This window comes from Papilio machaon, chromosome W (genome assembly GCF_912999745.1).
Source record: "Papilio machaon chromosome W, ilPapMach1.1, whole genome shotgun sequence".
In the NCBI taxonomy this organism is placed as follows: Eukaryota; Metazoa; Arthropoda; class Insecta; order Lepidoptera; family Papilionidae; genus Papilio; species Papilio machaon.
Window position 1 is genome coordinate 6,999,197 of NC_060015.1, and position 144,179 is coordinate 7,143,375.

The 144,179-nt window shown below is 36.9% G+C and overlaps 10 protein-coding genes, 2 long non-coding RNA genes and 1 pseudogene across 17 annotated transcripts; 5 read left to right on the forward strand and 8 right to left on the reverse strand.

Annotated features, from left to right (window-relative positions):
• Positions 1-17,208: 17,208 nt before the first annotated feature.
• On the reverse strand, positions 17,209-23,636 carry LOC123723038. The gene is made up of 3 exons (XM_045685578.1): positions 23,326-23,636; positions 17,386-19,343; positions 17,209-17,276 (listed from the first exon to the last, which is right to left on the reverse strand). Exons 1-3 carry the CDS (start codon positions 23,634-23,636, stop codon positions 17,209-17,211), a joined length of 2,337 nt encoding a protein of 778 aa, XP_045541534.1.
• Positions 23,637-28,097: 4,461 nt separating this feature from the next.
• LOC106720495 (glycerate kinase) lies at positions 28,098-29,650 on the forward strand. Its single transcript, XM_014515212.2, has one exon. The coding sequence runs from the start codon at positions 28,205-28,207 to the stop codon at positions 29,648-29,650; it is 1,446 nt and encodes a 481-aa protein (XP_014370698.2). The 5' UTR covers positions 28,098-28,204.
• A 22-nt stretch (positions 29,651-29,672) lies between these two features.
• LOC123723039 lies at positions 29,673-34,566 on the reverse strand (annotated as a pseudogene).
• A 615-nt stretch (positions 34,567-35,181) lies between these two features.
• On the forward strand, positions 35,182-46,028 carry LOC106720473 (DNA replication licensing factor Mcm6). The gene is given in 15 exon segments (XM_045685755.1): positions 35,182-35,330; positions 35,733-36,156; positions 36,658-36,849; positions 37,609-37,781; positions 38,430-38,553; positions 39,803-39,941; positions 40,569-40,726; positions 41,264-41,416; positions 41,954-42,153; positions 42,155-42,221; positions 43,161-43,351; positions 43,609-43,724; positions 44,263-44,379; positions 45,232-45,377; positions 45,909-46,028. Coding segments are annotated over 15 exon segments (2,412 nt in total). The 5' UTR covers positions 35,182-35,238.
• A 1,015-nt stretch (positions 46,029-47,043) lies between these two features.
• On the reverse strand, positions 47,044-54,146 carry LOC123720943 (DNA mismatch repair protein Mlh1-like). Of its 3 annotated transcripts, XM_045685756.1 has the most exons (11): positions 53,938-54,146; positions 53,373-53,436; positions 53,079-53,278; positions 52,445-52,715; positions 52,044-52,200; positions 51,521-51,604; positions 50,852-50,994; positions 49,770-50,326; positions 49,028-49,164; positions 47,977-48,102; positions 47,044-47,360 (listed from the first exon to the last, which is right to left on the reverse strand). In XM_045685756.1, the coding sequence occupies exons 1-11, from the start codon at positions 54,048-54,050 to the stop codon at positions 47,059-47,061; spliced, it is 2,154 nt and encodes a 717-aa protein (XP_045541712.1). In that variant the 5' UTR covers positions 54,051-54,146; the 3' UTR covers positions 47,044-47,058. The 3 variants fall into 3 exon arrangements, with proteins under 3 accessions (XP_045541712.1, XP_045541713.1, XP_045541714.1); XM_045685757.1 differs by lacking the exons at positions 53,373-53,436; positions 53,938-54,146 and having other exon boundaries at positions 53,072-53,272; XM_045685758.1 differs by lacking the exons at positions 53,373-53,436; positions 53,938-54,146 and having other exon boundaries at positions 53,089-53,135.
• Positions 54,147-71,077: 16,931 nt separating this feature from the next.
• LOC106719853 lies at positions 71,078-72,608 on the forward strand. The gene is made up of 4 exons (XM_045685579.1): positions 71,078-71,333; positions 71,439-71,891; positions 72,068-72,218; positions 72,307-72,608. Exons 2-4 carry the CDS (start codon positions 71,646-71,648, stop codon positions 72,606-72,608), a joined length of 699 nt encoding a protein of 232 aa, XP_045541535.1. The 5' UTR covers positions 71,078-71,333; positions 71,439-71,645.
• Positions 72,609-72,834: 226 nt separating this feature from the next.
• On the reverse strand, positions 72,835-73,350 carry LOC123723250. Its single transcript, XR_006756699.1, has 2 exons — positions 73,264-73,350; positions 72,835-73,173 (listed from the first exon to the last, which is right to left on the reverse strand). It is a non-coding gene; the product is annotated as an uncharacterized LOC123723250 (long non-coding RNA).
• A 22,349-nt stretch (positions 73,351-95,699) lies between these two features.
• LOC123723289 lies at positions 95,700-98,304 on the reverse strand. Its single transcript, XM_045685867.1, has 3 exons — positions 98,039-98,304; positions 97,626-97,709; positions 95,700-96,727 (listed from the first exon to the last, which is right to left on the reverse strand). Exons 2-3 carry the CDS (start codon positions 97,700-97,702, stop codon positions 96,295-96,297), a joined length of 510 nt encoding a protein of 169 aa, XP_045541823.1. The 5' UTR covers positions 97,703-97,709; positions 98,039-98,304; the 3' UTR covers positions 95,700-96,294.
• An 8,021-nt stretch (positions 98,305-106,325) lies between these two features.
• LOC123723040 lies at positions 106,326-109,737 on the forward strand. The gene is made up of 5 exons (XM_045685580.1): positions 106,326-106,371; positions 107,721-107,933; positions 109,027-109,086; positions 109,314-109,382; positions 109,730-109,737. The coding sequence occupies exons 1-5, from the start codon at positions 106,326-106,328 to the stop codon at positions 109,735-109,737; spliced, it is 396 nt and encodes a 131-aa protein (XP_045541536.1).
• A 5,114-nt stretch (positions 109,738-114,851) lies between these two features.
• On the forward strand, positions 114,852-116,809 carry LOC123723251 (putative nuclease HARBI1). 4 transcript variants are annotated; one of them, XM_045685826.1, is made up of 6 exons: positions 114,852-115,182; positions 115,264-115,505; positions 115,635-115,819; positions 115,905-116,037; positions 116,110-116,251; positions 116,342-116,809. In XM_045685826.1, exons 2-6 carry the CDS (start codon positions 115,266-115,268, stop codon positions 116,470-116,472), a joined length of 831 nt encoding a protein of 276 aa, XP_045541782.1. In that variant the 5' UTR covers positions 114,852-115,182; positions 115,264-115,265; the 3' UTR covers positions 116,473-116,809. The 4 variants fall into 4 exon arrangements, with proteins under 4 accessions (XP_045541782.1, XP_045541783.1, XP_045541784.1 ...); XM_045685827.1 differs by having other exon boundaries at positions 116,110-116,230; XM_045685828.1 differs by lacking the exon at positions 115,905-116,037 and having other exon boundaries at positions 116,342-116,806.
• Positions 116,802-117,943, reverse strand: LOC123723252. Its single transcript, XR_006756700.1, has 3 exons — positions 117,602-117,943; positions 117,295-117,381; positions 116,802-117,048 (listed from the first exon to the last, which is right to left on the reverse strand). It is a non-coding gene; the product is annotated as an uncharacterized LOC123723252 (long non-coding RNA).
• Positions 117,944-128,936: 10,993 nt separating this feature from the next.
• Positions 128,937-131,922, reverse strand: LOC123723041 (PAN2-PAN3 deadenylation complex catalytic subunit PAN2-like). The gene is made up of 6 exons (XM_045685581.1): positions 131,684-131,922; positions 131,330-131,499; positions 131,007-131,127; positions 130,469-130,668; positions 129,683-129,908; positions 128,937-129,044 (listed from the first exon to the last, which is right to left on the reverse strand). Exons 1-6 carry the CDS (start codon positions 131,696-131,698, stop codon positions 128,937-128,939), a joined length of 840 nt encoding a protein of 279 aa, XP_045541537.1. The 5' UTR covers positions 131,699-131,922.
• Positions 131,923-133,090: 1,168 nt separating this feature from the next.
• LOC123723164 (dynactin subunit 5-like) lies at positions 133,091-134,619 on the reverse strand. Its single transcript, XM_045685725.1, has 4 exons — positions 134,488-134,619; positions 134,226-134,413; positions 133,879-133,990; positions 133,091-133,334 (listed from the first exon to the last, which is right to left on the reverse strand). Exons 1-4 carry the CDS (start codon positions 134,533-134,535, stop codon positions 133,131-133,133), a joined length of 552 nt encoding a protein of 183 aa, XP_045541681.1. The 5' UTR covers positions 134,536-134,619; the 3' UTR covers positions 133,091-133,130.
• Between the last annotated feature and the right edge of the window lie 9,560 nt (positions 134,620-144,179).

The window sequence follows — 144,179 nt, forward strand, 5'->3', positions numbered from 1 at the left end:
GGCGGGCCCCATGCGAGCCTGCACATTAGGTTAGGCTGCGGGCCCCCTTGTGAGCCCGCAGAAAAGAGGGCGCGTCTATTAGATTAATTGGTTATGTAAGTTAGGTTAGGGTGCGGGCCCACTTGTGGGTCCGTACATGAGAGGGCGGCCAACCCGAGCTGAGTAACTGCCCTTTTCAGGGCAGCGAAAGGTGAGGGTGAGCCTTGAGTGTGGAGGGTGGCGCGGCCCACTAGGGTCGCGGCCGTCGGTCGGGACGTGGGAGCACGACCTCGGTAGCACTCTGCTTGCAGAGCTGTTATGCGATGGCGTGTGATCCTGCGTCCCATCGCGTAATCCCGGTGGCCATCACCGGGACCGCGGGCCCCTGTCTTGATCAAGACGGGGGCCAAGAGGTGGGTCTCTATAAACCCTGGCGGCACCAGCGGGGGAGGCGGGGATTCCGAACCTGCATTGCACGGTGTCGTCTTGAGGAGCGCCTAAGGGCGCAGAGAGGGCCCCTCCCGGGGCGGTCAGTGGGGCGTCGCGGTGGCAAGCTCACGCGATCCCGTGGCGCCCCACAGTATGGCCATGAGGGAACAAGGAGGTTTAGTGGGTATGCTCCCATTCGGGGAGAGAATCTCACATAACTCGCGTGTCTTCCCCGAGACACGGAGTATGCATTAAGCATTCCTCCTTGTATAAAAAAAAAATAAAAAAAAAAAAAAGGTTGCGGAGGAGTGCGAAAGCGTGCCCGTAGCCCCGTCACCAATGCGCAGGAGGAACAGAGGTGGTTTAGCGGGTATGCTCCCATTAGGGGAGAGAATCTCGCATAACTCCGTGTCCCCCCCGGGGCACGGCGTATGCATAAAGCATTCCCCTCTTTAAAAAAAAAAAAAAACTATACACACTACCGACACCACAACATAGAAATAAATTAACAAACAAAATAGAAGAAAGAAAATAGCTCTAAATGTAGTAAAGAAAAACAAAGACTCTGATAAAACATGTCGGAGGGTCAACTGTGAAATAATAAAAAAAAAAAAAAAAAAACCTAACCTAACCCAGTGACGCGCCCCCCGCCCTAGCGAGTACACACGAGTAAAGTTGAAAAAAGTTGCTCCGCGCACCGAAAAGTGACAAAAATTCAAAGTTGCGGGAAAAGTTTCGAAAAGTGATAAGTGTCGCATATCAGCGTACGCGGAAAAATGTGGTGCGATTCTAACGGTGTTATTATTATTAATATTAAATGCGAAAATAACGAGTTATAACACAAAACGTCAAAATTTCACTTTCAAAAAATCCCGCTGCAAAAACTAAAGCGACGACCTATAGTTTTTATTATATCAGTGGATAGCCCTCGTCGAGCTCTAGGTCCCTGACCAGGTTTTGGATTTTTCCAGTGAGGAAAAGTGGAAAAATACAAGGAAAAACCAAAACCGCGTGGCCACGAGGTCAGTGATCCCGAGGTGGTGGAAGTGCGTGACATAGCTTATTCGATAGCCTGTGAAAAACTGAATCAGAAGACGTTTTTGTTTTAACTTGGTTAACTTGTCGTCCGTCATAGCGAAAGACGATAAATAGGTAGCGATTAACTATGAAAAATATTATAAAGGGAAACTAAATAAGTAGGTCACTATGACGTAAACTTGACCTACTTTCGTACGAATAATAAATACAGGTGTGCATGCGCAGCGGCGCAGCGGCGCAGCGGCGCAGCGGCGCAGCGAGCCAGACTAATTAGCGGCAGTGATTGGAGTGCGACAAACAATACCCCGTTATTCGGGAGCAATATTTTTTGCTAAATGCAAGCGAAGTTAAACTTTAAGGGCATAGAATATTGTTTATTATTGTATAAGCTTGTAGAAAAGTAAGAAATACGCTGCCAGTAAGACAAAGAATATGCGACAAATGTGTGTACCCACTCAAAAAAAAAAAAACTGTTTTAGGGAATTTAAGATTAAAAGAAAGGAAAAGATAGAAGGAATAATTGGAACGAACTCACGAGTGACCAAACCGTCCACCAGTGAATCCTTGCTGATGCAATCTTCTCCTTTTCTTGACGATGACTCGCAGATTCAGCGGGTCGGTCCGAAGTCCGGCGTTCCGTCGACTACTTTGTTCTCGAGCGCGCGCGGTTGCCGGCGAGGTTTCTTCGGCAGGATGATGATCTTGACGACGATGAAGGCTCCCGAAGATCTTCTATAGCTGAAGACCGCGTTTTGAAGTGCGCAGAGACTCGACGTGAACGTTGCGGAGACCGTTATTTCGATAATTACGAAAATGAAGACGGCGAGAATCCTAAAGGACCAATGTTTGAGGACCTAGGAGAGTGGACTGTATAAAAGCTGGTTACTGCCGTCTTGATAAACGATCGTTCGTAAAGGTCGTCCGTTGCCGGTGGGGTCCAAGATGGCGAGTGTCGTCGGCGTCGACCGCCGTCCGCTCGTACGCGCCGCCGGTCGTGACGTCGGTCGTGACGTCGCAGCACCAGCTTGCCATTTCTCAACAAAAACGATACCAAATTTGTAATTTTTTGGACAAGATTTCACTAAAAATAACTAAGTTAAGATAAATTGTAAAATGTAAACAAAGGTTATAAAGTTAACAAGGACTATTTTAAGGACAATTAAGCAAAAAAGGATACAACAAAAGGTGTCAATCCTATTTATTTTGTGTATAGATTAATTTAGAATAAAAATTTTGGCAAAAACTTTTGAAATAAAAAAGTTTTTTTCGGAATCAAATTACGTAAATCGAAAACAAACACTTGTAAACATTTCCAAAATTTTTTCTAAAAAACGGTAATAGTATGTCGGCGTATCCGCCAAAGTCAAATGACTGGTTGACTTTTTCAGCCAAGCGAAGCGTCACTGTCGATGGTTGTGAGGGCGGCCATTGAACAGTGTTGTTCGAGACGGCGCCCGCGCACCACGCTTGCGACGAATCGCTTAGCATCTAATTAACAATTAAAATCTAGCGCTTAATTAAGTTGGTGTCGCATTGGTTAGACACTACAGTGTTCATTCCACTGTGTATTTTTGGTTACCTAACCCTTATTAAACAACTGCGATTGCAACAAGGACTCGTGATCTGTTCACGCCCACCTGCCGACATACCCGCTTTTATACTCGCACAATATGATTTCTGATGAAGGCCCTCCTGCCCCTTCAAGTATAAATAATACAGTGCTGTATTAGAATTAAGTATTTTGGACCAATAAACTTACATTTTTGAAAAATTTGTAAAAAATTAAAACGCTTTTTAAAAATACTTCTAAAAAATCTAGAACTTTGTAATTTCAATATTATTGTAGAGCTAAAATTATAGTATAAATTTGACACCTAAATTAAATTTTTCGGATTAAAATTCTATTTTTATAACAGTTATAAGAAAATTTATTGTTTTTTGGAATTATTAATTCGGGGGGTTAGTTTGTGTTAGTTTAATAAGTGGAATCGTGATCCTGAGGAAAATCCCTACAAAACGAGCCCAAACTCGACTAATCTTGGACAATAAATAAAGAATCTAGGACGTGAGCGGCCATTTTGGACGCCATATTGGAAATTTTAAAACTTGAATAACTCTGCAATTAGTGGGCCAATTGTAACGGGGTTTTCGATAGGACACTTGGCACGACCTGGGCTAGTGTTTCAACGAGTAAAATTGTACTTGATAAATTGACAAAAATTGTGACGAAAGTTAAAAATTCGAACAGCCCTACTCGAGCCGAGACAGACAAGCCCAAACACGACTATCTTTGGCCACGGGACTCAGGAGATATAGCCGCGGAACTAAAGTCCTCCGCCATCTTGGATTTTAACTAAAAATTTCAAATCCCTGTAGCTCCGGCCACACTTGTTGTAGGATACTCGTGTTTGGTATCGTTGGAAAGGACTTGAGAGCCTTCCATTGCAGGCAATAAAACGACTCTAGATAGAGCCAGACTCTAGTTGAGCAACAAATTTTGTGTTTCTAAATTTAAATAAGAACTCTTGAAAAGAAGTAATTGTAGGAGCCTGGCGCTATCGTCTTATTAGTATATAGAGACGATCTCTACAAATTGTAGAGTCATTGTAAAATAAGTTAACTAAGCTATTTAAGCTTTTATCTGCCTGTAATTGTCGTCTTGCATCTATTGTGCAATACCTAGGTTAATTGAAAAATTTTATTGACGTATAAAAGTTTTTTGACTTTATACATAGATTGTAAGCTTTATAAAAATTTGAGTAGTTGTTAAGTTTTTAAAATATTAGACCGGTCAAAGACCCATTGAAAATATCAATTTATGTTACTGTGCTGTCCGACTGTCCCCCTATTGGGACACTAAGATTATTATTATAAATATTGTATTTAAAGTCTTGTTGACCGTCACCCTTATTGGTGGCGTATAGTTAGGTAGGTTTTTGGGACTGAGAATATTTTCAAAAATTTTATACGATCCCCCGAACAATGTTTGGATTCCGAACACCCGAAAAGAAGACCGGCCAGGTAACTCCACCTGGTATAGAAAGGCCGGGAACATCCAAAATGGTCTGCGTAGAAAAGACAACTTCTCCTCCTCCTCCTGAAAAAACAAAAGGCACCTTAGTTAAAGAGGCACAAAGGAAATTAAACATCAAATTAAATATACATAAAGAGACTTCCGACAGCTCCCCAAAGTATCGGAGTCGAGCTGCGGAAGCCAAGACATGGGTAACGAAAGCTAAAATACAATTGGGTCAATCAAGGAACATCAAAACGGAAATAAAGAATGAAGTTTGTTTAGCCATAGATATTTTATACAAGATAATCAAGGAATTAGAGGGAGAAATACAGGAAAAAGGGGAGAATGAAAAAGGAAAAAAGAGAGAAGAAAAGGAACCAGAAAAAGAAAAAGAGAAGGAAATGGAAAAATTTGGGAAAATCCTAATCCAAAAAATGGAAGAACACGGAACATGGAAAACCACATTAGAGGAGCAAAAAGAATCATATAAACAAAATTATACTTACGCAAATGCTGTTACACAGGAAATAAAAACAACGAAACAACCAACATTACATTCGATAGTCGTAACCGCCAGAAATGAAATAGAAACAGGAGAAGAGGTGTTAAATAGAATTCGAGTAGCAGTAAACGCGAAGGATGGCGGAATATCGGTTGAAAAGATAAGAAAAGCGAAGGATAGAAAGGTAATAGTAGGGTGTAAGACGGAAGAGGAGAGAAAGATATTAAAGGAAAGATTAAAGAAAGCGGAAAAACATTTAAATGTAAAGGACATTCAAAATAAAGACCCGTTAGTAATTTTAAAAGACGTGTTTAACTACAACAGCGACAAAGAGATAATGATTGCTCTGAAAAATCAGAATAAAAATATAATAGACGATATAGACGCAACCAGGTTGGAAATAGTGTACAAAAAGAAGGCAAGAAATCCCCACACTAGACACATAGTGTTGAGGGTACCCCCGCAGGTTTGGAGAAAAATGATAGAGGCAGGAAAGGTACGGGTCGACCTGCAGCGGGTGGTGGTTGAGGATCAATCCCCACTCGTTCAGTGTTCGACCTGTCTGGAATATGGACACCCGAAAAGGCTATGTAGAATTACTAGCGAAACCTGTAGCCACTGCGGGATGCCGGGACACCAAAAGATGAAATGTGACGATTGGCTAGCAGGAGTGGAGCCAGTCTGTATCCACTGTAAGCTAGAAAGGATGGATAAGGTAAATCATAACGTTTTTGATCGAGAGTGCCCGGTGAGGAAGCGATGGGACGCGATCGCGAGATCTGCCATAGCCTATTGCTGAGGTCCTCCCGGGCACTCTTGGAAGTTGGTTTTGGTCTTTAGAAAGCGAAAGAATGGGATATGAGGTTCTGTCCATCGTAAGTGATGGGCAGGTCTCAAAAAATAGAAATAGGGAAGGGGTACTCGTGGGACGCTGCCGATCGGACTACAAACGATCCAAAGACGGCGCGGATATTAGCGTGGCACAGAAAAAGGAAAAAGCGACAAATGTGGGGTGGCATATTACTTCATGCCACCAAACACTTGAGGAGGGCGACCTCGTCTGGTCAGTGTTATCTGCGTGGTCTTTGGTATTAGAAAGACAAACCGGTAATAAAGATCTAGAGGAGTATTTTCGCAGTGTCATCAGGGGACCCATAAATGGAAAAGTATTCATATTAAAAGAGAACGGAAAAGAAATATTAGTAATAGAACTTACCAATTTCACCAAGTGGAGGAGGAAGTTCCTTGCAGCCAATTCGTGGAGTAAAAAAGAACCTGGAAGCACAAAAAATGTCGTATTAGGCCAAAATTTGAATAGAAAAATAAAAATGGTGCAAACATTGTATGTAGTAAAGACTATGTCTGGGTGCGGCTTCCTTGTGTGTATTTTTTAATACACAGAGAGAATGCCGCACCATTATTATAATTAGGTAAATCCAAATTATACGCAAAATTTGTCAAAATTTTTAAAGTAAACATAAAAAATGTAAAATAGATACAAAAATTGTAAATCATCAATTAGTCAAAAGGGAGCAATGTCGCAAAGTCTCCGACCAAAACATGTCGGGGGATCATTGGGAAAAATTCTAAAGAGAGGGAAATTAAAGAGGGGAATGCTTTATGCATACGCCGTGCCCCGGGGGAGACGCGAAGTTATGCGAGATTCTCTCCCCTAATGGGAGCATACCCGCTAAACCACCTCTGTTCCTCCTGCGCATTGGTGACGGGGCTACGGGCACGCTTTCGCACTCCTCCGCGGCCCCATCTGCGCTAGCCGCCGAAGCGGCTCCACCACTGGGGTGGGTAAACCCACCATCCATCCTTTAGGGGAGGCGCGCCGGAACGATACGCGCCATCCTCCTTGCCCTTCGAAGCGGGTGACAGGTCCCCCCGAACCTGCCACCACGGGGCTATGGAAGCCGGAGAGACGAGGTTTTACCCCCGCCTCCCCAGCCACCATCGGCGGGTCCGATGTCGGGCCCCGCCGTTGACCCTACGGGCCGCGGAGGGGCTGGGTATGCCAGTACCCCTCCGCGGCCCCACCACACATCCGGCCACGAGGGCTGCAGGGGGCAGGATAAACCAGTACCCACCCGCACCCCCCGCGGCCCCACCTCCAGGCCTGCTCCGAGGCGGACCCCCAAAGTCCACCTCTGGCAGCCTCCTCCGGGTGGTCGTCGAAGAGGCAGCGTAGGCGGTCCCCGAGGTGCTTTAACGCGATGGGGAGAACCTTCCCCGGGACCCCATCCGGTCCCGGGGCCTTCCGCGGGCCTTGGAGCCGGCGGGCCGCTCCTAGCATTTCCTCCTCTGTTATCAGAGGAGGATTAGGGGCGGCGTCGTCCTCGTCGTTGGCCCTCTGCTGCGTCATGCGCGGTGGCTCAAATGGGGGGCTGTCTGGGAATAGCCCCTCTACCACCGCGCTGAGGACGGCCGGCTCCATGGCCTCCGTGGGGGGCGCCGTTTTGAATTTGGCCCGTACCATCCGGTACGGGCGCCCCCACGGGTCCGCGTCCAGGGCCGCCAAGAACTCCGAGTATGCAGCGTCCTTGGCGGCCCCTATGGCGGCTTGGAGCGCCTTCTTAGCCGAACGCATTTCGGCGTGGAGGCGCTCCAGCTCACCCGGCTCCCGGTGCCGACGTCTTCGCCACCGGGAGAGAGCACGGCGAGCGGCGTTGCTGGTGGCACGCAGGGCCGCGAGGTCCCGCGACCACCAGTACACCCCCTCTCGGGGCGCGAGGCGTCGAGCCCTAGGCATTGCCGCGTCGCAAATAGCCGTCAAGTCCCGACGGAACCTGGCAGCCCTTTCTCCGACCCCCAAGGATTGAGGGGGGTCGGAGGCCCACGCAGAGACGATTGCGGCCTCCTCTGCCAGGTCTCCGTCGAGACGTGACAGTTGCCACCTAGGGAAGACGCCTCTGCCGCCCGCCGTGCGAGTTTGACGCCCAGGGGGCGCTGTGGAGACCCTAAACCTGATGTACAAGTGATCTGACAGGGTCTTCACATCCTCCAGGACGCGCCAACACGAGATGTGCGCGCCGATACTGGGGGTGGCGAACGTCAAGTCAACGACCGAGCCACCCCGCGCGCGCACGCATGTGAAGGCGCTGCCCCGGTTCTCCGGGACCAGGCCGATAGTGAGGGCCCAATCCCGAAGGTGCGCCCCCTTGACGTCGGTGATGGGGGATCCCCAAGCCGCGCACTTAGCATTGAGGTCCCCCATCACGATGACCTGGGCTGGCAATGCTCTCCGCACCACCAGCTCCAGGCCATCCAGGAACCTCTCGAATTGTGAGAGGCTCCTGTTCGGGGAGAAGTAGACTCCGATGAGCACTACTTCTCCCCAGTTTGCCGCCACGTAACCCGCGCCCCTCTCCCTGAGAGAGAGGTGTTGCGGGCCCGTTGGTGGCACCACCATTCCGACCGAGCCCTCCTTGTCCCCGACCCAGTGTGGTTGGGAGGGGATGTGGTAGGGCTCGGCCACGACAGCAACGGCAATTCTCCACTCCGCCAGGGCCTGCATGAGCAGGTCCTGTGCGCGGGCGGAGTGTAGGAACTCTGCATGCAGGTGTCTGGGCATTATGACACCTGCATGCGTTCCTCTTCAGGCTGCGGCTGCAGCCTGGGCGGCGGTTGCGCTTGTGGCGCAGGGGGAGGGCCGATGGTGCGGGCCTTCCCCCTCACAGTGGGGGGGGTGCATTTTGCTCCCCCCATTATATGTGCGTGCGGGCAGCCTGTCCTATTGCACACGGCGCAGTTGACAGGCGCCTCGCACGCAGCCCTCTTATGGCCCTCCTGGCCACATCGGAAGCAGAGGCGACCATCCTCTGCCTCCGATGGGCATAGGGCCCGGGTGTGGCCCAGCTGCATACATTTAAAGCAGCGTAGCGGCCGGGCCCTCACCGCGGTGACGGTGGCCATGCACCATCCAATGGTCACCTTCCCTATCTGTGCGAGGGCTTTCGCCGCCGCTGCCGGACACCGCACCAGAGTGGAACCCCCACCCCAGAAGCTGGGCCTGATTAGGCCCACTTTGACCATATCGGGGTGGCAGCCCCCGATTGACGCCAGTTTGGCTGCCACCTCTTCGCGCGTCGTCGTCTCGTTCAAACCGGAGACCCGAAGGTCTGCAAGTTTGGACGGACGCGCGATGTCCGCCCAGTCGCCGATGACTCTGACCAATTCGGCAGCCAGGCCCCCCTACCTCCATTAGCTTGGAGCCGGTCATGCTAGTTCTGACTTTCACCGTCTCCAAGCCTAGGTCCCTGAGGCAGATCGCTGCCTTGGCCTTGGCCAAGACGTCGACGTATTTGGCCTCAGAGACCTGTCCTGCTTCGTTTGTGATCGTGGCCCCCGGTTTGAGGGTGACGGTTATGGCCGCCGTTTTGGAGGCCACGATCTTTACAGCCTTGGGAGGGGGGGGGCTTTCGAGCTGCCTGCTCTACTCTCCTCTCCCTCTCCCTCTGCCAGTAGTGCTCTCGCCTCCTGCAGGTAGGCGTTGTGCGCCCCTGGTCGTCTGGTACGGCCTCTCGCTGCGGTGGACACTTTTGTGACCGGGCCCGCTGCTTCCACTTCTTTTAAGGCCCTCTTCTTCCCCTTGCTCTGTATCCCAGTTGGGAATTTGAGGGAGATTTTACGGGTCGCGGAACCGCTGTTCTTCTTCCGCGCCGTGCTCGTGCTCGTCTTCCTTCCAGTAGGGAAGCCCTCCAGTGTGCTGTCCGACTCAGAGGATTCCGACATTGAGACTAGCTCCAAGTCGTTCTCCCTGTCATCCCCTACTCTTCCAGTCGACGAATCCATATCATTTGCATCGTTGTCCGTTATTTTCGCCGAGGTCGTTGGTTGGCAGTCTTTGGCCCCCCCAGAATACGAGGGCCGGCCAGAGGTCAGAGTGACCTCTGGGAGGGATTCTCCGCTGGTGTTACCAGCGGTACCCTCCTGGGGTAATGAATTATTGAAGCTTGCCATTTCCATTTTATCCAGTGTTGTCGGACACCGGAAACCGCCTTTTTAATGCAGGGTGAGGTCCCCTAGCCATGAAGCGCGGCCTTGGAGGCCGCCATACACCGACCGAAGTCCACTGCCTTTTAACGTGTTGCCGCACGCCCTCGCCGATGTTCCGCAGGCCTGCCCGGTATGGGTGGCCCTATCCGGTATAGCCCCACGGAACATCCTACTCCTCCTCAGGGTAATTTTTTAGAGAGGTTTTCTTCCTCGCGGCCCCACGCTCAGTGCGCAAGGCCCCCGGTCCGCTCAGTGCGGATTACGGTTTGCTTGGCGTCCACCGATCAAAATGACCAGTGGACGGCCAAGTGTGGTGTTGCCACCGGGTAATTTTTTAGAGAGGTTTTCTTCCTCGCAGCCCCGCGCTCAGTGCGCAGGGCCCCCGGTCCGCTCAGTGCAGATTAGGGGTTATCCGGCAGTGGCCGAAGCCCTCGCCCACCGGTCGAAGACCGGCAGACCCACCATCGGGATAGCGCATCGCTGCGCTCCACCCGTCTGGTGTTTGATTCGCGGGGCCGAAGCCCTACCCCGGCAGAAAGCCGGGGCGTTCCCCTATCCACCACCCGGGGACGCGCCACGTCGGAGTTCACCTCTCCGCCCACTCGGACAACCGAGCAGGTCCGTGGACTCCTCCGCAACCTTTTTTTTTTTTGTACGAGGGGAAATGCAGTTACGCACCCCTGCGCTGGGCCTGTATGAGCGAAGAGGGTCCACGGCTGCGTCCTCCTCCCGCCGACGTTCCGCCGCCTCCTTCAGCGCCATCACCTCTTCGCAGAAGGAGGCGACAGCGTTCCAGGAGCTCTCGCTACCCACCATCGCGTTGACGACAGCGGGCAGCGAGAGGTCCATCCCGATTTCTGCCACGAGTGCGGCGCGCTGGGCCGACCAGTGCACACACGACTCCAGAGTGTGCTGCGCCGAGTCCTCAGCGTGGCCGCACTCATGGCACCTCGCACTGGGCTCTCGCCGCGGAATCCGGCACAGATACGCCCCGAAACAACCATGTCCCGAGAGTACCTGCACCAGACGGAACGAGAGAGCCCCGTGCTTCCGACCCGTCCAGAGCTCGAGGACGGGCCGGATCGCCTCAATGGTGCGTTGGCCGGCGGACGCCGTAAGCAGCCGCTCCCGCCATTCGGTGACGAGCTGCGCCTCCGCCGCCCGCCGCCACGCACTCTCCTGATCCGGGGGAGGGTTCTCCCCCCGGGATCGGGCATCCACTCTCACAATATTTAGAAATTGAATAAATGGCTCATTATTGTAATATAAAAAGACTATAAGAAAAGTGAATAATATTAAAAGTGTAAAAACTTAATAAATAATAATCATTAGGGTTTTTTAAAAAACTGCATTATTGTGGGAAATTCTCAAAATTGGCAATATAATTATTGTAACATAACTCAATAACTCATATCAATTAAACAAGCAAACTAAATTGTCCAAACGTGTTCTTAAAATTATAAAATACTTAAATGAGAAATTTTTTTTGTAAAACTAGTCAAGTCGGAAAAAGTCAGAATTAACATATTGACCCGGGCTTTTCCCGACAATATTAGTTATAAGTTATTATAAGTTGAATGGTCGGCGGAGTTGTTGCCCGCCGCCAATACGATTAAGATAACGGTCCGGGGTCATTGCCCTAGACGTGACGCCGTACTTTGACAAGGTTTATTGACCTTTGTATTAGACGTAATAACTGTTATTATTGGAATTAGACTATTAAGACTAACATAATCAAGTGTCATAAGTAATATTTACATATTTAACAAATATAACGACCATATAACGACAATAATAACTAAATTTAGTAAATATTTTAAACATTTTAAAAAAATGCTGTAAAATTTTGTAAAGACTTTCAAATCTCAAAACTTTAAAATTGTTAATTCAAATAAAATAAGAAATAGTTTGTTTACATTTTAACTTACATTATCATTTGCATACGCCTATTGTGTTCCGAGAGCTCGCTCGCTCGCGGTCATTAGTGGAACAAAGGAGCGCGGCGGCGGCCATTCTGTTATACAATAGGGCGTAATTAGTTGAAAAATAAGGATAAGACCAAAAAATAAGAATTAAGATTTTTATTTCATATTGTAAGGCAAAAGGAAGACAAGATTCAAGAAAGGTAATAAAGTTTATTTAGTAAGAAGAACAAAAATAAACAAAAGGACAGACAGAGACAGACACTCGCGAGGTAACCTACAACGACAATGAACTATGGTCCGAGTCAGCGTCCGATACAGAGCACTGCCCAAGCGCATAGATCACAGTGTGGTAGGAGAGGGGTGCGTCAATTAACGGAGCGTTCGTTCCGATGCGGAAGCGGCCGCTGCGCGCAATCGACTGACTTTCGCGGGCCGCGGCTCCGTATTTATACCCGCGGCGCGCGCGCACTCGGGTGTGTTCGGCGGCTCTCGGATGCCGCGCACACACACACACATATATGCGACGTAATTCGACGTGTTACATCCTCCCCCTCTGGATCCAGCAGACGTCCCGGCGCGGAGACAGCAGAAGTTTAGGTCTTCTTGGGACGCCCACGACCACGGGCAGGTAGGGGCGTAGCGAGTAGTTTTTCCCGCTGACGTCCATAATCTGGTGGCAACTGGCACTGGATGTTCGTCTTCGAGCTCCCCCTGGACTAGAACTGCTCCAATCGCATATCCACCAGCGTCAGTCTTAATAGTATAAGGTTGAGTTGCACCTGCCCGACGAAGGACTGGTGCGGTCCAGGCAGAGGAATATGGCTCAATTATTCCTTCTTCGAGCAGTTTCAAGTTCCTGTTTCAGGATCGCTCGTGAAGGCGGGGAGAGTCTATAGGGTGGCACTGATATCGGGTTATGATCACCAGTATTGATACAGTGCTCGGTCAACGTAGTAGGCTCGTTGTTAGGCTCGAATACACTTACATTATCCTGCAGCATCTTGATGAAACACTCTCTTTGTAGATTATTAAGAACAGGTGTCTGTATGTCACCTATGGCAATGGAGTTGATCTCCACATCATCTTCACTGTTTCCACTGTTGAAAAGTAACTGGGAGTTAGGTGATAAGTGGACTTCTGCAGCGTGAACACTAATCTGGGCATCTCTGTATAGGCGGTCCCAGGCTGGTGAATGTCCGTCAAACAGTGGTTTCGTACGCTTGGTTGGGGACATGAAGTCAATAGGAGTCAGGTGAAACTCTGTACAAGAACTTGCTTCCGGTAAAGTAGGTTCTACTACTTGTGGCATATTAAGCGGCAAACTTTTCAGTGCATCTTCGTCTGATATTAATTCGACAGTCTTGAAAACACCAGCAACGGTAAGGAACTCCTCGACCTTGCCAGAGTCTCTCTCACCTTTATATACTATATTTGAGGACGCAAAGGAACCTCGACGTGATGACATTAAATTCTTCAATTCGTCCAATGTCAGTGAAAAACTGGTTTGCTTAGGTGACTCGTCTTCCGACATGGCTCCTTTATTTCCTTTCCTTGGTCTTAAATTCCTCTTCATCTAATTCCTTCTTCTTGCCTCGACGTTGGGCGCCAATTTGTAAGGCAAGAGGAAGACAAGATTCAAGAAAGGTAATAAAGTTTATTTAGTAAGAAGAACAAAAATAAACAAAAGGACAGACAGAGACAGACACTCGCGAGGTAACCTACAACGACAATGAACTATGGTCCGAGTCAGCGTCCGATACAGAGCACTGCCCAAGCGCATAGATCACAGTGTGGTAGGAGAGGGGTGCGTCAATTAACGGAGCGTTCGTTCCGATGCGGAAGCGGCCGCTGCGCGCAATCGACTGACTTTCGCGGGCCGCGGCTCCGTATTTATACCCGCGGCGCGCGCGCACTCGGGTGTGTTCGGCGGCTCTCGGATGCCGCGCACACACACACACATATATGCGACGTAATTCGACGTGTTACAATATCATTATAAATTTACTTTAATTAAAATTGCATATTTTTTAAATTACTTTTATTATTGTAAATCAAAATTATATTAAAACATCGTGTAATAGTATAGTGGAAAAGACTCAAAAATTTTAAACTTAAATTTGTAAAATAAAATTTTAAATTTAATTTAGATTTAGGTCACATGTCATTCTATTAGTGTTTACTCTATTTAATTAACTTAACTATAATTATAAACACTAAATTATACGAACTAAATTAAAATTAAAATTCTTACGGATAGTCTTATCCACACAAATATAAACGAGCAGTATTGAAAATTTTTAAAACTTTGTATAGATTCTACTTGTGAATAAATACTGGTACTTATAACTTAATACTTATATTTAATACTTAATACTTAACTCAATACTTGAGTCGGAAACAAAGTTTTAAAAATAACTTTTGAATACACGAATTAGGTCGATCCTTATTGTTTAAAATAGACATATTGACTCAGACTCTTGTCGGCAATATTAGTAATAAGTTGCTATTGTTTTCCAACAGGCGCTTTTGCCTAGAATTATAAAAGAAAAATAGTTGTAATTATACTAGTATTTAAGGTAAATTTAGACAGACTAAGACTGTGTCCCCTATTGGGACACTTAGATATAAATTTAATCTTAAGACTGTCCCCCTATTGGGACCATAGAATTAGGCCGTCAGGCCAAACTAAATAATTAAAATTTTAATTCTTTAGCCCCTCCGATAAAGGTTGTACCATTGTCGCTCCACAAATCGTGTACTCTTCCGCGTCTAGAAACAAAACGCTTGTATGCGGCCAAAAAACTTTGAGCCGTCATATCGCTAACCATTTCTAAATGAATGGCTCTAGTAGCCATACATATAAATAGGCATATGTAGCCTTTAATGGCGTGGTAGCCTCGACCTTTATTTGCTCGCAGGTTAATGGGTCCAGCATAGTCTACACCGCTGGACTGGAAAGGTTTTTGAGGCGTCACTCTGGCTTCGGGCAACTGACCCATCATTTGTTGGCTTACTTGTGCCGCGTGACGAACACAAGTAACACATTTTCTCACATAAATTCTAACAATGGGTTTGGCGTTTATGATCCAATACATTGATCGCAAGTAATTCAACATTAATTGCGGCCCGCCGTGTAATGTTCTTTCATGAGCGTCTGCAATCAAAAGGTAAGTGAAGGGTGAGTTATGGGGTATGAGTATTGGATGTTTCATATTCTCACTAATGTACGCCCTCTGTAAGCGTCCACCGACTCTCATAACACCGCAGTCATCAATAAATGGATTCAAAGAGGTAAGTTTACTCCCTTTACTTAATTTTTTCTTCCCTTTCAGTGCTTCAATGTCTTCTTTAAAACGACAGTACTGGCAGATCTTGACACAGGTAAGTAAAGCATCATTTAATTCTGTAGTAGTTAGCCACTTAGGATATTTATTTTCACCATTGCATTGTGAAATACTTCGGTGGCCGAGCAAACGCCAAATGGCAATCTTAAAAATCTATAACGTCCAAAAGGTGTCGCGAATGTACAAAGATTCGAACTATCCTTGTCTAAAGCTATCATGAAAAATGCCTTGCTCGCGTCTAAATGTGAATAAAATTTTGCACCTGTTAAATTCGACGTAATTTCCTCCATTGTTGGTAATTGAAAATGACTACGTTTAATTGCTTTGTTTAAATGTCTAGGATCAATGCATAATCTAATTTTTCCGTCTGGTTTTTCAACTAAAACAATATTCGACACCCAGTCGGTAGGTTCGTCCACCCTTTCGATTATATTTGCAGCTACAAGACGATTCAGTTCCTCCTGCAATTTCGGCCTTAATTTAATTGGAATTTTTCTAGAACAACTGACAACAGGAGGTACTGATTTGTCAACAGTTATTTTATGTAGTCCTGGCAAACGACCTATGCCTTTAAAAACAATTTCATATTTTTTTAGCAATATGTTATAGTTTTTGTGTTCTATCTCATTAACCCTTATAAGTAAATTTAATTCACTACAAACATCACGCGATAACAGATTGTTGCATTTAACATTCAAAACAAAAATTTTTCTACTACATGACTTGTTATTGTGCGATATGTAACCATCAAAACAACCTACCACGGGTAAAACATTTTTACTAACTTCTTTTAATACAACGCCTGTGGGTGTAAAGCAGCCTCAAAAAGTCTCCCTTCTCAGTGGAGTTGGTGGAGTTAGTACTAAATAAAACACTGAGGTATAGTACAGCGAAGACAAATTTAATTAAATAGTGAAGTGAGGTCAATCCACCTCCGCGAATCTTTACACCGCGATCTATAAAAACGATGCACGCCATCTGTCGTTAGACTAACAACTAACATTATATGATAACATTGGACATTCCGCCCACCATGGACATACCATGTCCATCACTTACAATACAAAAATGCAATATAAAAACATATAAAACTTAAACATGTTACAGCAAGAAAAAATAACAAAAACAATTTCACTAAAATACATTTTAACATATACTTATTGTTTCTTAATCAAACCGCCCACCGACTACAAAGGTGGGTTTTAATTTTGTACTTAGGCTATACAAAGTTCGTAAACAAAATAAAATAAAAAATAAACAGTAGAAACTATTCATAAACACAATAAATGTATGGACACAACTAATCCATATTGGTTTACGAGGTAACTGGTAACACAATCAATTTCGACACAGGTCTTTTAATCTCGTTATTTTTATATCTTAATGTTACGACACGTGTAAGATTGTCCAAACCTGGATGTTTATCTACAATAACTCCGAACATCCATCTGCTAGGTGGAAGTCCATCCTCCTTCACCAAAACAACATCTCCAATGTTAGGCTCGGGAGTACAATGAGCCCACTTGTACCTATTTTGCAGCTGACTTAAATATTCTAAAGACCACCTACGCCAAAAATCTTGAAGCATCCGTTGTGTTAGTTGCCATCTTTTAAGACTACTAATATTGGAACCTTCGTAATTAAATTCAGGGACGGTTACAAGCGGTTCACCTACCAGAAAATGACCTGGTGTCAACGGAGCTGCATCTTCTGGGTTATTCGAAATTCTTGAAATAGGTCTCGAGTTAAGACAGCATTCAATCTGACATAGCACAGTTGTCATTTCTTCGAATGTCAAAGTGCTATTGCCTATGACTCGCTTCAAGTGGTGTTTAGTTGATTTTACACCCGCCTCCCACAACCCTCCAAAGTTTGGAGCGTGAGGAGGTATGAAGTGCCAATTGGTGCCATTCGTTACGAGAAAGTTAACTATTTCTGGAGCTACACTCGATTTTTCTGCGTCAAACAGATGTTTTAATTCTTTAGCCCCTCCGATAAAGGTTGTACCATTGTCGCTCCACAAATCGTGTACTCTTCCGCGTCTAGAAACAAAACGCTTGTATGCGGCCAAAAAACTTTGAGCCGTCATATCGCTAACCACTTCTAAATGAATGGCTCTAGTAGCCATACATATAAATAGGCATATGTAGCCTTTAATGGCGTGGTAGCCTCGACCTTTATTTGCTCGCAGGTTAATGGGTCCAGCATAGTCTACACCGCTGGACTGGAAAGGTTTTTGAGGCGTCACTCTGGCTTCGGGCAACTGACCCATCATTTGTTGGCTTACTTGTGCCGCGTGACGAACACAAGTAACACATTTTCTCACATAAATTCTAACAATGGGTTTGGCGTTTATGATCCAATACATTGATCGCAAGTAATTCAACATTAATTGCGGCCCGCCGTGTAATGTTCTTTCATGAGCGTCTGCAATCAAAAGGTAAGTGAAGGGTGAGTTATGGGGTATGAGTATTGGATGTTTCATATTCTCACTAATGTACGCCCTCTGTAAGCGTCCACCGACTCTCAAAACACCGCAGTCATCAATAAATGGATTCAAAGAGGTAAGTTTACTCCCTTTACTTAATTTTTTCTTCCCTTTCAGTGCTTCAATGTCTTCTTTAAAACGACAGTACTGGCAGATCTTGACACAGGTAAGTAAAGCATCATTTAATTCTGTAGTAGTTAGCCACTTAGGATATTTATTTTCACCCTTAATTACATTTATAAATCTTTTACAGTATGCTATTACTCTGATTAATTTATTTAGTTTGGAAATTCTTGACAACAAATCTTCGTCCCTTTCGGTAAGCATAAAGCATTTTAATGTAGTTTTTCTTTCTTCTAATTTAGTGTCTTCTATATTCCTAATTTTATATTCTATGTTTTTATTTTGCAGCCAACTGGGTCCCTTTTTCCAGAGCTGTAATTCTTCACAAACTGATGGTTTAACACCGCGAGACGCGCAATCAGAGGGGTTATCTTTAGATGCTACATATGACCACTGTGCTCCTTCCATTAAGGTAAGTATTTCCGACACTCTATTTGCGATGAACGTCTTCCATCGACTTGGGCGACTCCCCAACCAGGCCAAAACAACGGAAGAATCAGTCCACGCGTGAATATAATGCTTAGGAATCTTCAGAACAGCAGCAACTTCATGAAGAAGCTTCGCACATAACACAGCTCCACACAATTCCAAACGAGGAATAGATAGCGTCTTAATAGGAGCAATTTTTGTTTTAGAAGCTACTAAATTAGTGTGAACATTGCCATCACCATCTACAACTCGTGCATAAACTACAGCGGCGTACGCTAAATTGGATGCATCTGAAAACCCGTGCAATTCCATGATTTGATCTTCGCTACTACTTTCAATCCAACGAGGTATACGAAAATTGGTAAGGTTACAAAGATCTTTTCGATACTCCAACCAGTCTATAAGCAAAGAAGCTGGCAGTTCTTCATCCCATCCAATGCCACATAACCACAACCGCTGTATAAAGATCTTGGCAGTCGTTATGACTGGAGCCAAAAAACCAAGGGGATCAAACAGTCGGGCTATATCCGAGATAACCTTACGTTTTGTTACTGGGGTTTCCAGCGGAGGAAGGTTGACAGTATATTCAAATTCATCAGTTACTTTATTCCATGTTAATCCTAAAATTTTTGCAACTTCATCTAGTTTGATTTCTCTAACATTGTTCACATCTTGACCTTCCTTTATTAAATTCATTAGGCTAGAACTGTTACTTGACCACATCTGAAGTTGGAACCCACCACGCCTTAACATTTCTGTCAATTGTTTGTAGATTTCTAAGCCATCTTCAGTACTTTCACATCCAGACATAAGATCATCCATGTAAAATTCAGACAACACTTTATCCTTTATCAATGGAAAATCTGAACCCTCATCATAAGCTAACTGTTGAAGCGACCGAACGGCTAGGTAGGGAGCGGAAGAAGTACCAAATGTCACTCTCAAATGACGGAGATGCTGAAGTTCAGCATCTGGATTCTCACGCCAGTAAATGCGCTGAAAATCTGCGTCTTCATTGGCCACCTTCACCTGCCTGTACATTTTTATTATGTCAGCAGTTAAACAGATTCTGTAACAACGCCAACGCATTATAATATGACGCAATTCGGGTTGTAAGGATGGTCCTACCATTAGATAATTATTCAAAGAAATACCATTGCTTCCAGCACAAGATGCGTCAAACACAACGCGAACCTTAGTGGTTGTCTTATCATTGCGTACTACTGCATGATGCGGTAAATATACAGCAAAACTATCGTTTTTGCATTCCTCGGGAACCCTTTCCATATGATTTAATTGAAGATATTCGTTTATAACTTCTGAATATTGTGCCTTTAACTCAGGATTTCTCATAAGCCGTTTCTCTAACATGAAAAACCGCTTCAATGCAATATCCCTGGACCCACTATACTTACAACTTGGATTGTCAGATTTAAACGGTAAGCGCACTATATAACGACCTGATTCATCACGCTTAGTTGTAGCTAAAAATAAATCTTCACATTTCTGTTCATCAGGTGTTAACTGTTTTTTATTAAAATTAGTTTGTGGTTCTGATTCTAACTCCCAGAATCTACGAAGAAGTTCATTCTCATTTGAATGGAATGAATGCAAACTAACTATATTGTGACAGTTGTTGAGAGTTTCGCTATGGCTGATTGTTTTAATTTGACCAGATAAGATCCAACCCAGTCTGGTGTTTTGAGCAACTACATGACTGGACGGATCCTTGACTATTCCTTCTAACAAAATCTGGCTATAAACTTCGGCTCCAAGAAGCAGATCTATCTTGTTCGGTACATTGAAAGAAGGATCTGCAAGGGCCATAGACGACATAAAATCAACGGATTGCTCTTTAATTTTTCGTTCGGGTAAGACAGTAGTGAGTTTCTTCATAACAAAAGCTTCCACATTAATTTGGAAGCTGGGGTCTATGCGGGATTGAATTTTAATCATAACCATTGAAGTGCACCTAATAGAGGCACTAGGATCACCGCCTAAACCTGAAATTACTCTCTTACTGGATGTGCGTTTCAAGCCTAACAACTGAACTGTGGACTCCGTCACAAACGAAGCCTGAGATCCCTGGTCTAGCAGGCACCTTAAATCAAAAATAGTCCGTTCCTAGTTCCGTTCCTAGACTGTGCTTTAATTAACGCAGTGGCTAGAAGAACTTGAGCATGACTACTCGAAAAACAACTTACAATATTGGTGGACTCGCTATTGGAAGTAGTTGCTGGTAAATTCTCGACATGATGGGCTGAACTACCTTCCTTATTACCATTGGAGATATTTTTGAGGTGGAGGAGAGTATGGTGTTTTTTACTACAAAAACGACAACGATTTGATTGCCGACATGAATATACGGAGTGATTAGCACCCATACAATTAAAACATAAATTATTTGTTTGGACAAACTTACGACGCGCTTCAATATCTTGACGACCGAACTTCTTACAATTGATTAACCTATGATTTTCTTGACAAAATGAACATGATTGAGTGGTTACATAAGTTGATGCATGATATGACTTAGCTGAATGATTGCGACTTGACATATTTCTTTGAACCTTGTTATCTAGATATTCAAGAGATCTAAAACGGTGCTCAAGGAACTCCTGAAAAGTTTTATATTTAGGCAATTCATCGGGAGACTCACTAATTTTAGTCTCCCATTGTTTACGTGACTCATTATCTAATTTTTGACTCAAAATATAAATAATTAGAATATCCCAGTCATCAACTTTGATTCCTAAATTTTTTAATGCATTCAAACATTCATTAGATGTATCAAGAAGTTCCTTTAGTCCGTTAGACGATTCAACATGTATTAATTTTTGATTCATAAACCTCTTTAAAATACAATTCGCTAAATATTTTTTATTATTATATCTTATTTCTAGTTGTGACCAACAAACAGAATAATTACAACTTGTTATGGGCACATGTTTTAAAAGACTTTCGGCATCACCAGTTAAGTGAGTTTTTAAGTAATGTAACTTCTGTACGTCATCCAAAGAATTGTTATTGTGTATCAAACTAATAAACAAATCGCGAAAACTAATCCAGTCCGCATAATTACCAGAGAAAACCGGTAGTTCTATTTTTGGTAACTTAACAGATGAATGTATATTAATGCTCTTTGATTGAGATGCAGAAGCTTCAATAGAACTAAAATTTGGCTTATCAAGTTTCTTTAACAATTCCTTTAGTTCAGTTTTATAATCGAGATATAATTCTTTGGTTGTTTCGTATAAATTAGTAGTACTATAATCAGACTTATCAAACTCAGTAGATTTAACTGAACTAACTATTTTCACATGATTGTCAGAAAAAGATAACCAATCAGCTTCTAAATTTTCTAACCTCGTTTCAATGTAAGAAATAGTTAGTCTATCCTTTGGTGACTTTTTGAAATTCGCCTTAGCCTTGGCAATAGTAGAATATAAATTACGTTGCAAATTACTAATTGTTTCCATGATAAAAATATTTAAGTTAACATACAAAGTCAATAACACTTAGCAGTTAAATGTTATAAGCGAAATTTTTCTAAGTTAATAAACGAAACCAAAAATTTTACAAGTGTTTGAAACATCAAAACAAAATCGGGCATAGGTTCCCCGTCTCTTCACTTTTTGTAAAATTATTCTAAGTCCATGCACATGCACACATAAATTTAACAAAGTTAACTTCTTATGTAAAATTATTCTAAGTCTAATTGTTGCGTCGTAATTTCACAAGTCTCTTGATCACTTACACAGCTTGACTATGTATCACTTTATTATGAATAATAATTAAATGTACTCACGATCAATGCACATTATTTTGCAATCACTCACGTCACGAAGCAATACGGCTTCACATTAATGGACTCCTGCTCACATTGCTCGCCGAAGTTCCAATCCGCTATTGGCTATTGATCAAGCGGTCTCCAAAACAGCGCCATCTGGTTTTGTCCAAGCCAACATACTCTCCTTGTATGTAATAACTTCAAAGCTGAAAGATAATCTCACGGATGGACCACAGTACACTGGTCCAAAATCGGCTCGCTAAGGACCATGTAAAGCAGCCTCAAAAAGTCTCCCTTCTCAGTGGAGTTGGTGGAGTTAGTACTAAATAAAACACTGAGGTATAGTACAGCGAAGACAAATTTAATTAAATAGTGAAGTGAGGTCAATCCACCTCCGCGAATCTTTACACCGCGATCTATAAAAACGATGCACGCCATCTGTCGTTAGACTAACAACTAACATTATATGATAACTAGTGATGCAACGGAAGTGTCTTACCGGAACCAGAAACGGAAACAGATGTCAAAAATAAATTTTAGCAGAAACGGAAACGGAAACGGATGCGGAAACAGAAGTGTAAATAATAATAAAAAACATATTTACAAAAATATTTTTTTCGGTAAAAACAGTTTGTATTCGTTTTTAATTTATTAAGGCATTGGATATCGGTGTCCATTAGCCTTCAATGTATGTATTTTTACTGCGCTGCAATAAGTTAAAATACGCGTTTTTTTTTAATTTATTTTCAGGAAACAAAATTACACTATTTACAAATTAAAGTTCGCCAAACCACTCGTGTTGACAAACGACAAATATATTTCTAACTATATAATGATGATGATGATACGAGTATATTACATGGTTATCACTTATTCAAAAGTACATTTAATAATAATAACATTTCACTAATGATAACATTGGACAGTGGGCTCTAATAAGCTATGACTAAATCCACAATTGATAAATGACTCGTTTGACATAACACAGGCATCTGCCCCACTATCAAGTTTAAAATTGACAGGATGACCGTTTACATGTACTTCCTGAAACCAACCGCTCGAGTTCGCCACCGAGTTTAATTCAATACTACTTAACAATAGTTCATTATATTCATATTCAGTCGTTCTATCCATATTTTCTTCTACTTCACGTATTTGCCCCGAAACACAACACTTTGCATAATGACCTACTCTGTGACATTGGTAACAAAAAACATGATAAGCAGGGCACTTATTTCTTGGATGTAAACTATCACAATACCTGCACCGAAGCCGCGTGCCGCGGCTGGCCGGGCTGGCGTCGCTCTGAGCGCCGCGCCGCTCGTTAGCGCGCCCCGACGCCGCCGGCGCGGGCGCCCGTTCGCGCGGGCCTCGCCGCCACCCGCCGCTCGCCGCACGAGTACTCACGCGCTCGATGCCCGCTCCCTCGTCGATGCCGGTGTCGGCGCTGCGCGCGCCCGACGGCCCGCCGCCGCCAGATCCGCGCACTTGTCCCGCCTGCTCGCCGGCCACCTCGGCGGCCCGACACCACGCTACCGCTTCATCCAATATTAAATCACGTTTCCTCAGCATGTTTTCGCGAAGATGTTCATTTTTTATGCCACGAATCAATTGTGTTAAAATTAAACTGTCTCTCATTTCTTTGAACTCGCAGGATTTACTTTTAATCTTTAATGCTGCTAGGTAATTGTCAAACTTATCTTCATTCTTGTAGTGTTTGTGTCTATGGAATAGATACAATTCACTGTCTCATGTACCACAATGGAAGGGACAGCTGTCTCTGGGTAGTTGAGTGACGAACGCGGTACGAAGCGGACGTGCGCCTGCGCTCCAGTGTGGTAGTGGTGAGCCAGTGTCTGTCCTTAATCATCTTTAGGGACCCTATGGTCCTACAATTCTGATATGTTTCGAAAAACACATGTCTTTCGAAATTAACGTTTCTTTGCGGATCACATCTATTAACAAATTTCTCACACAACTGCTCATATTTAATATCTTGATTGATATCTAACTCGTTGTACAGCTCGCGGCCAACCTTTCCGATTACGTGCAGGAATAACGCAACTTTTTCTCGGTCGCTCGCCTTATCTCGACCTGAGGCTATTAAATACCAATCGAAAGTATTCTTCCAATCCCGCCAATTATTACACATATTCCCTGTTTCTTGCATTGGTGGTGGTTGTTGTATGGCCGCGAGTGAGGTCACCGACGATGACGCCACATTATCATTCTTTTTTATTCCGTCCGGCATTATTTCTTGTGTATAGTTATGTTTGTTACTAAACTTTCACCTTTATCACTTTAAACATCACAAAACGTAATAAACCACACCTGACACCATGTAGTATTGGGAGACTAGTGAAATAAAACAACATCTTATGAATGCATATTAACGACTGACTTTATTAATCTACCGTCTTTATAACTCTCATTATTTATATGCCACAGAGAGTGCAAACGAGCAGATTGTTGGACGTAGGCGTTGAGGCTGTTGTAGATGACGTCCCAGAATTCGCTCAAGAAGTTGTCATTGCAGATAACATTGAGCAGGTAGCACCGGAGGTGGTCCAGGCTCCTATTCTGGAACCCGCCGATGTCCTGCCCGCGTCTCCCCCCCGCCACGATAATGATCGCGAACCTCAACCCCTTCGTAGCAACATCTGTGCGACTAACCCACTCGAAGTGGTGTTGATCCCATGCGGTCACACGCAATGCCAAACTTGTCTGTCGCTCTGATGTTCAATCTTCGAATCGAATTTTTTTTGTAGTTTTTTATACAATTTTTTGGTCGTCAACCACCGCGTTAATTGACAAGTTTGACTGTAGCTTTTGTGCATGCTGTAGTTTTTTATTTTACTAATAGATATTCTAGTATCTACATTAATTTGATTTTCATTTTCTATTGCAGGTGGCGGTAATGCTAGCGAAGATTTTGCTTTTTCTCACTTTCATAGCCTTGAGGTGGCGGGTATGGGGGGACCCGCCAGCTCCCACTAAGGGCCGGGATGAAGGTGCACTATAGTTCCGATGTGCCTTTCCTAAGGTAGTTGATCCAGCTTCATAGTGGTGATACATCAGGGTATCTCCACTACCATGCGTAGGAGGAACTAGAGGTGGTTTAGTGGGTATGCTTCCCTTCCGGGAGAGACTCCCACATAACTAAGTGTTTCCCCCGGGGCACATAGTATGTTTAAAACATTCCCCTCATAAAAAAATTGGAAAACATGTAATTAGTTTTTGACGTCAAAGTTTAACAACTTTCCCAATAAAAAATATTCAAAAAAAAATAAAATCATATACTAATACATCACATACTGCATATGAATAAACTGTTAATGTAGTAAGGAGATAATTGTTTTCATTATCACTATGTAAATGTTTCTTTGATATAGTTTTTTGTTATCATACATATGTTTTATATATTAACCTTTGATTTGTAAAGTTTTCTCTATTAGGTTGTATTGTATAAATCACAATACTTTATTAAATAATTTAAGATATGTGTTAATTTTTTACTTTGTTTCGCAAGATCTACATATGGAATCCCGTTCTGTAAAATGTTATTTATTGAATAAAGCAATAAAAGATTGAAAATAACCTCTCTTTTTATTACTCATTACGTTCCGGTGCGTTTCTTGGAGATCCCGCAACCTTCTTGTTTTGCACTCGAGTCTGGCCACCGAGGGGGTTTTAGTGGGTCGATCCCCACATGGCCCTGCCTGAGAAAAACCTGCCTTTAGAAAGCTTAGTAACGACAAAATAACTGTTTCACAGAAAGCTGTTACTCTTGGCCATCCTGTTACAAAGTCCTCCCATCATATCATTTTATGCGATGGCCAACTAGAGCCAACCGGTGAATTGATAATGGGTATGGGGGCTTGAAAAAATTTTAGTATCTGAAAACGCATTTCAAATTATTTTTTCCAAAAATTAAGGCAATTATACAATTGAACGTAACGCGTCCCACCACGAATGCTTACGCGTTTACAAATGTTAAAATTAATCCTTACCCATTGTACGAATATAAACTGGTTCATTTTTTTGGAGGCTAAAGTTATTGATGTTACAAAAAGCTTAGCTGAGTAGAGTTAGCCCATTTTAACACCTTTTTATATGACTCGTCTTAATGGGCTCTCATAGGAAGTGTTCATCCAACAAAAATTAGAAATTGAACTGGAATTTGTTGACAGTCAATTTTTGAATTAACTGTAGATGTGTTGAATTATGTTTCTACCAAAATGTCCCCAAGGAAATATAACCCACCCCTCAATATAACCAAGAAATATAGTTATGAAAAACAGGTAAAATTATTCACAATTATGGCGCCAAACGTCAGGAAAATTATTGTAAGCTTGTAACAACAATTGAGCTTACAAATAGCAACTTAAGTTTGTTTATATAAATGATTTTGGTAAATTAACATCGCAAACAAAATAAAAAAATAACTCCTCTTCGGGCCTCTCTCTACTTAAAATTTTGACTGAAACTTTTTACCGTCGGCCGCCTGCAATTTAGGGAAAACGAAATAGATTGTATTGTTTTGATTGTAATTGATCTTCCTGGAGTTGTTATATAAATATACACTCAATAGAAACTAAAATAAATTAATATCATCATCTAAATCTTATCTTGATTTGAATTGCTTTATCAAAACATTTTAATAAGTTGAATGTTATGTAAAATCGCTATATTACAAAATATAGAATAAAATAATGTATTATAAAATTAACTGGTAACCAATATTATAAATAAGAAAAATTTGATTAATTGTTTGGTTGCTTTATAAGGACTACAAAACTACTGGACTAATTTGAAATTTCTCTCATTATTAAAATTCCATATTATCGCTGAATATAAATCAAAAAAATTCGAGCATATCCAAAGTGAGAACTCTACTTCAAGAAACATATTATTTTAGAAACATATTAAAAAGACAAGGGAATACAAAAGACATAATCATATCATCAATTTAGAAAATAGGAAGTACTATGGATGTCATACTGTAAAATTCATTCATTCAAAAATACACCGTTATTGCTGTTAAATTAGTAATACTAAATAAAATAAAATAGTATGCAAATATCATGTGGACATTTATTGTCCAGTAATTTTTAAAACCTATGGATGATGTACTAAATTAATTTAATTTATTTTAAATTTTCACCGTCGAAAAGGGCGCGAGATTTGAAATTTTTCGCAATACAAAAACATCAAATAAACTAGTAAAGTAGTATAAACGAAGCATAATCATAGAGAATTAAACGCTCCTGATTGGCTGGTAGGATTCTGACAGCTGAGTGGCCGCCATGTTGGCTTCCAATTATCAGGCCGTACATTATTGGGCCGTGCATTATCAGTCCGTGCAAGATATTGTACGGCCAAATAATGTACGCCCCGATAATTCGTGTACACCTACTTTCTATGGGACACGAATTATCAGGTCGTACATTATTTGGCTGTACAATATCGGCCCGTGCCGATAATGCTCGCCCCAATAATGTACGACCTGATAATGCACGGCCTGATAATTCATGTACAAACAAACCATTGTTTGTACATGAATTATTGGGCCGTACATTATCAGGTCGTGCATTATCGTGGCTGTACATTATTGCCTCCCTTCGAACAAGTTGATACAAGTCGCTACGTTTCTTTTTAAGTGTCTATTTCATTGAAAGATAAAAAAAAAACAGTTCTTGTAAAATACAAGGTTTTTCAATATTTGTCACAGAATATTATGATAATTAAATAATTAGTTGGAACCATTTTGTAAGCAACAAGATTAAAAGAAACTTAAATTATTACTGGGTAAGCGGGTGATTTTGTCTTATGGCAACATGGATATTTCGATTTAATTGGAAAATTGCGCTTGCACACTTGCGCATAATTCAAAATGTTTTGTTTTCTAAGATATAAACTAAAACATTAAATGTAATTTATTTATGAAATTACATGAAAAATATTAATGCAGGTTATAACTTATTTTTTTTATAATTAACGTTAAGTTACGTAACATTAATGTCAATATAATTTTCATTATCAAATTATCATTATACGCATGTGATAAGCTAAAAGCTAACACGACGGTTCGAAGTTACAAATAGCATACAATCGACAAACTTTTATTGTTCTAAATTATTATGGCAAAGGCAATTGTGAATGATTTGATACAAATTTTTAAAAGCGGTGTAACAGCGGTCTTACCAGAGAATATCGTAAAAAAATGTTTAAATTACAGTCCTATTACACAGAATCTAAAAGTTTGCGAAGAAAATTACGACTTAAAAAACAAGAAAGTCTACGTAATCGGAACTGGAAAAGCTGCTCAAAATATGGCTGTTGAAGTTGAGAAATTATTAGGAAGAAAAATCACGGAAGGAATAATTAGCATACCCAAAGGAAGCTTAAATAAGAATTTAATTAAAACAAATATATCTTATTATGAAGGTGCCAAAGATAATTTACCAGATAAAGAAGCTATGATTACAGCTAAAAAAATTGATCATCTAATAACAAATCTAGGGAAAGATGATTTCCTTTTAATCCTTATATCAGGAGGTGGCTCGGCTTTACTACCTTTACCAGTAGAACCAATAAGCCTTAGTGAAAAAACTACATTGATAAAACAATTAGCACATTCAGGTGCAGATATTAAAGAGTTAAATGCTGTTAGAAAAAGGATATCTGCTCTAAAAGGAGGGCAATTGGCTTTAAAAAGTAAAGCCAACAAAACTATTGCTCTAATACTTTCTGATATAGTTGGTGATCCATTAGACTTGATCGCTAGTGGTCCTACATCAGAGAATACAGATAATCCAGAAGATGCTTTAAATATTATTAAAAAGTACAATTTATATGACAAGCTTTCACAATCTATAATAACAGTGTTAGAAAAGAATTATCAGCAAAAACCCTTTCCAAAAGAAATAGTTACAAACTTTATTATAGGCTCTAATAAACTGAGTACAGAGGCAGCGGCTATTGAAGCTATAGCACTTAATTATTTTCCAATTCAACTATCAAATATTGTAACTGGTAATGTTAAAGAAATTGCATTTGAATATGCAAATTTAATAAAAGCATTTTGTGACTTTTTGAGTAACAAAATCAATGCACCAACATTAAAAGATATCATAGACAACTTGAGTATAACAGGACTGAATTCACATTTTGTAGATTCTCTTGAAAGTATAAAAGAGAAAGATATCTGTTTAATATTAGGTGGAGAAATTACTGTTGAGGTAAAAGGAAACGGATTAGGTGGTAGAAATCACCAATTAGCTTTAGAATTCTCATATTATTTGAATAACATAAAAAATAAACTAAACAATTATGAAATTTACTTTCTAAGTGCAGGAACTGATGGTATTGATGGACCAACTGATGCAGCTGGAGCTATTGGCTATATTAATTTAATATCAGATTGTGAACTTGAACAACTAGATGTTAATTCATACTTGAATAATAATGACTCATATAACTTCTATAAGAAGTTCAAAAATGGATCTCTACATATAAAAACAGGTCATACAAACACTAATGTGATGGATATACATTTAATACTCATTAAAAGACATAATTATTAAAAATATTTTTCTATGAACATGGTTTAAGAAATAAAGAAATGTTACTGGGCTTTTCTTTTTCCACTTTAAATTTAGCAGAAGCCAGCACTGCTTGTTTACATAAGCCGGCAAATTTATCTTTTTTCCTTTTGTTGTTCTTGATAACTTTTGGTTTTTCCTTTATAGTGTTTGTACAATAAAAATGCGAGCTTAAAAATATTAATTATTATTTATTTTAAAATTGAACAAAAAATGACATGCATGTAAATTAAATTTTATTAGGCAAGTGTTGCAATAACAAAAAAGAATAAATAAAAAATATCTTCTAGCCAGGTTGCCATTTCAATATTTAAATGTTTAATATTTATTAAACATAATTGGGCCCGGCAACAAATTAAACAATATAATAAGAGTAAACCCTTTTCTTTAACTTTAGAACTAAACTAAAATTACCTATACATAGGTTTAACTTAACATTGACATACAAAAGAAAAACATATTAGATAAAGTTATGTTAAGTTACGAAATTACATCATCTTTATGAGATTCTGAATTAAATAATTCATACAATTAATAAGAGTGTTACAAGCACCTTTAAAGGTTTTAGCATTGTCACAATAAATGATTGTGGGTAAACCACGCCTAGCTATAAATCTTTTCAGACATGCCAAGAAAGCCTCTGTAGTCAAATTGGTGAATACTTCAGCATGTATAGCCTTTGTCATAAAACACAACAACTATCAACTATCTTGGCATGCCCTAAAGCAATATATTCATCAATGAACCTTTTATATAATTGAAGATACATGGAACACTTTTTAAACCTTTTTTCCAGTGCAAGAAATCTTTGCAAGGCGATTGAGAAAGAATCCCCGAGGTGTAACTGATCTAAACTTGAAACAAGTGGCATATCAACATAGAATTTGTTTTCTTCTAATTTAACAGATGAAAGAAAAATATTTTCTGCTTTTTGTTTTTCTGTGTTTTCAATAAGTGATACCTCTGGCACTTTCTCATTCAACCAAAATTGTTGCATAATGTTTTCAAGTTTTTCAGTATTACAAAAAGCAAAATTTGACACTAAACTTTCATTTTTATTCAATGAGTTACTAGAGACAGTGCCTCCCACAATATATCCAAAGAGTGTATTTTGTAAGATAGGACCATTTTGCAATTTAATATGACCATTCAAAAGAATGTTAAAATATACATCAGCTCCTAAAAGTAATGAAATCTCATCAGGTACATTGAAATTATCATCAGACAAAAATACATTCTTTGGTAATTTGTACTGCTTTATATCAATTTCTTGTTGAGGCAACTGTGTAGTTATAGAATCCACTACATGACATTTAATGTGGAGTTGCACACCTTGCACTGGAGAATAAATATTAAGGTTTACATAATTATTTATGTTGTTACATTTATTACCAATACCAATAATATTGGTGGCTTGATAAAAAGGTTTCAAGGATAACCTTGCCATTAAAGATTTTGTTATAAATGAGGCTTGGCTGCCAGTATCTAATAGAGCCCTCACAAATAGGTAATGTCCCCTAGCATCATAGACTTTAACCTTTACAGTAGGCAGTAAAACTTGATTAGAGGAACTATTTGTGTGAAGAACAACATTTTGTTCTGGATCTCCTTTACTATCATCCTCATGGAGAAGGGTATTGTGGTCTTTTTTACAACTTTTACATTTAAAGTGAAACCTGCAGCGTCCCTTGTGATCGTTGAGACAAGTCGAACACAAATTTCGATCTTGCACAAACTTAAGACGATCACTAGTAGGAGCTAACTTAAAGCGCGGGCATTCAAAAAGTAAGTGACCAACTCCTTCACAAAAATTACAATTTCTTTTAATTGTATTTTTATTATTAGTAACAACATTGCTGACCCTAAAGACTTTTTTGGAGGTGTTTTCATGAGATGCCCTTTCTCCGCTATCCTCTAGAGCAGTAGCACGTTTCTCCAAAAAAGTAATGAACTCAGCAATTGTTGGCAAAGATTCATTATTGCGATCTAATTGAAACGCTCTGTTGGTATATTGATCCAACTTCTTACTCAAAATAGATAAAAGCAACATATGCCATTGATCTACTGGTTGTTTTAAATTTCTAAGAGCATGAAGCTGCTGTTGAACATCAGAAACAAATGTTCTAATTGCAGCCGCAGTACCCCTCTGCATGGTTGGCAATTCTAAGATCACATTAATATGATTTGCAATCAACCTAGCTTTATTATCAAACCTCCTTCTTAATAGCTCCAGAGATTCTTCATAAGACTCATTAATAAGAGGCAAATTAACAATGATTGCCAATGCATCTTCACTGACATATTTTCTCAAGTAAAATAGTTTTTGAACATTGGACAAGGACTTATTCTTATCAATAACTGCAGTAAATAAATCCATAAAAGGAGCATATTTTGTATAATCTTTACCTGAGAAAATTGGAAGTTCAATATTTGGTAATCGGCAATTGGTTACATTTGAGCATCCTGATTTACTAGAATCGGTCAAGGTTTTAAGACTTTCATTTAGTTTAGATAATATAACATAATATTTTTCTTCTACAAGATCTATGTTTTCCTTATCATTTGCATCTAACATCAGGATGTCCAATTGTATTCTTTCGTATTCATGCATAGTAGCGACTAACTTATCTTTACGGGTTTGAAGGATCTCCAGAGAAGAGGTTAAATGTTTTTGATCATTTATAAAAGTTTCAATGCGAGTAATAGTACCTTTAAGCAGTCCACGATGAATTATTAATTTTTTCAAGTCTTCAGCCATGTTTAACGACTGAACCGTACACTTTTAAAGAACTCTTGAAACACTATTTATATTATAACCGCACTTTATTACACTTTTATTCATTAAACAAACTTCCAATTTGAAGAAAATCAAAACCAACGAATTCCCGTTTGTTTACAAAACAATTGTTGACAGCTGACAGATATGTACGTCCGCCAACCTTACGACAGCATTCCGCATCATAGATGTCGACACTCTGAGGTTAACAATCGTGCCAACATTGCGGTAACAACCCACGCCGCGCGCCTTGTTCAAACTGGTTCGAATTGGATATAAAAAGATGGAATTTTATTTGCAGCTAATAGCAATTATTTTCTTCAATATTCACATGGACACTATATTTTTATATGCAATCTTGATGTTCTTCGAGTCCACGAGGCGAGAAATCATAAGTTCCTCGCAATTTTCTATTGCGAACTTGGCGGGCCACAAACGTACCGGAGGCCGGTATATAGTTCACAAGCACCGCAAAAAACAATTTTTTACTAAAACTTTCACTGGTTTAAATCGAAGGACCACTAGCTCGCATGTACAATAAAAATGCGAGCTTAAAAATATTAATTATTATTTATTTTAAAATTGAACAAAAAATGACATGCATGTAAATTAAATTTTATTAGGCAAGTGTTGCAATAACAAAAAAGAATAAATAAAAAATATCTTCTAGCCAGGTTGCCATTTCAATATTTAAATGTTTAATATTTATTAAACAGTGTTAGATAGTGTATTGTTTTTATTACTCAATGAAAACACATCCTTTGATGTGATATATGCATTTAGTATTTGATTTTTATCAGTTGGTTTTTGGTCCTCTTTTTTTTCTATTACATTTTTGGATTTTTTGCTTTTTGTATGTCCTGCTTCCACTTTAATGAGTGCTTTATCTTCCAATTTAGGTTTTAAAACTGTCCTAGTAGTAGTGTGTTTACAAAAGTTACAAGTTTGTTCCTAAAACAAAAATACACAGAGAAAATAGTAATAAAAAATAAGCTATAATAATAATAAAAAAATATGTTTTCTTACTGTACTTACAAGCTTATTGCTGTACAATAAATCTTTTTTTGATTTGTTTCTCTTGATTCTTTTTCTCTGTCTCTTACTTAGTTGTAAAGATTTGACCTGAAAATAAGTTATAATGGTCAAATAATATCAGTACGAATTTCGTATGTTTATGAAATAACAGAAATGTCATACTTTTGTGCCAGTATTTCTTGTCCATTCTAAACAACAATGTGGACAACGATTTTTGATAGAAAATTGTTGCTGTGGTAATCCATAACCCTTTGTTATTTCCATACACCTCATCCTGAAAATATTCGTGTATATTTTGGTGGTTAATATGAAGAAAGAAAAGTAAGAATTAATAAAAAGTAATTTATAGTTAGGATTATTACATGTAATAACTTCTTAGGTGTTGTACAATAAATCTTTTTTTGATTTGTTTCTCTTGATTCTTTTTCTCTGTCTCTTACTTAGTTGTAAAGATTTGACCTGAAAATAAGTTATAATGGTCAAATAATATCAGTACGAATTTCGTATGTTTATGAAATAACAGAAATGTCATACTTTTGTGCCAGTATTTCTTGTCCATTCTAAACAACAATGTGGACAACGATTTTTGATAGAAAATTGTTGCTGTGGTAATCCATAACCCTTTGTTATTTCCATACACCTCATCCTGAAAATATTCGTGTATATTTTGGTGGTTAATATGAAGAAAGAAAAGTAAGAATTAATAAAAAGTAATTTATAGTTAGGATTATTACATGTAATAACTTCTTAGGTGTTGTACTTGTGATTCGTCTTTTGGTACAGTTGCTAATCTAGCAGCTACTTTGTATAAAAATCCTATTTGCTTTTCAGTCATCTTATTTACTACAATAAGTTAAAGATGTGAAGTAAAACAAGGGCCAAAATATTTCGGCAATTTCGATTCAATTACATGGAGAAGGTTATGTTTCAAATAGTAAAAATTTCTCACTAGTCTCCAATCACATTGTACGGAATAACATGAAAGAATACTATATTTCAATACATTAGGACTGCATTAACTTAGGTTTTTATTTATTTGCTAGATTTTTTGTATTGCTTTGCTTTGCTACAACTTGTCACATGTCAACATCTGTCAAATATAATGACCTCATAGAGTACAGTAACTATAGTCTAGTTTACTCTGAGTTTTCTTGAATAAATCTAGTTGTATCAACTTTCGAACTTAATGTTCGTATTTTTATATACTAAAATTGTCATTCGTTTCAAGTTAGACTTTAAATTTCGTTTAGAGGTATATAAGTTGATATGCCAAAATACGAAAAATATGCTAAAATGACTAAAATGTTCACAAATTTAGCTTAAAACATGCTAAATTGCCAAAGTCGTTCTGGAAAATCTTTCTAACAAACATCCATCCATTTAAATCTATCTAAACGTTCGAGTTTTAGTAAGATTAAAAATAACTTTGGCCAAAAACATTGTATCCAACGCCAAAAAATAACGAAGGAACATTATTAAATTCGCGCCAAAATTAATTGAAGCTTGTCAAACTCAATCGGCAACTTTATTGAAAGTTCATTTTTAAAACAAAAAACTAAGTTCCCATTCCAAGAAACCAGACTATTTTTTAATAAATGTGTTTTAACTAAGAATACGAAAAGAAAGTGGTCTCATAATTGATATATCTGAAGACCTCCTCATGTGTAAAATAAAATAAAAAATTGCAACCTAACCTGTCAATTGTTTAGAAGCTTTTATTTGAAAATAATAATAGTAACAGTTTTTAACAATTTTAAAAATGGATGTAGCTGATACTTATTCTACCCAGAAGCAAGTAAAAGATGATGTAGGTGTGCGTTGCCAAAAGTTGTTTCAAGATTTTTTAGAAGAGTAAGTTTTGTTTTTACCGTATTTGTAATACATTTATAATTTATAACATAAACACATGTAAAGAAATATTGTACAATGTAAACGTAAAGAAATAGTGTTTATTACTGATGAATTTTTAAAGAATTTTTCAATTTTTATATAAGGATATAAAAATCTACAATTCCTACCAATTCCTCTGAGTAATGAGGAAGAGAGCTTCGACTATATGTTACATTATGCTTCAATGTTAAATTACTATTTAAACTATTTAATTCTCGGTCCGTTGCTCGTTTGCCCCCTTCTATAAAAAAAAAAAACTTGTTTAAATAATACTGCAAACTATATCAACCTTTGAGTTTCTTCAACAACAGGATATTTGTAAATTTTTATTAAGAAATATAATTTTTATGTTAATAATTTCAGGTTTAAAGAAGACAATGAAATTAAATACGAGAAACCAGCAAAAGAATTAATAAAGCCAGAAGCCAGTACCTTAGAAGTCAGTTTTGATGATGTTGAAAGATACAACCAGAATCTAGCTACAACTATTATTGAAGAATATTATAGAATATATCCATTTCTCAACCAAGCTATATTAAACTATGTGCTAAGTATAACTGACAGTAATGTTAAAAAGGAACTCGTTGGTAAAGAATGCTATGTGTCATTTGTAGATGTGCCTACAAGGCATAAAGTACGAGAATTAACGACAACTAAGATTGGGACGTTGATAAGAATTTCAGGACAAATTGTGAGAACTCACCCTGTACATCCGGAGTTAGTTTTGGGTACATTTGTCTGTTTAGATTGTCAGACTGTTGTAAAAAATGTTGAACAACAATTTAAGGTAAGTTTTTAAATAATCAGGAATATTTAAAAATCTCTTTAATTTATTTTGAAACATTATTAAAACGTCTAGCATCAAGAAAAATACCACAATTCCCTAAGGAATTAGGACAAGAGTCTAAACTCTTGCTTCTCTATGTATGTCTATCATGTGAACATCGTATTAGTTGGAGTTCATCATTTTTATTTAGTTTATAATAAAAAAATCTGTTAAAAAAGGATAAGAACTATAAATAAAATAACTACAGTATTCAACAGTGGTAGATCCTGCAACAACAATATTTGTTGGGTACACTAATGGGCCAGGTCGACCGGTGAAATACCATGACCACACAGAAGACAGGCATTAAGTGGAAGCAATTCTGCATTTTGACTGACAAGTGTGGTGCCACATACCTAATTTTAGTACTCTTTCCCTTCCCGAATCTTAATTTTTCATTTTCCTTTTACTTCTTTTTCTAAATATTTTAATTCACTTTATTTAATCTTTTTTTATTTACAGTACACATTACCAGCAATTTGTCGGAATCCAGTGTGCGCGAATAGAAGACGGTTCATGTTAGATGCTGACAAATCAGTATTTGTTGACTTTCAAAAGATAAGAATACAAGAGACACAAGCGGAGTTACCTCGTGGCTGTATACCACGCTCTCTTGAACTCATACTTAGGGCAGAGGCCGTGGAATCTGTACAGGTATGTATTTTATAAAACCTTGACTTATCAACTTGGTGATTTTTAATTTTATCCTTTACGCTTATTTAATTGTACAGTGCATTGTTTATCTACCATTTTTTTTTTATATTTTTTGAAGTGGAAGTAATTCCGCATTACGTCTGATGAGTGTGGTGCCGGAGGCCTAATTTTAGTCCTCTTTCCCTTCCCACCCTGTTTCTAATAAGGAAAGGATGGGAAGGGAGGTGGATTTGATGGAGGAGGAGGTTAAACAATTCTCTTTTTGTGCGTCTCCTTCGTCGATTGAGGGTAGTCAACGCATCTGCAATTGCGAATGTCTATAGGCAGCGGTCACTTCGCCATTTCGGCGAATTCATGTGGCCACTTGCTCGTTTGCCACCTTGTAATATAAAAAAAATCTACCATTTGACTGAGTTTGGGATAAATAAGTCTGTATTAAATACATTCAGAGCCACTATTCTCTTCACCAATACAAAAAAATAACATAGTGAGTTAATTCTAAAATAAAAATGTATAATTTAGATATACAGTTGCACCTGGAAAGTTAACAACCTCTATAAGCGAGAAAAATATTGTTGCGCCTTAAACTCTCGCTTATCCAGGTTCAACTTTATTACATGATAGAAGTTATATTTTAGGATACATAAACATGCAACTGCTTTAAAATCTAGAATCTCCTTGAATATCGAATACCCTAATTTAATAATTTTAATTTGAAAAATTCTAGAATTTCCCATTAATATTTCTTTAACATTACAGGCAGGTGACAGATACGATTTTACAGGTACACTTATAGTAGTACCAGATGTTGGCTCCCTTTCATTACCTGGAGCCAAAGCGGAACTGACTACAAGGACTAGACAGGGTAATGAAGGTCAAATGGAAGGTATCAAAGGACTGAAAGCATTGGGTGTACGCGAACTGCATTACAAGTAAGTTGTGGAGTCTATTCATACATAGTCAACTAGTGATTGGTAAAGAGCTAGTAATAACTACTCTTAATCTTAACCAATCTAATTAATGTAGTGTGTACTTTTTGAGAATTTTTTTTCTATTAGTGGTAGATCCCGCAACAACAATATTTGTTGGGTGCAGGAATGGGAAAGACCGGTGCAATACCACGACCACACAGAAGACAGGCGTTAAGTGGAAGCAATTTCCTTCCATAAAAAGGCGTAATTTTAGTTATCTTTCCCTTCCCACCCTTTTCTTATTAGGAAAGGATGGGAAGGGGGAGTGGATTTGGTGGAAGAGGGAACGCATAGGAGAGGCAAATGTCATCTTTCTGTGCGTCCCTTTTACGTTAATTAAAGTTAGGCAACGCATCAGCGATTGCGAATGTCTATGGGCAATGGTCGCCTCGCTATTTCGGCGAATTCAGGTGGACATTTGCTCGTTTGTCTTTTTATATAAAAAAAAAAAATTGTAAAAGTAAGTAACCTGGATAAGCTAGAATCCAAGAGACCGTGATATTTTTCTCGCTTATAAACGTATCTCTCTAACTCGAGTTTCTCGCTTATCCAGGTTCGACTGTATTTGTTTAAGTAAGGTAGTTAGTGTGGTAATAAAATGGTTTTCAGAACAGCATTCCTCGCGTGCAGTGTACAGGCAATGTCTCGTCGCTTTGGCACTGCTGAGATAACAGCAGATGATCTAACAACTGATGACATGAGGAAACACATGACTGACAAGGAGTGGAATCAGGTATGTTGATTGAAAACATACCTAAATTTAGTAAAAGTCATACTTATCTCCTTAGCTTTATACCAGTCACATGACTTCGGTGCATTAGGTGTTATAAACTTTAGTCCCAGTGCATTCCTTTGGAGATCCCGGGACTCTTACCATTTGCACATGAAGATGGCCACTGAGGGGGTTTTAGTGAGTTAAGTCTCACATAATCCTGACTTTCCCTCCGAATTTTCCCCCGAAAAAAAAAAAGAAAAGAAAAGGTGAAAAAACTTTAATGTTTTGGCTTAGTTTTTACGGTCGCCTGCTTGTTGCCAAGTCTGCTTGGGAGGGCAATTAAAATTAAATGTTTATCTTTTAAAATAATTACAGAATAAAGATGTAATTATAAACTAAATAACTATAGCTAAATACTTTAAAATACCTTTAAAATAAATGTTAACAATAAACATAATCTATATATCTATCTTTGTATATATAAAAGAAAGTCGTGTTAGTTACACTATTTATAACTCAAGAACGGCTGAATCGATTTGACTGAAAATTGGTGGGCAGGTAGCTTAGAACCAGGAAAAGGACATAGGATAATTTTTACCCCGTTTTCTATTTTTTATTCCACGCGGACGGAGTCGCGGGTAAAAGCTAGTATACTATAATAAGTAGAACAGAACCTTCAATCTCTTGTCGTTTTATAGTGAATATCATACACAATTAATTCAGGAAGTATGTAGCTCTTTATCATCTTTATATTCTTGATAATTACTATGTTATTTTTATTTCTTGATAATACAATAAAAATTACAATATTTTTTTACTCTAAAATGTGTCGGAACGGAGCGATAACGATAATTTTTAGTATTTAAATAGTTAATACTAGCCTTTACCCGCGACTTCGTCCGCGCGGAATAAAAAATAGAAAACGGGGTAAAAATTATCCTATGTCCGTTTCCTGGTTCTAAGCTACCTGTCCACCAATTTTCAGTCAAATCGATTCAACCGTTCTTGAGTTATAAATAGTGTAACTAACACAACTTTCTTTTATATATGTATATATATATATATATAGATGTAATATGATAAGGTATTGTGAGAAAAAAAATTGGTTTCTTGAAACACCTTTTGTTAGTCTAAATTTACTTTACTGTTGAAATCTTTTAATTTTTTTTAATGTGTAAACATAAGTTTCCACTGCAGTCTTACCCGATTGTTTCCACAGTGGAAACTCACAAGTGTTTAATTTTTTTTTATATGTTTTTCTATCTAGGTGTATGAGATGACAAAAGACAGGAATCTGTATAATAATCTAATAACAAGCTTATTTCCAAGCATACACGGGAACAATGAAGTGAAACGAGGAATATTACTTATGTTATTTGGAGGAGTCGCTAAAACTACTATTGAAGGTAGGTCAATATTCAATTTTAAAACTAATTACTTTAACACTATTTAGTTAACTATACAGAATTAAATTTAATTTGGCTGTTTCATTTTTTTGTAATTAATGTTAAAATTGATTAATTTTTATTAATTAATAATTATTTATTTTCCTTTGGATATGTTTATGTAGGGATATGTACATGATTTGATGTAATAAAAAAGATTTCTGATATTAAGAAATGTCTCGACAATGTTTATGATCAATTTACTACTTGACTGCGGTAACTTGAAATGTCCTAAATAGTCCTCTTGTCCTTCCCACCCTTTTCCTATTAGGAAAAAATGGGAAGTGGATTTAGCGGAAGAGAGGACGCATAAGAAGGTGAAATATCCTCTTTCTGTGTGTCCCCTTCTCCGTTGATTAAAGGTAGACAACGCATCTGCATTTGCGGATGTCTATGGACAACGGTCACCTCGCTATTTCGGCGAATTCAGGTGGCCGTTTGCTCGTATGCCATCTTTTGATATAAAAAAAAATTAGAAAAAAACATATTTTATCAATTTTTCGACATTAAGACATTATTTAGACATTACAGAGGTTTTTTTTTATACATATTTCGTCAGTGTAAACATTAACACGTAAATATTATCAGGTACCACACTTCGTGGTGACATCAATGTATGTATAGTGGGAGATCCGAGCACTGCTAAGTCACAGTTATTGAAACAAGTCAGTGAGATGACACCCCGTGCTGTCTATACTAGTGGCAAAGCATCATCTGCAGCCGGTCTCACTGCGGCTGTTGTTAGGGTGAGTTATGTCTTTATATTTGGTTCCAAATAAAAGTCTTAGCGTGGGTTTCTGTGACCAAAATATCCGTTTAAAACATATTTTTGAAAAAACAGAGACTCATGGTAAATATTGTAAACAAAATATAAAACTTATATTGCTTGTTTGTTTGTATTTTCCATTTTTGTGGTTAATATTTCTTAACCCAACCTAAGTGATCTGAATGAATTAAAAATACTCTGCCACAACTCTCTTCATTCTATTAGAAATTGTATCCATTTTTCAAAACAACTAATATCCCTCGTATATTCCTAATACAGTCCAACCTAGATAAGCGAGAAACCTCTATAAGCGAGAGTCATTATCCGGTCCCAGCTGATCTCCATAAGTAAGAATCTTTAGTCAGAGAGAATGAGGATTCTCTCCGATCTCTGATTATAGAGGTATAAGCGATAAAAATATGCCCGTCCTTTGGAATCCCGTTTATGACTGTATTTACCCACTATCATTACCCTTCTGTAAGTCGGGCAAAAATGAACATATAAGTTGGTATTCCAGGACGAGGAGTCATTCGACTTTGTGATAGAAGCGGGCGCACTGATGTTAGCCGATAATGGTGTGTGCTGTATTGATGAGTTTGACAAGATGGACCCCGGAGACCAGGTTGCCATACACGAGGCCATGGAACAGCAGACCATATCCATTGCTAAGGTTAGTCCAAATGTTTGACAAATAAAAAAAAATTGTTTCCTTGGTAATGGTGATATTAGCGGAAGCAGTTGGTGTTAACTTTGAAATTTGTGTGGTCTTTTTGTACCCAAAGTATTACTAGCTTTAGAAAATATTAGTGATACTGTGATATTAATGTTTACTTTACTTAACCTCTTAAAATCTTACTAATAAATGAAAGGTAAAGAATGTGAATGAATTAAAAAAAAATTAGGGTAAATGCGACAATTTTAGGTACCCAAAAAATATAACCTCTAACTCATGTTAATCATTTTATAATATTAGTACCAATATTAACAGTGAATAAAATTGAAGTGTCTGTAATATTGAAAAAAAAAATATTTCGTGTACGGTGATATTTCATTTACCCATAACGAAAAACCAATATTAACAATTTATGTCTGTCTGTCCTTAAACCGTTTTTATTCCGGGTAATCTGAGTAACGTCCGGATTAATTTTGAGCATATTATAGGCTACTTTTAATAATTTCTATTTATAACTAATATTAATTATTTCAGGCAGGAGTAAGAGCAACTTTAAATGCTAGAACTTCAATATTAGCTGCGGCCAATCCTGTAGGTGGTAGATATGACCGTGCGAAGTCTCTGCAGCAAAATGTAGCTCTCAGTGCACCTATCATGTCCCGGTTTGATCTATTCTTTATACTAATAGATGAGAGCAGTGAAATGGTTGATTATGCCATTGCAAGGAAAATAGTCGTACTCTAGAGAAGATCTGTTGAGATATATTGCTTTTGCGAGATCATTCAAGCCGTTTATCACTGAAGTGAGTGTTGTTTTTTTTTAATTTGGCACAGATGTGGAACTTAGGCTACTTACTAAGTTTTTTTAATTCTCCACAGACAATGTGGTTAAAAATAGTTGTGAATTAAATTGTGAAAACATAGTTATCTCAGTTTTTGTTTTATATGTTTTTTGAATTGTGACGGCAGTGAAAATCAACTCTTATGTATATTTTTAGTAAGTAAGTAGTAACTCTTGAGTATATTTATATTCATTATCAGCTCACTATATGTCTCCTCCGAGGGGTTCGGAGCCTACCCTAAGTTAGGGGTGACTAGGACATAGTCAACCACAGCCAAGTGCGGGTTGACTTCACACATATCATTCAATTTTTTCTCAGATATGTGCAGCATCACGATGTTTTCCTTCAACAATCGCAACTCGAAAACCACATGGCAGGGTTCGAACCCAGGACCTGCAGATTGTAAGTCAAGTGCTTAAACCTCTGAGCCACCGACCCTCTAAGTATATTAGTATAAAAAACATACACACATACCCAAGCACAAACATACATATACACAAGTGCACACACATACAAGCATACTTTATAAATAAGTACCTGACTTAGATTAACCTGCAGGAGGCAGAGTCGTAATAAAATTTTGTGGACCAATAATTTTTGATGTGAAACATCTATAGGATCACTTGTAAACCGAATTGTTGGCGTGGCGACGCTTGCCGTGGCGATGGGTCGCCACGCTATATTAAGGTATACATATATATATATATATATATACTATGTGTAGTATAGTGTACGGTGTGGCGACGGGTCGCCACGCTATCTGAGGTATACATTATTGTTATTATCATTATTATTTATTTAATTATAATATTTAATATTTTATGCATATTACTTGTACACACACGATGTTTCACATCTGCCAGGCGTCCCATGATGGCTCACAAGATTTTTTTATTATAGGAAGCAGGGAAGTTACTAGTGGAATACTACACAGTGCTGCGGGGGCGTGACGCGGGCGGGGCGGGGGCGGGGGCGGGGGCGTGGCGTATCACAGTACGTCAGCTGGAGTCACTCGTGAGGCTCTCAGAAGCCGTCGCCAAGTTGCACTGCAGCGGTGCTGTCACTGAACATCATGTACACGAAGCTTACAGGTATAGTCTGTTCTATACATGTTGTGTGAATTAAAAAAAAATCTTTGAAATTTGTAAATTTAAAAATGTCGCTTTAGCTAGTAAATCTCACATAACCCTGCCTTTTCTCCAGAAAGCAGGGTATCTTTTGAAGATTTCCCCCCAGAAAAAAAAAGTTCCAAGACAAGGGTAAAGCGAGCAAGTTTGTTCTTAAATATATCTTTTTATATGTAAAATTATAAATTCTTATGCAAATTAAACGTAAAGAAAACTTACAGGTTACTAAACAAATCTATAATCCGAGTTGAGCAACCTGATATACATTTAGATGAAGATGATCCTCAGTGGGAACCCATGATGGAGGTTGACCAAGACCCATCTACAGCCACCACTGGTGAGTATCCTGTTTTTTTACAGTGGCAAGAGCTGGAACAGATGAAATATAATATTTTTGTTTATTTTATTAATTTTCAACATATTAAATTATTTGTGGCTTAATTTTTATTAGAGGATGTCGGTGGCTCAGGGGTTAAGCACTTGACTTGCAATCTACAGGTCCTGGGTTCTTATCCCGCCATGTACCAATGTGTTTTTCGATTTACATATGTACATTAATCCGACGTTCTTACGTTGAAGGAAAACATCGTGATGCTGCACATATCTGAGACGAAATTCAATGATATGTGTGAAGTCAACCCGCACTTGGCTGTGGTTGACTATGTCCTAGTCACCCCTAACTTAGGGTAGGCTCCGAACCCCTCAGTGGGGATGTATAGTGAGCTGATGATAAATTTCTTATTAGTTATTTTTTAATGCTACAAAATGTTACTGAGAAAATATTATCAAACTCTCATGCTGTCATTATAATCTACTATTATTTTTTCACTGAATGGTACAATAAAATTAGTTTTTTTTTTTAAATTTCTTTCCAGTAAACGGAGACTCATCTGGAAAGAAGAAACTAACTTTATCATTTGAAGAATACAAATCTTTAAGTGTCATGCTTGTTGTGTTTATGAGGAAAGAAGAAAGCGAAGCCGAATCTAGAGGTAAGTTATATTTTTTTAATGCTTTTGCCCACGACTTCGTCCGCACGGAATTAAAAAAATATTAGTAGTAATAAATTTAGCTTGTTACTCAGTGATAATGTAGCTTTCTAATGAAAAAAGTTATTTTTAAATCGGTCCAGTAGTTTTTGAGTTTATTTTTAAAAAATTTTAAATTCCTCTTTCTAATATTCAATCCTTTCCTTATAAGAAAAGGGTGGGAAGGGAACATGGACTAAATTAGGTATCCGGCACCACACTCATCAGACGAAACGCTGAATTACTTCCTCTTCACGTGTGTTCTGTGTGGTCGAAGTATTTCAATTCGGCACTGTTGTCACATTGATGTCATTGAGGTGTCATGTTATAGTACCTTTTTTTTTTTTTTTTTAACGTCAGGAAATGCATTTACGCACCCCTACGCCGGGCTGTGCAATGGCGTAGGGAGTGTGGGACTCGCCGGCCGCAGAAGGCGACCGGAATACCCACTAAAACCTGACTGCCCTCTAACGCATTATGGCGGGCGCCACGGGAACGCTTTAGCTTACTTCCGTGGCCCCGCCTGCGTTATCGCCCTCTCACATGTTTGTGGGGGGAAGGGCGGCGGCGAATTGCCGCCTCCTTCTGCCCACTCTACGGCGTCGGAGCGGGGGCGCCAGAGGGTCGTTCTCGCGCTCCCGCTCCTGTGCCTCCTTCTGCGAAATCACCTCTTCGCAGAAGGAGGCAACGGCGTCCCAGGACCTCTCACTTCCTAACATGGCGCGTATGACGCCAGGGAGTGAGGTCCTCGCCTATTGTCGCCACCAGGGTGCGGCGTTCTATAGTACCCGGGTAGTATACTGATTATTCTTTCAGGTGAGGAGAGCGCAGGTATGCGTAAGAGTGCAGTAGTAAACTGGTATTTAGAGCAACTGGTGACACAAGGACAGATAGAAAATGAAGACGAGTTGGTTGAAAGGAAAGTTCTGGTTGAAAAAGTTATTGAAAGGCTCATGTATCATGTAAGTATAACTATCAGCTCCTGTTTGTTAAGAAAATATACAATTTTTGGAACGAAGTTCCTTATCGCGCGTTGTGAAAGGGGGCTAGACGGAAAAAATTCTTACGAAAAGTTGTCACGACACTTTTTGCTATAGTAACCATGGCAACGACGTGACAATATATAACGAAAATTCATAGAAATAAAATGTACTTCTTGTGAAGACTCAAGTTTTTTATTCATAGAATAAACATTGGTTCCTTCACTAATTAATTGAAAGGAACTTCGTTCCATCCGGGTGTCCCTTGACACATCTCAAGTTTTTTAATTTTAATATCTTACCAGCCATTATGTACATTGAATTCATGTAAATTCCTGTTTATTTCTAATTTTTGAGTAAGGGAAATTTTAAATGTGTTCAAATGTGTTTTTTTTTTTTTTTCAAGAAAACAAAAGAGATTGCCTAAAATGGTGATGAAATGTAGTTTGTGTCTATCACATGTTTTTTTTTTAAATAAGATTTGTATATTATAAGTTTTTCTTTTTATTTCAGGATCAAGTTATTATACCTTTGACAACCACTGGTCTAAAAGCGACTCAAAAATCATCAGAACAAGAGATAGAAGACGATCCATTATTAGTCGTCCACCCAAACTTCGTTGTGGACGTATAATTGATTTTTATTTTTTAATTATTATGCTGGTCTTATTATAATAATGATGATTTTTTTAAAGTTTTGTGTTTTTTTTTGCTGATTAGCAAATCCCTTCCAAAATTTTCAAATCACTGAACTGAGATTTCTGCTACGTTACTCTTCTTGTTGAAGATTAAGACAATGTTAAAAGACAATTAAATACTACAATTTTTATAGTTTATTGTTTACAGTTGAAAGAGAAAATTGCAGAAAAAATTTTTGACTATAATATCAACTTCTAGAATAGAACCTGTGAACAATGATTACCAAAAATGTGTAATCAAATGGTTAGTAGATTCAAGAGTACCACAGAAGAATCCAAAATATTAGGTATCAAGTCTGAGAACACAAATAAGTGTTCATTTAATGTAACCAGGTAATGACAATATACATTTTATATTAGGGCAAAAATACAAATTGTATTTGTAACTAGCTTTTACCCGCGACTCCGTCCGCGCGGAATAAAAAAATAGAAAACGGGATAAAAATGATCCTATGTCCGTTTCCTGGTCCTAAGCTACCTGCCCACCAATTTTCAGTCAATTCGATTCAGCCGTTCTTGAGTTATAAATAGTGTAACTAACATGACTTTCTTTTATATATACAGTCAAAATCTGTTATAACGACATCGAAGGGACTACTCATATTGAGTCGTAAAAACCGATAGTTGTAACAACCGGTGACAGGTATTAATAGGAAAGATATGTAATAACATTCAGCCAGGACCTTTGATTTTGGTCAATTTAACCGGTATGTTGTTCTAAACGATGTCGCCATAAACGGTTTTGACTGTATATAGATATGTAACTTCAAACTTTCGTGTTTTTTTATAAGAGAATGGGGCAAATGAGTGGCGGTAACACCAAGATGATCATCGAAGCCCATGGACATCCACAACACTAGAGGAACTGCAGATGCATTGCCAACCTTTAAGAGACATATATGCTTGCTTCTTGAAGGACCTTAAGTTGTAAAAAAATAAAACACACATTAAAAATATCATTTATACTCAACACCGTTCAAACACTTTATATAAATCGCTTAAGTTTGCTATTTGTAATATCACACCGTTGGTCACAAATCTATTTGGAGGTAGAAAATTTCTTCGTATCGCTGGAAATATAACATGTTCTTGTTTCCATTCTTCTGATTTTTGTGTTTCTTGTATAGAATCAGGGTTCGGTTGAGAATAAAAGATGGCGGTCTGACGACAGAAAGTATCGAAGCATTCCTTCTCTGAATCCCAATTCACTTCGGTAACTAAACGAACTAGATATGTTGGTAAAGCTCCCATGAATGGAGTGTGACCATCTAAAAAATAAAAAAAATAAATAAAACAATCGTCCATTGCTGAATAATATCTCATTTTTAAACCTCCAATATTTTATACAAAAAAAAAATCTTAAAGTTTAGATGAATGGATGTTTGTTTGAAGGTATCTCCGGAACGGTTGAACAGATCATAAAAAATTTGGCACAGACATAGAACATAGTCTGGAAAAACTACTTATTAGTTTTTTTTAATTCGGTAGGAGTCGCAGGGGTCAAAAACTAGTATATATATATACAACTAGCTGTCGCCCGCGACTCCGTCCGCGCTCATTTAATAAGCTTATATGACACGTTCGTAGATTTACCATAGCAGCGCCATCTATTGATTACTTACTCAACCCAGTCGAAAGGTATCGACATCTGTTAGAATCATTTGGAGTTAACAGATAATTGTGACTGTCAAATAATAACAGACAAATAATTAGCAATAAATTAAAATTGCGACTATAATTTGAGATTTAAACTATCCTATCTCTCAAGTTGGATCGAACTGCACATGGTGTGCGAATTTTATTATAATCGGTTAAGTGGTTTAGGAGTCCATTGAGGACAAACATTGTGACACGAGATTTATATATATTAAGATAATAATATACCAAGCAACAAAGGCAACGCCAAAAGTTCACCATCTGCATTCATTTCCAATGTGAAGTATTCAAACAACATTTCCTTCTTACTGAGCAGAAGTAATGTCATTTGCTTTGCCACTTCGCACATTTCACCTGAAAAAAAAAAACTTTATATATATACCACTGAATGAATAGGACATTGTTTGAAAATGACAGGTTTTGCTTCGTTCCGATTTAAACGCGCCTATTGATGTTACGTGACATTTAATTCTATATTATTAATCCACACCACCGCTAAAAAACCGCTGCCATCAGCAATAAAATGGCGAAAATCAAAAAAGCACAAAATACTACGTCTTAAAGCCTATCCATTTATAGATGATATATACCAATAAATTTTAAAAAAATCACAGGTATACTTAGTTTTGATCCTCTCGAGAAGGAAAACGATCTTGACTGTATCTAATTTGCTCCAACATAAAAGATAGGGTAGTTTTTATTGCGACTATATTGATAGAGAACAAATTACTGGATTTATAAACGAATCAAATAGCTGTTATTATTGGCAAAGTAAAAAGTGACAGATAAAAAACAAGAATATGTCACATTTCGTTACATGAAAGAGAAGGAACATAAAGCGTATGCGTACAGAAAGAGACAGATATATAAAACTAGCTTTTACCCGCGACTCCGTTCGCGCGGAATATAAAAAAATGTACACAAGATAAAAAAAGTTCCTATGTCCGTCTCCTAGTCCTAAGCTACCTCCCCATCAATTTTCAGCTAAATCGATTCAGCCGTTCTTGAGTTATAAATGGTGTAACTAACACGACTTTCTTTTATATATATATATAAGATATTCCATTAATAGTTTTTATAGTGATTACTAGCTGTCGCCCGCGACTCCGTCCGCGCGCATTTAAAAAATGGGGGGGGGGTATGAAAAATAGATGTTGTCCGATTCTCAGACCTACTGAATATGTTCACAAAATTTCATGAGAATCGGTCAAGCCGTTTCGGAGGAGTACGGGAACGAACATTGTGACACGAGAATTTTATATATTTAGATTGTTTTTACCATATTGTGAGTTCCATTCTGTTTCCTGCGTCTTTAGACCTAACATCATCAGTTCTTCGAGAGGCAACGGGTTCGACAACTTCATCAAACCCAAGTTTTGAAAGTCGTACAACAACGTTTCATAGAAAAGTTCCTCCCTGCAACATATTTCTAAAGGTCAGTATATACTCTTTCACACCAATTTAATAGATATATGTCTATCTTTTTCGTGTAACGAAATTTGCCTAAACTGATGCATTTTTAAAACACTCCACTTGTATCTAGTTGCTGTCTTACAGCTAGCGTTGCCAGGCGTCCGGATAAAGCCGGACGTAGGTAGGCTTTTGATTGCGTGTCCGGCCAAAATAAATGGTTTTCCGGCTTCTGTTAGGCTTTTTACATTTCCCAAACGAGAGTGTATTTATTAATACTAAGACATAATCCTAAATAATACAGGGTGTCTTTCTACCCAAATGTCCGGTCAAACTGACTGGTCTGTCCGGCTAGTAGGTTTGGCGAACTGGCAACCTTACTTACAGCCGTACTTAGGTAAAAACCCTAAGATTGAACACTAAGAGTAATTACGGTATATTTAATATAAGAATCATGCCTTGCCAAAATGTGGTGGGCAGTAGGGTTCAGTTGCCGCTTGAGTATCGAAAATGTAAAATATAACTATTCAAAAATACTAATATGCTTACAAACCATATAGTTAAGTATAGTTTATTTTTTAAGAATTATAAAAATAATCTATAGTACTCACGTTAATTTCGTCGTATTACATAAATATAATTTAGTAGAATGTTGTATTAAAGATTGATGACAATCAATGCAAGCGATGAATATTAGATTCGCTAATATTTCTCTCAAATTCATATTACAATTATTTTCTACGTCCATACGTAGTTGTTTAACACTTGTCAGTTTCGTTTCTACCCTCTCATATTTAAATATCCTGGTTTTAAAGGATTCCTTTGGATCTATATAAGTTATATTTGCTTGTTCCACTGCGGTATGCAAATTCCACTTTTCTTTGCCTTTTATTTCTTTTGGTTCCTCTATTAGAGAATTTTCTAGAATATCTGAAGCTTCATCATTAATTTGTACGATTGGTTTATCTTTTATTTCTTCAGAAACAATTTTCTCTGTCTCTTTTGCATTATTTGTTTCGTTTTCATTACGTTTGGAAGCGATTTGGAAAAATTTATCAATTTTCTGTGTATCTGAACTGACTCTGACCAAATCTTTGGCGTAAATTTTTGCTCCATCGGTTGTTTTTTTAATAATTTCATCGACCATTGTTGTGCCAGGTAGACGTGCCTGTGTAAAACTGTAATATTATCACTTGCCTACCTATTAGACCCCTTAGACCCTTTTTTCACTAAGCCCTGCCCTGCATCATAGTAATCGCTGTCGCGCCAGTGAAAATGGAACATTAAATGCTCACGGCTTATTCTATTAGTAGAATTAGGGTTTTCTAGAGGTTTGAGACGCAGTCATAAGCCGATTTAGTTAGTTAAATAGGATAACTTCAAAGAATGGGAAAAAAAGCTGAAAGCTTAAATAGTTGGCGCTGGCGTAAAGAGTGGGCTATCATTTTTTATTTTTTAATTATTAATTTTTTGTTATAAAATAATTTTAAATTGTATCGTAAAAAAAACTCGTTGCTATGACTACAATCCACAGAATACTTTGAATGTAAAATAAAATGTTTTTATTTTATATCTGTGATATTACTTTTTCTCAATATTGCCGGCACTGAAATTATTCTATTATACTTAAAATATAGGACTTTGTTTGGTAAAAAAATAATAATTGTAATAAAATAATGAAAAAAATATTTACCTGAGTATACATAACCTTGGATGAATTACAACTGAGCAGTTTTGCTTCAATGCAACATTTAATTTTGTCAATTATCTGCTCTTCATACAAAAATTGAACTTCATGTTTTGTTGGATGTACATTCACATCTACATTTCTTGGATCTAATTTGAGAAAAAACAGTTTTAACTAAGAAAAAAACTAAAAAAACTATTTTTATACCTCTAAGTGAAATAGAGTAAGAATAGTTTAAGGTTTTTTTTTAAGTAGGCCGTTTAGACAAAATCGAACAGAAAAGCAGGGCAGATTTTTTTTTTTTACAAATAAAATTAATCTTTACATGATTCAATTTTACTTTACACGTCTTTTATTAACAAGATCAAGGGTAAAAAAGACATAAAAAGTACAATTAAACCTTGTTTTAATTGTAAAAAGATGAATTTTATTTGTATTAAAAATTTTCTCTACTCTCCGCCCCTGTCTATATAGACAAACTTTGAGAGGAGATATTTTACTCATATTTTTTCTACACTAACTTATCGTTGGTTTCTGAGGTGAAAATCTCGTCATCTCTGACATAATCTTTAACAAAACAGAGTTAAGAATATTTTTAAACGGGTATTTTGGTCTCAGAAACCCACTGTAAGAGATGCAGTTAATCTTATTTTTGTTTATCTATATTAATATTACCTAGTTCAATACTGAGGTAGACATAAGAATGTGCATTCTTCGGCAAATATGTTGAATAAACGGAATCCACCGCTTTTCGTATACCTGAAGAAAAAAAAACTTAAATACAAACATTTATTATTAAAAACATTTAAAATTAAGCAAAAAAAATACTTTTATTTTATTAATGAATTTTTCTATTGTATTTTTTCAGGTAGTCAAAATTTAAAATACAAATAAAAACTAAGAGTGTCGGTGGCTCAGGGGTTAAGTACTTGACTTGCAATTTGCAGGTCCTGGGTTCTTATCCCGTCATGTACAAATGTGTTTTTCGATTTACATATGTACATTAATCCGACATTCTTACGGTGAAGGAAAACATCGTGATGCTGCACATATCTGAGAAGAAATTCAATAATATGTGTTAAGTCAACCCTCACTGGGCTAGTAAGGTTGACTATGACCTAGTCACCCCTAACTTAGGGTAGGCTCCGAGCCCCTCAGTTTGGACGTATAGTGAGCTTATGATGAAATAAAAACTTACTCTGTGAATCCACTAAACGATGATTAATAAACAACAGCATGGTTCCTCTTTTATGCGAGTAATTGACATTAGTAACAAATCCATGCAGCGACATTTTCAATGTTTCATCCTTTAATTCAATTTCTAACAACTCCCTGGCGATATTATTTCCATGAATCTTTAAATATACAATTAAAAAAAAAACTTATATATCTTTATATATAAAAAGAAAGTTGTGTTAGTTACACTATTTATAACTCAAGAACGGCTGAATCGATTTAGCTGAAAATTGGTGGGCAGGTAGCTTAGAACCAGGAAAAGGACATAGGATAATTTTTACCCCGTTTTCTTATTTTCATTCCGCGCGGACGGAGTCGCGGGTAAAAGCTAGTTTTATTTAAAAAAAAAACTATATTACTAACAATCCTAATATTTTCCACCACTGTTGACTTAATAGACGTTTTGATGTCTGTATTCTCTCCGAATTTCTTCAATGTGAAGCCAACATGACTATTATGTATGGCATATCCGCCTACAACCTCCATTATATGTGAATATTCTTCTGTTGCACTTCGGAGAGACTTCTTACGAGCTAATACATTATAGAAGAGGTCTTCGACAGTTATTTGTGTACCGTTGTTACCAGCGCATGCCTTTATTGGACCTTTCAGTTTACCATTTTCATATGAAGCCCTGCAAAAAATTTTATAGTTCAAGTTTATCTCCAGCTCGAAGGACCAATGTGCAAGAGGATTGAAAGTTGCCATGATATCATAAGATATGTTGTTTACATTGAAAAATGGATCAAAGATATTTCAGTCCATTGACTCGGCGGCTTCATTGGTCCGGTTTGATTAGGTGATTTAATTGCGAGTCGGAAATAGAAATGGCAGGTTAAAGACCTTCCCTTTTAGTTATTTATGTACTTTTGTAACCTTGAAATAACATATAACATTGTATTAAAGTTCATTGTTATCTCTGTTTTAGTTTTAGTGATAGTATGTTTTTTTCAATATTGAAATTGCACACTTATTTATATCTCAAATTACATCATACTTATAAGCACATTTATCAGCCGCTGTCTTCGTGAGTATAGTGAGGTGTGAGATATAGCTGATACTAGCCAGGGCTTCGCCTCGGAAGCCATATGTACTGATCTCCTGAAGGTCCTCATATTGTTGAAGTTTGGATGTTGTGAACCTCTCACAAACAATGTCTAAATTATCATGCCTAATGCCAGTACCATTGTCTTGGATCTGAAAGAAAGAAATAGAAATTTAGAATGATTTAATGTGTCAAAATAGAAATTCAAAATAATGTTGTAATGAAATCAATATCATCTGAATTTACCCGTAAATATTTTAAGCCTCCCGCTTTAACGGTTATTATTATGTTTGTAGCATTTGCATCTAAACTGAAAATAAAGAAAAAAATTAATCAATATAATGTATGTACATATGTATTAAATAATCAAAAACTATGAATAAAAATCATAATTATGAATCAATTAATTTATGAAGCATGAAAATGGTCATGTCGGATTACAAGGGGAGAGAGGCCAGACAGCTGTGGGTCTACTGTAATGTTTTTTGTTTTTATATTATATATTCATAAACTTAATAAACAAAATAAGATAACGAAAATTATAACTTATTTTATGTATTAATTGCCTAATGGAAACGGCAACATAAGAAAAATTTTCCATGTAAAAGGCCATAATAGGACTTTTAACTTGCCTCACTTTTGTGTTCTGGATTAGGTATTAATGCTCGAAACCAAATAAACTTGTGAGTTCTATCTTTATATCGTAAACAATTTTAAGACTTAATGAGGGTAAAAAAGAACACAATGTAAACTTTGTATGAATAAATAACAAAACAGAAAGTTGTCTAATGGGTGAATAGATTAAACTCGCCTGTTTTCAATTAATTCTTTCAGAGCATTGGCGGGTCTTTGAACAATCTCACCAGCAGCTATACGATTCACAACATTCTCATCTAATTTTCTAATAATTCCTGGTTCTGCCATTATCGTTTCATATTATTTAATTAACACTAAGTTGACAAAACGAAAATAATCAAGAGAATTTAGGTTTGACGTTTCCCGCATTTTTCTTAGTCAAAGAGTTACTACACTTGACCTCCGTGAAGTTGGCCCCCTCACTTTCATTTTTTTAACTTTTTTTTACGCAAATCGTTTGAGAATCGTTTGAGAGGTTTTCGAGGGAGAGAAAAGAAATATCGTTTGAGAGTTCCTACTTTCTCCGTAAAAACAATTTCAAATTCTAGTGTTAAGTTGGCCCCCTCACTTTACTTTTTTTTATTTTTTTCAATGCGAATCGTTAGAGAGTCGTTTGAGAGACATTAAGAGAAAAGAAATATCGTTTGAGAGTTTTTACTTTTTCTGTAATAAATATTTTAATTTTGGGCATCGAAAGTTACAAATCGATTTTCTTAATTTTCCGAATTAAATATGGCAATCATGCACTTGGACGTTTCAAATTTATTGTGTAGGTAGAGAATGGTAAGAGAGTGATTTTGACTCTGCTTTCTGGTTGAGTGCGTAGTACAAGTGTTTTTTTTTAGTTGCGGTTATTTTATTTAGATTTACGTTATCTGAGACAATCTGTTGATTTGCTTTTTGTGTTATTTGTTTGGTTATTGGTTTTGTGATTGTCTAAGGTAAGTTCCCTTAGTTTAAGTTAAAACTAGTAGTCCAAAATGGATACCGACCCTCCCGATCCTGGGGGTGGTTATGAAAATTGTAATATACTTCCACAGACAGATGGTTCTTTGAATAATAATAGAAAAAGGACTAATTATGATCATGATTATGTTCAACATTACGTTGTTAAAAAAACTGGTGATCTCCCTATTCCTTCTATTCAATCAACGTACATAACCCCTGAATTTACTCTGAGAAAAAATAAATATGAAGGCTCTGAATCCCCTTTTTTAGTTCATGTTTCCAAAAAAGAAAATGAGTCGTCTTTAGGTGTTTCTCTAAGACCAATCCACTTTGGATATTTTTTGTCAAAAAATAATATTAAAAATGTACTGGCTGATGGTGTGAAACGTGTTGGTCGCAATCGCATATCGGTTGAGTTCAAGTCAGCGTCAGATGCTAACTCTTTTCTCGAGCTACCCACTCTAACGCAATATAATTATGAGGCAGTAATCCCCTCATACAATGTTACCCGAATGGGGATTATTAGAAATATGCCCACCGAGTGGTCATTGGAAGAAATTGTTGAGGAATTAAACTCTGACCTTACCCAGCGAGGCCTAGGTAAAATAGTACGAGCTCGCAGACTTAATAGAAAAGTCCGAAGTGAAGGTGGGCCCCCCTCGTGGGTTCCCACTCAATCCATTGTACTTACTTTCTCAGGACAAAGGATACCAGAACATGTTTATGGCTTTTATAATTCTATACCTGTTGAAATATATTTGTTGCCAACAATTCAATGCAACAAGTGTTGCAGATTTGGGCATGTCAAGTCACAATGCAGGTCGAAACCCCGCTGCTTTGTCTGTTCCCAACCTCATGAGGGAGAAACATGTGACAAAACATCTCCAACTTGCCTGTACTGCTCTGGAAGTCATAGAGCCAATGACCAAACCTGCCCTGAATTCGATAGACAAAAAAAAATTAAGTATGTCATGTCCACCGAAAATAAATCCTATCAAGAGGCTTCTGCAAGGTACCCCCGCACCGGCATGCGTTCATATTCTGGATCAACTAGTAAGATCTATTTTATTTTATTTTTATTTTTATTTATTTAGGGTTGCCAACAAAATATGTTACACACAGTTATACATAATTTAAAACATAAGTTTCATCTAAGCGTAATCTTAAACATATTTCAATTACAGGCAAACACAGCATTCATGTAACCAAAGAGAGTATCACAATAACAAAACTATAAATAACATTATACTTATACACATCTAAAGAGATCCAAAACAAAGTGCAGTGACAATCAAAAAAAAATAAAAATTTAGTAACATGTAATGAAATATAAGCAAACAGAATAAAATGTATGTATTACTTAACCGGTTTTAAGGAAACAGTTGCATTAAGTTTTTTAAGAAAAGATGACACTGAATCAAAGAAAATGTCTATATCCGATAACTTATTAATCGTTTCATTAAATTCACGTGAAATTCTATTGATAGGTGCATTCCTGCCTACATTCGAGCGATAACGGCGAATCATCAACATATCTCTTTTTCTACTATATCTTATAGACGCATGTCGAGGGACTAGCAACTCAATCTTGCTGATTAAATCTGGAGCTATAGCCATACCATTTATAATTTTATATAATAATAATATATCTGTTACAGTCCTACGATGATTTAAAGACGTCATTTTAAAACGATCTAATCTGTTTACATAATCGAGCTCGCGCGAGCAGGTCTTATCTTTATAGACTAAATACCTCGTGAAACTTTTTTGGACTCGTTCTATTCTATCAATGTGACACTGATACATTGGATTCCAAACAGGAGAGGCGTATTCGAGCACGCTCCTTACATACGCGTTATAGAGTATTTTTAGAGGCAAAATAGTTTTGAAGTCCCTGCAGCACCTTTTAATAAATCCTAGAGTTCTGTTTGCTTTACCGACCATGTTGTCGATATGGTCTATAAATGAGAGCTTAGAATCTAAATGAACGCCCAGGTCGCGTATACTGGAAACTTCATGCATTACCACATTATTTACCGAATAGGATGTAGGAAGAGGCCGAGTTTTTTTCGTGAATTTTATATGAAAGCATTTTTTGACGTTTAAAACCATCCTGTTTGATTCGCACCATCTCTCAATAGCGTTTATGTCGTCCTGCAATAATTGAGCGTCAGCTAAACTTTGTACACATTTATAAATTTTAATGTCATCAGCAAACATTGAGCAGTTGCTATTCTTTATAACATTAACGATGTCATTAACAAAGGCTAAAAATAATATAGGACCTAAGTGTGAACCTTGAGGTACGCCAGATGCAACAACAAAGGCCTCTGATTTAAACCCACCTGTGACTACATACTGTCTCCTATTACTAAGGTAAGAATGAAACCAATTTAAGATCACCCCATGCACACCATAGCTAGATAACTTCTTTGCTAAAATATTGTGGTCCACCTTGTCAAATGCGCTGCTGAAGTCAGTATAGATTGCATCTACTTGTAATTTAGAGTCTATGGACGTAGATATATCATTAACGTATGATACCAGATTGGTTATAGTCGATTTCTTTTTACTAAAGCCATGTTGTTGGTGTTTTAATACAACGTTCAAGTGCGATGAGAGAACCGGAGTTACTAAAGATTCAAAGAGTTTAGCAAATGTACAGAGTAATGACACAGGACGATAGTCTTTTATATTTTTTCGATCCCCTTTTTTAAATATAGGAACAATATTCGCAACTTTCCAAAGTTCGGGAAAGGTGCCAGAGGATAAAGATGCATTGAATATAATTTTTAACGGAAGGGCAAGGTATTGAGCACATCTTACAATGAAAAAAGGCGGTATCCCATCGGGTCCGCATGCTTTATTAATGTTAAGTTTTTTAATAGCTGTTATGATGTCTGCTTCTGTTAATTCCAAGTGAGTTAGTGTGTTTTGTGGAAATACACATTCGCTTAATGAAAAATCTTGAATTGGGCTATCGCTATCGCTATCGCTAATCTCTTCTGTTTCATGTTCCCCCCAATCTTCCTCCCCTCGTACTCCACTGAAATCTTCAAGCCGTAAAACTGTGTTTCTTCCACGCCGGACATCTACTCCGGCCTCAAGCCCTGGTTATGATCGCCGTGCGCTCCAAAGGATCACGGAATACCCTCCCTCGTCTCTCTCCAATGGATGTGCCATTTCCAATACATCAATTTCAGCTTCTGATGATTCAATGCCACAGGGCAATGAAATATCTTCCGTATTGAATTTATTCTCACGGCTTTCCGAAGTCGATTTACCGAACAATCTTAGAGAAAAACTTACTCAGCGTCTATTCTCCCTTCCCGATGGCTCCTCGCAATATTCTGCAATGGAACTGTCGTAGCGTTAGACATAAAAAGCACGAACTTATCGACCTAATCAATACCCACAGTCCTGTTATCGTTGCCATTCAGGAGACTTGGTTGAACCCGGAGATTCGATTCCGTATCCCTGGTTTCGCCTGTCTCAGGGATGACAGAGTTGATGGGCACGGTGGTTCTGCGTTATTAATTTCTCGATCTATTACCTACTCACAAATTCCACTTTCAGGTCTCTCGAGTACATTCAACGCTGTAGCTCTTAGAGCTTTTAACATTTCTTTTATTTCTATATACATACCAGATCCCCGTCTTTCAACCCTAAATGAACTATTTGTGATAATAGATTCTCTTCCACCTCCTGTCGTTCTCCTAGGAGATTTCAATATTCATCACACTCTTTGGGGGTCCCACTCCTGCGACTCCCTATCCCTTGAATTTCTCGATCTCCTGCATGACCGTGATCTTTGTATAATAAACGACGGCACTCCCACGCGAAGAGTCCGACCGGGACAAGACGAGAGAAGTGCGGTCGATCTTTCCATTTGTTCTCCCTCGCTGGCTTCTTTATTCTCTTGGACGGTACAACCCTTTGGTTGTGGCAGTGATCATTTTCCTATCTATCCTGATACTCCTGATACTCTTCTCACATCTATTCCTGTCTATTCCTTCTCCTGTCTATTTCTTGTCTATTCCTGATACTTCTTCTCACACCTTTTGTAATAATCCCCGTCCCCGTCTTAAGTATAAATTATCTAGGGCTGATTGGTCTCAATTTTGTTGTGAGACCGACCGAGAAGTTTCGAAAATCCCCCTTCCATGTCTCGACAATATGACGGACTCACTTGAGCGCTTTAAAAATGCCCTCTTTAAAGCTGCAGATAAGTCTATTCCGCTTTTATCAAAGGGTAAAAACAAAATTCCCTCCCCTCCATGGTGGGACAGTGAGTGTACGCAAATGTACAAAAAACGTAAAGAAGCTGAAGCAATTTATAACTCATCCATGACCGAACAAAATTTTATTAATTATCAGCATGTGGCCGCTCAAGCTGCGAGAACCTTCTCCGACAAAAAACGTTCTGGTTGGCGTCACTTCTGTGAATCTCTTTCCCCCATGTCTCCCCCTTCAATGGTGTGGAGAAACATAAAACGATTTCGTGCGTCTGTTACCTCTTGTGAAGACTCTTCCAATGATCACTCAGTCTGGATAGACACTTTTGCACAGAGACTTGCTCCTCCGGTTGCCCCTTCTATGGAAGAAACTACAGTATTTCAGTCATCGGGCCCATTAGAAAATGAGTTTGACCGCCCATTCTCTTGGGATGAGTTTTTATGTGCCATTAATGGCCTCAAAGATTCTTCACCGGGTATAGATGAGATCCCTTATTCTTTCATCGTAAATTCTGGTCTAGAAACTCGTAATTTTTTTTTAAATTTAATAAATATTATCTTTTTCTCCAGCCTTCCGCCGGAAGAATGGAAATCTCAAATTATACTCCCTATTCTTAAACCTGGGAAGTTAAGTAATGATCCTCTGGGATATAGACCTATCGCACTGTCATCTACCTTGGCAAAAATATTAGAACATCTGATTAAAAATAGATTGGAATGGCTAGTGGAAAGTAGAGGTATAATAGCTAAAAGTCAATATGGTTTCCGGAAGGGAGCAGGAACGATGGATAGTTTAAGTTCATTTATTACTGATATCCGTATAGCCCTTTCGAAAAATAAATCGGTGATTGGCGTATTTCTGGACATCTCATCAGCATACGATAATGTACTTCTTCCGGTGCTCAGAAGCAAAATGCTTCATCTGAACATTCCTGTGAGGATAGTTAACTATATTTCAAATTATCTTTCGGCTAGATCTGTCCAAATTTCTAGTAAAAATTCTCTTCTCCCCTCTAGACTTGTCTGGAAGGGCCTGCCCCAAGGATCTGTCCTAAGTCCCCTGCTATACAGTATATACACCCATGATTTGGAGCTTACCGTCAATTCATTTTGTGATGTCCTACAATACGCTGATGATTTATCACTTTATGTATCGTCTGACAACTTTGACGAAGCCACCTCTCGACTTAACACTGCTATTAGATATCTGGATGATTGGCTTCAGAATCACGGTCTCAATCTCTCTATACCTAAAAGTACAGTTGTGGTATTTTCTAGAGTCAGAAATATACCTGATATTTCAATTTCTTGCAATGGTAATATAATTCCAGTCAAAAATAAAGTAAAGTTTTTAGGTCTTATCCTGGATTCAAAATTGACATCAATTCACCATATTAATCATGTCATTGCGAAATGCGAAAGAAATATAAACATTATTCGTTCCCTTTCAGGTGTTTGGTGGGGTTCCCACCCATTTTCACAAAAGCTCTTGTATAATGCCATAGTTAGAAGTCATCTCGACTATGGCATCTTTATTCTTGAACCATGCAATAAATTACCTCTACATGCACTAGACAAAGTCCAGGCTAAATGTCTCAGATTGATTACAGGGGCTATGAAATCCTCTCCTATTAACGCAATGCAAGTCGAATGTGTTGACCCCCCTCTACATATCAGGAGACAGTACCTTAGTGATCGCTTTATTTTTAAAATTTTTCAAACTTCTTCACATAGTCTTCTTCCAAAACTTCATGAACTGTCACACCTTGTTACTGCCGGTGGATATTGGGCACACAAAGAACCTCCTTGTCTTGTAAAAAGTTATCTCAAAATCACTCGTCTTGCTTGTCCACTTTCTCAAACTACCCTTAATCCCATATTTGAAATTCCCTATCAGGCGTTAGTTCATAACCCGAACATAATACTGGACTTAAATATAACTAAGGACCCAGCTTCCGCAAACACCAATTTCCAGCGAATAGTTGATGAGCGCTGGAGTGATTGGCTTAGTATTTATACGGATGCCTCCAAGCTCTCAGTGCATGGTTACGTGGGAGCAGCTGTCTGGATTCCCAAATTCCGTATAGTATTAAATTTTAAACTTCCCTCCTTATCCTCGGTATTTACTGGAGAGTCGGTTGCCATCTTAGAAGCCTTAATGTACATCGAATCACACAAGATTAGAAAGACAATAATATTTTCGGATTCTAAAAGCTGTTTAGACGCAATTTTATCAAATCAATTTAGAAGTAAATCAAGATTCCCTTTTATTATGGAAATTAAAAACATTTTGTACAGATGTTCTCTGCAAGGTCTCCAGGTCACTCTTGCGTGGATTCCAGGTCATTCTGGGATCCAGGGCAATGAGTCAGCTGACCATTTAGCTAAAGAAGCCACATCGTGTGGCTCAATGAGTCACCACAAACTATACATTCATGACCTGGTGTCCTTGGCTAAGGAACATCTTTTGTCTAGTTGGAAATCTGTGTGGTCCGAGACTTCTATTAGCAAAGGAAAATACTATGCAGACATACAAGAATCCATACCAGTGAGGCCATGGTTTTTTAGGTTCCCTGATGCAAATAAGCAGACCACGTCGACGATCTGTCGACTACGATTAGGCCATGCGTGCACTCCAACTTTCTTAGCAAAAATCAGGGTTAAGGATAGCTCGCTATGTGAATGCGGATTAGACGAAGGAACGGTGGACCATATATTTTTCTCTTGCCCGAACAGAACTTCTTCCTTAATTGATGTCCTCCCCAATTATATCCCTCGCCCCACTAACTTTAAGACCCTCTTAACCCACGTACATACCCCGTTTGTAAATATTTTATGTGATTATATTAACAAAAATAATATTAGATTATAAGTTGTTTGTCCCATAACCTACTAACAATACTATGTATATTATTGTGTTCGTCCTTTTTAGGTAAATCAACGTTTGTAGATAATTCTAGAGTTTGTAACACTTGTATGCTCACGAGACTTATCCATAAGTAGAGTGTTGCCAGTCTCTTTAATACAAGAATAAAACTATAATCACTCGACACTGGCCCAATCCGCTGAGGGAGAGCCATAATCAAGAAACTGAACTGAACTGAAGAGAGTGATTGAGAGAAAAGAGAAATCGTTTGAGAGTTAATACTTTTTCTTAAATAAATATTTCAATTTCGGAATCGAAAGTAACAAATCGATTTTCCTTTTTTCCGAATTAAATATAGCAATCATGCACTTAGACGATTCAAATTTATGGTGTAGGTAGAGAATGGTAATAGAGTGATTGAGAGAAAACAGAAATCGTTTGAGAGTTAATGCTTTTTTTGAAATAAATATTTCAATATCGGAATCGAAAGTTACAAATCGATTTTCCTTTTATTTCGAATTAAATATGGCAATCATGCACTAAGACGTATCAAATTTATTGTGTAGGTCTCAGATGAAGAATTATATAGATATGACACGCGCGTTCACCCGTAAGGGACAGATAGAGAGTACTATAGACTATACCTATATATAAGTAAAAGGATTGGGGTTACCAGTTGTCTGTTTTGTCCCGAAAATGAATAATTACGATATAATTTAATATATACCAATTTGTATATTCCCAATTAAATTGTAATTAATAAATCTAATAAATATAAAAAATAATGCGTAATTTTTGTTTATGTGACTAAGATTAGGTAAACAGATTTTTTGGTAATACTTAGTCAATATGTATGTACTTAGTATGTTTAATATAAAATAATTGAAACAAGTTTATTCATTATGTGACCATTTATATACCAAAATGAACTTAACAAAACACACTCAACACTAAAGTTTATTCAAAATGACCTCCGTGATTTTGAATACAGGTCTTCAATCTGCTCGCCAGTCGTCTATCGCAGCACGAACGAGGTCCATGTCAATATCGGCGGCTGCCTTAATCAAGGATGTCTTGAGTGACTACAAAAAAAGAATTTCCCGATATTTTTTTCCCGCGTACCGCTTCAACAAAGCGCGGCATCTCTTCAGTCTTAGGTCCATTAGAGGAGCATTCAAACGATGTCCTATTTTTCTTCGATATGCACGAAGCCCTAAGTCTTCATAAAAAGCTACAAAAAACATACCAATATTATAGTCATATAATTTTAAATTACTCTGTATATCATTACAGTGAACACTACATGTAAAACTACTTAATATTAAACTATTTTGATTGTAATTTCTAAGAAACAAAATTTACATGGGACAAATTAAAAAGCATACTCTTTAAAATCAACGGGATAAGAAAGTATCAAATATTTAAAAACACAGCATATACCAGAATTAAAAACTCCTTTTGAAATCTGTTGAAAATAGTATAAAAAATGTGAATTGTTTCATTTATATACATTATACATACTATAATTTATTTCCCCTAAATTCAGGGTAATTTTTACAACAAGATGGTGGTATTATTTTTACGGGTAATAACCAACCAATTTGAAAAGAAGTTTAATATGGCCGCTTGTTTCCCAGATCTACAGTATATTATTTGACACAAATGACATCTGCGTTTGGGCGCATAATGTTCGAAAAATACTATTTTATTTTAGCTGATTTTACCCGTATTTTAACATATTAGTTATTACAAAGACTGTAAAGAACAACTAGTTTGTATTTTCTTCCTTATTTTGTATGAATACATGTGAATAGGTGCGTAGTTTCAGTACTTACGAGTGAAAGGTTATGTTTTTCTCTTTTCGCTCACTACGGCTTTTACAACCGATAATACAGCAGTATACCATGTTTTATAAACTTTACCTTACTAAAACTGTAATATCAAAATATTTTTGCACAATTACGGCCACTAAGTACTCACAATTTTCGAAAAATAGCACGAATGTCAAACTTTGTTAGGGACAACCTAGGTTGTTTGTAGGGGACAACCTTTGTTCCAAACAAACTCCAAAGCCTGGTACGCAGAAAGGGACAGAAGATAGTTATCCCTGTCTTTGTCACGTCACAGGAATTGGGTATAACTGTATCTCTCTCACTCACGGTATTATTATTACCGTGTCATAGACTTGGTGTAGGTAGAGAATGCTTAGAGAGTGTTTGAGAGAAAAGAGAAATCGTTTGAGAGTTAATTCTTTTCCTGAAATAAATATTTCAATTTCTGAATCGAAAGTAACAAATCGATTTTCCTTTTATTTCGAATTAAAAATGGCAATCATGCACTAAGACGTTTCAAATTTATTGTGTAGGTAGAGAATGCTTAGAGAGTGATTGAGAGAAAAGAGAAATCGTTTGAGAGTTAATTCTTTTCCTGAAATAAATATTTAAATTTCTGAATCGAAAGTAACAAATCGATTTTCCTTTTTTCCGAATTAAATATAGCAATCATGCACTTAGATGATTTAAATTTATGGTGTAGACAGAGAATGGTAATAGAGTGATTGAGAGAAAACAGAAATCGTTTGAGAGTTAATACTTTTTTTGAAATAAATATTTCAATGTCGGAATCGAAAGTTACAAATCGATTTTCCTTTTAATTCGAATTAAATATGGTAATCATGCACTAAGACGTTTCAAATTTATTGTGTAGGTAGAGAATGCTTAGAGAGTGATTGAGAGAAAAGAGAAATCGTTTGAGAGTTAATTCTTTTCCTGAAATAAATATTTAAATTTCTGAATCGAAAGTAACAAATCGATTTTCCTTTTTTCCGAATTAAATATAGCAATCATGCACTTAGATGATTTAAATTTATGGTGTAGACAGAGAATGGTAATAGAGTGATTGAGAGAAAACAGAAATCGTTTGAGAGTTAATACTTTTTTTGAAATAAATATTTCAATGTCGGAATCGAAAGTTACAAATCGATTTTCCTTTTAATTCGAATTAAATATGGTAATCATGCACTAAGACGTTTCAAATTTATTGTGTAGGTAGAGAATGCTTAGAGAGTGATTGAGAGAAAAGATAAATCGTTTGAGAGTTAATACTTTTTCTTAAATAAATATTTCAATTTCGGAATCGAAAGTAACAAATCGATTTTCCTTTTTTCCGAATTAAATATAGCAATCATGCACTTAGACGATTCAAATTTATGGTGTAGGTAGGGAATGGTAATAGAGTGATTGAGAGAAAACAGAAATCGTTTGACAGTTAATACTTTTTCTGAAATAAATATTTTAATTCTGGGCATCGAAAGTAACAAATCGATTTTCCTTTTTTCCGAATTAAATATGGCAATCATGCACTTAGACGATTCAATTTTATTTTGTAGGTAGAGAATGCTTATAGAGTAATTAAAAAAAACAGAAATCGTTTGAGAGTTAGTACTTTTTCTGAAAAAAATATTTCACTGTCGTAATCGAAAGCTACAAATCGATCGAAAGGAAAATCGATTTGTTACTTTCGATTCAGAAATTGAAATATTTATTTCAGGAAAAGTATTAACTCTCAAACGATTTCTCTTTTCTCTCAATCACTCTCTAATCATTCTCTACCTACACAATAAATTTGAAACGTCTAAGTGCATGATTGCCATAATTATTTCGGAAAAAAAGGAAAATCGATTAGTAACTTTCGATTCCGACATTGAAATATATATTTTAGAAAAAGTATTAACTCTCAAACGATTTCTCTTTTCTCTCAATCACTCTCTAATCATTCTCTACCTACACAATAAATTTGAAACGTCTAAGTGCATGATTGCCATAATTATTTCGGAAAAAAAGGAAAATCGATTAGTAACTTTCGATTCCGACATTGAAATATATATTTCAGAAAAAGTATTAACTCTCAAACGATTTCTCTTTTCTCTCAATCACTCTCTAAGCATTCTCTACCTACACAATAAATTTGAAATGTCTAAGTGCATGATTGCCATATTTAATTCGGAAAAAAGGAAAATCGATTTGTAACTTTCGATGCCCAGAATTAAAATATTTATTACAGAAAAAGTAAAAACTCTCAAACGATATTTCTTTTCTCTTAATGTCTCTCAAACGACTCTCTAACGATTCGCATTGAAAAAAATAAAAAAAAGTAAAGTGAGGGGGCCAACTTCACACTAGAATTTGAAATTGTTTTTACGGAGAAAGTAGGAACTCTCAAACGATATTTCTTTTCTCTCAAACCCTCTCAAACGATTTGCGTAAAAAAAAGTTAAAAAAATTAAAGTGAGGGGGCCAACTTCACGGAGGTTTATACTACTAGCGCCATAATGGTCGCCCATATGAAAAAATAAAATGCGGGAATTTTGAATATACGTTTAGTATTTTAATTTATTTATAGTTATAAATTTATATTGGAAATTATGATTATTTTGATAATTTGGTAAATGTAAGATTTTTTTAAAGAAAGAATAATTTTAAAATGAAAAATCATTATTTCCAATATATTGTGTTAGTAAAAGTTATTAACTTAAATTAGTTAAAGGAATAATGAAATGAAACAGAGTAATTTAACATCATTTATTTAATTAAATTTAGTTCCCGATTTTTTTTTAAATTAAGACTCGCTTTAAAGATATAAAAATTATTGATTTTATTATGAAATCACAATTTTCATTATAATGTCTGTCACAATTAAGTAAAAAGCTGAAATCCACCATGCGCATGTAAGGATGGATTTTAAATTTTTAACTATATAATTTTTGTATCCATTTGATTCAAGTTCATTATTAATTATTGAAGCACTTATCTCCACACATTGAATAAATTTTTTACTGGCGTAATTTAAGCTTTCAGCATAATCTTTAAATTGTGTAAAAATGTGTATGGATTTATGGTCTGATGATAAAAACAATTTATATTTCGTTTTTTGACCATAAATCCACAAACAACTGCTTCACCAATAATATCTTCAAATTGATCTTGTTGTGGATCAAATTGTCATTCTATGTCATCTGACGTCTGTTCTATTTGGTTATCGCCGGCTATCAAAAATGCCTCTAGATTATTTGCAAGTACAAACGAATCGTCTTCACAATTACGACGATGGCCGCTGTGCTTGAGGTTTGTAATCACAGCAGTTTTGATTCCGGCGACAAATTTGATCCACAACTAAATCTGATACAAATCTGATCTGGAACAAGGAATGGAACATAACATTTTTCCAAGATTAAAAGTATCTCTATCTGTATAGCAAATTTTTATAGTCTGTTTAGCTTTCTTGGTGTAATTGAGTAGCAAACACTCAGATATATAAACTTAACATTTATATTATTATTATTATTATAGGATTCTGGCAATCTGTAGGCTGATCATTTATTTTTCTGTATAAATCCTTAATATCATTTTACATAACATCCCATTGGGCATAGACTTCTTATCCTATTAAGTATGTAGCCTAATCCATCAATCTTATATATATATATATATATATGTATATCTTATATATATATAAAAGAAAGTTGTGTTAGTTACACCATTTCTAACTCAAGAACGGCTGAATCGATTTGACTGAAAATTGGTGGGCAGGTAGCTTAGAACCAGGAAAAAGACATAGGATAATTTTTACCCCGTTTTCTATTTTATATTCCGCGCGGACGGAGTCGCGGGTAAGTGCTAGTATATATAAGATATATACCAGCATTATTTATTATAAATATGCAGAATTTACGACCTATTCACCACAAAACACAACATGTAATTTAAACACACATTAAGAAAGGTTCAGCAAAATGTGTTTTCACGTGATATATTTTGGTTAAGGCCTACATACAGTTTTATCTGTTTGGTCATGTGCAAGTAAGTAAATCTATCTCTGTCTGTCTGTTTTTTAGACTATTAGGTTAATGTATATGGTTATTGCTTACTTGATGCTACTTTAGCCAATATACCAGCTGCTACTGAATGGCTAAATATTTGAGCAGCATATTTGATGTGGATGTCAGTCAAAGCAGGAGCATAAACAAAGTTAGGATTATTTTTATCTAATTCATAAAAAGTTTCAATATGGCTCCATTTAGCTGTACCTGAAAGTTAAATTGTTAAATCTATAATATTTCTCAGTCATGATAAGCATAGTAAATAATTTTTAGAAAAAAAAAAATACCGACTTCAAAACTAAAAAGCGAAACATTAATATTTTCCACAAAAGAAGTCGGTGCCTTATGTGCCTATGGTTTACTCGGCACCGAATTCTGTTGTAAAAAATATTTATTTTTTTGCTTTTAAGTTTTAAAGTGGCTATTGTTTTTATAAAAATTAATTAATTTTTAAACATTTTAGTGATCGTGAATACCAATGAAATGTTACAGGAAAGCAAAACACGCAATTTTGTTTACTCGCGGGTGAAATGAAAGGAATATCATGACAGGCTGAAACAACATCCTAATGAACTGGCGGCACAACTTATAAATAAAAATTATCAAAACCCGTTGAAGAGAAAAGATATTCTGCCGTATACCAATTCTTAAGTGTCTTAGCACTGTGCATCAAGGGTGGTTGGCCTTAGTGGAGGTCACACTCGTAAAGTAATGAATTCACACTTTCAACACATCTGATAAAAGTAGTAACTGATGGCAGATCAACACAAAAAAAAAAAAAAAAACTTGGGTGAAATACAAAATGAAAATGATAAACAATATACATACCATATACTTGTTGGCCACTTGATTGTACATCTGTTTTACATTTAATGTTGTGTTTCATGAAAAGATTTCTTAAGCATTTTATAAGGTGAGGTGGATCGAGGATTGTACAGATTTCATCATCAGCCATTTTAATGCACGGGTTCTCCTTTGTTGAGCCAAGAATTTCCAGAGCTCTGATATTTACCCGTGATAAGTCACATACTGCGGTTATAACTTTCAGGCCTATTTTAAAACATTCTTCAAGAACCTAAAATAATATTTGATGTTTAATACACGATTAAAGAATAATTGTAAGTAAAGGAATTAAAGGTAGTAAATTTAATTTAATGATATATCAATATTATATTCATATACATTATTGAATAAATAGGTAGCTGTTGTATAGTTCCCTGACAAGTAATAGGCAATTGGTTGCTTCCATCGTTTTCTAATGCCTGAAAGCATGAAAACGAGAGCTTTGCCGGCCACATCGCCTGATCTTCCCTGATTACCATGGTCTTGATAACCTTCCACTATATCCAACTTTTTATTATATGCTAAATGCTTTTTTATGCTCATCTCGTCAAATATTAAACTACATATATTTTCTTCATCTGTGTTTGTCTCAACCATGTTAGCTAATCCATCAAACATTTGCCTGTTTATGCCAGGTTTTAAGGGAACTCTATTTAAAAGTTTCTTTAATGTACTTTGACATGGTAAAGAAAACAATCGCCGTTTTTTGTATAAACTTAAAGCAAGAATTTGTTGCTTTAAATTATATCGTCTCCCTTTAGGCTTTCGGGGACAATTTTGAATTTGGCTTTGCAGCAGAAGTACGAAACTATCGCTGAGGTTACTATCAAATAGCATTCTCACATGTTCATCGTTCACCAATTTATTTATAGGATTGATTTTCTTCTTTTGCTTTAATTTTTGTTTCAAAACTGCTATTTTTTGCAAGCTTCTTCTGCAAGTATAATAAAGTTTTTGTTCCCTTGGTGAAAGTTCTTTAACTTTCCCAACACCCAAAGGTTTCAAAATGCTGGGTCTGCGATTCTGTAACTTAAAAATTACTTAAATCATCAACTATAACTATACTAAAACAATTTATGACTAGACAGTCTTAGGGTTAGTATATTGTCAGTTTTATAAAAGATACAAGTTATAGGAAAATCAAAGTTGCAATTATTGAAATTAAATTTTTTGTACAAAGTTATTCTTGCAATGTTTTAGATAACAGCAACAGAAGCAAACAGCAAATATTTACTTACTTGCTTTTTTGAACTTGCAATAGACTTTAGTATTGCAGTATGTTCCACAGAAGCTTCATCCATAGAAGCTTCAATCATGCCATGCAGCTCATTATTGTGAGGCAAATTTGATGGTGAAGTAACCTGGAAAACATATTTATTATAACTCCATTTACAAAAGTATTTAATTAACCCAGTAAAGGTATATTTCAATTTGTATACATTATATTAGTTTATTTAAAAACATTATTTTATGCCACACTAGTAATTCAGTAAACTTAAAGTTTAGGAATACAGGGATTCCTAGATTTTAGTTAAGACATACAAATCTTTAAAAAAATTATATTGAAGTTATAAGCATTTGTCAGTCGCTCAACTTTTAAAAATGAACAAAATATAAATTATTATAATTATTATATTAAACATTAAAACATTATGGCAATCTGAATTTTAAGATGTTTAGTCAGTTATTGAAAAACTGTTCTTGCAAGTAATTAAATATAGTAAAATAATAACAACAATAATACTATTAAAAGAAGTGAAATACATACAAAGGCATTTTGGTCCATTTCCACTTGTTGTTTCTTCTGTATATGCTCATGTGAAGGTCCTGGTGTAGGTGAAACCTGAAATTTTGTTAATGTGTTAAAATATATAGTATAGTAAAGTTTTATAAGATGGCTTGATTTATATGACATAATGTATTTTTTTATGATTCTGACCTCTTCTCCTAATCACAGTACATTGAATAAGTGGAAGATCTGGCTATTTTTTTTTATTATCAATTATTTATTCTATGAAACAAATAAAACCTAATTACATATTATATCTTATGTCACTCCCACAACTGAAGAAATGTGCCGAAAAGTTAGACATAAACTTGAGAAACACAACTCTTCTTTGGCAGTCAGCTAGAAATATTTTTAAACATACTCAATCCTTCAAAACATTTAAGGTGAGCATTTAAATACAATAATTAAAAATACATAAATATTATTCACAATCATAACATACCTGACTAGAGGAACCTGTGCCCCAAGCACGAACATTTTGACGTACGGTAATGTAAATGTATCGAGTAGACGATACGAATACCGCACCAAATCAAAGTTCGCAGCACGAAGCACATTCGTAATGTATTCGAGAGCTCGACATAAAAACATTGGTGACGTCATTCTAATGTAATTAGTGTTGAGACACCGTGGCGTTCTGAAACCTTGTACAAAATAACTATAACCGTTATAATCAATCTACTCACGATATATTTATAATATTTAACATACATTTCAATTTAATATGTTAGATATATAAATTTCTGGTTAAAAAAATATATTTTTTGTTGTTTTACTACGTAGATTATTAGTTAACGTTAAAACGCATTTTATTAAAATTAGGCATCGTGTTTATGAACGCCCCCGACGCTTGACACTTGAAACACTTCAAAACACTTGAGTTAATAACTAACCATTTTGTTTGAAATTGTTACTTTTACAAGAACTTTTTAAATAATTCTTTGTCTCATAATCATTACAAAATGAGAACGAGTCACGCACAATATGTTATGATGGTGGAATTTATGGAAAAGTAAGTGGCTTTTGTAGTATTTATACTTTTTTTAAATGAAGTGCGAATATAATTAATTTCTCTAAACTAAAAAATTTAAAAACATGTATATTTTTTATTTGCTAGGAATGGTGATTTATCAAAGCCAAGTGGTGGTCCTCGTGGTCGACATTTTATACAGCAAAAATGGAAAGAATTGGCAGAAAAATTAAATAGTGATGGTAGCGGGGATCCTCGAACGGATGATAAGTGGCGGAAAGCAAGTATATTGCTAATATTTTCTAATATTAGGACGCCTTTTAGTTAATTAAGTATTTTTGTTTATATTTCTGCATGCCTACTATATATCAACTGTGTGCTTATTTCTTTGTATATTTATTCATCAAGGTTTGGAGTGATTACAAAAATAATGTAAAAAGTAAATGGGCCAAAATTAATAGGGCTGCTCAAGCTACGGGTGGTGGGCCTGCACTTCAATTATCATTAACAGATTTAGAAAATCGAATAATGCAGATAATTGGAGTTCAGGCAGCTACAGGGATGGCAGTAAATGAAGCTGGATTTGGATTCAATACTTCAGTTAGTTTATTTTATTTAAAATGTTTTTGTTTTACTTCTGTTAACCCACTAATCATACTAACAATATAAATGTGTTTGTATTAATTTGAGTGTAATTTGAAATGTATATAGCTTATATTCAGGATTAACACATGTACACCTTTTTATGCTTTTTAAATTATTCCTATAATTCACAGGACACCCAGGTAGAAAGAGAAAAAAGTAGTCTTTTTTCAGAGGAAAAAAATGAAACAGAAAAGGAAAAAAATGTGATATCTTCGGATTTAAAGATCTGTAGCTCGACTGACAATGAGCAGTTACAATACACTCCAATTGATGTTACAAATGGTAAATTACATTCTCTAGATTTATGTATAAAAATATCTCATGTTTATAATTTCTTAACACATATATTTTACATAATTAATATTTCCAGAAGATTGGAATGTTCCTGGGACGAGTCAGCAACCCACGGCGGCTCCTTCTCCAAAACTATGGAAGCCTCCACCAAAAAAAAAACCAAAAATGGACAAGACTGCATTGTTAGTGAAAATGTTACGTGAGAATGAGGCGAAAGCAAGAGAATCTGAGAATGAACGAGTTAGTTTAGTGTTAGAGCTTGAGAGAGAAAGAATACGACAGCGTGATGTAGAGCTTCCGTTGCAAGGTCAATTGTTGGAGGTAATGAAAGAGATTTTAAAAGTGTTGAATAAATTTGTGGATGACAGAAATAAATGATGATAGGAATGGATGTTCTTAAATGTTTTGAAAGGTGATCTCTTTGATGAACTGAATAAAAGTATTTATTAGTATTACATAAATTTATAATTAATTAATTACATCTAATAATAGTTTAAAAATTTAGGATTAAGTTATACTATGTAACTGAAGACATAAAATTAAAAAAATTAAACATTATGGAGTCTACTAATTTTATCTATAAGAATATTTCTAAAAGTTCTACCCCGAAGTAAATCATCTCCATCACATTCTTGTAGAGCTACCTCAGATGTATTTGTACTTTGCTCAACAACTTCTTGTGGATCTGGCACCGAAAAGTCAATTGCTAGGTTGTGTAAAACACAACATGCCATGATTATAGCAGCACACCTCTCAGGATTATAATGGAGGGTGCGATCCTTACTTAGGCAACGCCACCTATTCTTAAGTCGCCCAAATGTATTTTCAATGACCACCCGTGCTTTTCCATGAACAGTTGTGTAAACTGCTTCGGGACTCCCTTCAACAGCATCGGTAACAGGTGGTAACATCAACCGAGGCCTTTGGGGATATCCAGAATCACCTGAAAAAATAGTATTTTACTAATATATATTTATGTACTTTAAACATTATATTCTTAATCACTTATAATTAATACATATTTTATTTTTACCTAATAACCACACTTGTTCATTGTTTCTATGTAGCTCTTGCATGAATTTATTTGCTTCACTATTTTCCCAAATCCAAAAATGCATCATGTGTATGCTCCACCATACTTAGGCTGAAATTTATAGTCGGTACTCGGACTTAGCTCCGACTTGACTTAGGTTTATCTTATGGCAAACTCATCTAAGCCAAGTCTATGACACGGTAATAATAATACCGTGTGTGAGAGAGATACAGTTATACCCAATTCCTGTGACGTGACAAAGACAGGGATAACTATCTTCTGTCCCTTTCTGCGTACCAGGCTTTGGGGTTTGTTTGGAACAAAGGTTGTCCCCTACAAACAACCTAGGTTGTCCCTAACAAAGTTTGACATTCGTGCTATTTTTCGAAAATTGTGAGTACTTAGTGGCTGTAATTGTGCAAAAATATTTTGATATTACAGTTTTAGTGAGATCAAGTGTATAAAACATGGTATACTGCTGTATTGTTGGTTGTAAAAGCCGTAGTCAGCGAAAAGAGAAAAACATAACCTTTCAATCGTAAGTACTGAAACTACGCACTTATTCACGTGTATTCATACAAAATAAGGAAGAAAATACAAACTAGTTGTTCTTTACAGTCTTTGTAATAACTAATATGTTAAAATACGGGTAAAATCAGCTAAAATAAAATAGTATTTTTCGAACATTATACGCCCAAACGCAGATGTCATTTGTGTCAAATAATATACTGTAGATCTGGGAAACAAGCGGCCATATTAAACTTCTTTTCAAATTAGTTGGTTATTACCCGTAAAAATAATACCACCATCTTGTTGTAAAAATTACCCTGAATTTAGGGGAAATAAATTATAGTATGTATAATGTATATAAATGAAACAATTCACATTTTTTATACTATTTTCAACAGATTTCAAAAGGAGTTTTTAATTCTGGTATATGCTGTGTTTTTAAATATTTGATACTTTCTTATCCCGTTGATTTTAAAGAGTATGCTTTTTAATTTGTCCCATGTAAATTTTGTTTCTTAGAAATTACAATCAAAATAGTTTAATATTAAGTAGTTTTACATGTAGTGTTCACTGTAATGATATACAGAGTAATTTAAAATTATATGACTATAATATTGGAATGTTTTTTGTAGCTTTTTATGAAGACTTAGGGCTTCGTGCATATCGAAGAAAAATAGGACATCGTTTGAATGCTCGTCTAATGGACCTAAGACTGAAGAGATGCCGCGCTTTGTTGAAGCGGTACGCGGGAAAAAAATATCGGGAAATTCTTTTTTTGGAGTCACTCAAGACATCCTTGATTAAAGCAGCCGCCGATATTGACATGGACCTCGTTCGTGCTGTGATAGACGACTGGCCGAGCAGATTGAAGGCCTGTATTCAAAATCACGGATGTCATTTTGAATAAACTTTAGTGTCATAAGAATCTATGTTTTGTTAAGTTCATTTTGGTATATAAATGGTCACATAATGAATAAACTTGTTTCAATTATTTTATATTAAACATGTGACAGAATTTATGACCTGACTAAGTATTACTAAAAAAAATCTGTTTACGTAATCTTAGTCACATAAACAAAAATTACGCATTGTTTTTTATATTTATTACGTTTATTAATTACAATTTAATTGGGAATATATAAATTGGTCTATATTAAATTATATCGTAATTATTCATTTTCGGGACAAAACAAATAACTGGTAACCCCAATCCTTTTACTTATATATAGGTACAGTCTATTGTACTCTCTATCTGTCCCTTACGGGTGAACGCGCATGTCATATCTATATAATTCTTCATCTGAGATCTAAGCATTTGCTTAAAGTTATCTCAGATTCGAATTTATAGTCGTTCTGGGCTGAGATTTTATCAGTGTTGCCAATTTAGCATATTTTATGCAAAATTTGGCAGAATTTTAGTACGTTTTGCACATTTTTCTTCATTTAGCATATATCATTATTTTTATTACCATATTAACTTATATAGATATAAATGAAATTTAAAAATGAACATGATGCATTTTAGACGTATTCAAGAAATCACGAGGTAATCATTATATATTTTTTAATGTAATTTAGGTCGGCATTCATGACAACGAGTATAGGAGATCCACTTTAATAGGCCACATTTAATACTTGGAGGACTTTTTAAAAAGATGGTATATTTAGACATATTATAAAAGGTCTTTAAGCACATTTTGAAGTAGCCGAGGTGGCAACAGTGATTTTGCTAAGCAAGAGAGTTTGACAAAGTTTCTATTTGCACAATATCTTCTTGGTACTTCTCAGTATTTAGAAAAAATATATTTAAAATACATGATCCATATATCATTTAACTAATTGATTTAATCGAATCATTATATTTATTTATAATTTGCTAGCGAAATTATAAGCAAAACGACGAAATTAACATTTTTAAATTAACACTTTTGTAAAATTATGGTTAGGTATACGGTAGAACGGAACAAGATTATTTGACTTGTCAAAGTAAATGACAACGTCAAACCCATAACAAAATAAAATAGATTTTGGATGACGTTTTGACAGGTCGGTGGACGCACGTGTATCGAGGTTTTGGTGTTTTTATTTTGCATTTTAAGTGTAAAAAGTTCTTATTTATATTTTAAATTGGTTAATACTAACTCTTTTGCTGCTGGTAAGTAGAAAACTATTTGTTAATTCGTGAGACCAAAATGGAAACAGACCCTCCAAGCGAACCTCCCGATCCGGGAGCCACTCCTTCCCGCAAACGGCAAGCAGACGATGGAACAGTCTCCTCCTCTTCTAAAAAATCTTTGTCTGATCCCTCCCAAGCAAACCCATCTATAGAAAAATTATATATTCACCCGTCATTTGCCGAAGGCCTTAAATCTTACGCCAACGATGATAAAGGTCCATTCGTCGTCCAAGTCTCTAGGGACGTCGAAGACCCGACTTCCGGAGCCTCGTTAAGAGCCATTACTTTCGGTCAATTCCTTCACAAACATAAAATAAGCTCCATCTTACATGATGGTGTCAAAAACGTTGGTCGTAACAAAATAATCGTCGAGTTTTCGACAGCTCATGCAGCCAACCACTTCCTGGTCAATCCTATCCTCTCCCTATGTAAATTCAAAGCCTTCATCCCCACATATAATATGACCAGAATGGGATTGGTGAAGGGAGTCCCCATAGACTGGTCGATGAGTGAGCTCGTTCAATCTTTGGAGCTTCCCCCAGGCTGTGGTGAGGTGCTCAAAGCCCGAAGGTTGAACAGAAAAACAACTCAGGAAAATGTCACCACCTGGATACCGACTCAGTCTGTTGTCCTGACCTTTAGGGGTCAAATACTTCCAAGTAAAGTTTATTCCTACCACACATCCTTACCTATCGAAACCTACAAACTTCCTACCATTCAATGCTTAAACTGCTGTCGTTTTGGCCATACCAAAACAATCTGCAGATCACAACCCAGGTGTTATAGGTGCTCCCAGTCCCATGCAGGGGAATCTTGTGAAATAGATAAAAATCTAGCCTCATGTCTACATTGCTCAGGCAAACATTTTGCCAATGACAAGGCTTGTCCTGAATTCACTAGACAGCAATCAATTAAAGTAATTATGTCTCAGAACAATATATCCTACATGGAAGCGGCAGCTCAATTCCCTTCTGTCCGGCGATCCTATGCTGAGATGGCAAAGGAAATGTTTACTCCTCCCGCCTATTCACCTAAGACCCCTTCCTGTCCGACAACTCAACCCACACCCAAAACTTCCTACCGTCAAACAACATTCCGGTCTCCTCGCCCTCGAGCCCCACCAGGCAAGGGTTATGATAGAGGTGCTCACCAGAATATTGTTGGTGAATGTGCTTCATCCCTTCCGAATGGACATGCTCTTAATCAAAATTCTCCCCCCAATGAAACTCTACCTATGTTAGAACAACTTTCCACTCTCCTTCTCAGTCTTATCACTCCTTGTAGTGACATTCCTCTACCGTCCAACGTTGCCAAAAACATTTCCAAACTTTTTAAAATCCTCCAAGATGGCCCCAACAACCATACTTCAATGGAACAGTAAAAGCTTACGGCCCAAAAAACACGAGTTATGCTCCCTCATTAACCTGCATAAACCTGTCATTGTTGCCATCTCGGAGACATGGTTAATGCCTGGTTCCCGGTTCCGGGTACCTGGTTTCTCCTGTTTGAGGGATGACAGAAATGATGGGTATGCAGGCAGTGCCATCCTTGTTCGGCACTCCCTTCCCTTTTCCCAAATCCCCCTTCCTCCACATAGTCAACAGATTAATGCTGTTGCTGTCCGTGCCTTAGACATTTCTTTTGTATCTGTGTATATTCCTCACCCTACCCCATCTCTACTTCCTGAACTACAATCAATCTTATCTTCGGTCCCAAGTCCTATCATCGCCTTGGGTGACCTTAACACTCACCACACCATGTGGGGGTGCTATGGCTGTGATGGGTTTGCTCCGCTGCTGATTGACATACTTGATGATGTAGGTCTCTGCATCCTCAATGATGGCTCTCCAACGCGCAGGGTATTCCCAAATCAGAACCCTAAAACTGCCGTGGATCTTTCCCTCTGCTCTCCTAATCTTGCCTCCCAGATTACTTGGAAAACCCTCCCATCCTCATATGGCAGTGATCACTTTCCTATCATTCTCTCATTAAACAATAGGTCCTTCTTTCCTTCTTCTCATGATCCGCTTTTAAAATATCAACTTAAAAAAGCAAAATGGACAGAGTATGCCAGATCTGTTGATTTATTGATAGACTCCTTGCCAGATCCGGTAAGCGATGGAAATATTTTAGCATGCTACGATCTTTTTTTAAAATCTCTCATATCTTCAGCTGACTCTCATATTCCTAAAAAACACCCTCCCAAAAATCATCTGCTTTCTTCTCCCTGGTGGGATGATGAATGCAATGATTTATTTGCTCAAAGAACATCTGCAGAAAAGACATATTCAAATTGTATGTCTCAGGAGAACTTTATTAAATATCAGAGGCTTGATTCCAAAGTTAAAAAGTTAGTTACAAGGAAGAAAAGAAGTAGTTGGACTCGGTTTTGTGAATCACTTAGTCCTAGATCCCCATCTTCAATTGTATGGACGAATATTAGGAAATTTCGACGTTCCCTCAACCATACTGATCCCTCATCCAACAATCCCTTGGATTGGCTTAATGACTTTGCCGACAAATTGGCTCCACCTTATGTCCCTAATATTGACTCGTTTCCAAATTTTACTCCAACTCCCTCTTCAGATGATATGGATGCTCCCTTTTCTTTTTCTGAGCTCCAAATTGCTCTGAATGGCTTAAAGGATTCGACACCAGGGGAAGATGGCGTCCCTTATTCGTTTTTGACTAATCTAAATGACAAAGCTAAAATCCATTTCCTCAATATAATTAATAATTTTTTTGAAACTGGTACTGTCCCTCACTCCTGGAAATCCCAAATAGTTATTCCTGTTATCAAACCTGGTAAAAATCCCTTGGATTCTAATTCCTATAGACCCGTAGCTTTGTCAACTACATTAGCAAAAATAACAGAACATCTTCTTAAAAACCGCCTGGAATGGATAATTGAAAGTAAGAATATTCTTCCCTCCTCCCAATTTGGGTTTCGGAAGGGACTGAGTACTACTGACAGCCTCGGCATTTTGACAACAGACATCCGGATAGCCTTTACAAAAGGCGAGTACCTTGCGGGCGTTTTTCTAGATATCGCTTCTGCATATGACAACGTTCAACTTCCGGTACTCAGGCAAAAATTGCAATCTCTGAGTATTCCGCCGAAGTTAACACATTTTATATGTAGCCTGCTATTCTGCAGGTCCATAGTGGTCAAACACCAGTCATCCTCTCTTCCCCCCAGACTCGTCTGGAAAGGTCTCCCTCAAGGGTCAGTTCTCAGCCCTCTTCTATATAGCATTTATACACATGATCTCGAATTGTCTGTCAGCAGTTTTTGTAACATCCTGCAATACGCTGATGATATTGCCCTCTATCACAGCTCTGGCAGTGTAGAGGAAATATCTTGTCGTATTAATTCTGCTTTATATTATCTAGGTCAGTGGCTTTCTGATCATGGTTTGTCCCTCTCTGTAGGGAAATGCCAGGCAGTGGTTTTTACAAGGAAAAGGTCACTTCCATCCTTCCAATTTTCAATTGAGGATCAACTAATCCATCTTTCAGATAAAATAAAATTTTTGGGTATTTACCTTGATAACCGCCTTTCTGGAATTGCACATTCTGAACATATTATCAAAAAATGTGAAAAGGGGATTAATGTGATACGAGCAGTAGCAGGAGTCTGGTGGGGTGCCCACCCATACTCCTTAAAACTTTTATATAATGCCTTAGTTAGAAGCCATATGGATTATTGCATGTTTATTCTTGAACCTTTTAATAAATCTGCAGTTCAAAAACTTAATAATATTCAATTCAGATGCCTCAGAATTATACTGGGCGCAATGAAATCTTCCCCCACCAATGCACTTCAAGTGGAATGTGTGGATCCTCCTCTAACAATTCGTCGCCAGTACCTTTGTGACCGGTTTGTTAGCAAGATGTTACAATTATCATCCCACCCCCTTTGGCCCAGATTAACTCAACTATCTAGTGCTCCCCAATCCCGTAACTCTTCATCATATTTAGTAGATAGTTTTTTGAAATACACTAATCTCCCTCATCCGGTTTCAACTTTCCCACTTAATCCATTGTTTTCTACTCCTTATAATGCTCTTGTATATAACCCTCTTATCATCACTGATATTGGCCTGGTTAAAGGTGCCCCAGACACTAACAATAAATTTCAAAATTATATTCACCAAAATTGGTCAAATCACATTCTTATTTATACTGATGCATCAAAGCTGTCCCCTGATGGCTGTGTTGGTGCTGCCTGTTGGGTTCCCAGGTTTAAAATAATTTTAAAGTTTAAATGCCCTCCCGAGTCTTCTGTGTTTACAGGAGAAGCCACTGCTTTATTGGAAGCAATTTTGTTTGCACATTCTCATAACCTCAAACAAACTGTAATTTTGACTGACTCCCTTAGTTGTTTAATGTCTATAAAAGAAAATCCTTTTCGAAGCAAGTCAAGATTTCCCATTATTTTGAAGATCAGGGAAGCTTTGCTCTCGTGTAATCAAAAAGGATTAACCATAATTTTGGTTTGGATCCCTAGCCACTCCGGTATCCCTGGAAACGAAACTGTTGATTCCTGCGCTAAATTAGCTGTTATCTCTGGCTCTCTTGACCATTTCCAAAACTCGGCTCAAGATTTATGCGGTCTTGCAAAAACTTATCTTAACCGATCTTGGAATACACTCTGGAATGAATCAAAGTCCATCAAAGGCAAATATTATGCCTCAATCCAGCCGGACATACCAACTCGACCCTGGTTTTTCAAATATAGGCATGCTGATCGCTGGGTCACCTCTACTATTTCCCGGTTACGGCTTGGTCACTCTTGTACACCTGTTTTTTTGGCCAAACTCCGGATAAGGAATAGCTCTATATGTGAATGTGGCTTGGATGAAGGCACTGTATCACACATCCTTTTCAACTGTCCCAAACTTCTTCATCCTCTTTATGATGTCCTCCCTCCTAACATCCCTCGTCCCGTAAACGTTGAGTATTTGTTAACTTTTGTGTTTAGTTCATATTGTAGATTTTTATGTAAATATATAGAATGTAATAAAATTAAACTGTAGTGTATTATGATTAAATACTTCTTATATATAATGATTAATTAATGTTTGTTCCTTTTGTTTTTTTGTAGGTGTGAGTGTGGCTAATGTTAAAAATAAACTTCTCTTTACTACATAGCTGATCAAATTTCGCAACATACTCGTATATCACCGATCAATCTCCTTCGAGCCTCCCTCTGCAACGCGACACTGGCGAAACAATCAGTGCCCAGTTGGCACACCTAAAAGCCACTGCTTGGAAATTGAATTGAAAATAGATTTTGTTATTGTTGAGGTTAATATCTTTTCTATCATATTATGCATTTCTTCTGGAATTTGGATTATCTACCTGGACATATAAAGATTCCATCCTTTGATGTTTACCCTGGACCCGTATTCTTACGGACTTTCCATACTTTATCTTTAATTTCGATTTGACTAACGAACTAACAAAGATTTTCGAATGTATTTTATTGAACGGACAAATTGGATATTGTCTCGAATAGATAAAATTGACAAGCTTGGAACCCAATATTTGTTACATTTACACCATAGATCTTTACCTACAAGTATATCAGCTAAACGTGAATACACGAGAGCCCTGTAAAAAATACGTATAGACAATGTTCATTAACTCTGTACTAATTTTCTCCTTTCTGTTGTAGACTGTTTGTGGTGATTAACCAGGCTTAAGCCAACCTACACTGTACGTCATCATAAATAAAGTTTCAAGAAAATTGAGTCAACTTCTACCGCAATTTTATACGTTTCCCTATCCACCTACATACGCAATTCGAAGAATTGGGTAGCACTAACAACCTGCATGGCCTGAACAATATTTTTCTTAATAAATAAATATTAATAAATATATTTCTTCGTAAATGTTCAGAATATGGTTTTTGTTTATTTATTTTATTGTAGCAATCCATGTCGTAAGCAAAATTGAAATCCTTTGAAGCGAGTAAGAAGTATTTGTAAGAGTAGGCAGGTACAAAATCCTTGGAAACGGAGTGGTCATCAGGTGAATCCAAAATATATAAAAAACACAAAACAACAATATCTTTTGCACGAATGGGTCGGCTCGCCCGGTGAAATACCACGACCACACAGAAGACAGGCGGAAATGGAAGTAATTCCTTGTTTCGTCTGATGAATGGGCGTATCTGAGGCCTATGTTTAGTCCTCTTCATTATTCCACCCTTTTCTTATAAGGAAGGGATGGGAAGGGGAAGCGGATTTGACGGAGGAGTGGATGCCTAGGAAGGGGAAATATACCCTTTCTGTCCCTCCATCGATTATATGTAGGCGACGTATCTGCAATTACGGATGTATGTATTATATGAATTTAAAAGTAGTCGAGAAACGTGTCAGATTTCGCTAAGTCAACGATTTTGGTGACTTAGCATTTGCTAAGCAAACGTCTAAGGTAAGCTTAGCATATGACTAAATATCAAACTCGTAAGATAAGTCTAAGCAAAGTCCAAGTACCGACTATAAATTTCAGCCTTAGCATTCACATTAAGGATACGACAGTCGCTATCACAAATCTGAAAATAATGTTTATATATAAAATTATAATTAAAATGTAATTAAAGTATAATTTAAATGTAAGTTTAGCCGATTAATTACCATTTGTACATTTAAAGAGTAAAAGTGTTTTCTACAGTAAAAATGATGTTTGATTTCACTGCTTGGAGAAAATATTGCTTACAATCAAATAAAGTAAAAATATTGCCATCATATACTTCTTTTTTATCAAGTCCCTCTGTGACCTTGTTATTGGGAATTTTATAAAATAATTAATTAATTCAGGAGTTGTCAGGGCATCTGTTACTTCCCTTACATATTTACTGACAGTTGTTTGCCCTAAATATTTCCCCTCTCCAACCAGTCGTTGGTATGATCCAGTGGCATAAAAAGACAATGCACATAAAACCTGCAATGAAAAGATAATATATTTTATAAAACTTTATTAGCACGCAAGGAAATAATATTTTGTTTGCTTTGAATTAGAGATAAATAACATTGATTAGAGAAATAATATATGGAGTGGAGTACCTTTCCTTCTAAGCTGATTCTTTTGGTAGATTTTATATTTGTTTTCTGGCGGAGTTCAGCACACAAAAACTTAAAAGCTGATTTACTCAGACGAAACCTATTCTTAAACTCTATGTCACTGAGATTTAGAAGATTAAATCTTCTTCTGTTTAAAGTTCTTCTAGTAATTTCCCTAGAAAAAAGGTACATATATTTTAAAATGTTATTATTCATTAATTAATGTTTATATACATTAATTTTAATCAGAATTTTATATAATTATTATATTCTAACTAGAATTTATTTAATTGTGCTATAACAAAAATCATAGTTAGGCATATTATTAGGTTTATTAGGATTTAAATAAAATAAAAGGGAGGTGGACGTTTAATTTCAATTATTTATTTTTCCGCTTGAAACATTTGTGGAAATACTTTTTAGCTTTTATTTTAAATTGGTCTTCATCATCATCACACTCCCGTCTGTTGCATATTATTTTATTTATATCTTTACAATAATTATAGATAAAAAATCTGCAAGACAAATTTACCAAGTAATCAACAATTTTCTCTTTGTGGATTTCACAATTTAAAAATTCGAATTCTATTGTACTAAATATTATGGTCTTAATTAATTTTTTTAAGTTATTTTTTTCTAAATTTCTTTTCAATTTTGTATTATTGATGTCTTGCAGACTTGATATGCAACGCAGGAGTGAATCACTTGGACTGCAAAGCCACTGCTTTCCTGCATATTCTCTATACCTTATATACTACTCAGATTGATTATTACTTATTAATTCGTTTTTGCATTTTTCACACCCCTTAAAAACATTTTGTTTTGTATTTTTTACAAAATACCCACTTACATATTCTAGGTAGTCTATACCTATTTCACGAGGATCATCTTTGTTTTCAAGGGGTGTGATTGTTACATCTGGAATTGAATCTATTTCGCAAGTTGACGAGGCTTTGCAGTCACTTGTGATAATTAATTCTTTCAAAACTTGACAGCTATCCTTCTCACAGTTGGCCCCTGGAGCATGAACACTAGAGAGGTTATTAACAAGCAATGTTGTGAATGCTGATTCGAACCTTTCTGGTGTTGGGTTTGTGTGTGGGTTTGGCATCTGTGGCTCCTTATAGCACCAAAAAAATTTTCTATCGGATCTCGATTGAGATGCCGCAACCAAACCACACACAATCACATCATATTTTTCTTTAATATTTTTTAATAATAATTGTATTCCCTCTAATGTCCACACCCAGTTATTTAGGACATATTGGGACATATTCCACTTGTCCTGTTGTTCGGTTTACGAATTTCATATCTTTTAATCTTTTAATCCATGCATTCAAACCAAAATTGGTGATGTAGAGACCTCGGTGTAGCAGCTCCGAGGAGAGGCTTTCCATGTTTCTGTCTTTTCTCAAAGCTTCCGTTTATGGAATCAAAAACCTTATGGAAGAAAATCAGGATATCAGCGGTATCCTTGCACTGATGTGGGAGAATACCCTTATCTGTGAAAGAAACAGTTGACTATTTTAAATTTATTTAAAAGAAACATGTCATGTGGTATGTCCCTACTGTAAGAATATACTTGAGCTATAATATTAGGTCCTTACATATGAAATTGGCGTTTTGTATGGGAGGAACAAAAAGTCGATTATTTTTTAATATAATATATTTAATTAATCAAAGTATGAACCATTATTTTCTATGCACTTTTGCCATCTCATAGGTAGTTCATTGATCCCTTTACTAAAAAAACCAGTCGGACGGGAATCAATAAAAACTTTGAAGGCGATTTGGACTGCCCCATCGGAGTTGAATTTTTTCCCTTGCAAGAAGTTATCCAAATTTCGAAAAAAATGGTAATCTGTTGGAGCAAGGTCCGGGGAGTACGGAGGATGTCTTAGACTTTCCAATTGAAGCTCTTCTAATTTAGTAGCCGTCTGTTGCGCAGTGTGTGGTCTAGCGTTGTCGTGAAGCAGCAGTGGCGTGGAGCGATTGACCAGCCTAGGTTGTTTAGCCGCTAGCTTTTCCATCATGGTTTGCAATTGCTGACAATAGACATCAGTCGTAATAGTCTGGCCAGATTTGAGAAAACTGTAATGAACAATACCGGCACTAGTCCACCAAACGCTTACAAGTAACTTTTTTGGGGTTAATTTTCGCTTGGGGCAGGATTTGGCTGGCTGGCCAGGATCCAACCATTGCGCTGAGCGCTTCCGATTATCGTAAAGAACCCATTTTTCATCACAGGTAATGATTCGGTTTAAAATACCTTCATTATTGTGCCGGTTTAGTAATGTAACGCAACAGTCGACGCGCGTTTGCCGGTTTGCTTCAGTCAATTCGTGAGGTACCCACCTTTCAAGCTTTTTAATCTTCCCAATTTGCTTCAAGTGAATTAAAACAGTTTTATCACTAACATCGCAGCCTGCAGCTAACTCGGACGTGGTTTGCGATGGATCCGCTTCCACAATAGCCTTCAACTCTTCATTATCAACTTGAGTCTCAGGCCGTCCACGGGGCTTGTTCTGCAGATCGAAATTTCCAGAACGAAAACGTTGGAACCAAAAACGAACTGTGTTTTCTTTTGCAACACGACCGCCATACACATCATTCACCCTTCGAGTCGTTTCCGCAGCACTAGTGCCACGGCAGAACTCGTACTCGTAAATAATGCAATATTTTAAGTTTTCCATTTTGTAAAATGAGTGACGCAAACAGAAAAAAACAGAAGAAAAAAAACAAATGAATGACGGTCATCGAACCACAAATACATGAGTCTATAGCTGTACAAATTTGAATTTGGAATTCCTTACCAAAGAGGAGAAATTCGTGATTAAAGTGGCCAGTACGAAAAACGCCAATTTCATATGTAAGGACCTAATATTTATAATTAGTAGATCATAAATTATTTCTTTCCCAAGCAAAAGAGTTTTAAGACTTATTTTAATCAAATTAAAAAAGGGCTTCAGAGTTTCATATGTATGAAAGCGCCCAGTTTTAAAAACTATATTTGACAAATATTGCAATGTGGGGCCTTAATCCTGGTAGTTTTCCTAAATATAGAGTCTAAATCACAGAGACGGGTCAGGTTCCATAGTATGTTTTTTTAATTTATGTGAAAAGTTGCCAAACGAGCAGACGGTTCACCTTAGGTGAGTTAAGTGAATACCGCCGCCCATGGACATCTGCTACACTCGAGGGTTCCAGATGTGTTGACAACCTTTTGGAAATCGGGCTCCGGCCACCTCACTCACACACAGACGAAACGCGAAACTATTATACTGCCACTTTACGCCAGTCTTCTGTGAGGTCATGGTACTTACCCGGACAAGCCTGCCCATTCGAGCAAGAGCCGAGGCTGCTGCGTAGCCCTACCACCGTAATGTATGTGATCATTGGGCATTATTATCTTTAAAACAAATAATTAATTACCTGCAAGATATCCCATATTCGTTCGTACCCACTGTCTGGCTAAATATTTGGGTTGCAAATTTAACCTTCATTTTATTCATTTTGGTGTGATCGACATGATTATTTGTTAATTTGTGTAGATTTTCTATATGTTCCCATTTAGCTACTTTTTCTTTTCCATTTTCATGGTATTTCAAGTCTTTATTTAATAGATTATTTCTTATACCTTTAATAAGATGTGGTGGGTCATAAATAGGCACAATTTCGTGATCATTAATTTTAAAAAAGTGGAACCACACGGAATGGCTCTTGTCCCTTTCTTAAAAGAGCCGCGCGAGACTCTTGAATCAGCAACTTCAGACAGTTCACATTGTTGGTGCCTTGGTCGCACACACACGGTCGCCACAACAATTAAGCCAGCAGCCTGCAATTCGTTGATCACTGCTTTCAACTGTTTAGCAAGTTCTGGTCCTTTAGTTGCAGCTTGGGAAAATGTGTGAAAAGACACAGGTTGTTTGTAATTTTTTAATAGCCCACGCACCATGAACACCTGAGCATGGTCAGCAAAGTCTGCTGCTGTTGTTTGACCATTAGAGACTGGCTTTGAGCGACATTCCATCAGGTAGCTTGTGCAATTAGTTTTTTCACATTTTCATTAAGCCCAGGCTTGATGTCTGCATCATTAATTAGTTTAAGAAGGGTTTGTGCTGTAGGCAAGATGAATATTTTCCTCAATAAAAATCTGTAGCCTTTTGGGCTCTGTTTCATTATTGACCTTTATCTTTCTTTTTTGCCTCTCGGAACTGCATCATTGTTAAAATTTTAGCTGTGCTAGATATATATTATCTAGCGATTTAAGAAGGTGAGGGTTGGTCGAAATGTTCTTTAAATTTCTTAGTTTCACAGCCTGTTTTTTTTTTTGTTTATACTGCGGCATTTATTTAATTTGATACCCACTTGGACTAGCTTTTTATATAAAGCATGTTCAGCTGGTGTCGCAAATGTATGTTTACGCTTATTTGCAACAATTTTCAGAGTTCCCTTATTTCCAAATACTGCAATAACAAGCACAAAACAATAATTATGATAAAACTAATTTATAAATGTAAAGTTGTCTTTTGTCTGAAAATCTTGTTTGACATTTTGAGAGTGCTTGTGCACCAAGGGATTAACATTTTCAGTAAATGTAACGGGATCTGAAATAGCAATTTTGTTTTATGAGCTCCTTAATAGATAAACAATGACCACTAATTACATATCCTCATACGAGTAGGTACATAGATCCACTATATTCATTAACTTCAATTTCATTAAATCTTTACAACTTGGTTGTTTTCAAATCCAGAGTAAATTAAAGTATCCTTGCTAAAATATTTTTTAATTATCAACCAAAAGTCATGCTTGACATATACTTATGAGGTCTTCCTCATCATTACTTATTACCTGGTGAGATATCTATTTATTAATATAAACCTATTCTAAATATATAAAAAAAACTTACCAATATTTTCTTTCATTGTCATATGCTCCAACTTTCCTGAATCTGGTTGCGTAGCCTTCAGCGGATGTTGAAGGATCTAGGATGATAAAAAAATATTAACTATTATCTCATAATTAAAATATTTAATGACAGTACAGTAGTTCAACTACAATTCACAGGCAGTAATATGAGCACCGGCAGTGCCCTATATGACGCTCGCTCTTTAATCTGATGTGCCTATAAACAATGTTACTTTAATAAAAGATGGCGCATGTTCGTACTTTGCGCGTCTTTTAAACTTGACCAGATTTTATCATTTTAAGACACATAATTATGTAAGTGAATGTGACAGATGATATAGAATGTATGATATGGAAACAGATAGCAGACTAATCAATTACAACCATTGCCGTAATTTGAATGCCTCAGTTTCACGTGATAGTGTCCTCGTATTTGTATATAATATCATTGCCTATAACATAACATAAGAAACCACATGAAAAGTACCTTTTGATACAGGGTCAGCGCTTTGTCGGTTCTTTTCAATTAATTAATGTAAACTTTGGCAGTGGTGATGTTGGTCCTGAAATAAAGGTATAGAGAGCATGTTAAATTGCACTGAACATTGATAGTTTATTTTATTGATGTATTTTCAGCTGGCTAATGCTGTCTTTATAATCAAAGTTGACTAGGTCTCTGATATTGCTGTGATTTACAATATTATTAAAAAAAATGAGACATCATAAAAATCTAGATTCAATTACTGTGTGCAATGAATTTCAAATTTCAGACCACTTTGAAAATTACCACAAGTTGACTTAGGACAAAAAAAATAAAGACATGAATGGTATTATTATTACCTGGCATGTGCAACGTTGGTATAGCAATGCTGCTAATTCTATTATTCCGGCACAAATATTTGTCTTCAAAATGTTTATGACATACACACGACGATATTTGAAAATGTGGTCATTTTCAAGTCCCAATATATTGCCACCAACAGAATAGACCCATGAATTGAATAACGCTTTGTTCTTCTTCGGATTCGGAAACTTGTGCAAAGTCTCAGATGAACCTGAAATTAATTAATTAATTATTATTATTTTGTCAAACTAGGGCTTCAAGTTGAAAAGAAGACTAGAACAATAATTCACTATATAAATGCGTATACAAATGACAATAACCCCTCGGAATGAGTTGATCGCTCCCAAGCTATTTTATAAAAAATAGAAATGTATAAATTGTCGATAAAAGGTGCATATTATATAATATTTTTAAACGATAAAAAAACGAAGCCATGATTAGATGTTAAGAGTAAATATTTTCGATTTTGCCTATTAATCATTAAAAAAAATTATTAAAACTTATTAACTCCAGTACGGAAATACAACACTATTACAAAAACGCTACTAAACTTAAGTTTTTACTTTTACGGAAGACACATATAGTGAGCCAAAAAGGCTGTACAGGGTCCTGGGAACTCCGTCTCTAGGACGCGGTAAAACTTGCATAATGTGATACAAACCTGAATTATTTTCGCAATCTGCGACACAGAATTTAGTATTAGACATACTAAATAACCAAAATTAACTGCACCAACAAAAAATGAGTCCTGTCTCTTAAACACGTATTTAGATTAGTAATCACAAATAGCACTGCCGGAGGAACGTGGAGCTCAACTCAACGGACTTAGGTAGCAAAAGCGTCACTAATAATTCTAAATACAACTGAATACAAAACAATACGCAATAACTCTGATCAAACTCAAAGTTTGAACAAAACTGGCAGTTATTTCGATATTTGTTTCTGTCTGGTCTATGGTTAAGTCAAAACATCATAGACAAAACTTGAACATTGATCACAGATAAGATAGCTTTAACTTTTGCTTTTTTAATTACAGCGACATCTAACATTTCTTCATATTAACTTTTTCGACAGCGACAGCAGACATCTGTACGCAAGTTTTGTAATTATTGATCATTACACTTATTGTTTAGTACTAAGATTGTGCACCCTGGCGTACAATCTTAGAACATTTTACCATGCAACTAGGAGAAAATAATGATACCAAATTGAAATAGTACCGTAATCTAGTAACAGGACCTTTTCTTAATGCCTTTTTAATTTTGTCGTTTTATAAAAGTCATGTATTTCTTGTTTGTAAATAGAGATGTCGCTTGCTGACGCTAACCGACTAAATTGAAAATAGGTTGTAATAAACTACAGATTCAGTGACAAAGTGACTATTTATTCTTGTACCATTAAACTCCATCAAATTAATGCTAAATGTTACCATTATTAAAATAAATATTTTGTTCAGTAGTTTATTTTATTATACTTGAATAAAATAAACTACCAAATTATTTAAGTAAATTTGAAATACGCATAATATATTTAATAAAATCATAAATGCTGTTTATAGCAAATTAATCATGCATTATTAGAACTTTTTATTACTAGATCTAAGTTAGGTACGAGATTTGCTACAATTATGAAGTTTCGTTTTCTATTTTTATGGAAACCTTATTGAAAAATGTGGGTCTTGCCGTGTGTTTCACGGTTTCATACAAAAATGTTTAAATTGTCATCCATTTTATTCCCTTTGCAAATTAACCAAATTAACTACTATTTTATGAGTTTTAAATAATTATCTTAGTTAAAGTAACATTATACGTCTAGAAACTAAATAGGTTAAATTATTATGTAAAAACTATGAATAATATGTTAAAACTACTAAACTAAACTATATAGTATATACTTATAACAAACTAAGAATAAAAACTAGATTATGTAAAAAATCGACCCCAAATCGCTGCGCTCGCAGGGTAAGGTGCCCAAGAGACTGGCGGCATTTCCCCGTTGAATGGCCAGGCTCAACCTTTGTCCGAAATGCGCGCCAGCCCTTGGATCCCCTGAGACGTCGATAAGGCGTACGGAAATCTCCTTGAACAGCTGACGGGCTTCCGCACCCCAAGGCCCCAAGGTCTCCACGGCAAAAGGCACAAATATATACGGCTCTCCCAAAGCTGCATATTTACGCCTTTTATTGGTTTCGGCTGTCGCCGCAGCTGCACCGGCTTTGCGAGCGGTCGCTCTCACGTGGGATGGGGCAACAGTGTCCACGCATGTGGCATCCCACACTAGCGACCGCCCGTTTTTCCAGGGGATGAGCGTCATACCATCGGGCCTCTTGCCATCGTCCCGGGTGATGCCATTAGGTTCGAGCACTGCTGGCACCCCGGAAGGGGCAAGGGCGCGACGGATGACGTCATTTAAGGCGGCATGACGCGGAATGCGTCCTGCACTGCGACGACATGCTAAACCGTGATGACCTAGAGGATCCACGTCTACCCCACAACGACAGCGATGGGCTTCGTTCGTCCGGGCCCCTAGCCGTAAGCTCACCGCCAAACTAAATGTAGTCCTCTCCAAAAGGGTACCTACGCTGAACGATGGAATGGCATTTAACCAGTATCCTGACTCAGGTTCACAACTGGCCAAGAGACGAGACCGCTCCGCTTCGTTTTCTGAAGACTCTAACAATTGATTTCGGGTCTTTATGCAGAGTGGCTCATCCCACTGCCGCTGTTAAGCCAGGTTCAGGGGTAGGTCCGGACCGGTTGCACTGAGCCAGGCATCCCTGGCCTCGGCCAAACAGGCAACCTCTACGCCGCAGAACGACGGGCCTAGTATATTACCAACGAGGTTAACCGAGCTATAAACCGAGGACAGAAAGGCTGGCAGTGCTACACATGAAATTTTCCGTATTCCAAGACCACCATGGCGAATCGGCAAGGTTGCTTGGGCCCAGCACCTATCATTCAAAGGACAATTGAATGTGCTATTTAAAACTACTCTCACTGTATCATCTAAGAGAGAGAGAAGGTCATTGTGGGCCCAAAGCGGTGTACAGCGAAGCGTATAGGTAGTCTTGGGAACAAAGAGACAGAATTTTATAATAAAATAAGCCATGTGAGGATTTATGTCTTTTAGGCGGCTGGAAGATTCCTGAAATTTTATTATTTGATCCTCTACAATTTTGGTGAAAACCGCTTCCAGCACTGGGGCCCCCAGTAGACGGAGCGATCATTACTACAGCCATAAGTTTTGATGTAATTGATACTTTAAAACCTGTAATAAACATTTAACTACATATTAGGTGTCGTAGTAGTTATTTTGTACTTTTTACTTGCAGCAATGAAGCAAGCTGTCAAACATTTAATTTTATTCTGTCTGTTGGGAGGCAATAATGTACAGCCACGATAATGCACGACCTGATAATGTGCGGCCCAATAATTCATGTACAAACAATGGTTTGTTTGTACATGAATTATCAGGCCGTGCATTATCAGGGCGTACATTATTGGGGCGAGCATTATCGGCACGGGCCGATATTGTACAGCCAAATAATGTACGACCTGATAATTCGTGTCCCATAGAAAGTAGGTGTACACGAATTATTGGGTCGTACATTATTTGGCCGTACAATATCTTGCACGGACTGATAATGCACAGCCCAATAATGTACGGCCTGATAATTGGAAGCCAACATGGCGGCCACTCAGCTGTCAGAATCCTACTAGCCAATCAGGAGCGTTTAATTCTCTATGATTATGCTTCGTTTAGACTACTTTACTAGTTTAGTTGATGTTTTTGTATTGCGAAAAATTTCAAATCTCGCGCCCTTTTCGACGGTGAAAATTTAAAATAAATTAAATTAATTTAGTACATCATCCATAGGTTTTAAAAATTACTGGACAATAAATGTCCACATTATATTTGCATACTATTTTATTTTATTTAGTATTATTAATTTAGAAGCAATAACAGTGTATTTTTGAATGAATGAATTTTACAGTATGACATCCATAGTACTTCCTATTTTCTAAATTGATGATATGATTATGTATTTTGTATTCCCTTGTCTTTTTAATATGTTTCTAAAATCATATGTTTCTTGAAATAGAGTTCTCACTTTGGATATGCTCGAGTTTTTATGATTTTATTCAGCGATAATATGGAATTTTAATAGTGAGAGAAATTTCAAATTAGTCCAGTAGTTTTGTAGTCCTTATAAAGCAACCAAACAATTAATCAAATTTTTCTTATTTATAATATTGGTTACCAGTTAATTTTATAATACATTATTTTATTCTATATTTTTTTTTTTTTTTTTTTTTTTTTTATATTTAAAAAGTTAGCGCTTGACCACGATCTCACCCGATGAGGTGAAGATGTGGTCTAAAGATGGTACGCGCTAGCTTTGTAGATGCCTATTCACTCTACTCTTGAAGGCCCCCACATCGTACTTGGACGGAAAAACTGACGCCGGCAACTTATTCCAATCCTTAGCAGTACGCACAAGGAACGATGATTCAAACTTTTTCGTTCGAACGCGCGGCAGGTCTACTGCATAAGGATGGATTCCAGCCGTATGTCTGAACGTCCGATGGTAGAAAGGTGCTGGTGGAATTATGTCGTGTAATTCCTGCGCACACTCCCCAAAATGCAGCCTGTAAAATACCGAGAGACTAGCCACTCTACGCCTGTGTTCAAGACTGATTAAATTTAGGTCTTGGTCACCGAACAACTTTTTGGCTCGCCTCTCCACCGAATCTAGTGCCGCGAGTTGGTACTTTGCTGCGCCTGCCCAGATATGACAGCAGTACTCCACACATGGCCGGATCTGTGCTTTGTACAGGGTCAAAAGCTGTCCCGGTGTAAAGTACCGCCGTACCTTTGAAAGGACTCCAAGTTTCCTTGCAGCTACCTTCGCCTTAGACTCTATGAACTGTCCGAAGTTAAGATTCGACGAAATTTCGACGCCCAGTAACTGCAGACAGTTGGTGAATTCGAGGGACACATTCTGGAAAGTGGGAGCTAAGGGCGCTATATTTTGTAATATAGCGATTTTACATAACATTCAACTTATTAAAATGTTTTGATAAAGCAATTCAAATCGAGATAAGATTTAGATGATGATATTAATTTATTTTAGTTTCTATTGAGTGTATATTTATATTACAACTCCAGGAAAATCAATTACAATCAAAACAATACAATCTACATATTTCGTTTTCCCTAAATTGCAGGCGGCCGACGGTAAAAAGTTTCAGTCAAAATTTTAAGTAGAGAGAAGCCCGAAGAGGAGTTATTTTTTTATTTTGTTTGCGATGTTAATTTACCAAAATCATTTATATAAACAAACTTAAGTTGCTATTTGTAAGCTCAATTGTTGTTACAAGCTTACAATAATTTTCCTGACGTTTGGCGCCATAATTGTGAATAATTTTACCTGTTTTTCATAACTATATTTCTTGGTTATATATCCTTGGGGACATTTTGGTAGAAACACAATTCAACACATCTACAGTTAATTCAAAAATTGACTGTCAACAAATTCCAGTTCAGTTCAATTTCAAATTTTTGTTGGATGCACACTTGCTATGAGAGCTCATTAAGATGAGTCATATAAAAAGGTGTTAAAATGGGCTAACTCTACTCAGCTAAGCTTTTTGTAAAATCAATAACTTTAGCCTCCAAAAAAATTAACCAGTTTATATTCATACAATGGGTAAGGATTAATCTTAACATTTGTAAACGCGTGAGCATTCGTGGTAGGACGCGTTACGTTCAATTGTATGTTTGCCTTAATTTTTGGAAAAAATAATTTGAAATGCGTTTTCAGATATGTACTAACATTTTTTCAAGCCCCCATACCCATTATAGCAAATAACCCCACAGAGCAATTTACTAAATTATCAATTCACCGGTTGGCTCTAGCCATCGCATAAAATGATATGATGGGAGGACTTTGTAACAGGATGGCCAAGAGTAAAAGCTTTCTGTGACAGTTATTTTGTCGTTACTAAGCTTTCTAAAGGCAGGGGCATGTGGGGTTCGACCCACTAAAACCCCCTCGGTGGCTAGACTCGAGTGCAAAACAAGAAGGTTCTGGGATCTCCAAGAAACGCACCGGAACGTAATGAGTAATAAAAAGAGAGGTTATTTTCAATCTTTTATTGCTTTATTCAATAAATAATATTTTACAGAACGGGATTCCATATGTAGATCCTGGGAAACAAAGTAAAAAATTAACCCATACTTTAAATTTTTTAATAAAGTATTGTGATTTATACAATACAACCTAATAGAGAAAACTTTACAAATCAAAGATTAATATATAAAACATATGTATGATAACAAAAAACTATATCAAAGAAACATTTACATAGTGATAATGAAAACAATTATCTCCTTACTACATTAACAGTTTATTCATATGCAGTTATAGAATATGATCTTATTTTTTTTGAATATTTTTTTATTGGGAAAGTTGTTAGTTATCGGTACTTGTACTAACTTTGACGTCAAAAACTAATTACATGTTTTCCAATTTTTTTTTTTTTTTATGAGAATATTTTAAACATACTATGTGCCTCGGGGGAAACAGTTATGTGGGAGTCTCTCCCGGAAGGGAAGCATACCCACTAAACCACCTCTAGTTCCTCCTACGCATGGTAGTGGAGATACCCTGATGTATCACCACTATGAAGCTGGATCAACTACCTTAGGAAAGGCACATCGGAACTATAGTGCACCTTCATCCCGGCCCTTAGTGGGAGCTGGCGGGTCCCCCATACCCGCCAGCTCAAGGCTATTGTAACTATCCTTTTTAAAATATATACAAACTCTCGGTTTATACAAAATTTTGAAGTAGACTAGGACATCAAAATTTGTATATCTTTCCAAAGGTAGAATTTGTTATTTGTGCAAAAGATATTTTATATATGTGATCGTCTAATTTAGGACTTTGTTCTACATTGTGTTTTTATAGTAACTGATTCTTTTAGGTTATATTAGGAGTAATGACTATTCACTTTCATTCTCGAATCCGAGTTTAGTATCTCTTAATAATTAATTTAAATTAAATGAAAATAAAATTTATCTCTAACATACTTGTAAAAGGTTTACAAGCTATATTTACAATACCCATTACAAGTATCTAGTCGCTCCCCTCATTTCTTAAAAAAAATTCGATTCGAAAATTGAACATTAGAGCGACAGACTGGGCAAATTACATAATTTAATTCAAACAAACGGTCCAGACAAGTTTGGCATTGCGTGTGACCGCATGGGATCAACACCACTTCGAGTGGGTTAGTCGCACAGATGTTGCAATGAAGGGGTTGAGGTTCGCGATCATTATCGTGGCGGGGGGGAGACGCGGGCAGGACATCGGCGGGTTCCAGAATAGGAGCCTGGACCACCTCCGGTGCTACCTGCTCAATGTTGTCTGCAATGACAACTTCTTGAGCGAATTCTGGGACGTTATCTACAACAGCCTCAACGCCTACGTCCAACAATCTGCTCGTTTGCACTCTCTAATCTGTTATAATTTGTTGTGGTCTTGGATTGCCAGCTGCTTGCCAAATTCTAAGGAAAACTGCCTCATACAGAGGACGGTTCTGCATCAGGACTACAGCAGGATGAAAATTGTGTCCAGCAATTATACTGTGTACCGTTAAAATTTGGCAAATTGACAATCCAGCTGGGACAGTCAGGAATGTTCCATCGATGACTAGCACTTCACTGTCAGCGATGCAACGTTCGAAACCGCGCATGACTAATATGACAGCTTTTCCTTCCGCCACCGACACAGTGGCGAAAAGAGCAGGACTTAACAAGCGATGGCCTGATAAGGCCACCGCATATTCCTCCAAGGTGCGTGGCTGAGCCGGCTGTGAGTTTCTCCTCCACTTCCGCATCGATGGCAGCACACTCTCGTAGAGCAGGTGAGATGCAGCATCCGGATATCTGTAAAAAAACATTCCAAAATATTTATTTCAAACTATATTACAAAACATATCATCTTGCTAATTTTTTTTTGCATTGAATAAACTACTGCACTGTTTGAATATTCTTTGACTTAATAATAATAATAAAAAATGTTTATTTAGGTTACACACAAATGTAGATACATAAAATAAACAAGGTACAAATTAGTTGGAAGGTGGTAACACTAAAAGGCCTGGGCTCGGCGAATAGCTTGCCCGGAACGACAACACCGATTTTCAGCCCTCGCCTTATGGAGAATAAACCAAAAAGGAAAAATGAAGTTTTTAACTGTTGGTAAATTGATTAATCAACGAATATTCCTATAGGGATGTTTCAAATTAAAATTATATAATTAATATAATAAACTGTTAACTATGTAAATAATATATAATAATGTGAATAATAGAAAAACATAATGTGTCAAGAAAAATATCAAATCGCTCAAACTGTTATCAGGTACAGGTGTTATACCACTAAGTATTCCTAGTTTTTGGCTAGAGCAGACTTGATTGACTTCTATTATCCTATGTTACTCCTAAATAACAAAGGACACTTTTTACATAATATCTACTGTATTATTTCAAAACACAAATGATTGCACTGAAGTAACTTACATAATCTCAACAACCATTGGTAGTGTTTCTATTTACACAACCACCAGTGTATATAGATTGCACTGAAGATTTATATTTAATATTTGCATCACCTTACCTACTAGTTAATAATGCTATCATAGTTTTTCATAGTAAATCATCAATCAAAAGAAAAAATATACACACATCACTTTGGTATTCTGAACTAATTGAATGTCCAAATAAAGGGTCCATAAATAAGGTGGTATAAACAACACAATTCTTAAGAAATAGTTATCACTTACCTGGCAGCTTCTTCCTCATATATGGCATTCAGAGGAATACTCTCCTCTGAAGCCCTCCTCTTTAGTTCCTGGAACATTGTATTGCTGAAAAAAGAGAGGGTTATTTAATAACCTAGAGTAATTACTTTTAAACCGGGAAAATCCATTCCCACAGAAAAGGACCAAAAAATATAACATGGGCAGGGCTGTCTCAGAACAAAATATCCAAAATATTTTATTACATATACTGTCAAGCAAAAGTGCATATACAAACTTTGCACATAAGCATGAAATTTACAACAAAACAAGTGACTTTTAGTTGTAGTTGACTTTTTACAATATTACTTACAGTATTCTTTATGAACAATAAAACAAGCCTGCAACTCAGCCTAAAGGTACTAATAAAAACAAAGAAGGTATTTTTGTTATCTCACCAATTAAGCACCCAGGGAGTAGGGGAATGATTGTGCTGCCCAATCGTCGGTCCAGCTTTAAACGTTGAGTGTCGAAATCGCAGTTTTTGAATTACTTAAAGTAATAAATTCCATCCCGCAGTATCCAGTGCGCTGGACACCGGTCGCTGGCGCACCTCATGATTGTCGAGGCCCCCCTCGAGCGACTGACCACATAAAAGTTATCATCCCGAGAAAACCACCTCGAGTTCCCTTTGTAGGGAAACTACAAGAGGAGCTCCAGGTGGCCTGGGAGTTTCAGGGTGACGGGGATCGGGGACAGCTTGCTGCCCAGCCATTACTAAAAAAATCCAAAATTTATAGTATTTAGGTGAATATAAAAAACGTTGTGTCGAAATCGCAGTTCTTGAATTTTAAATTTGAATAAAAAGCACGAGTGTGGATAATCCAGCCAAGCACTTTAGAAACGAAATGACAGACCGCGGTTAGATTGGCGGTTCGGTTGGGTTTGAAAATAGTGTTGCCACACAAACAGTATAAAGTTTTTAAAAATTCCATCAGAACAAAAAAGAAATATTTGATTATCGTATTAAGTGAATCTAAAAGCCTCCGCAGACAAGAGACTTATTCGCACAATAGTCTAATCGGCACATAATGTGAATAAGCATGTATTAAATAAAATAAATAAATAAAAATCATTTAATTACGACCATAATAAGTCCATACATTGTTAGTAAAATAATACTTATAACTATGTTAGTAAAGTTAAGATTACAAATTAAATTAAATATTGAAGTAAGCACACTACAGCGACTGACTATCGGTCGACCAAAAAATTGAATTGTGCTTAACTTTTAATTTTAAACCATATAAACATTAAACTATCGAGACTTCTTCATGTGCATAGCTGCATTTGGCGCATATACACTGCCGATTGTTTAGTTTACTCGTCGATTAATTCCTTTGCTGCATTTCCCCTGACGGTATTCACATAAGATGTGTACTAAAATTCTAATGCTAAATACGGCGAAAAATTCGAGTTGCTGTTGCCGCGATAAAGCATCGTCTTCACTCAAAGACGGACTGCTTGGGCACACTATAATCTTCGATAATGCAAACGAAAACTTTATTTTAAACTTTTACAACATGTTCCTTTTAACAATAATCAAAATAAACAACCAAGTCGTCATAGTAATTTTATTTAATTATTTCAATATGATTTTCTTCCTTTCTTTTGTCATTGTCATTCATTGTCTCACGTCTCTCGCCAGTAACATCAACGTCCTCCCTCGACGTGAAGACCGATAAGGTCGTACAATTTTCTCAAACTCTCAGATGTCTTTCAACTGGAGTTCAGTGGTTACTTCTCTACATTAACCTCACCATATATTAGAAACTGTCGTCTAAAGAAGTGTCGAATCCTTGTGTGTTTGGTTCGTCTGTGGAATCGTGACGTAGGTCATTGGGAGGATGTTTTACCAGCAGTTCCATCAGATCATTATTATGCACCATCATTAATGCTTCCGCATGAAAGATTCTTTAAACATCCTCGTAGAACAGTAGACGGAGCACTCTTCTCGGGAAAATTCAGAACCTGCAGGAGGTAATGAAGTTGTGTGAAACGATGAAGCTACTTCTCTTCGGCGATCCTAAAGGTGGTGATGTGGTGTTATTTCAACCTTTGCATTTTTCATAATTTTTATATTTAGAAATTGTTACGTTGACATTGTCACTGTAATTTTTAATGAAATAAAATCAATATATTTGGTGTGCCGTTTATTTATTACATCGATATGTCTGTTAAAAGATTGGTATTCTTGCTTCAGAAATTTAGTGCAGTCTTAAATTGAGGTGGAGTGTTGTGAATGGGATCTTCTTGAGGATCGAAAGAGGTTGTTGCACTATTAGGTTGATTCTATAAGGAAGATATATTTAAAACAGTAGAGAAAATATGTGCACGAGATAGAATTTTAATTTTATTATTTTACGTTGTTGTTCAATCAATTTATTAGTTTAATAATAAACATTATTTAAGTAATTTACAGTGTGTAATTCCTAACCAAATTCTATCAAACTGCGTTAAATCAAATTTATTATTTTTTAAGTATTTGTTATAATTTGTGTTACATTTTTTGTTATAGTGGCAACAAAATTTCTTTTCTTCATCCCAATCTAAACGAGGCACAAACCATAAATGACAGAATAAAAAAACGCGGGAAACCTTCGAATTTGGCGGGCGCGGTTTTTGATTGAAATTTTTGTAAAATTGTAATTTTGGGGTAATAAGTGATCAGAATAGTTAAAACTTGTCTTTATTTGTAATTTTTATCCTTATTTACATTTTTCTTTTACTTTCTCCGAGTCGGGGTAAGTATTTTATATTTCTATGAACGAGCCACCGGACCCTGGGGGTACGGCGCCCCCAGCGGGGGCATATGTTACGATCTCAAATGAATCCGGAATGGATTCTGACTGTTCCCTTATCTCAAAAAGAAAACTGAAGCGCAGCCATCTATACAAAATATGTAAAAGTTGCAACAAAAAAAAACGTAAAAGTAACTCGGAACCAGGAAGAAATACCGATTGTCACTGTAGCGAACAATTTTCTGAAATCCCAATGGATATACCAGCTCCTTGTCAAATCCCTAATGTTCCTTCTTTAACTGAAGATCACTCTTTACCCGGACCTTCTAATATTTCTTCTAAAGACCCCACACAAATTGGTAGGGCTACTTATGATGCTAATGACCACGGCCCGTATATAGTTCACGTCCAGAAAATTCAATCCGCAGATGACGACGGTGTAACTTTACATCCAGTTGTATTTGGTAGATATTTAAAAAAGAATCTTGTACAAAATATAGTAAATGGAAGCTTAAAGCGTATTGGGAGAAATAAAATGACAATTTCTTTTAACCATTATACAGATGCTAACAACTTTCTCTCTTCGAACAGCTTAGCTATGAACAAAATGAAGACGTTTATCCCAACATTTAATGTTACTAGGATGGGTTTAGTTCGGGGAGTCCCAACTGAGTGGTCTCCTGAAGATATTATAGAAAACACCAATGTACCCATTGGGTGCGGGCAAATTCTAAAAGTCAGAAGACTAAACTATAAAGTCACAATAAACAACACACCCACATGGAAACCATCGCAAACAGTTGTGTTTACATTTGATGGTCAAGTTTTACCTAAACGTGTATTCATGTGTTACAATTCTATGCCTGTTAAATTATATATATACCCGACTATCCAATGCTTTAACTGTTGCCGCTTTGGGCACACCAAGGTCCAATGCAGGTCAAAGCCCAGATGTTACAAGTGTGGTCAGGCCCACACTGGAGATACTTGTAAAGTGGAGGAAGATAGTGGTTCTTGTTGTTTATGCTCTGGACTACACTTTGCTTCAAACAAAAAATGCCCAGAGTATGTGAGACAGACAAATATTAAAGTAACAATGGCAGAAAATAGTATATCTTACGTTGAAGCGTCAAAATTACATCCCCCTATTTCTAAATCATTTGCTGATATTGTATCCTCTCTCCCAATTAAATCTGTTCCTGGTGGAAATACAGTATTGCCTGGTTCACCGCCTCCACATACCATATCTTATAAAAAAACAGTCTTCACTAAACCCAGAACTCCGCCTAAACACAGTAAAGGTTTTGATCATGTAGCTCATGAATCTCTTGTAAGGGACTACAATATGCCAGAGCCTTCTAATGGATGTGCATTACCATCATCCCCTAAGGCAAACTCACAACAGACAATAGCAGAGTTACTTACTACATTAATCAATTTACTTTCTCAACCAAATTTATCTATACCGTCCCACGCTGCTAATTTAACTCATAATTACACTGACATTAATAAGGGCCAACATGGAGAGGTTAGTTCAATGGAACTGCCGCAGTATGATAAACAAAAAGCATGAAATAATACATATTATAAATACTTTTCATCCTTTTATTTTTTCTCTATCTGAAACCTGGTTAAAGCCAGATTATGTGTTCAGAATTCCTGGTTATTCATGTTTAAGAGAAGACAGGACTGATGGGTATGGTGGTGTGTGCCTACTCATCAGAAATTCGAGCACCTTTTCTTCTTTCCCTCTTCCTTCCCACAGTGATAGCTTTTCTATCATTGCAGCTATTGTTGATAATATCTGCTTTGTCTCTATTTATGTTCCTCATCCCTCCTTACAAATCTTCAATGAAATCAAAAACTTAATTTCCGTTCTTCCGCAGCCCTTCATGATTCTGGGTGATTTTAACTCTCATCACACATCTTGGGGAAGTTCAGTTTCTAATAGTTATGGCCATGTATTATTGGATATCTTAGACATGTATAATCTGTGCATTTTAAACTCGGGTTCTCCGACTCGCCTCACAAAGCCTGGTGAAGCAATTAGTGCCATTGACCTGTCCATCTGTACTCCTAATTTAGCATCTTCTCTATCTTGGTCTACTTTGTGCTCCACTTACAATAGTGATCACTATCCCATACTTATTTCATTTCCCTGTAAAAAAAAGAGTAAAACTATTATTCAAAAATCTCGTCTTAAACACAAAATCATAGACTCTAAATGGAGTCAATATACTTCAGAAGAGAAAATTAATAATTGCTCAGAGGTTAATGTCACTGATAATAATCATTTCAAAGCTATTTTGTTAGAATCGGCTGATAAAGTTTTTCCAAAGAAAAATCCGCGTAGCAATAAATTGTCATCTCCACCATGGTGGGATGAAGAATGTACCACTGCTATAAAAAAACGCAAGGCAGCTGAGCATAATTATCGCAATAATATGTCTATGGATAACTACGAGGCGCTAATGACTGTAATGAAAGAGGTTAAAAAACTTTAAAAAAAAAAGAAATTTGAGGGATGGAGGAAATTTTGTAGTACTTTATCACCTGAAACACATGCTACTGTCATTTGGCGAAATATCAAAAGATTTAGATCAGCTGTCAATCCTTCTAACGCGTTACTTCCTATAGAATTAGCTGATCAATTCCTTGACCACTTGGTTCCTCCGTCGGCTCCACTTAAAGTTCATATCCATTCTCCTATACAAAATAAGTCCGATGCCCCTTCCTCTCTAAATCTACCTTTCACTTTAGCTGAGTTAAAAGGCGTATTAAATCACGTCAAAGACAGTGCTCCTGGAGAAGATGGGATTCCATATTCCTTTTTATCTCACCTTGGCGAAAATGGACTAAATCACTTTTTAAATCTAATAAATAAAACTCTTTTAACAGGTGACATTCCATCATCTTGGCTAAGTCAAATAGTGTTACCATTTTTAAAACCGTCTAAGCTACAATTTGATATCAAATCTTATCGTCCAATAGTTTTGTCATCGACAATCACAAAAGTTCTTGAACATTTAATTAAAAATAGGCTTGAATGGTATATAGAAAATAATGAACATCTATCCCAAAGTCAATTTGGATTTCGAAAAGGTAAAAGTGTGAGTGACAATTTAGGCATATTAATAACGGACATTCGTAATGCTATCTCAGATAAAAAGTCAGTAGTAGCCGCTTTCTTGGACATTAATTCGGCTTATGATAATGTTCTATTACATATTTTAAAAAGTAAATTAGACAAATTAAAGGTTCCTTATTTTTTAACTAATTTAATTGTAAATCTTCTTTCGGAGAGGAAAATTATTTTAGATATTGGCGAGTCTTACATGCCCAGTAGGCTGGTTTGGAGGGGCTTACCACAAGGGTCTGTTTTGAGTCCTTTATTGTACAATATTTATACATACGACCTAGAAGGTTCAATCGGAGACTCAGTTAGTTTATTACAATATGCCGATGACTTGGTTATTTATGCCTCTGATATGTCTATTGGTACTGCTGAACAACATATTTCCTCCTCTTTGTCTTCTCTAAAAATCTGGATGGATGGTAATGGCCTAGATCTGTCCCCCTCAAAAAGTACCGTAGTACTTTTCACTAAATCTCGAACTCCTCCCCTACTTACTATAACATATGATGGCGATATATTACCCGTTAAAAATCAAGTAAAATTCTTGGGAGTTATTCTTGATTCAAAACTAACAGGTCAACCACACTGCGAATTTGTAGTTGGTAAATGTGAGCGAAACTTGAACATGTTGAGATGTCTTAGGGGCGTTTGGTGGGGTGCTCACCCGGCCACACTGAGGTTGGTGTATAATGCTGTCATTAGAAGTGTACTGGACTTTGGAACCTTTTTCTTAGATCCAGGCAATGTAGCTGGGTTTAAAAAATTAGATGTCATTCAGACGAAAGCGTTGAGAATTGTAGCCGGGGCAATGAAATCTAGTCCCGTTAATGCTTTACAAATAGAATGTTGTGACCCCCCTTTAAAATTAAGACGACAATATCTATCTGATAGGTTTATTTTTAAAATCGTCCAGTTCCATAATCATCCCCTAATTTCCAAACTGGAGTATCTTTCTCAAAAATTACCCTCTTCACATAAACCTTTACCTTGTCTTGTTAAAAGTTTCTTAAAATTCAAACAACTACAAGCGCCAACGCATTCTTTTCGTGTACTTCCCCTATTTAGTTCTCCTTATGACTCTCTTCTTCTTTATCCGGATATTTGTTTCTCTCTTGGTATTAAGAAATCTGATTTCAATGCTAATATAAATTTTAATTACAATGTCAATAGTAAATGGCCTAACTGGCATCAAATTTATACAGATGCATCTAAACACTCCACTGGGTGTGTTGGTGTTGGATTGTATCATAAACAGTACAATATAGTTCAGAAAATTAAATTACCTCCAGAATCGTCTGTCTTTACCGGTGAATGTTTTGGACTACTAAAAGCTCTTGAATATGTGCTTTGTTTCAAACTCAAAAAAACCGTTATATTCACTGATTCCTTAAGCGCATTACAGAGCTTAGCAAAATTTTCTCTAAAACTTAACCCTTTTTTTCATGTAATATTTGAATGTAAGAGAAAGTTGTTGCATTGTCAATTACACAACTATTTAGTATCATTTTGTTGGATACCTAGTCACTGCGGCATATCTGGAAATATAAAGGCTGACAGTTTGGCCAACAGTGCTACTGCGACTGGTGACGTATACCCGTATAAGAATTTTGGACATGATCTTACTGCTTTACCTGGCATATATCTCCACAATTCGTGGAATATAGGTTGGGAAGAGAGCGGCCGGATCAAGGGTCGTTTCTTGTATAATATACAGTCTTCCGTTCCCAGGAAGCCATGGTTTGCTAAATTGTCATTTGGTAAAACCGCCACTTCTACTATAATTCGAATGCGTCTGGGACATAACAGTCTTCCGGTTCATTTACACAAACTTGGCATCGTAAGTAGTACCGCCTGTGAGTGTGGTGAGAGCTATTCTGACCTGAACCATGTTTTCTTTTCTTGCCCTAAATATGACCATTCTTTCGTATATACTTCTTTAGTATCTCTTTCCGTTCCTCTTCCTACCAACATTTCCTTACTTCTTAGAGATTTTAATCCCCGTGTATATAATATTATAAATAGGTTTATTGTAAATAATAACATTAAAATTTAATTTAATTTTCTTTTTCCCCTTATAAAATTATTCTGATCCTTTAGTAAACTCAATTCGATTTTAATTATTTATTTTATTTCGCGATAAGTTTCCTACGTTTTTTGATACGCATAGTCTGTAAATGAGTAAAATGGCGAATCAAAAAATCATTCCACCTGACGTTGGCTAAATGCACAAACCGTGCCAAAGCCAAAAATAAAAAGAAGAAGAAGAAATGACAGAATAATCTGTTGACCAATAAGAGACCAGGTGAGCTGACCAATCAGGGAAGTGGTCATGAATTATCGGGCCGTGCAATATCACCCCCGTACCGTTAATGTACAGCCAAATAATTCGTGTATAAGTAAAGCACGGCCTAATATTCCGTGACCAGTGGTCGCCAATTATCAGGTCGTACATTATCGTGGCTGTACAATATCGGTACGGTCTGGATAATGTACAGCCACGATAATGCACGACCTGATAATGTACGGCCCAATAATTCATGTACAAACAAACCTTTGTTTGTACATGAATTATTGGGCCGTGCATTATCGGGTCGTACAATATACGGACTCTATTAGTTATTACGACCGGTCGTTTTTGCTAATAAATTCAAGAATTTACAACGCTCCCCCGAATCTCCGTAATTCATCGAGTTGAGCCTCTGCTCCTTGGGTTTACGTCGAGTGTTTTCATCAAGCTAGTGAGTGTTTGTACTAGTATACCGAGACAGAGACTCTTTTAAGCCAGTTAAGTGCTCCTGAGTGACTACCATGTCAAGTAAACGTTGTTGTGTTCCTCAGTGTGCAGAAATCGAAGGTACGTACGAACCAGACGGTTACATACCGGACACCAAATCAGTATCTGAATAACGTTAAATTGATAAGACATGTATAGGTTCTGTTTTGGTCTCCTGTTGTAACGCTTATTGTCCGTGAATGTAAACTGCCGTACAGAAACGTAATAGTACGTTGTGGGTTGGATTTGGAATCTTTAGAAATTTGGCGGAGTAAGGTGTTTTAATTGGTAGAGATTTGGTCCCTGATTATAATAATACAACTCACATTAAAAGGTAATGCACTGTTATCGAAAAAATAAATAAAAACTATTATAACCTAAAATGCGTAAAACATGGAAAAATTACTGTGAAAGCTGGATAGCATACAGAATTTTGTGTAAGTGTGACAATATAAGATATGTGAATATTTATGGAGAAGAGAAATTATAAGGAATAAAAGAGATCCTTTTGAGGAATTAATAAAAAAAAATTATGCTTACAGACAATAAAGAAATGATTATAATATACTGTTTTATTTCTGAATTGTTTAAAACTGCCCAGAAATACTTGAACACTCAGAAATAATTTCAGTTGTAATAGGTTAGAAGGTTGTGGCGGGAGCGAAGGCAACCTGATTTTATAGATAAGATATCTGATCTGATCGAATCTGTACTAAAATTAAACCAGCACGTCCCGACTTCACATAGTCTTGTCTGCCCTATTCCTAGAGTATTTTTGTAAAGTCATTGGCACGGAGGGAGAGCAGCCCCTGCCCGCCGTAGAAAATCGCAGGCACCTGTGCGAGCCATAGTGGCTGAGGCTGGTCACTGCAGGTGGCCAATGTGCCAAAGCTGTAGAGGTGAGCATGGGTGCCTGTGATTTGCTACGAAAGGGCGAAGGGGCTGCACTTCCCGTAGCGCCGTAGCCGTTATAGAAGTAACTTTGAGTCAATATTCCTGTGTAAAAAAGTGAGGTTATGATTTTACAAAAAAATACATTACTCATAAACTATACTTTTCCGCAACGAGAGGTAGAAGGGCTTTCCCTGATAGGGCACACTCCTGCTACCCTCTTCTCCCCTCCTGCTGGAGACGATAAATGTTACTTTCAGGTTAGGTCTATGGGATTTTCTTTTTGATTTTTCTCAAGAACAGTGTATTACCTTTTAATGGGAGTAGTGTCGGGAGTAAGGGACGCTTCCCCCTTCCCCTCCCCTCAACCCCTGCCCCCTCCTCCTGCCAAACGATTCTAAATTTCAACCTACGTTATTAACATAAAATTATATTTAATGAAAAATAGTTTTAATAATTTTATTGATGTGTTTCTATGTCATCATAGGTAACACAAGTTTTTCTTCTGTAAATGTAACGTTTAAACTCCTTTTTTGCAGATTCTCAGAGAGTACTTCATTGGTTTCCAAACCCTGAAAAAGACATTGCTCGTTTCCGAACATGGGTTCATGCTATTGGTGGAGAGATTTTGAGTCTGAGTAATGAAAATATTTATAAACTTCGTCGAGTATGTCATGCTCATTTCGAAGAGAAATATTGTTGCCGTAACAACAGAATTTCTAACATAGCCGTACCAACATTACTTATGCCAGGTAGGTGCACTATGTAGCTATACCGTTAGTTGTACTACATAGATTTACCAGCCCACACATAATTTAGAAGTACATATAGAATAATATATAAGTATTAAATAGTAAGCATATTTATTTGAATGTGCATACAAAATTGGTTTTGACTGATGAAATCAAAACCAATTGTGACAGCAAAATCAGTCAAAACTATTTTTCATCAATAAAAACAGTTTAGAAATATTATACTATCCCATGCTGAATTTATTAGGTGGGTAGGTTTTTATTGTAACCTGTCTAGAAACTTTTATTTTGTACATACATAGTTATTAAAGATAACTCAAATGTTTTAATAGAATAAATACATTTTAACTTAATCATGGTTTTGACTAAAACCAGTCCAAAGCTTTTTTGACCAGAAGAGATTTGACTGTAACATAATTATATATATAATTTGTTTAATTCAATTAATAATATAACCACATTAGTAGCTTAATAAGCTTTTGTATGTGTGTCTTAAGGGTTATGTTATTGCCATTTCTGAACATAATTAAAATTAAATTAAAAAAGTGTGTTATACATTTACTATAATTTGGCATTTTATGTGTCGAAAGTTTCATTACAATTGGCCTGTACCTTTTCAAAATATTAGAATTGGAATTTTGAATGGAAGACAATATTTGTTACTCATAAGATTTGGATAAATACGGGCGAGATTCATATGTTACTTATTATTGTATTTGATTTAATATGTATATACACTGGAATATTCCAGTGTCTATTTTGCACTTGTAGTGTGACAATTGTACCACAGTGACTGGAATAATGCTTAGCCAAAGCAGGTGCTAATTAATAATTATGTATTTATAAGGCTTCAGGTTGCTTTTCTTATTTTTTCACTTTTCACTTTTGTTTTACGATAAGCAGGATAGCCTGACCTGATTTAAAAAGCATTTGGAGCAAATTTTATTAACAGACATGTCACCTTTGTGTGAAGTAATTATTTCAATGTTATGGTCTTCCTGCAAATTGGCATTTATCTTTTATACATATTTACTGCTACATACAGTATGCCACAGCAACACAAATTCACTTATAACAATTATTCTTGTTTCAGGATCACTATCTCTACCAAAATCCCGAAAACCATTAAAAGAAAAAGAAAAACCATTACAAGGTTGGTTCATATATAATCAAGTTTTTCTCTACTACCAGTTTGCTAATTTCAATATTATTATGATTTTTGCTGCTTAATAATATTGTTATACCCGTTGTTTTTCTTTTATGTCAGTTCATCAACTAAATCACATTATTCATCTTACAATGTTATCAACAACATAAAGGTATACTACCTACTGTACCTTTTTATTAACATATAAACTTAATGAATCTTTTGTATTCCAGCCACTGTTGAACTAGATGCAACTGTTGAAAATCTTGGAGTACAAGAATGCACACTACAGGATAAATATGGTGAGTGTCCTTTACTTAAATTTTATAGAAAAAATCTTTATGTTGCACACTACAACTCCTAGGAACCAAGCTCTGGTGAAACTCTGGGCCACAGCTAGTATGATTTAAGATTGCAGAAAGAAAATTTCAAGGAAGTTGTATTAATACACTCATGATAATATCTACAAGTTTTTTTTTTTAATTTGTTAATTACTGGGTTCTATTCACATATCTGAAAATGTAGTTTTTGTTCTTGTCAAAATCGAGGGGACAGCTCCTAGACAATTTTTCTCTCTTTCTCATAGTTTCGGTTTTCAACAATAACAAAATCTTTCTAATTGTTATTTATCATATTTGATCATGTACAGGTTCATGATATTATTTATCATCAAATATAAATTGTTCACTTCAATTGTTAAACTTCAGATACTATGATTAAATAATTTGTATTTTAATATAATAATAATGCCTAACTTGGCTTGTTTTCTAATAGCTTAATTTTATTTGCAGCATTTCCAAACACTACTAAAAAAGTATTGAATCGTATAAAATTGACCAAAAAAGAGCATAATTTATACCAAAAATTGGTAAAAATGAGAATTAAATTGTCAAAATGCCGGAACAGAGCGCCGAAGCAATCATTACAATTAAAAGAAGCCAAAAATTTTATGAAGAGTAGCACAACTTTATAGCTACTGTTAACAATTTGCCAAGTGCTGCTAAAGTTTTAACTATGTTACAGTTCAGAGAGTATAAAAAGAAAGAAAAAGGGAGAAGATTTTCTACTGAAGAAAAAATATTAGCTTTGGCAATGCTGAAGCAAAGCCCCAAAGGCCTTCCCAGCAAATACTGACAACATTTTTGAACCAGGCCAATATAAAGCCTGGTATTAACAATAATGTCTTTGCTCAACTTAAATCAAGAGGAAACAAAATGAAGCCGGCAGACAAACTCTGCATATTAATGTTTGATGAAATGTCACTAAAAGCTATTACATACATACAATGAAAGAAAAGATTTGGTGGTAGGTTTTGTTAATAATGGACGCGAGACAAAACCTGAATTTGCAGACCATGCACAGGTTTTTATGATCAGGGGTCTCATAAGGAAATATAAACAACCTGTTGCTTATACATTTGCACAGGCGGCCACTAAAGGCCCAGAGCTGGCTTTGCAAATTAAAACAATAATTGAAAACTTGCAAGAAACCGGCTTCAATGTAGTGGCTACAGTATGTGACCAAGGCACTAATAATAGAAATGCCTTAAATCTTCTCTTAAATGAAACCAGGGTACATATGCTTAGAAGTGGACAAGAAGTTAGAGAAGAGACGAAATTAATAATAATTAATGATCCCCCACATTTGTTAAAAGGTATACGAAATCTTATCTTTTAGAGAAGAATTTAAGGTATACAAGTGATAATATAGAAAAGATTGCTAAATGGGATCACATTAAACAATTACATGAAGAAAATCCTGCATATAAAGGAATCCGATTAGTGCCCAAATTGTCTGACAGTCATGTTGATCCGATGAGAACGAAAATGAAAGTTAAATTTGCCAGCCAAGTGTTTAGTAGAACTGTGTCTTCCACTATGGGATACCTTGCAGGTAAGATCAGGAATGTGATGTTATTATGTTATGATTATTTTCTGTATGTATTTTTGGCACAATGCATTTTAAATAATTCAATTCAAATTTTTTTTTATAGTATAAGGGTGACAAACAAGCACACGGTCCACCTGATGTTAAGTGGTTGCTGTGACCCATAGACATCTACATCTATCATTTGCCTCTTTTCCAGTAAAAAGGGTCTCCGGTTCTCTACACTCACCATACGAACACAGCAGCATTAAGCTGGTATTCTATGAGAGCGTGGTCCTTCCCTGGTCGAGCCGACCCATTCATGCTATAACTATGATATTAATTTAGCTGCAGCATGGCTCATGTATAAAAATAAATTACTATTAAAATCACCTGCCTTCAGTTAATCAGTAATTTAAATACAATTTTATACATATAAAGTGTACATTAAATTATTATTATTTTACAGATAACGGAATCCTCCCAGCGGAATGCAAGGAGACTGCAGATGTCCTGCTTTTTTTTGACAATTTATTTGTACACCTAATTCAAAACACCATGAATTTTGGACGGAATCAAAAAAAGTTTTAAAGTCCATGAAATTTATCACAGATAAAAACAAAGTTGCAAGTAAGTGTTCCTACTATTAATAATTGGGTATGGACACTGGAAGGCATAGAAACATTAGTTAAAATATTAGCTATTGACCACAACATTACGTCTTTATGGATGCGGGGCCATAAGAAGTCATGGGTGCCGTAACACAAATCCAACGCCAGCAGGGTTCGAATGGGCGTTAACAACCTTATTGGTCAATAACCTGTCCAGTGTCCATGCCCCTGGACAACCCCTGCAAATTGTGAAGAAGACCAATGCACTGCACTACATGCCCTCATTGTTACAAAGAATAGAGAAGCTGCGACGACTTACACCGTTAGAGGAAAAAAGTCAGCCCCAAATAATGGGGCCCCTACAATATATTTCGGGATATTTTTTAAAAAAAACGAAAAATAAAATATTTAGGTCCTGCGAAATTTGTAAGGGTAATCTCTATAGCGAAATTGAAAATGATTTTATTAGAACAAGAGAATTTGCCAATCGTCGTTGGCTTTCCAGCCCTAGCCCAGATTTTTTAACATGCATATCTAACATGCAAGATATTATATATAAAATACTAGCTGTGCCCGCGACTTCGTCCGCGTGAAGTACTGTTTTCGTTGAGCATTTTTTTTAAGGATTATTATTTTACTTGACCGACGTGCTATGCGTTGATGTATGGATGTAGACATAGAGATAGGTGTGCCGCGACCGCACCAAATGTAGGTGTTTGGTCTCTACCTATCCCTCTGGGTTACGGGCGTGAATTTAGTTGTTGTTGTTGAGGTATTTTATTTAAACTTATAAAAAATTACATCAAAACAAATGGAACTTACAAAATATTCATTTACTCTTATGCAAATTTTCATCCCCTATTCCCATATTATTGCAACATTAAGGGTAAAACTTTTACAAACTTTAAATGACCTATTTATTAATATCAAATTAGCAGCCTAAAAAAGTTAGAAGTTAGAAGCTTATTCTAACTGTAAAAATGACGATACGTCCATACAAATTTTCACCCCTACTTTTACCCCCTTACAAACCCTCTTTCACGTTAAAAATTAATATTTGTCCTTTCTCAGGCTCTAAGCTAAATATCAGTAAGTATAATAGTAAAACATATTAAACAAAACATTCATTAAAACCTCACATATTGCGAAACAAATTTTCATCCCCTATTGTTATTTAGCACCCTTACGGGTAAAATTTTTACAAAAATCGAAATTCTTACTTATTTATACCAAATTAGCAGCATTAGAAAGAAGTTTCAAGCTTCTTACTGTAAAAATTACTTTACTTCCATACAAATTACCACCCCCACATTCAACCCCTTACAACCCTTTTTTCGCGTTAAAAAGTAGTCTTTGTTCTTTCTCGGGCTCTAAACTAAATATCGGTAAGGGTAACAGCAAAACATATTAAATAAAACATTCACCTAAACCTCACATATTCCCAAACAAATTTTCATCTCCTATTGTTATTTAGCACCCTTCAGGGTAAAATTTTTACAGAAATTGAATTTCATATTTATTTATATCAAATTAGCAGCCGTAGACAGAAGTTTCATGCTTCTAACTGTAAAAATGACGATACTTCCATACAAATTACCACCCCTACTTTCAACCCCTTACAACCCTTTTTTCGCGTTAAAAAATAGACTATGTTCTTTCTGAGGCCCTAGACAAAATATTCGTAAGGGTAACAGCAAAACATTCACCAAAGTCTAAAATATTCCCAAACAAAATTTCATCCCCTACAGTTATTTAGCACCCTTGAGGGTAACATTTTTACAAAAATTTTATTTCATATTTATTTCTATCAAATTAGCAGCCTTAGAAAGAAATTTCAAGCTTCTAACTGTTAAAATGACAATACTTCCATACAAATTACCACCCCCACTTATAACCCCTTACAACCCTGTTTTCGCGTTAAAAAGTAGCCTATGTTATTTCTGAGGCTCTAGAATATCTGTGTACCAAATTTCATTTAAATCGGTTCAGTAAACAATAGTAGGCGACACTTCCATACAAACTTTCACCCCCCCTTTCAACCCCTTACAACCCCTTTTTCGCATTAAAATATAGCCTATGTCCATCCTCAGGCTCTAGACTATCTGTGTACCAAATTTCATTTAAATCGGTTCAGTAGTTTTGGCGTGAAAGCGAGACAGACAGACAGACAGACAGACAGAGTTACTTTCACATTTATAATATTAGTAAGGATTAAATAATAATTTTAAAAAAAAAGCTCTCAGGGAATACATAAAAACAATTATTCTTTTATTTTTAGATTTTAATTTTTTAACATGCTCTGATCATAAAGATAAATTAATAGAATTTTTAATTAATTTAGTATGTCGATTTTTTATATTTACATATTGTAAAAATATAAATAAAATATTATCTGGCAAAAAAGATATTGACAGTGACGAGGACGTAATGCAGTGCAAAGCAAAAAAGTATTTTAAAAGATGTTTTAAGAGAAAAAATTGACATTATCTTAATAATGCATTGTGCCAACAATGCATTATTAAAATAATGTCTAAATAAAATAAAACTGGTCACGTATTAGAAAACATAACTATAAAATGTTTTATTATGACCTACTACGACGACTATTATACCAATGCAAAATAAATTATTAAGATTATAATATGGGTTTTATTTTCTGCAGCCTTAAGTAATCCCTTAATTTATTCATATGCGTTAGTCTATGAGTAAATTACGGGGTTAATAAAAATAAATTAACTGAATTTATAATAAAAACCTGCCTGAAAGCAGAAATGGTGGTAGACGTATAGCTATTTATATAATTATATATATAGCAGGAAAGTTGTATGTTTGTAATTACAGATGGCGTCAACAATCGCTTTCCTTCTGAACCCGTTGAGTAAAGCCTCTATTCCTATATATAAGAAAGTACTCTGTGCTCTGATCAAACTCAAAGTTTGAACAAAACTGGCAAGTGGCAACGGTTATTTCGATATTTGTTTCTGTCTGGTCTATGGTTAAGTCAAAACATCATAGACAAAACTTAAACATTGATCACAGATATTTAAGATAGCTTTAACTTTTGCTTTTTTTAATTACAGCGACATCTAACGTTTCTTCATATTAACTTTTTCGACAGCGCCATCTGTACATAAGTTTTGTAATTATTGATCCTTACACTTTTTGTTTAGTACTAAGATTGTGCACCCTGCTGGTTACTGCCTAGCCTTACACGGAAAAACGAGAGACGCTATCGCTTAGACGAAACGATCGAACGTTTCGTTTTTAGTTTTTTACTGCCTAACCCCGCTGCGGGGTTAGGCAGTAAAAAACAAAAACGAAACGAAAGCGACTGTCGTTCGATTGTGATTGGTTGAGAGACTGACGTCTGACGTCACGCGTTAAAACCGTAGGCAGTAACACGCACGAAAGACGAAAGACGAAGCGTCGTCTATCGTTTTTCGACCAATTCCTTTGAAATTCTTAGGCAGTAACACGAAATGACATTTCCAATCGTTTTAAAAGCGACACGATCGTTCGTTTTTGAGACGATCGTCAAAGGTGTCTCGTTTTGCCGCGAAGTCAACCGAATCAACTTTAGTTAAATATCATAAACTATTATTAAATATTAAATAAAACTTCTAAGGTGAGAAATCAATTTGGTATTATGTTATAAATGATTTGTTAGTTGAATAAAGTAAACAATTTATGATTAGGCATATTATAGATATGTCTCGCATGTGGACCGCCTTGATGTTAGAAGCTGCAGATGCCGAAGCTAAAAAGATGTCTCGGCAGCGTATGCTTCTACAAAGATTAAAGAATCGCGAACGGTTACTCCAAAAAATTCCGGAGTGGCAGTTTAGAGCTCATTACAGGCTGAATAAGGAAGAGTTCCACTCGTTGTGTGACGAGCTCAGGCACAATACCAGTTTAAAAGGTTCGAAAACAACTTCACTGGAACTTAAGGTAAATTGATTTTTATGATATATGTTTTTTTTTAATATATGTGTGTTAAAAGGTGATTATGTATTTAATATGATTAATGTTAACTTTAGTCACTTTGAGTCTTATACTGACACAATTATTATATTTTAGGTGCTGACAGCATTGAGCTTTTATGCCATGGGTTCATATCAGAAAGGTGTTGCTAATGAGGTACATATGAATCAAAAAAGTGTAAGTCGGTGTATCAGAGAGGTGACAAAAGCTCTGAATGAGATTACAAATAAATGGATACAATTCTCACAAACAAGCACACAAAGAACTAAAATTAAACAAGGGTAGGGGTTACTATATATAACTTCTGTCATTTTATTTTTATTACCTTGAGCACATACAACTATACTTACAAATATTATTTTACAGATTTTATACTAAGTTTAATTTTCCTGGTGTAATTGGTGCCATTGATTGCACCCATGTGGCCATAGTTCGTCCAGCTGCAGATGTACCTTGTTTTTATTACAGAAAAGGCTTTCATTTTCTTAATGTCCAAATAGTATGAACCTTTTTATGTTTGTTATAATAATTATAAGATAAATTAAAGATTAATCTCAATTAAATATTTTAGGTATGTGACAGTGATCTCAGAATCACTAATGTTAATGCCAAGTTTGGTGGTGCAAGTCACAACAGTCATATCTGGGCAAGTAGCAGACTGCAAAGCCATATGGAGGCTCTGCAACTATCTGGCAAGTCAGTTTGGTTGTTGGGTAATTGTATTTTTAGTAGAAAAATATTCAACAGGTGATGTTCTATGTTAAATATTATTTGTAACTTTAATATTACTTATAACATTTTAGGTGACAGTGGTTACCCTCAAAGGATCTACCTTATGACACCTATTCTGAATGCAGAACCAGGATCTAGAGGAGAGAACTACACTAGAGTGCATGTCAAGGCCCGAAACTGCATAGAAAGGGCATTTGGTTAAATATAGATTTTGATATTTGTTAGGTCAGCGTATCCTTTATTATCACCCTGATTATGCAGCAGAAATTGTTATTGCACGTGTGGTACTGCATAACATGCTCATAGATTCAAGAGGAACTCCTACAGATGATGCAGAAGTACTTTTGTCCACTGCTCTTACACAACCAACTGTTGTTGAAAACGGGCTGGATGTGATTGTGGGGCGGGCTGTTAGGAATAGACTAATTATTGGCAGTTTTTAGTTTGGTTGAAGAAGCCCACACAATAATGTCTAAAAGTGTATTTTTAAGAAGAAATATGATGAAGATGAATGTTTTACAAATTAAAAATAAACTTTATTTATATACAATTATTTTTTATTTCAATATTCACTTAAACATTAATTACACAAGTTACAACCAAAACCAATGTAAATGTTACATGTTTTTGCATTTGAGACTGCATCTCAAAGCATAAGCATTACATTAATAAGCCAGTGAGTGAGGGTCCTGGATGCCATTTCCCTCTCCTTTGAACTGATGATGGGGCAGCTATACTCTTGAAGAGGAGGCAACATATATATCATTTTGTTCATCATCTGAAATATCATGATAAAGTTAGTAAATATTAATGTTTAAACTGTATATAATAAGATAAAACTAAACATTAAATTGTATCAATTGATTTTAGTTAATTTATTTTACCCAAATGATTAAACAGAAACATGGGCAAATAAATTGAGGTAGGTACTAATTAAATATTTTTCTATTAATACAGTTACCAACTGAAGAATAGATTTGCATATCTGTTTTCTAAATGAAATAACAGGATTGTAATAAATTACTGTCAGTGATCTGCTCCAAAATTTGTATTTGGATAGATGGTTCCTCAACTGGAGGCTCCTCATTTGACTGTTCCTCTACTGGTAGTCCTAAAATATAAAGTTTGGGTGATGAAATGTGATATTCGTAGCTAGGAAAATGGCAACTACAAAACTATTGTTATTAAATACATTAAATACATGATTCAATAGCAAGGGCACTTGCAAAGAATAAGTAAAATAAAAAAGGATGTGTCTGCCAGCATAACAAACATGCTTCAGAATGAATGTCTTGTTTTATGTTTACAATCATTATTACATTAGAACCAACCTTGATCCATTGCTCCATAGACTTGTCAGGATCACTACCTGCCTTACCCAGCAACATCTTTAATAGTTGGCAAAGTTCCTGGCGCCTCACTCTTCCCTGCGGGGTGTTTACCATTTTAAATACGTTATTGACGTACCTTTCCATAAATTCCACCATTATGGCGATTTGCTCATTGCTTGCGTTTTAAGAATTCATTTTACAAAACGTAAATTGAAACACAAACACTTCACTAAACTTTTGTATTTTTACCGCGAGAATATTTGACCTTTATACGTCAAATTCAAATGACACAATGTTGATCGTCAAGTATAGACAATAATTTGTTTTTTTTGACGATTCACCTTCGTCTACACGAAAGCGACTGTCGTCTGTTACTGCCTAGCCTTACACGGAAAAACGAGAGACGCTATCGCTTAGACGAAACGATCGATCGTTTCGTTTTTAGTTTTTTACTGCCTAACCCCGCTGGTCTGTTATTGGTCAACAGATTATTCTGTCATTTATGGTTTGTGCCTCGTTTAGATTGGGATGAAGAAAAGAAATTTTGTTGCCACTATAACAAAAAATGTAACACAAATTATAACAAATACTAAATTAAAATAATAAATTTGATTTAACGCAGTTTGAAAGAATTTGGTTAGGAATTACACACTGTAAATTACTTAAATAATGTTTATTATTAAACTAATATATTGATTGAACAATAACGTAAAATAATAAAATTAAAATTCTATCTCGTGCACATATTTTCTCTACTGTTTTAAATATATCTTCCTTATAGAATCAACCTAATAGTGCAACAACCTCTTTCGATCCTCAAGAAGATCCCATTCACAACACTCCACCTCAATTTAAGACTGCACTAAATTTCTGAATCAAGAATACCAATCTTTTAACAGACATATCGATGTAATAAATAAACGGCACACCAAATATATTGATTTGATTTTATTTCATTAAAAATTACAATGTCAACGTAACAATTTCTAAATATAAAAAATATGAAAAATGCAAAGGTTGAAATAACACCACATCACCACCTTTAGGATCGCCGAAGAGAAGTAGCTTCATCGTTTCACACAACTTCATTACCTCCTGCAGGTTCTGAATTTTCCCGAGAAGAGTGCTCCGTCTACTGTTCTACGAGGATGTTTAAAGAATCTTTCATGCGGAATAGCATTAATAATGGTGCACAATAATGATCTGATGGAACTGCTGGTAAAACATGTTGATTGGTAATCTCAGAGTATACATACTCCTTAGATAACTTTGACCTACTTGGTTTTTTATGTAATATATTTAAATTACTTTAAATTAGGAATACTAGTTTTATTTTCAATAGATTGGATTCTGTCATAATAAATTAATTCCGTTTATATTCTCAAATAAGTAAGATGTATAGTATTCAAAAATAACTGTTTAACTTTTATATACATATTTAATAATAATCCTGTATCAACTAAATTATATCCAATATGTTTGAGTAAGAATAAATATTTTCCGAATCAGTCTATAAGTGTATATTTGGTTTGAGAGTGATCCCATCATCAACATCCACCATTTCAAGAGGTTATGGGCCCAGATATTTATATTTTTTGGAGTTTTTTTCCAGTTTTTTGAGCAGGAGTGACAGTTAAAAGGAAATTTTTTTTCAAAGATGGACAAGCCCATCAAACCATTATTATCAAAAGACTCTGACTACCATAGTTGGAAACAAAAAATTACTTTGAAAATAATTGCTGCGGGTTTTGAAAATATCTAAAAAAAAAATGAGGAGATTGCGACCACGACAACAAGTGAGGAATTATTATCGATAAATAAAATGGAGGCATGGGGTAAGTCGTTAATTCTAAGCTCAATAGATCCAGACCTAGAGAATTATGTGATTTTAATAGATACGACATTTTCTATGTTGGAGAAACTGGATAAGATTTTTCTAGCAAACAGAGACCTGCAGATCAGTGAACTTCTTAATGAGTTTTACACTTTTACATTTAATTCGGAGGATATATTGACGACTGTAGTGTTTGTGTCTATGGAATAGATACAATTCACTGTCTCATGTACCACAATGGAAGGGACAGCTGTCCCTGGGTAGTTGAGCGACGAACGCGGTACGAAGCGGACGTGCGCCTGCGCTCCAGTGCGGTAGTGGTGAGCCAGTGTTTGTCCTTAATCATCTTTAGGGACCCTATGGTCCTACAAATGGCGACGAGGTGAAAAAAAAACAAAAAAAAAACACAAAATAGAAAATTGGTAACTATGTCCGTATTTTGCGTCCTAAGTAATAAAATACTTGTGTGTAAATTAAAACATTGCAATCAAGATATTTCATTTTATGCCTAAAAGTAGAGTACAATTATTATAGATTTCATAATAGAAGAAAGATGACAATATGATACGGGGAACATTAGTTTACAGTCTTATACGATTTTATAAGTTGTATACGTGTAAAATAGTAATGATGATTTATTGCAAGCATGCTATATCACTTCCGCCGTCGTTATCTATTTATTATGATGAGTAGAAATATTTGTCTATTACAGTTTAGTTCACAATAATATTTACAAATTATTACAGCAAACTGTAAAAATTAATTTAAAAAAAAGCGATTGAAATTATTGTAAACTAGCTTTTACCCGCGACTCCGTCCGCGCGGAATAAAAAATAGAAAACGGGGTAAAAATTATCCTATGTCCGTTTCCTGGTTCTAAGCTACCTCCCCACCAATTTTCACTCAAATCGATTCAGCCGTTCTTGAGTTATAAGTAGTGTAACTAACACGACTTTCTTTTATATATATAAGAAAATTAATTAAAAAAAAAAAAGCGATTGAAATTATTGTAAATTATTATACCTTCGAGTACTTACAATATCAATCTTCATAAGTGTAAGGAACGTCAATAAAAGGCGGGGTCAACGGGTGGCCTGATTTATTTGTAAAGATGTTTTAAATCTGTTATATTAATCTACTCACTATTTGGTCATCAAATATTCTCTGTAACGAGACACATCAAATGCTACAATAAGTATCAACTGACATGTTTTCTTTTGTTCAGAAATAATTATTTTTCTGGCAAAGGTATGTGTGAATCTTCTTCAACGAACCGTTCTAGGATCTAAGACAGTGTCATACGAAATATGGGTCTATTATCTATTAACTGCAACTAAGTACTTCACGTAAAATGACAGGTACAGGCCGTATTTTGAAAATCGGCTATCATTTTAACTAAAATAATACAGATATGTAGTGCTCCGGATTTCCATTAAATTGGTGATATATCTTCGTCTATTTTGGATATCCATTAAATTGGATATATGAATGCGTAAATAGGTAAACCTAATAAGGTACCTTTGGAGTATTTAAAACACATACACATTTATAATTTGGATTTCTATTAAATCGGAGATATTCTAAACTATTTTATTACATTGTACAAAATGAAATTCATTAGATTGAATTTAATGTGTCTCGGACTTCTTTTAAAAAGAAGCATTAGTAAAAAACAAAAGGACTTTCATTAAATTGAAGGTATTTTAGTTTTTAGATTTAGATCGAACATTTTCAGTAGGAAGCAGCTGGCTGATATTGCAACGACTGCTAAAAAGAGAGGTACATTATTACAATAGCGAAGATAATTTGTTTGTTTACAACAAAAAAAAGTATACGCTAAAACGAGAAAAAATGAAGAAAGAGATAGAATAATTGTGTTAGTGAAATTATGATTTTTTGCGTATATCGAAAGATTGTTTTAAAATTAATCGAATGTCATTGATAATAAGTCAAAACATATTCTTACTAATTGACTATAACGATTTTATAGGCGATAAGAAAGATAGAAGACATCACCCGCGATCGGTTGTTTTCGTTATGTCGTGGTCGTGTGACGTATACTCTGTACACTGAGAGCAATTTAACTTTATTTAACACTAGCTTTAACCCGCGACTCCGTCCGCGCGGAATAAAAAATAGAAAACGGGGTAATATCCTATGTCCTTTTCCTGGTTGTAAGCTACCTGCCCACCAATTTTCAGTCAAATCGATTCAGCCGTTCTTGAGTTATAAATGGTGTAACTAACACGACTTTCTTTTATATATATAGATATAACATTAGATCCGACGATATATCATCAGATGCTAGAAGTTATCGAAGGCATCTCAGTTGTATAGTTTGATGCGTTGAGATGTATCACTGGATTGGTTATATAGTTTATTTATCAATGTTACAATAAGTTCCCTCTGATGTTAAGAAGTTTTATTGATAAATCTATGTTAATAAATAAAAAGTAGTTAATACTAAAGTCAGTTCGTGGGTCCTTAGCAAAAAAAAAATATATTTATTACCAAATTATACATAAAATTAAATGTTCAATTGTGGGAACATGAGCAAATGAATATACGGGTGCAAATAGTAACAGATACATGTAAATACTGCACAAAAGTTTTGATTGTTTTCTTTTGAATATTACCAGGTCTCACAGTTTAATAGAAAATTTGTGTTGTCTAAATTTAGTTAGCTCTCTAATTCCCTGACGTCGGAATGTCGATAAAAAAAAAAATGACTGAAAAAGTCAATTGTCCATCATTGTCAGTGTAGTATATAAGTGTGTGTAACTAGTGCACGCTGTCATGTGTATTGTACAGGCAGTAGTACATCGGCCCAATCGTCTAAGTTTTATTTGAATTTAAAATATAACTAAACTATAAATAGGTTTAGCGTTCGTCCGTGATTTCGTAAGCGCGGAATAAATATAGCCTAGGTTCTATTGATAGTCTCGACAAAATCGGTCCATGCGATTCGGAGATTATTCATATGGCCATTTGCCTAATTGTCCCTTATAATATTAACAAAAATTAACTTTAACTTGCGTTAAATTTTCATTAATTAAAGGCTTTAACGATTAACGAAGTTATATTTTTATTTCACGAATTAAAGATTAATGAAGTTAACTTTTGATTAACTGTGCCCACCTGTCTACGCCATATTTAAAAAGTGGCAACATTGCCACAGAGCAGCGACAGTGCACTGTCATCGCTGCTCTCGCGCCGACGGCCGACCGGCCGGCGGTCGTCGGCGCCATCTTTTACTTCACTTCAATTTCAACATTCAACCTTACAACAAGCACGCGATCAAGTAAGATCTTTCAATGATTCTTCACGAACCTGCACCGACATAGTTTCGAGCCGGATTCGAATAATTTCTATTGGAACTCAACAATCAAAAGGGGCCAAGAAGAAAAATTTCGAAGCGGTGCGGTCGAAAAAAGAAGATTGATCGACATGGACGCGTGCTGAATATCAAATCTTCAATTCATCAAGCCAATATATACCTAGAGAGGTTTGCGGAGATGAGTGAGTTCGTTCCAATTATTTTCCAACTACTTACGTAAATCTCACTATTGCAATTTTCAATCTATTTGTTCAATCATACCAACTATCTAAAGGTGTGTTATTCAATTTCTTTGTTATTAATCATTTCAAAAATCATTATTCCAAATTCAAAAAACTATAATTTATTTCGTTTCAACAAATTAAAAATTGTCGCGTCATCCCACTTACCTTCACTAACTTTTAAAAAAAAATCAACTATTGTACATTTCTAAAGGGTCTAGAACGGTGTATTGCCTCTATTTGTACTAATGCAGCATAATTTTAACCATTTGCTAACTTAAATTTCGAACATTACAGAAATCCATGTGGGGTCATTGTTCCCGCTTAAGCCGATTGGTAGCCGAGTGAACCCTCATGAGCCTTCGGTTGTTCTGCCATCTGCTTGCTTGAATATAACCTAACGTTCTGCCTGCTTTTTACAAGTTTTTTCACAAAATTTAAGTATTTTTTTATTTTTTTTACTTACCCTCAATTTAACTTTTTTTTATTTGCATATGTAACTTTGTTTAATTTTCTTTACAACAGCAGGGATTTATAATTTATCTCATTTTCATTAACATTTAATTAACTTTGCATCATTAATTTACTTTCAATTAACAATCAAAATGGACATCCAAACTTTGAAAAAATCTAGAGCAAGCTTCAAATCAAAACTAACAGTGTTTAAAAAATTTCTAGATACATTGTTACCTAGCAAAACTATAAATAGTGTACAGGCCCATGAATTAACCATAAGAAATGGGAAAATGCAAGAAATGTACAATGATTTTGACTCGGTACAGAATGATATAGAAGGATTAACCGACATTCCAGATGACGAGTATGCAGAACGAGCTGCCTTCGAGAACAGCTACTTCAGCGCCATGGCTGTTGCGCAGGATTTGCTCAGCAGGCATGCCGCTGTTAATGCTGCTTCTGCTGCGGGCAATGACAGTGCATCGGTGTCGGGCTCAGGTGTTATTGGATATTCAGGTGGGCCGAGCATCAAATTACCAACAATACATTTACCCACCTTTTCTGGTCGCTATCAAGATTGGTTAGAATATCATGACACCTACAAATCATTAATACACGACAATCACACAATTCCAAAAATACATAAATTTCACTATTTAAGAAATTCATTAAAGGATACAGCGGCTTTAATTATCAAATCTATAGAATTTTCAACGGAGAACTATGATGTTGCCTGGGACTTACTTTGTGACAGATTCAATAACAATCGAATTTTAATTAACAACCATATTCAAGCTCTATTTAACATACAGCCTGTCACGCAAGAGTCTTCCAAGGCTCTGCGGAACTTAATAGATTGGGTAAATAAAAACCTACGAGCTCTAAATACATTAAAACTTCCAACAGAACATTGGGATGTGTTAATTATTCACATGATGTCAAGCAAACTTGATTTAGTTTCAATACGCGATTGGGAAACTGAGCGTAATCGGATTCAGCATGTACCATCTTTGCAAGAGTTCATGCAATTTTTAAAAAACCGTGCAGATCTTTTAGAAACCATCGAAGAAGCTCAGGGACAACCTAAGTCACGACGTTATATATATATATATATGTAACTCACAACCGTCCCAAGACATTTATTGTTAATGAAACATCTAAACAAAAACAATTTAAGTGCCCCGTTTGCAAAAATTTTCATTCCATCTATCAATGTCCTAAGTTCAAGGCAATGTCTATAGAATCTCGGCTAACAAAAATAAAAGATCTGAATCTTTGCACAAATTGCTTGCGGTCTGGGCACAATGAACAACATTGTAGACTCAGTTCCTGCCGCTTATGCTCAAAGCGACACAATACTATGTTGCATCCATCTAAACAATTTAATGAACCTCCGGTTAATCAATCTTCTAAAAGTGACTGTGTTGTTCTACCAAATATACAGGAACTATCTAAACCTGTTACACTATCATCAATACACAATAGCCAGGTTTTATTATCAACAGCAATGATCACCATAGAAGATCATGCTGGGCAATTACACAAAGTACGTGCTCTATTGGACAATGGTAGCACTAGCAGTTTCATAACACAATCTTTGCAAAGGCAATTAGGGATACCCAGTTATTCCACATGTGTATCAGTCCAAGGACTAAATCAACAATCTTCCAACATCTCACAAAGATGTGACGTCACAATTTCATCTCTATATAAAAATCATTATACTACAGAAGTTAACTGTTTTATTGTTCCCAATATCACTCAGCTGATACCCACGGTTCCCATCAATACCAATTCATTTGAGATTCCTTCCCAAGTTCAACTTGCTGACCCAACATTTGCTGTGCCGTCAGAGGTGCACATGTTGCTTGGTGCTGATCTATTCTGGAATGTTCTTTCTTCAAATCAAATATCTCTGGGTAAACACAAACCAATCCTCGTTGAAACAAAACTTGGTTGGCTAATTTCTGGTTCAATTCAATTACCATACAAAAGAAAATCAAAACAATTTTATTCACATACAGTCCATTGCCATTTCACAAACGATATCGAGCTTGATGAAAAATTAAACTACTTTTTTGAATCTGAAGCCGCTCCAGTCACTCAACAATTGCACGATCTTAAAGCTGAGAGTGAGTGCGAACGGATCTTCACTACTACAACAAAACGCCACCCAGATGGCAAGTTTATTGTTACAATTCCATTTAAAGAGTCCCCGGACTGTCTGGGTGACTCGAGCCAACAAGCTTTGGTTAGATTTAATTCTTTAGAACGCAAATTTAAAAGAAATCCTAGTTTCAAAAACGAATATATCAATTTCATGAATGAATACATAGAGTTAGGACATATGTCTGAAAAAACAAACACACAATTTACTACAAATTCATATTTTTTACCACATCACGGTGTCTTGCGCGGGGGCAGCATCAGCACACGCTTGCGTGCGGTGTTTGATGGATCCGCAGTGACCAGTACAGGTGTCTCACTAAATGATATTCAACACATTGGCCCTGTAGTGCAAGACGACCTATTAAGCATACTTATTAGATTTCGACAGCATAAATATATTGTTACTTCCGATATAGAAAAAATGTACAGACAAATCTATGTAACAGAAGGTCAACGCTCTTTACAACAAATTTATTGGCGTTCAGATCCTTCACAACCTATCAAACAATATACACTCAACACAGTAACATATGGTACAGCCTCAGCACCATTCTTGGCTACCAGATGCTTAAAACAATTAGGTGAAGAGTGTTCCAATCAATTAGTGAGTCAATCTATTTTACACGATTTTTATGTAGATGATTTTATAACTGGAAATGATGACAAAAATACACTAGTTGAAACCTGTAAGGGTGTTATTAGTGAACTTAAAAGTGCTCATTTCCATTTACGAAAGTGGCGTTCAAATAAAACGTCCATTTTAAATGAAATTGTTGATGAAACCAACAATAATGACATATTGAACTTAAATAAAGATGATTGTGCACGGACCTTAGGCGTAGCCTTTTTTTTTTTTTTTTTTTTTTTTTTTTTTTTTTTTTTTTTTTTTAACGTGGGGAAATGCCTTACGCATACTTATCTTTATAGGGGTAAAGATAAGTTATGTCGGGCTTGCACCGACTAAAACCCCACGGTGGTCGCCCACAGCACTAACGAGGAGTCACGGGATCTCCAAATAGGAACGCAACCGCGGCCCCCCAGCGCTTTGCTACGAAAGTAACCCTTCCCTAACAATCTTCTACCTCCTCGGAGCCCCTCTGTTGGTGCATAGTGCCCCTACGCTATGTACCGGAGACCCCAAGAGCCAATCATGCTATCAGCAATCCCATCAACGCGGACCATTTCGAGGTCGTCTGCGACGTCCCCGGACGGGATTTGCCCTCTCTCGAGCTCTCTCAGCCGCCTCTTTTTTCTGCATAACGGCTTCGCAAAAGGAGGCCACTGCTCTCCAAGCTGCAGTCCTGCTTAGCATTGCTGTAATAAGAGCAGGCAGAGACAGATCCGAACCAACATGTTGTTGTAAAACCCGCCGTTCTGGCTGCCAAGCCGAACATATAGCTAGGGTGTGTGACGCAGAGTCCTCATTTCCACCACAGTGGAAGCAGCAAGCCGATGGCTTTCGTCCGATCCTACACAGATAATCTCCGAAACACCCATGCCCGGTGAATATCTGTGTAAGGCGATACGTTAAGCTACCTTCTCGGCGCTGCATCCACGACCCAAAAACCGGCAGAATCGCTTCGACTACTCGCTTATGAACATATCGTTCAACAAGCAGTCGGCTACGCCAGGTTGACAAGGCCCTTTGATGTTCCTGCCTCTTAACCATTTCGAGTGCTTTATCTCGAATGTCCCTGTGTTCTTCGCGAAGGACCTTAATGCGATGGTAAACTCTCTGATCCATGTCGGCCAGGATATCTAGTGGCGGAAAACGGGCTAAAACTGTCGCCGCCTCGAAGGATATCGTGCGATATCCTCTCACAACCCTTATGGCTATCCTTCGCTGAACGCTATATATTTTAGCCCTATTGCGTAGTATGGCCAGCCTCTTAGCCCATACGGGAGCACCGTATAAAGCCACAGACCGCACAATACCTGCATAGAGACGGCGCACCTCCTCATTTGGTCCGCCAAGGTTGGGGAGCAATTTATGTAGGACACCTGCTACCCTCTCAATCCGAGGGACTAGGCGCCGAAAATGTTCTTCAAAACCCCAGCGACTGTCCAACGTGAGGCCGAGGTATTTCATGTACCGACCTACTTTGACAGTTGCGTCACCTATCCGGATCCATAAGTCGGGAGGTTCTCTAGTTCTAGGAATTTTATGGAACCAGATTGCCTCGGTTTTTGTCGGTGCTATTGTCAGTCCTAACTCGTGGATTTTATCAGTTAGCGCCTGTATACCCAGCTCGGCGAGTTCTTTCGTCCTCTCGAACGTTTCTCCACTGACAAACAGCAAAGTGTCGTCCGCATAACAGAGAACTTTTGCGCCCACGGGAAGATCAGTACGCAACACCGTGTCATACGCTAGGTTCCAAAGTAAGGGGCCTAAAACCGAGCCCTGTGGAACTCCGCATTGAATCTCTCTCCGGATCGCCCTACCGTCTCTGTCCGTGTATAGAATATACCTATTTCGCAAATAGTCGCCGATAATCATTTGCAGGTGAACAGGGACATTATGCTGTATAAGTCCCATCTTAATTGCTGCCCAGGGCAGGGAATTGAAAGCGTTGACAATGTCAAGACTTACAGCTAACGCTACTCCACCTCTGGACACAGCCTCCTCGGACCAGGAACGGACACACATAATCGCGTCAATGGTCGAACGCTTTAGTCGGAAACCAAACTGGTTCTCAGCGAGGTTGGGACCGACCCGTGAAAGATGTTGGTTGAGGCGTGTGGCTATTATTCTTTCAAAAATTTTTCCAACTTCGTCTAAAAGACATATGGGACGGTACGCAGCCGGTGATTCCATACTTCTACCTTCCTTTTTTATAAGAACCAATCTAGCCTCTTTCCACGCTAAAGGAAATACGGATTTACGAAGACATTCGCTAAAAAGTTGTCTCAACCTGTCTCCTAGGATAGGTAAGCAATAAGTCCAAACTCGGCCTGGTATTCCATCTGGACCAGGCGCTTTGTTTTGCGTTCTCAGACGGATCACGGCTTGGTTTAGTTCCTGACTGGTAACGACTATCTCCTGCTCACTAACACACGGAGAAGTAGGAAAGTGGGTAGTAGATCTTGACTCATCTTGCGGGAAGAGTGTACCGATTACTCTATCTAAAAATACTGGATCTAGAGTCTCCGTCAACGGTGGCATAATGGGTCGTAGCTTCCCCATAACCATCTTATAAGGACGTCCCCATGGATTGTTGCTAAGTCCATTTATAAGTTCCTGCCATGATCGGGTTCTAGCTTCTGAGATGGCAGTTTGAAGAGTTTTTGTTGCCGTTCGGTACTCGCTATAGAGTCTGGCTACTTCTTCAGTCGATGTTCGCCTTCTTCTTCTGGCTCTAGTGTACAAGCGTCGGCGCCGAAGACAGTCGGTACGAAGTTGTGTTTGGTGAAACGGTGAAGCAACTGCTACCCGAAGAAATCGGCAATTGCAATTATTTTGCTTCTTTTAATAGAGGAGTCTCCTCCTCCATCAATTCCACTTTCCCACTTCCCTTTCCTGTAAGAAAAGGGTGGAAAAGGAAAAAGAATGTTTTAAGTAAAACATAAGGTTTATGTGGTATTGGAATGTTTAGTAAAACCTGTTGTATTACTAAAGGTGGACACTCAAAGCTCTATGAGTGTAACGGATGTGTCAGCAACGAGCCAGGCTTTAGTGTTTGGTGATCAAGGAGGTCATCTGCATCTGTTCTCACCGCGACAAAACAACGAACCAGTCTTCAATAACTTCTCTAGGTTAGTTCTCAGCTGTTAAATTCTACGGTAATTGAAACAGATTTCTATAACAGCTGGATTCATGTAATACTTCATCATCAGCTCATTATACGTCCCCACCGAGGGGCTCGGAGCCTACCCCAAGTTAGGGGTGACTAGGCCATAGTCGACCACGCTGGCCAAGTGCGGGTTGACTTCACACATATCTTTAAATTTCTTCTCAGATTAGATTCTTCTTAAATATTAACATTGTTTTTACAGCCAAATCACTCACCATTTTATCAACCATCCGAATGACACATTCACAGTGGAAGTCAACGTTTATATCTTACCTGGAAGACAGACTGCTTCTCCTGCGGGGCATTAACATGCAGCAACGCGACATGTCCATCCCCTGACTGTGCCACCGCACGGCCAGAGAAGGCAGGCAGGAAATGTAGCAACAGTGGTGCAGCAGCTGTATGTATGGACCTTGCTCGGTCAACTGTAGATGTACCCTTGAGGCAACGTAAGTCCCATACTACTACGTAAGGCTCAGCTACTGCCACACCCCCGGCTCTGAAAATAATTGGATACTGTCTATATATCTAATGCTAAATATATTTTGGGAAGTAGCCACTTGGCAACATATGTATAGTAACTTTATGTCTATACATTTGGGCGTAGTAGTTTTGAACTATTTATTCCACATTATTTAGTCATACACAAATTAAATAAGATCAATTAAATGTAGATCGGAATTAAATCAGTGTTGGTGGCTCAGGGTCTAAGCACTTGACTTGTTTGCAGGTTCAGGGTTTGAAACCAGCCATGTACCAATGTGTTTTTCGATCTAAATGTGTACATTTATCCGACATTCTTACATTGACCATCTTAATGCAATAAGCAAATATCTGAGAATATATTCAAAGATAAGTGTGAAGTCAATCAACCCCTAACTTAGGGTATGCTTCAAGCCCCTCAGTGTGGACGTAATGAGCTGAATTAAATGCAAAATAATTAACAAACAAAATATGATGTGAGATTTCAATACTGATTATTTTGCTATACTCAACTAAAATCTTATTTTTTTTTCCAAAACGGATACACAAATAAAGTCAAATGTTACTTATACATACGATTGTGTGAATCCACATGATATAAGCAGGTCTCCTTGCATATCCATATCAGACAAAGAATTAGCATGAGCTCTGAAAGTGTGTTCGGCTGCATTCGGAGTCCTGAGATCACGAAGTGACACTTGCCCGTTTGCGCTGCCACACGCCAAAAGAGTAGCACCACCACTACGCATCACTACACAACCATCTTCTTTTATAGGCTGGAATAAATGTAAACAGTACAAGCTTTCGCCCTAGACTCCATCTACACAGAATTTAAAAAAAATGTGTCTATGTGTTATTCCAGACTGTATTTTACATCTATACCAAATATCATTGAGATCCATTTAGCAAACACATTAGGAAAATTAAATGGCCTAGGTAAATAATAATATTGTAGTGGTAAATAGTACCGTTACCAATTACTAGAGGTACCTTTTGCTAATATTAAATAAGGTTTATTAAATCCCCACCCCATGCAAGTGGGATAAGGTCAAGGAGATAATGACGTTTTGCAAGTATTAACCTGGGGGATTATTAAAAAGTTAGTCCAACTTACTATAACAGTTTCTGTCATTTTTGTTACATCAAACTCCAATAATTTATTTTGATGACCTCCCATCATAAGTTTTGTTGGATTGACTTGTAACAAACATTGCATATCGGTCATATTTGTTGATCTGTAAGTGAAGAATAATTGTAGTAAAAAACATCAGCTGAAATAAATTTGAATGGCATTAAAAGGTAAACAATAATGTTTTTGCCTCTTTTTATTGACATCTCTGTTTGTTCAGAGATTATTAGAAGGATTACATTGTTTTATAAAATAGTTTTGACATCAGAAATTTGCCTTATTAATACTGTTTTGATTGAATTTTTTACCTGTACGTATGTTTCGGTATTCCTCTACGTATTTGATGACGGAGAGTTGTTTTCGTCAATGCATAAATACCTATTTCATCTGTTACTATGTCCCTAACTTCTTCTGAATCGTGAATTTGAAAAGATGTATATTTCTGCATACTGGGACCATAATATGATGTAACATGACCCTAAGAAATGAAGCCAATGTATTTTTAAAGATTAAAAAAGTGTAGATTTATACTTAAAAAAATTACATAAAAACAAATTGTATGTATGACGAATCCAGTTATTATTTAATATATTTGGAAGAAACAATCATTCGGTTAAATAGAATCATTGTGTTTATTTTAATGAGTACTGTGTTTCACTTACACCTTGGTTTCCCATCCATATCAATTCTTCATGTTTATCAAACACCACAGCAGACACTCCAAATCTATCCCCGCCGTCCACCAAAACACTACTCCGCACCTCATATTCCCCTTCCTTTGTTGGTACGAGGAATTGTTGCGAATAATCACTTGCGTATTCCTCTGGTCATCAAAAACATTACGAAATAGATATTAGAAGTTCTTGGGTAAAGAAAGAAATAAAATCGGCACTATTAGGACCGGCGAAACTTTTGGAGAAAATTATCTTTGCTATATCTTGATTGTATACTAACCAGTCAACTGATGTTCGGATTGCAAACAATGATCCAAATAATGATATTCCATGATTGAGAATTATTACTCTGAACGATTTAATGTTTATTTTATATTATTAACATGTCAGGAAATGTTTATTTATATTTTTTAACCATAAAAAATTAAAAGAATTTTTTAAGCTTTCAGTAGATAAGAGGAATGGCGTAAAATTTCGCCTGTCAAAACAACGGTTTATTATTTGTAGGCAAGTATATCGGTATACGTCATTTACGTGTCAATTTAGGGTTGCCCAAATAAAATATTACACTTAAAGGAATACCGGTCGACAATTTTTTTTTTAAATAAAGACAAACTAACTTTTATTAGATACTTTAGGTTTATGTTTTCGGGGTTGATTCGATACAAATCTTGTAGAACTTTACATACCATTAGATCCCGACTATTCGTGGTCAATAAAAACTACCTACATTCTATAACGTAAGGATCAAAACTATAACACAAAAGATGTCGATACCGGTGCGTCGTGTCTCATTTGCAAAGTTCTATTGACTAAATTATGATCAAGACCACGGATGAGAACTCCTTCGGTCAAAACTTTTGCCTACTGCAAAAGCTTTGGTCACTTTGATCTCTATGATTTGATTAAAGTATAGTATTTTAAACCAAGGTCCAAAATAAGGTCAGTTTTTGGAACGAAGTTCCTTATCGCGCGTTGTGAAAGGGGGCTAGACGGAAAAAATTCTTACGAAAAGTTGTCACGACACTTTTTGCTATAGTATGTTAACGACGAATGAGCGCTACTTCACCATGGCAACGTGACAATATATAACGAAAATTCATAGAAATAAAATGTACTTCTTGCGAAGACTTAAGTTTTTTATTCATAGAATAAACATTGGTTCCTTCACTAATTAATCGAAAGGAACTTCGTCGACACTCCATCCGGGTGTCCCTTGACACCTCTCAAGTTTTTTTCATACCATTACATGTTTGTGCAAGCATGGGTTCTCTTGGAAAACTAAGGAAAAACAAAAATCGAGTAAATTATTTAATCGGCTTACTTTCAGTGCAAACTTAGTAGTTACATGCTTTGAAACAATGAAATAAAGCAATAATCATGGAATAGTTTTCTTATTTATTAATAAATATATTTTTCTTATTTATATTAATAACTATCCAGTAGCTGTTATTGAAACAAAGTGTTGGTAATAACTCTTTGTAAATTCTGTCATAAGATCAGGCATGGCTTCTGGTAATGTTGTTATGTGTCGTGCCGGGCTCCCTGAATATCTAGCAAATGAAGGTACAACTGTTTCTGCTGGCAACACTGAATTGTCCTCAATCATACAGCAGTCTTTTAATACACATCTGCGGCCCTATAAAATAAATTAACTTAATTATTAAACTGAAAACACAATGTGATATTATTTTACATTAGAAAGAATTGATACTTGTAATTTTAAGTCTATTATAGAAATGAGGATTAAGTCATTACATTTCATGTCTGTCATGCTTGGCTGTTTCTGTGGTCAGCCAGCCATGACCTACATACATAAATTTATTATTTATCTGCATAGATTTAAGAAATAGAGGTGCATAACTATACTACAGTGACATCTCTTTAACCCTGTTGAGTAAAATTCTCCAGTATGTGAAAAAAGGCCATTCCCGATGATCTCTCAAATCTTGAATTATTTGGTGTTTGTAACTCAAACAAAATGTTATTTTCCTTCAGGAGTTTTAGTACATTTTATACAATAACTCATATTTAAAAAAGAAGTCAAAAATTTGTATAATAATATCTTACTAGGAATTCTCTGTCAAATACAGCATATCATGAATTTATTGTTGTATTCTCAATAAATGGAAATTTTTTGCATTTCCTTTGACATTCAAGGTATAAACATTTATTAAACTTACTATGACTACATTTTTCCCAATATACACATAAGAGCCAACAACTGCTGCATTTACAACTGTATTTTCACCAACAAATACATGGTCACCCATTTGAAGTGGCAAGAATGCCACTCTGTAATAAAAAACAATTTAACTTAAATTACCATGGGAAAAAACAGTTGACAATTAATAAAAATAAATAAACCTCTTTAACTTTATGTATATAAAACTTAGGAAGAATATAATTCAAATAAACTTATAAACTCACCGGCAAAAACATTATTACATCAACAACAATATCAGTTGTATGAGAATTTGAGAAACAAACTTAAACTTGTAAATGGCCATATATGCACAAAATTATTTACCCTTTGCTAAATTTCTTGAATGGAGGACGTATGACAGATCCTTTACTTATAATGCAAAACCTGCCAATTTTAACATTCGCCAGATCTCCTCTTATAATGGCATCACTTTGTATAATAACTTTCCCGTGTAAAACGATGTTCTGAGATCCGCAGAGAACTGTTTGCCGACTAACTTTATTCCCAGATGCCTAAAAAACAATAAGACCAACCTTTATGAAGCGATTTGAATTGAAATTATAAAACTTAATAGATATCTGCTAACAGTTTCAACGTATTCCGATTTGTTGTAATAAGTATCTTGGAGCTCCATTACTGATATTAGATATAAAGGATTTATTTATTAAAACTTTTTAAACGGTACGCCCAAATATTGCATTAATAATTTTTCATTTGATTTGATTTGTCAATGTGACAATGACAATCGCTGGCAATGGTTGAAATATTATGCCCAAAAACTATTGCACAGAAAGATTTGAAAGCTAAGAGAAAATTAATTTCTTAATAAAAATTTTCTTGACAAATCCTATTTAAATATTATTATTAAGATGTATAATCACTGTAAGCTTCGTTGTGATTAAAATTTCAGATAAGCTGTAAGCCGAAAACACATTTTACTTTGTCCAAATCAAGTTTTAAAAATGTAACTTTAAAAGCGGGAATTGAAACCGGTATTTCAAAATTTTATACATTTTGAAATTGATAAAAGTTGCTTATTACATTGTGTTTATATATTCAATATTTTGTTGAATTTTATTATAATTCAATTAATGGATCGATACGTGATCAGGGATACAGGCTTGGTAAATTTTATGATGTTGTTTTTAAACATTCATATCGTGGAAAGTTACAAACATCTTGCTAAACAGTTAGTAGTACATAACAGTTTTTTTTTTCGATAGCATTATTAAAAATCATCTTAAAACTTTTCAGGGAATCCACAGCCTAATCAAATTATTGCGTTGCCATCAACAAGTATGGATGGCAATAATAATACAGCTCTGTAAGTTATCTGAATTATTTTATTACATTATTATGTATTTAACATGACGTGTTGAAGTGTTAGAGGCATGCTACCATATAGTTGTCTTTAATTTTTGGGTCAATTGCTATTTTAATTATTAATCTAAGTGAAGGTTCTTTAAATAAATTAACTTGGGTTATTTATATTTCATCTAACAAATTACTAAATTTTGGTTCTCTTGTTACAACATTAAAAGTTGTCTGAAACTTTCAGAGGCGAAAACCCATACTACGGCACTTATGAGCCGGTTTTCCCAAACGCACAACAAATAAATAATCCGAATATTGTAAGGGTAACAGCAAAACATATTAAGTGTGTTTTGACATTCACCAAAACCTCACATATTGATAAACAAAATTTCATCCCCTATTGTTATTTAGCACCCTTGGGGGTAAAATTTTTACAAAAATTAATATAATATTTTTATATCAAATTAGCAGGCTTAAACATAAGTTTCAAGCTTCTAACTGTAAAAATGACGATAATTCCATACAAAATTTCACCCCCACTTTCAACCCCTTACAACCCTTTTTTCATATTAAAATGTAGCCTATGTCCTTACTCAGGCTCTAGACTAAATATTGGTAAGGGTTACAGCAAAACATATTAAACAAAACAATCACCAAAACCTCACATATTGCCATACAAAATTTCAACCCCTTTTGTTATTTAGCACCCTTGGGGGTAAAATTTTTTCAAAAAAATTATTTCATATTTATTCATATCAAATTAGCTGCCTTAAAAATAAGTTTCAAGCTTCTAACTGCAAAAATGACGATAATTCCATACAAACTTTCACCCCCACTTTCAACCCCTTACAACCCCTTTTTCGCGTTAAAATATAGCCTATGTCCTTTCTCAGGCTCTAGACTATCTGTGTACCAAATTTCATTTAAATCGGTTCAGTAGTTTTGGCGTGAAAGCGAGACAGACAGACAGACAGAGTTACTTTCGCATTTATAATATTAGTAAGGATTAAGTAAGGATTAGTAAGGATTACCATATTACAGTTTTCAGAAAAATTTACATCCTAGGTCTAACTACACTCTCACATTTCCAAGACTTTACTGGCCTTGTACTGGCTATAAGTACAAGCCAGAAAGTAGCCAGCGGTGCAAAAAATAACCTTAATAAAATTTCATTAATTTTAATTTTATCAGTAACTAGCTGTGCCCGCGACTTCGTCCGCGTGAAATACTGTTTTCGGGCAGTATTTTTTTTGGCTTATTATTTTACATAACCGACGTACTATTCATTGATGTATGGATGAAGAAAATCATAGAGAGAGGTGTGTCAGGTGTTCATTAGTCTCTGCCTACCCCTCTGGGTTACAGGCGTGATTTTTGTTGTTGTGGTAGTTTTTGACTTAAACTTATAAAAATTACAGCAACATATTAAACTTACAAAACATTCACATAAATATAATATATTCTCATATATAAACTTTCATTCCTTATTCCCTTTTGTAATATTGCACCGTTGAGGTAAAATTTTTGCAAACTTTAAATGTCATATTTATTTATTTCAAATTAGCAGCCTTAAAAATAAGTTTCAAGCTGCTAACTGTAAAAATGACGATAATTCTATACGAATTTCCACCCCCACTTTCAACCCCTTACAAACCCATTTTCGCGTGGAAATGTAGTCTTTGTCCTTTCTCGGGGTGTAAACTAAATGTAAGTAAGGGTAACAGCAAAATACATTAAACAAAACATTCACCAAAACCTCACATATTCCCAAACAAAATTTCATCCCTTATTGTTATTTTGCACCCTTGATGGTTACATTTCTATAAAAAATGAATTTCAATTTTTTTTATATCAAATACGCAGCCTTAGAAAGAAGTTTCAAGCTTCTAAATGTAAAAATAACGATACTTACATACAAATTACCACCCCCACTTTCAACCCTTTGCAACTCATTTTTCGCGCTAAAAAGTAGACTATGTTCTTTCTGAGGCTCAAGACTAAATATAAGTAAGAGTAACAGCAAAACATATTAAACAAAACATTCACCAAAATCTAAAACATTCCCAAACAAAATTTCATCCCCTATTGTTATTTAGCACCCATGAGGGTAAAATGTTTTCAAACATTGAATTTCATATTTATTTATATCAAATTAGCAGCCTCAAAAATAAGTTTTAAACTTGTAACTGTAAAAATGACGATACTTCCATAAAAATTTCCACCCCCACTTTCAAACCCTTACAAACCCTTTTTCGCGTTAAAATGTGCCCTTTGTCCTCCCTCAGGCTCTAGACTAAATATTGGTAAGGGTAACAGCAAAACATATTAAACAAAACATTCACCAAAATCTAAAACATTCCCAAACAAAATTTCATTCCCTATTGTTATTTAGCACCCTTGAGGGTAAAATGTTTTCAAACATTGAATTTCATATTTATTTATATCAAATTAGCAGCCTCAAAAATAAGTTTTAAACTTGTAACTGTAAAAATGACGATACTTCCATAAAAATTTCCACCCCCACTTTCAACCCCTTACAAACCCTTTTTCGCGTTAAAATTTGCCCTATGTCCTTCCTCAGGCTCTAGACTAAAAATTGGTAAGGGTTGTAGCAAAACATATTAAACAAAACAATCACCAAAACCTCACATATTGCCATACATAATTTCACCCCCTATTGTTATTTAGCACCCTTGGGGGTAAAAGTTTTACAAAAAAAATATTTCATATTTATTCATATCAAATTAGCTGCCTTAAAAATAAGTTTCAAGCTTCTAACTGCAAAAATGACGATAATTCCATACAAACTTTCACCCCCCCTTTCAACCCCTTACAACCCCTTTTTCGCGTTAAAATATAGTCTATGTCCTTTCTCAGGCTCTAGACTATCTGTGTACCAAATTTCATTTAAATCGGTTCAGTAGTTTTGGCGTGAAAGCGAGACAGACAGACAGACAGACAGACAGACAGACAGACAGAGTTACTTTCGCATTTATAATATTAGTAAGGATTATCGGGGCATAATGCGTCGCAATCCCTTAAGCGGACGACCATTGTCTAATCACCGAGGACATATTATTAGAAGTATAGGGCTTAGTGATTGTCTAATTGGCCACATTAAAGTGGGTTTCGACAGCTGTTACCGCGAGTAACAACAGGTGCACTTACACATACGAATTGTACACCTGGCGGATCTTGAGCGACGTCACGGCGACGTCACGACCCCACCCCGGCGCCGGACCCGTGCCTGCATTTTACAGCCGCGACGGCAATACATGTTATCAATATAAAAGTTATACTTACCTGTACCAAACATTTTGTTATAAATAAAAAGTTATACTTACCTGTACCTAACATTTTGGCGACCGTGATCATTGTTGCTACGCGGACGCGTATCACGACCTGCACAAGAAGACTTACCACGCATGCATGACCGCTGCGTGACCTTTGGATTGAAGTTGGATGTGGAATTAGTGGCGTGGATGCTGCTGGCTACTTCGGAAACGAGAGGTGTACCCGTTCCTTATCCTACTAACATTGTTTGCCCTGTAAAGTTTCGTCTGTGTGAGCAGTTCTCATTCGCATTTTTTTTTGGTTTTTAAAATTCCAAATTGATCATTAGTATTGAAAATTTTAAGTTTAAATGGCTAATTTACACATAAAACAAAATTAATTAATTCGCTTAATTCTCAAAAGTCGAAGCGTAGAATCGTATTATTCAATTTATTTCGTTTCCTACCTGCTTTTATGCGTACTTATTTCTTTTATTGCAAATGACTTGCAAATCATATTCATGCTAAATTATATAATATTTAAATACACAACAGCTTATATTTAATGTTAAACGCTAATTGTAAAAATATAGACAAGTGATAAAATAGTTAATTACTTCGTTAGTTTTGCTTAATCATTCTGCCTGCCAGTGACTTGCACATTTCATTTTTTCATTTCATATTCTTAGTTTTAATAAGATCTTTGTGAGGTTTTATTTTGCATCTACGAGAAAAAGTATATATAGATATATTTAAACCAGTAAATAATTAGACCGGCCGACCATTCCAGGGAGCCCCGCAGCCCGCGTCCGCGCCCGCGGCCGCCTGCCCGGTAACCTGCGCATCCGCTTATCACTTATCGGCCGAACACAGCTAACTCGAATAGGGTGACCAACTTATTGAGCGAGGTATTTATTTGCACCTATTATTATTTGCTAACGAGTTGTTTACATCATGTCGGAGGCAGAGTTACGAGCTAAAAGAGGATCAATTAAGGGACGCTTAACTACGTTTAAAAATTATTTAGAATCGTTTAAAAAATTTAAAGAAGTATCGCAAAGTAGTATTTTGACAGTGGTAGACGCCAGCAACAACAACATCAGTTGCACGAATTGGCCGGCTCGCCCGGTGAAATACCACGACCACACAGAAGACAGGCGTGAAGTGGAAGCAATTCTGCGTTTCGTCTGATGAGTGTGGTGCCGGAGGCCTAACACCCCCCCCCCCCCCCTTAATACAGCATGGCAGTGGGATCGGAAGAGAGAATACCCCAGGGGGGTACCAATACCCCTGGTATTGGAGAATCCCCCTCCGCGCGCTTACGCTTGAACTCCCGCTCGGAGTCTGGGGGTAAGCGCGCGGGCCGCCCCGCGTATTCTGGGGGGGGCACCATTCCGCTCGCTTGTAAAGGTCGGGGCAAACGAAGCAAGGCAATTTCAGCTCCCCCTGACACCTACGCCGTGGACCTCTGCAATATCAGGGGGCTCCATTCCAACTTGGAGGCCGTCCACTACCATCTCCGGACGGCCAAGCCGGCCTTGCTTTTTCTAACCGAGACGCAGATATCCTCTCCGGCGGACACCTCGTATCTGTCCTGCCCCGGATACAAATTAGAACAGTCCTTTTTGCCCCGGGCTGGGGTATGCGTGTACGTCAGAGAGGATATCTGTTCTCGTCGCCTCAGCCTTCTTGAAGGTAGGGACCTATCACTTTTGTGGCTGCGCGTAGATGGCGATGACCATCCGCGGGTCTATGCGTGCCTTTATAGGTCCCATAGCGGTAATGCCGAAACAGACCGACTCATGGAGCAAGTCCAAACGGCTACAGATTCCGTTCTGGCACAGATCCCCTCCGCTAAAATCGTGGTACTAGGCGACTTCAACGCCCACCATGCCGATTGGCTTGGCTCTCGTACCACCGATCATGCGGGGAGATCTGTCCACGACTTTGCCTTGTCTTATGATCTGACGCAGCTGGTCAAATCGCCCACGCGAATCCCAGATGTCGAAGATCATACACCTTCCCTGTTGGACCTTCTGCTGACCTCACATCCGGACAGCTATAAGGTTACCGTCGAAGCCCCTTTAGGCTCGTCGGACCACTGCCTGATCCGGACCAGAGTGCCCATCTCGCGTCGCCCACGGTTTAAACCGAATGGCTTTCGCCGAGTATGGCACTATAGGTCAGCAGACTGGGATGAGATGAGGTCCTTTTTTGCATCCTACCCATGGGAGAGAGTTTGCTTCAGGCTGGATGATCCCGACGCTGTTGCTGATTCTGTCGCTGATGTGGTGCTTCAGGGGATGGATCTTTTTATTCCGTCTTCAGTTGTGCCCATCGAGGGCAGTTCACGGCCCTGGTTTGGTAAATCCTGCAAATTAGCCGCGCGCTACAAGCAGGATTGTTATCGAGCCTGGGCTGAGGCGTCAGCAGCTAGGGATGTAAATACCAGCCAGTTAAAAAAGAAGTATAACTCTGCCTCCAGGTCCTTCAAAAGAGTGATTGCCAAGGCAAAGTCCGAACACGTGGCCAGCATTGGTAAGAGGCTAGTGCACCTTCCTTCGGGAACTCGTGCGTTCTGGTCTCTTGCCAAGGCTGTGCAGGGGAATTTCTGTATGCCGTCCTTACCATCTCTGCGCAGGGGGGATGACTCGCTGGCCCACACCGCAAAAAAGAAGGCCGATCTTCTGGGCTCTCTTTTTGCGGCCAACTCGACTCTGGATGACAAAGGTAACTCGCCGCCGAAAATCCCATGCGGCGAGACCTCTATGTCCGAAATCCAGTTTATCCAGAGATCAGTGCGGAAATCGCTGCAATCTCTGGATACTCATAAGTCGAGTGGGCCTGAAGGGATACCCCTCATCGTGCTTAAGACTTGCGCTCCTGAGTTGGCACCGGTTTTAACGCGCCTGTTCCGGTTCTCCTACTCCTTAGGCGTTGTCCCGAAATCATGGAAGACTGCCATAATCCACCCGATCCCAAAAAAAGGCGATGGCTCAGATCCGTCCAACTACAGGCCGATCGCCATTACCACCTTGTTCTCGAAAGTCATGGAAACGACCATCAATTACCAACTTAGTAGGTACCTAGAGGAGCATCAGCTGATTAGCGATCGTCAGTACGGTTTCCGACAACGTCGCTCAGCTGGTGATCTTCTTGCGTACCTCACGCACCGATGGTCGGAGGCAATCGAGGGCAAGGGGGAGGCCCTGGCGGTTAGTTTGGACGTGGCCAAAGCTTTTGATCGGGTGTGGCACAAAGCACTTCTTGCGAAGTTGCCTTCCTACGGGCTGCCCGAGAAACTATGCGCCTGGATTTCTAGCATCTTGGAGGGTCGGAGCATCAAGGTCGTTGTCGACGGTGCGTGCTCTGACCCGAAACCAATCAACGCTGGTGTCCCACAGGGCTGTGTACTGTCGCCCACCTTGTTTCTTCTGCATATCAATGACATGCTGCAATTCAGCAACATTCATTGTTATGCAGACGATAGCACGTGTGACGTACTGTACACGGCCCGTGCCAATGTTTCTCGGGCTACTGCCGATGAGAACCGGACCAAACTTGTGTCTGAATGTACCGTCCCGCAAGGCTTAAAAGGGTGTCCTTGCGCCCTGGGTCCCTAACTCCCTAATGAGGTGAGAAAAGAAACTCAGGTGGTAACAAAAGATATATATAATATTACCAAGCACTCAGCGGTAGGCACATAAAATTTATAAGGTCGTGGGGTAACGTGCTATCAGTCTCTGCTTCCGCGGCGTTTATTACTCCCCTGCTTTGGCTGAACTACGGTGGCGTCGCCCAGCGACGGATGAGCGGCGGCAGGCCAAGGAACGGCAGGACAGGAGGTGCACGTCGACCGTAGCTGGGTGCTCCCTAGGCAGCTAAGCGGCGGCCGCAGGAATTCGGTAGACGTCGGTGCTGAGGTCGCAACGGCAGGTCAGCTACCGATGTATGAAGCTGGCAAGCGATAGCTTGCTCGGAGATTGCTAGCTTGATTGTAGCTTGCAGTAAAATTCGTACAGTGCTCCTGGAAATTCAAAACACCAGACCGTTAGTTCGGTAAGGCGTTGTTCCTCCGCCTGGTATCCACCATCAGCAACTCAAGAAAAGCAATACGTAGCGGCTTGACGATGGTGGAACTATCAGAACGGAGTTTACAAAGCAAAAGCGAAGCAAACGAAAATTAAAATAAATTTAAATAAAATGCGAAATAACGTATTATAAAGATAAAGGATAAATAATGAAAAATCAGCAATAAGATCTTATGTAAAATAAAGAAAACACAAATTTAAATGTACAAAAGAAATAAGTTAAAGTTTTAAAAATGACCGTTAGCAACAAGAACAAAGAACGTTTAAAAAAATACGGTTATAAAGGACAATTAAATTTAGCAACATTACATATTTTATTTTATGTGCCATAAAACTTACCCTAAAACGGGAACAAGTACTTAAATTGTATTAGTATTAATGTAGAAAAAAATAACTTTAGAACGCCAACGTTAGCCGGAAACGATCACACCAAGACTAAGACGCCGGTGACCGCTCTTCTCAGGAGATTGCAGGCAAGTGGCCCGGCACGTATGCAGCGACCCCGCCGAGCCCGGGTCGCCTCTCTAACCCGCGCAGTCCCCGCGGCGCGTGCGCCGCAGTGCACAGACTATGTGACGTTTTAAATACGTTACATGAACTGGAAACCCTACTGGGTGAAGTTTCGGATTGGGGTCGACGAAATCTCGTTGAATTCAATCCCAAAAAGACACAAGTGTGCGCCATTACCGCTAAAAAACAACCCTTTGTCGTAAATCTTCGTTTTGAGGGCACTCCCCTGGTTGCCTCGGTCACTTGGAAGACAAGGCAAAGCTGGCCTCCAAAAAGCTGGGTGTGCTCAGTAGGGCGAAGCAGTATTTCCAGCCGGGCCACCGCCTACAACTGTACAAGGCGCAAGTTCGGCCCCACATGGAATACTGCTCGCATCTCTGGGCGGGAGCGTCCCAATACCAGCTTCTTCCATTTGACCGCATACAACGGAGAGCGACTCGAATCGTCAACAACCGAGCTCTTACCGATCGGCTTGATACTCTGGCCTTGCGGAGGGACGTCAGTTCCCTCTGCATTTTTTATCGTTTATACCACGGGGAGTGTTCCGAAGAACTGTTTGGAACGATTCCTGCCGCCGAGTTTCGTCATCGGACGACCCGACAGACCGCCAGGTACCATCCATACCATCTGGACGGCTGGCATTCCACAACAGTGCGGTTCTCGCGAAATTTCTTGCCGCGCACGGCCGCGTTGTGGAATGGTCTGTCCTCGGCGGTATTTCCAAACAAGTACGACTTAGGGTCCTTCAAGAAGCGAGCGTATCACCATCTCAAAGGCCGGCAACGCATTTGCGATTCCTCTGGTATTGCAGATGTCCATGGGCGTCGATGAACACCTTGGTGTTCCCGCTGCTCGTTTGCCCCCTTCTCTTATAAAAAAAAAAAAAAAATAATGAATTAAAGTTAAGGTTAGGTAAAATTGAGTCGTTATTTGAGGAATATGATCAAATTCAAACAAAAATAGAAATATCAGCAAATTCAAGGATCAAAGAGGATGAATGGAAGTTTATTGAGCGTGAAGAGACAGAGCGATTATTTTTTCAGCTTATTAGTTTGGCTCAGGAGTTAATAAGCGCAAATCAACCCCATTCA

Coding starts and splice junctions, on each gene's coding strand:
- LOC123723251 (XM_045685826.1), top strand. CDS start 115,266: ATGTCTCGCATGTGGACCGCCTTGATGTTAGAAGCTGCAGATGCCGAA. Junction 115,820..115,904: donor AGAACTAAAATTAAACAAGG/GTAGGGGTTACT, acceptor ATTATTTTACAG/ATTTTATACTAAGTTTAATT. Junction 116,038..116,109: donor ATTTTCTTAATGTCCAAATA/GTATGAACCTTT, acceptor TAAATATTTTAG/GTATGTGACAGTGATCTCAG.
- LOC123723289 (XM_045685867.1), bottom strand. CDS start 97,702: ATGTTCCAGGAACTAAAGAGGAGGGCTTCAGAGGAGAGTATTCCTCTG. Junction 96,728..97,625: donor TATGAGGAAGAAGCTGCCAG/GTAAGTGATAAC, acceptor GTTTTTTTACAG/ATATCCGGATGCTGCATCTC.
- LOC123723041 (XM_045685581.1), bottom strand. Junction 131,128..131,329: donor ATACCGAAACATACGTACAG/GTAAAAAATTCA, acceptor CTTCACTTACAG/ATCAACAAATATGACCGATA. Junction 130,669..131,006: donor AAATGACAGAAACTGTTATA/GTAAGTTGGACT, acceptor CATTTATTCCAG/CCTATAAAAGAAGATGGTTG.
- LOC123723040 (XM_045685580.1), top strand. CDS start 106,326: ATGTCAAGTAAACGTTGTTGTGTTCCTCAGTGTGCAGAAATCGAAG. Junction 106,372..107,720: donor TCAGTGTGCAGAAATCGAAG/GTACGTACGAAC, acceptor CCTTTTTTGCAG/ATTCTCAGAGAGTACTTCAT. Junction 109,087..109,313: donor AAAAGAAAAACCATTACAAG/GTTGGTTCATAT, acceptor TTTGTATTCCAG/CCACTGTTGAACTAGATGCA.
- LOC106720495 (XM_014515212.2), top strand. CDS start 28,205: ATGGCAAAGGCAATTGTGAATGATTTGATACAAATTTTTAAAAGCGGT.
- LOC123723038 (XM_045685578.1), bottom strand. CDS start 23,636: ATGCTGAGGAAACGTGATTTAATATTGGATGAAGCGGTAGCGTGGTGT. Junction 19,344..23,325: donor GGCACGCGGCTTCGGTGCAG/GTATTGTGATAG, acceptor GCGTTGTTACAG/AATCTGTTTAACTGCTGACA. Junction 17,277..17,385: donor AGGCTACCACGCCATTAAAG/GCTACATATGCC, acceptor TTTTGTTTCTAG/ACGCGGAAGAGTACACGATT.
- LOC106719853 (XM_045685579.1), top strand. CDS start 71,646: ATGCCTACTATATATCAACTGTGTGCTTATTTCTTTGTATATTTATTC. Junction 71,892..72,067: donor GATTTGGATTCAATACTTCA/GTTAGTTTATTT, acceptor TATAATTCACAG/GACACCCAGGTAGAAAGAGA. Junction 72,219..72,306: donor TCCAATTGATGTTACAAATG/GTAAATTACATT, acceptor TAATATTTCCAG/AAGATTGGAATGTTCCTGGG.
- LOC123720943 (XM_045685756.1), bottom strand. CDS start 54,050: ATGGCAGAACCAGGAATTATTAGAAAATTAGATGAGAATGTTGTGAAT. Junction 51,605..52,043: donor TCGTTTAGTGGATTCACAGA/GTAAGTTTTTAT, acceptor TTTTTTCTTCAG/GTATACGAAAAGCGGTGGAT. Junction 50,995..51,520: donor CTACCTCAGTATTGAACTAG/GTAATATTAATA, acceptor TTCTCAAATTAG/ATCCAAGAAATGTAGATGTG.
- LOC123723164 (XM_045685725.1), bottom strand. CDS start 134,535: ATGGAGCTCCAAGATACTTATTACAACAAATCGGAATACGTTGAAACT. Junction 133,991..134,225: donor TTCAAGAAATTTAGCAAAGG/GTAAATAATTTT, acceptor TTTTTATTACAG/AGTGGCATTCTTGCCACTTC. Junction 133,335..133,878: donor TTGGGAAAAATGTAGTCATA/GTAAGTTTAATA, acceptor TTTATTTTATAG/GGCCGCAGATGTGTATTAAA.